We start from the raw sequence: 144,179 nt of genomic DNA, 5'->3' as shown, positions 1-144,179 counted from the left end.
TATATTAAATCAAATTTGTTGACATGTTGCTCCATAGAGTCCTTAAAGCCTGACATCTCCCCAGATTTATTGTACACTCTGTGCAGAGGATTCTGAATCCCACAGAGCACTATTTGCTATGGTACTCTGTCTCCTAAAGTAGATGCTGAATAACTTCCTCTGCCTGAAAGAAGCTGGCACTCTGGAAATTAGACTACTTCCTTTGGCCAATTATAGAGCAATGGAAAGATGTTTAGACAGTCTAAAATGCATCGATCAATTGTGTCAACATTTTCTTTTCCTGGCTCTCAGGAGAATCTAAATGTTAGAGGCAAGGGAGAAGTAGTTCTGTAGTGCACAGTGCTGGCCATCTACTGATAGGTATGCCTTTCCTCTCAGAAAATCAAAGGAGGTAAATTTTTCTGAATATTTGAATTTTCCAAAGTTGATTTTTTTACCATAAAGTTAAGCTATATTTCAGTTTTGGTATCCTAAACATTCCTGCCTTCTGAAAAAAAGAAAATCTGTGTTCAAATTTTTCTGATGCCTCGGAGTCATTATCAGTGGCACTAAATACTGCCTGTGCCAGTTTTCTATTGCTATTGCAGCAAATGACCACAGACTTGGAGGTTTCATCAATACAAACTTATTAGCTTTCAGTTATGTAGATCAGAAGTCCCACAGCAGTTTCACTGGGTTAAAATCATGACACCTGCAGGACCACCTTCCTTTCTAGAGCAATTAGGGGATGTTCTGTTTCCTTCCCTCCTCCAGCTTTACAAGTTTCTCACGCTCCTTACCTCATGCCTCTCTTCCTACATCCTCAAGTCCAGCAACACAGACTCTTCAAATGTCCCTCTTTGCTGATCTCTGCTTCCATCACTTCTCTTTCTCAGAATGATGCTTCTTGCTTCCCTCTTATAAGGAGAGGGCCCTCATGGATATGCAAGACCATCTCCATATCTCAAGATTCTTCACTGTATCTATTCTCAATAGGTGGTTTGAACTTTTCTTTCTATAACAAGTTGTGGTGGGCCCAGGTTTCTCCCAACTAGTTTTCTCCTAAGTTACTATGAAGAGTAAGAAGATGATTAAAGTTGATAGATAGAAGAAGAGAAAAAAAGAAAAGTGATTGAAAACGACTGTGAGTAAAGTTTGAGGTGGTCTTTGGTTACTGAAGCTCAGGATATCCATGCTGTCCATTTAAAGGATGTTATTGCCTGCCTCTGAGTTTTCTATATGTTCAGGAGAGCTTAGTCTGCTATTTTAAGTTCACTCAGCAATTCAAAATCTCTCCCAATATTGTAAAGCACTAAGACTGGGGTAAGAGTAGAGTGGCAACTTTATTTTTAATTAAAGTATAGCTTATTTACAGGGTTGTATTAATTTATGCTATAAAGCAAAGTGATGCAGTTATACATATGTATACATTCTTTTTTATATTCTTTTCCATTATGGTTTATCTCAGGGTATTGAATATATTTCCCTATGCTATACAGTAGGACCTTCTTCTTTATCCATCCTGTATATAATACTTTGCATCTGCTAATCCCAAACTCCTAGTCCTTCCCTCCTCCTTGGCAACTACAAGTCTGTTCTCTATGTCTGTGAGTCTGTTTCTGTTTTGTAGATAGGTTCATTTGTGTCATATTTTAGATTCTACATATAAGTGATATCATATGTCTCTTTCTGACTTACTTCAGTTAGTATGATAATCTCCATGTCTATCCATGTTCCTGAAAATGGCATTATTTCATTCTTTTTATGGCTGAGTAATATTCCACTATACATGTGTACATCACATCTTCTTTATCTGTTGGACATTTAGGTTGTTTCCATGTCATGACTATTGTGAATGGTGCTGCTATGAACATAGGGGTGAATGTATCTTTTGTATGGGATCACAAAAAGTCGGACACGGCTGAACGACTTTCACTTTCAAGCAGTCTGGAATGTATAGGCAGGCTACTCTGCTCCATTTGGTCCCTTCAACACTTTGGCTACTTTCTTCTTATTTCTCTACTATTGTCCCTGATCATTGTCCTCATTAGCATAGTTGAAACTGGATGCAGACATGTCTGTGTTCTGGATCATAGGAAGAGGAAGAGCATAGAGAAATTCACATGCAGTGTTTTAATGTTCAGACCTAGAAGTGACATGCTTTTCACTTCCACTCACACGCAAATCCACTCACATGCAAATCAACCCAACTCTACAAAAGAAGGGCAGAATGGCTGAAGTGGTATAAGGTGGGCAAGAGTAGATGAGTGCAGATAAGAAAAAAAAAAAAGGGAGGAGAGAGAGCAATCTTGCACTTGTTCACAAAACTGCTTAGGGCCTAGCTTAGTCATTCTGCTGTGCAATGGATACTGTCTTCCTTCTCTGAAGTGATCATAAGTGTGTGTTAGTTGCTCAGTCATGTCCTACTCTTTGTGACCCCATGGATTGTAGCCTGCCAGACCCTTCTGTCCATGAAATTCTCCAGGCAAGAATACAGTAGTGGGTTGCATTTCCTTCTCTGGGATTCCTGTAGGGGAAATTAAAATCAGAGGCTTCAAGTCCAAGGAAGCTCCCCAGGCATGTTCATTATCAGAGTTCCTTTCCTTTGTAAAGCTCTTCTGTCAGATTGCTTAACTGTGAGCCATTCAGGGCCATTGCTCTTCTGATCTTAACATATCTGATATGCTAATCATAGATTATTTTTTCTCAAGTACAGGTATTCTGAATTTTCTTCTCAGAGCTTTAAAAACATCTTTCAATATACCTGCAATATATTTTTAAAATCTGGAGGGAAAATGTGTTTTTCTTTTCTCATGAAATGAGTCTTTTTCTCACTCTGGTTCTTGCAAATTTGCTCAGTCCCCCTGTACGTTTCCCGAGCGAATATATTTACAAAATGTTCAAGGTTCTCACTGCCTCAATTGGTTATCCTATGATGAAGTCAGGCAATGGAAGCTATTGTTTAATTAATGTTCCCAATTTGGGGTTATAAATTTTATTTTTCTCAACTATCATCCTGGTGGCTTTTACCATAAATATATTACAATATTTACATAAATTTAAGTTTTAAATTTGTGGGATTGCTGAAAATTTTGGAAGCCTATATATTTTAATTGAAGTGTAGTTGATTTACAGTGTTTCAGGTATACAGCAAACTGATTCAGTTATGTATATATACACATATATATGTATGTAAATATATGTATTTCAGTTTCTTTTCCATTATAGGTTATTATAAGATATGGAATATAGTTCCCTGTGCTATATAGTCGGAGAAGGCAATGAAACCCCACTCCAGTACTCTTGCCTGGAAAATCCCATGGATGGAGGAGCCTGGTGGGCTGCAGTCCATGGGGTCGCTAAGAGTCGGACACGACTGAGTGACTTCACTTTCACTTTTTCACTTTCATGCATTGGAGAAGAAAATGGCAACCCACTCCAGTGTTCTTGCCTGGAGAACCCCAGGAATGAGGGAGCCTGGTGGGCTGCCGTCTATGGGGTCACACAGAGTCGGACACGACTGAAGTGACTTAGTGGTAGTGGTGCTATATAGTAGGACCTTGTTGTTTATCCATTCTATATATAGTAGTATATATCTGTTAATTCCATACTCCTAGTTTATCCCCTCCACTTTCCCCTTTGGGGAGTGTTTGTTTTCTATGTCTATGGGTCAGCTTCTGTCTTATAAATAAGTTCATTTGTATTGTTTTTTAAGATACCATATATAAGTGATATCATATGGTATTTGAGAAGAAACTTCATTTTTAAAATGCTTATGCTCTTTTTTTAAAATTTTTATTTTATTTAATATTTTTAATTTTATTTTATTTTTAAACTTTACAATATTGTATTACTTTTGCCAAATATCGAAATGAATCTGCCACAGGTATACATGTGTTCCCCATCCTCTTAAAAATGGCTGATTTACAATAATAACAGCTTGAATTTTTCGGGTACATCGATTTAAATGCTATCCCATGTTGTAATGTTAGTTCAGCTTGACACTGTCATGTGAAATCAATAATAATGTGTTGCTGATCTAGCAATATGGTGTAATGTCTGAGAGAGCATTGACAGCTTTCCAAAACCTTCCAGATCATAGTTCTCTTTTTTAAATATGCCTCTACTGTCTGAGTTTGAAAGGGTTCTTTTGGCAGTTTGGCCATTAGTTTTCAAAATTTTTCCATGGACTATTTCTTCCTGCATTTCTTCCAATGCCTTGGTTCACAGCAGGAGTTAGTATAATTTGCCCTAATGCGTTTTTAGCATTTGCATGTTTATGAATTTTATCTTATCAACTAGATTTTAAGGACTTAGAAGTCAAAGGTTTATTTTTGTCTTTTTTTCTTCCTGTAGCATCTAATATATTTCTGAACATAGATCATTAAGTGAACATATTTTATGTACCTGGGAATAATTGAATGAGTTAATAACCATAACCCAGGATTATGCCTGGATATAGTAGACTGAGTCTATGAGGTCAGGCTTCCCTCTGCTTCTAAAAATATAGTCAAAATGAAGTTCAAATATACAGCTGAACATCAAAGGGAAATACACAAGTGAGAACGAGAGGAAGAATAAAACCACAACAGAGTAGGGGAAAGGGATACTGTAGTGACTCTTGTGACCTCCAGACCTGCTGAAGGCTTTAGACCTAAGAAGATGGGACCAGAGACTCAAATGACCCTGTACTGACAAGGAAAATGTCAGCATGCCTCTGTGAGAATAAATGGTTCTTGTGTGTTATAATTTGGTCAGAGGATTTTCCCTTCTGTGTTCATTTCTACACAAGGTGTCACAGAACTCCACTTTCTACTTGTGGGGTTTACATGCATGGAGAAGTATTAGGTGGAAGTCTCTTCATGTGATGGCCTGGTGGAGTACCCTCGCTTAAGGTTAGGTTAATGCAGAATCCTTCATACGGTACAAAATCACATATTCCATGAGGGTATGAGATTATTTTGTGCCTTCCCCAGTGGTGCAGTGGTAAAGAATCCACCTGCAATGCAGATGTACCTTCGATCCCTGGGTTAGGAAGATCCCCTGGAGGAGGGCATGGCAACTCACTCCAATATTCTTGCCTGGAGAATTCCATGGACAGTGGAACATGGTGGGCTATAGTCCATGGGGTCACAAGTAGTCAGACACAACTGAGTGACTAAACAACAACATGGGATTATTTATTGATCGTCTCCATTACTGCAATGTGAGATTCTTGAGATCATCTATATAAAAATTTGTGTATAATTACAGGGTACAACGGAGAAGGCAATGGCACCCCACTCCAGTACTCTTGCCTGGAAAATCCCATGGACGGAGGAGCCTGGTAGGCTGCAGTCCATGGGGTCGCTGGGAGTCAGACACCACTGAGCGACTTCACTTTCACTTTTCACTTTCATGCATTGGAGAAGGAAATGGCAACCCACTCCAGTGTTCTTGCCTGGAGAATCCCAGGGACGGGGGAGCCTGGTGGGCTGCCGTCTCTGGGATCGCACAGAGTCAGACATGACTGAAGCGACTTAGCAGCAGCAGCCGCAGCAGGGTACAAACACTCTCCCAAGGCCATCCATTCATTGAAGAACTATCAAGTAACCAGGCACTATGTGGCAAGCACTCCATTGGGCAATGGGGTATAGAAATCAACAAATCAGGCCTATTTCCTATCCTTTTGCCATTTCCCTTATTCTTATCTTATTAGATATAATTTATACACCATTATATGTCCACCTGTGATACGAAGAGCTGCTTGAGAGTTTTAATCTAGACCTGACTGTTTCCCTTGTGGTTTGAAGGAAGGGGAAAATTGAACTTTATTATTTTAAAATTAGATTTAGTAGACTAATAAAATACTGGCATTTCAAGTATATTAGCTATTTTTCATTTCCTGTGTGACATAAACTCCTCATCACACCCAGATGAGAAATGGGTGGTGTAATTTACTGCCCAAATAATTTAAGAAATCAGTGATAATGAACCATCCCTCTAAGAAGGTAGAAACCTATTTACATATCAACCTAGAAAAGAGAGACCCAATAACCACACAATCTCACAGTGGTTGTCAGGGTGATAAAAACAAGGAAAGTTTCAGGATTGTACTTCACTGCAGAATTAGAGATTATAAGAAAGGTAAGGAAGAAAAATCTGTAAAATAGCAGGAGAAAATGAATTTTTATGAATTAGTAAACAGTCTTGCAATTTAACCAATACATTGATAACAAAGGAGCAAGCAAGAGAAAGTGAGAAGGAGAAATCTGTCCTTAAATAGAGAATGCACATTTGTCAAGCACATCTGGGCACTGGCACAAACAGAGTATATACCAGGCCACCTGGGATGGGCAGTTATTTCCAGAAAACTGACATCAGATCAGAGCATAATTTTTTGTTTTTATTGCAATGCAATAATATTAGATGTGAATAGTAAAAATACAGCAGGAATAAAATAGGGATTATAAAATTCTTAAGAGTGATGATGAAATCATTCCATACAGAAATGTGTGAGATGCAGTAAAAGTTGCACTTAGTGGGGATTTTTATGTTAACAACAAAAAAAATTGAATACTAAGAAAAGGGCTTCTCTAAAAAAGGTTAGAAAAATGACCACAGATTAATATTAATAAAGTAAAAGGGGGACTAAATATACATAACAAGAATAAATGAATAAATATATAGAGAACATCAACAAAACTCAAAGCCTACTATTTATTTAAAAGAAAAAAATTCTGATTTTTTTCTATGAAAAAATAAAAATAAACATTAGGAAATAAATAGAAACAAATACAGTTATGCTAGGAATATTGTGTCATGATAATACTGCAAAAATTTGAAAAGTTACATACTAAAGATGTATTTCTAGAAAACATACATAACCAAGTATAAGAAAAATAGAAAATCTAAATAAATCAATAAATTATATACATTTAATCTGTAGTTAAAAATACTCCACCAACTAGTGCCACAACTCCTTGTAAAATAAGTGCAAAAAACAAGGAGTTTTAAAGTTGTGTTTTTACAGATGTTTGAGGAACAGAGAATTCTTTTCTAACACAACTCTTTCAGAGAAGAAAAAGAGAAGAAAAGCTGCTCTATTCTTTATGAGAATGGAATAACCTTGACATCAACACTTGATAGGAACAGTGCTATAAATAAAAATTATAGGCCTATCTCATTAATTAGAATACATAAAATTAACCTCTATAAAATATTGATAAATCAATCAATGCATAAAATATATCATGCAGTATAATAAAGTCTTGTTTAACCAAGCATCATGAAGATGATTTCATATTAGAAAATCAATGATCATAATTCAAAATTCAATGCCCATTCCTGACGAGACTATTAGAGAACTAAGAATGTAAGAGTTTCTTTAATTTATAATGCATGTATTTTGCAAACCTGTAAGAAATATCATGTTTAGTGTTATCACTTTCAAAGTTATCATATAGAAGTCAGGATCAAGTCAAAAATACCTTTTATTATTGGTATGGTTTATTGTAGTATCAGACATCCTAGTCCTAAATAGAACACAAAAAACAATGATACAATGATTGTAAAGGAGATAAGAAAATGGTAGGAATTTATAGATGATTCGATTGTCTAGATAAGAAAATTTAAGAATATGTCTATGCAAATAATTAGAATTAATAACAAATCCATTACATGTGTTCTTTGTATAAAGATAATCATGTACTTTTACTTTATCATTTCCATATACTTCAACTACAATTTAGAAATTATCATTAAAAATTGTCCATTCACAGTAGTAGCAGCAGCAACAACAGAAACAGACTACTTAGGATTAAATATAGAAAAATATGTACAATACCTTGAGGGAGAAAGTTACACAACTTGTTTCTGAAGGACATAAAATTTGACTTTTCAAACTCCATAGAACGTAAAGCACTAAAAGTGAACCCTAAGGTAAATTATAGACTTTAAGTGATTTTGATTAGGTTCATCCTTAGTTTAAAAAAGAAGAGTACTATTCTAGCAGAGGCTAAGCAGGTGTAGGGGGGCAGGGAATAGATGAGAAAGAGGTACCTCTCTCTCAGTTGTGTTGTAAACCTAAAACTGCTCTAAAAAAATAAAGTCTTAGGAAAAAAGGCACCGTAAAAATTAAAATTGACCTTAAAAATAAGGATCTTAGCATGTTTGTGTGAAAGTCTCAATATCATACTGATGTTAGTTCCTTCAAAAATGAGCTTCAATATAATGCTCTTATAAGAAAATTCCAGACAGAATTTAATGGAATTTATGAAGCTGAGTTTGAATACAGCAAAAGTGGTAAGAATGACTGATATAATTGTGAAGAAAATATGAGTTGGGAAAGCTTGCTCTACTATAATGGAGATATTAAAGAGGAAAAACCACTAAAAGTGTGTGATATAGCATATGCATAATTAAGTGAACCAGTGGGAAAAATATAAACTCCAGAAACAATTTTGTATATACATATATAAGAAGTGTCATTTAAGAGTGGTAATCAAACATGCAAAGCACTTTGCATACTGCCTAACATCTCATAAACCCAAAGTAAATGTTATTAGTAGTAAAGTATTAATATGAATAAAATATACTACTTTCTACATAAAGGTCACAATGAGTACAATTAGACTTAAATTTTCTGCAATGTTTTATTACAAAAATTCTCACTCACATTGCAGAATTTTTACATTTGGGTGACAGTTAAATGGGTGTGCAATATTACCATTTGGATATTTCTTCATGGTTAATATATAACTATAGAAAAAAAAAGACAAAGTCAGTTCAAACATTTAGAATGTCTAACAGGTAATAGGGTTATATCGAAATGGTAAAACAACCACAATTATCAAATATCCAGATTTTAATGTGGAGCTTAGCTCACTTCTGCAAAGGTCTACTCAGAGTCACAGAAACCATTTGATGTGTTTGAACAACAGTCTTTTGGACTCTGTGGGAGAGGGAGAGGGTGGGATGATTTGGGAGAATGGCATTGAAATACGTATAATATCATATATGGAATGAGTCGCCAGTTCAGGTTCGATGCACGATACTGGATGCTTGGGGCTGCTGCACTGGGACGACCCAGAGGGATGGTATGGGGAGGGAGGAGGGAGGAGGGTTCAGGATGGGGAACACATGTATACCTGTGGCAGATTCATTTCGATATTTGGCAAAACCAATACAATATTGTAAAGTTTAAAAATAAAATTAAATTTAAAAGAAAAGAAAAAGTTGGCTTAAAGCTCAACATTCAGAAAACGAAAATAAATAAATAAATAAAGGAGCAAAGCATTATGTATTGGGCCAAAAGTTGACAATGGATTCCAAGTTTATAAACCCAGTAGTTTAATCTCTATGAGGGAAAAGAAAAAATAAAGCATTTTATCTCCTTAAAGAGACCTGAAGTGAAATTTACTTAAATTCTCAATGAACAGTAAGAATTGGAACATGTCTCTCTGTAGAGCAGATGAGGGTTGGGGGAAACAGCAAAATGCAAATGTGTACATGTGGTGTTTGTGTGATAAAACTGAGGAGAAAAGATATTCCTCTGGTAAAAGTGACTTGAGGGGAAAAAATGTATATAAGTGATCCAGGCAGGTAGTTGGCTATGTTTGTTTCATCTTCCAATTCAATTTTCCTATCTCAGCACTTTTTTGCATTACCCATTTTAAAAACAATGTGCATTATTTTGAGAATCACTGTCATAATATTCTTCTTGTGTCTGAAATCCATGGCCTCAATTATGTAATCACTGTGACAAAAGACAGTGCATTTTATCACCATTATTAAATATTTTATATTTCATGCACTTCTATAGACACTTGAAGCCAATAGTTTAACTAGTGCTTATTGATAGAATATATTATAAAGCAAGATCATGAATTTATAAAGGAACATGCACATCCCATCAGCCATTAGGAAAAACCAGAAGGAAGGATGGGGAAAACAAATGAATCATGTTATGTTCACAATGAAAGAACCATGTGGATCAAGCTCTTTGATGTTGGCAAGGTGTTGGGGCCAAATGAATTTCATTCTTCAAAGAAATAGTTATGTCAACCATAAAATCCCTTTTAGTGCTCTCAAGATTAGAACAGGGGGGAAACATAAAACTCATACTTTAGCACTGATGCTCAGAGATACAATTATATAATCTTCATTCTTAAATGTGTTTGAAGGCACATAGTGGCATCAGCATTTGATGTTTGGAAAATTTATACATTTTCCCACAGTCTGAGACTGACTCGATGCACATGCACATGAATTTGGGTGAACTCCGGGAGTTGGTGATGGACAGGGAGGCCTGGCGTGCTGCGATTCATGGGTCGCAAAGAGTCGGACACGACTGAGTGACTGAACTGAACTGAACTGAAGACAGAAAAATCTGGTTGATCGTTCCCTTTGCTCTGACCTCAGTTCCTGGCAAATATGGAGACCCTCTTTCCCAGAAAGTGAACTAATGACTGTAGGAACAGAGGTCTTTGCTGATTCCACTTAACTGGTTCTGCTCTCCTGAGTGCCTCAACCTAGAATCAAAGGAGAACAGAAATATCTTCAGAAAATTTCCTCTCCAGGAAAACACACAGAATTGTTGCCACTGAAATGATATTTGGGTTTTATAGATGGAATTCATGTTGATTTTATTCTTTTTTATTTTGCATTGGGGTATAGCCAATTAACAGTGTGGTGATAGTTTCAAGTGGACAGCAAAGGGACCCAGCCATACATATACATGTATCCATTCTCCCCCAAACTCCCTTCCCATCCAGGCTGCCGTGTAACATTGAGCAGAGTTCTCTGTGCTATACAGTAGGTACTTGTTGGTTATCCATTTTAAGTATAGCAGTGTGTACACATCTATCCCCAACTCCCTGACTATCCCTTCCTCCCACAATAGACTTCAGTTTATTCTTTAAGTCTCTGAGTCTCTTTCTGTTTTGTAAGATTATGTGTATCATTTCTTTTTAGATTTCATTTATAACGGATGGCATATGATATTTGTCCTTAGCTGTTTGATTCCCTTCATTCATCCTGATAATCTCTACGTCCCTCTGCTGCTAAGTCACTTTAGTCGTGTCCGACTCTGTGCGACCCCATAGACAGCAGCCCACTAGGCTTCCCCGTCCCTGGGATTCTCCAGGCAAGAACACTGGAGTGGGTTGCCATTTCCTTCTCCCTCTATGATACTGCAAATGTTATTATTTCTTTCTTTTTAATGGCTGAGTAGTATGCCAAGGCCTTTGACTGTGTGGATCACAATGAACTGTGGAAAATTCTGAAAGAGATGGGAATACCAGACCACCTGACCTGCTTCTTGAGAAATCTGTATGCAGGTCAGGAAGCAACAGTTAGAACTGGGCATGGAACAACAGATTGGTTCCAAATAGGAAAAGGAGTACATCAAGGCTGTAAATTGTCACCCTGCTTATTTAACTTATATGCAGAGTACATCATGAAAAACGCTGGTCTGGAAGAAACACAAGCTGGAATCAAGATTGCCAGGAGAAATATCAATAACCTCACATATTCAGAGAGTGCCACCCTTATGGCAGAAAGTAAAGAATGAAAGAGCCTCTTGATGAAAGTGAAAGAGGAGAGTGAAAAAGTTGGCTTAAAACTCAACATTCAGAAAACTAAGATCATGGCACCCGGTCCCATCACTTCATGGCAAATAGATGGGGAAACAATGGAAACAGTGGCTGACTTAATTTTGGGGGGCTCCAAAATCACTGCAGATGATGACTGTGACCATGAAATTAAAAGATGCTTACTCCTTGGAAGGAAAGTTATGACCAACCTAAACAGCACATTAAAAAGCAGAGACATCACTTTGCCAACAAAGGTCCATCTACTCAAGGCTATTGTTTTTCCAGTAGTCATGTATGGATGTGAGAGTTGGACTATAAAGGAAGCTGAGTGCCAAAGAATTGATGCTTTTGAACTGTGGTGTTGGAGAAGACTCTTGAGAGTCCCTTGGAGATCCAACGAGTGCATCCTAAAGGAGATCAGTTCTGAGTGTTCATTGGAAGGACAGATGTTCTTTTTTTTTTTTTTTTTTTGGTTGTTTTTTTTTTTTTCCCTTAATTTTATTTTATTTAACTTTACAATATTGTATTGGTTTTGCCATATATCAAAATGAATCTGCCACAGGTATACATGTGTTCCCCATCCTGAACCCACCTCCCTCTTCCCTCCCCATACCATCCCTCTGGGTCGTCCCAGTGCACCAGCCCCAAGCATCCAGTATCATGCATCGAACCTGGACTGGTGACAGATGTTCTTGAAGCTGAAACTCCAATACTTTGGTCACTTGTGGCGAAGAATTGACTCATTTGAAAAGACCCTGATGCTGAGAAAGATTTAAGGCAGGAGTAGAAGGGGACAACAGAGGATGAGATGGTTGGAGGGCATCACCGACTCAATGGACATGAGTTTGGGTAAACTCCAAGAGTTGGTGATGGACAGGGAGGCCTGGCGTGCTGCAGTCCATGGGGTTGCAAAGAGTTTGACCTGACTGAGCGACTGAACTGAACTGAATATTTCATTGTATATAAGTACCACATCTTCTTTACCCACTTCTCTATCAATGGGCATTTTAGGTTGCTTCTATGTCTTGGCTATTGTAAACAATGATGCAGATTAGAGTAGAATTAAATGAAATAGAGACAAAGCGAAGCTCAATCACATTGATTTTTCTGAGCAAAATCTGAATCACTAACTGCAGACATTTTTGCACAATGCTTCTTCTATCTGAAACATCCTTTGCTACAAAGATCATATCTTCAAATTCTACACATTTTTAATAGACCACTTCCTTGGAAAGGTTATGCCTGATCCCTCCTTATTTCCCATTCTCTTGCTTCCCTGTTTTTCCTCTGCTACAGGAGGAGGATGGGGAGGAAGAAGAAGAGGAGAACAACAACAATATCAAATAGCTCTATTTACTGAGCATTTATTGTGTGGGAGAGTTGTGCTTCATAACTATGATCTAGTTTAATTTTTACCATCACTTGGAGGAGGGAAATATTATTTATGTTCTACAGATGGACAGACAGGCTCATCCTAGATGTTAACTATCCAAAGTCAGTCATCTAACGAGTAATGTGATCTAAGTTCAAGCTCCAGGTCTGTTTGAATTCACTGCTCTAGGCTGCTTTACTATACTTTTCCTGAAGGTAGGGCCTATGTCTTATTAATCTGTTTTATCTGCAATGCTTTGCAAAGGATGAGTGTTAAACCCTTTTGGGGGGATAACTATATGCATGCATGTCAGGGAACAAAAGGAAATAAGATATCATTTTTAGGATTAAAAAAAATCAAGCTGAAAAAAGGCTATATTACATATGAATATTCTTTGGTTAACAAAAATAATAGTTTTCATAAGTCCCATCTTTGCAATCTTTTCCAATTCCCCAAAAAACTTCCAATGGGATAAAAGATATTAAAAGCTCAAAAGGTAGGCCATTAGTTTAATTTTAATAATTAGTATACCAATAGCTAGAAATCAAGCATCCTCTATTTTAAAATAATTTGTTAAAATAGTTTGCCTTGAAATAGAAGAAATAAGCTTTATATGTTAGGCTTCCAGATGCTCAAATTGATATTAAGAACTGTCTAAAATTCTCAAAACCTTTATGCTATGGAAGTAACTCAGATCAAAAGGGTACCTACATTGATAATATCTGCAATTATATCATCATTACTAAATATTAAGAAAGTATGCCAAGACAGAAATGAAACATGTCACATAGAAAACAATCATTTTCTTCTCATTTGGTTCTTGTATTTCTTTCATCCAGTTTTTGCCTTTGAAGAGAAAACCAGCTATTCAATATACACTGCTGCTGCTGCTGCTAAGTCGCTTCAGTCATGTCTGACTCTGTGCAACCCCATAGACAGCAGCCCATCAGGCTCCACAGTCCCTGGGATTCTCTAGGCAAGAACACTGGAGCGGGTTGCCATTTCCTTCTCCAATGCATGAAAGTGAAAAGTGAAAGTGAAGTTGCTCAGTCGTGTCCGACTCTTAGTGACCCCATGGACTGCAGCCTACCAGGCTCCTCCGTCCATGGGATTTTCCAGGCAAGAGTACTGGAGTGGGGTGCCATTGCCTTGTCCGCTAGAAAAAAACAAAAAGTACTATTGCTGCAAGAGCTGCTGTTGCTGTTTTCATAACCCAGCATCTCCTTGGCAGATACACAGCTTATCAGATTTGCTGATAAAATGTGAGGCATCATAAGTTGTTACTTTATTGAACACTGTTCTTTAGTTCTTAGTAGTTTAATCTTTAGTACTGAACACTGTTCAATACTATCTTTAGTATTGAAAATGGAAGACTTACTCATACAAGTAATATGTTGAGTTTTAAAAATAATCAAAAATGGATGAATAACATTGAATGTTAAAGAACACCAATATTTTAATTGCTAACTTGATATTATCAGTTCTGATGTGAAGAGTTGCACTTTTTAAACTGAATAAAGAAACTGACACAACTGAAATGAAAAAAAAAATCACTTGGCACTTAAGATCACCATTTAAGACAATAATATCAGCAAAGACAATTTAGATAAGAACCACTGAAATTGGATAAAATTCAAGGAACATTCTTCAGAGCTACACAAAGACTTTTGCTGGGGGTTTTAGAACAGGGAAACAGATGGGGGAAGTAATTGTCTGATGTTTATGTTAATGTACCATAAAACCCCAATTATCTAGGCTGCTTGGGGAAATCAGGTGTTTGATTTATTTTTTTTTTTTTCCTTTGGTTAGCTGAATGTTACTCTAAAACCCAATTGTATCTCAGCCACCGTTGTTGAAAATTGTTCCAAAGTAGCTGAATAATGTCTAGGGACTATAACTGCGTTTTTCTTTGTGGATTGTGAAATGCTTCAAGGTCATTATTCTTTGTGGATCTTACAATATTCTTCAATGTCATAAATTCCAGTTGTATACCACTATGATAAGACATATTGACTAACAAGTGAACCTAGGATACTCTGGGACTAACTTTTAAAAATAAATATATAATGTTAGTTTATTTTACATTGATTTCCCTCTTTTAAAGCACTGCCCTCCTGTGCCAGCAGTAAAGGCAGTTGTCTTCTGGGCAAGGTGTGGGGGTTCTTAGGGAGTCTCCTGACTTCCAAAATGCTCCTAGCCATATCTATCATGATTGGAGATATACAAATTTGAAAGTATACATAACCATTTTAAAATACAATTATCTCTGGAAGGGCTGACAATTGATTTAGTTACACCACAGTTTAATCTGATGAAATTGCTTTCTATCAAATTTTATCCCTGAGTTCTCTAAACATATGGAATGGAACTTTTAATTTGGAAACAAATTATAGAATATATAGGATTTCCAGGGAATCACACAGTGCCTACATATTAATTAATGAAAGAAAAAATATTCTTATTGGGAAGTATTTTTAAACCTCTCATCTTTAAAGTAGATAATGCTAAATTATTACACTATTGGGTGACTGCCCTTTCCACTCAACATCATCCTTTATTTGTTTTTAATGGTTATTTATTTATTTATTTTTATTTTATTTTTAACTTTACAATATTGTATTGGTTTTGCCATATATCAACATGAATCCGCCACAGGTATACACATGTTCCCCATTCTGAACCCTCCTCCCTCTTCCCTCCCCATACCATCCCTCTGGGTCATCCCAGTGCACCAACTCCAAGCATCCAGTATTGTGCATTGAACCTGGACTGGTGACTCATTTTATATATGCTATTATACATGTTTCAATGCCATTCTCCCAAATCATCCACCCTCTCCCTCTCCCACAGAGTCCAAAAGACTGTTCTGTACATCAATGTCTCTTTTGCTGTCTCGTATACAAAGGATCATAAGAGACTACTATCAGCAACTATATGCCAATAAAGTGGACAACTTGGAAAAAATGGACAAATTCTTAGAAAACTACAACTTTCCAAAACTGGACCAGGAAGAAATAGAAAATCTTAAGACCAATCACAAGCATGGAAATTGAAACTGTTATCAGAAATCTTCCAGCAAACAAAAGCCCAGGTCCAGACGGCTTCACAGCTGAATTCTACCAAAAATTTAGAGAAGAGCTAACACCTATCCCACTCAAACTCTTCCAGAAAACTGTAGAGGAAGGTAAACTTCCAAACTCATTCTATGAGGCCACCATCACCCTAATACCAAAACCTGACAAAGATGCCACAAAAAAAAGAAAACTACAGGCCAATATCACTGATGAACATAGATGCAGAAATCCTTAACAAAATTCTAGTAATCAGAATCCAACAACACATTAAAAAGATCATACACCATGACCAAGTGGGCTTTATCCCAGGGATGCAAGGATTCTTCAATATCCGCAAATCAATCAATGTAATACACTACATTAAGAAATTGAAAAATAAAAACCTTATGATTATCTCAATAGATGCAGAGAAAGCCTTTGACAAAATTCAACATCCATTTATGATAAAAACTCTCCCGAAAGCAGGAATAGAAGGAACATACCTTAACATAATAAAAGCTATATATGACAAACCCACAGCAAATATTATCCTCAATGGTGAAAAATTGAAAGCATTTCCCCTAAAGTCAGGAACAAGACAAGGGTGCCCACTTTCACCATTCCTATTCAACATAGTTTTGGAAGTTTTGGCCACAGCAATCAGAGCAGAAAAAGAAATAAAAGGAATCCAAATTGGAAAAGAAGAAGTAAAACTCTCACTGTTTGCAGATGACATGATCGTCTACATCAGATCAGCTCAGATCAGTCGCTCAGTCGTGTCCAACTCTGTGCGACCCCATAGTCGGAAGTCCACCAGGCTCCCCCGCCCCTGGGATTCTCCAGGCAAGCACACTGGAGTGGGTTGCCATTTCCTTCTCCAATGCATGAAAGTGAAAAGTGAAAGTGAAGTTGCTCAGTCGTGTCTGACTCTTTGCGACCCCATGGACTGCAGTCTACCAGGCTCCTCCATCCATGGGATTTTCCAGGCAAGAGTACTGGAGTGGGTTGCCATTGCCTTCTCCTACTTACCCTGTAGGTCTCACTTAAATATTACTTCAGGTTTTCATGACTTCTCGGTCTAGATTAGGTCTTCTTATTGTATTTTTCTTTGACTTCCTTATAGTTTTCCTTATGTGACATACTGTCATCTGTTTACTACCTGTAGGAAGCACTATAAAGACAGGGCCCTTGCTGATTTTATTTATCACTTTATCTCCAGTAACCTGAAAGTATTCAGTATATGCTCAATAACTCTTGACTGAATGAATGACTTAATGAAGAGATATAAGTAGTATATGGAGACAGAGACCAGGGTTGGACATGTGTGTCCCTTTGATTTTAAGTATGTGAAATATGTTTCATACTGAAGATAAAGGAGAAGTGTAGAAAAGGAATTTAAAATGCAATAGAGGGGATAAGCAGTAGAATAAGGTCTTTGAGAAGGGGGGATGGGATTCAGAGAGATTAAACAGCTATTAGGCCTGTATAGCCAGCTACAGACTGGACATTTCCACTTGGATGGCCCAGAAGGTTCTAAAGCTCAAGACATCTAAAATGCAGTTTATTTCTTTCCCTTGCCAAGCTAGAACACCAAAGCGACAAGTAAAAGATCTATACTTCCTCTAGTACAACTCCTCTCAGTGAATAGCAGCACCACCCACCCATTTGCCCAAGTCAGAAGTCTGAGTCCCACATAACTCCTTACTGTTCATTAGTTCCCACATCCAATGCATCAACAAGGCCTTTTAGGTGCCTCTTCCATCAAACTTTGTTCTCAGTGAGGAAAAGAATCGTGTTAGTCTTTTCATTACTGGGTCCACAGAACAGAGGACAATGCTTAGTATATAGTAAGCATTGAATAAATATTTGTTAAATGAATGAATAAAAATATACCTACATTAAGTAAGGAGGAGATAATTAGAGGAGACAGAACACAGCTACCTTCTACAAATAACAAGGTGTAACATAGCCTACAGTTAAATCAGTAAATAGTATCAACAAAACTGGGCCTTTGTATACTCAGTCTGGTCATCTGAATGGTCAGTGTATATTGATTGCATTGATATATTACAAAACTCTCAAATATTTCTGTATAAACCATGTTATTACAGATCCAATGATACCATTTAGAAGCGGCCCTTCTTATTGCCAACCTAATCCATTTATATTTAGTCTAAATCCAACTATGGGATTACTGACATCATGATCTTTGGTTATTGAATTTAGTCACATTGAATAGGGAAATGTGTTTCATGTTACCTTTCTATGCAAGTAGGTCTCATGTCACTAAATATCAATACTAGCTTACCTCTGTGACTAGGTTAGCTCACCTCTCTGCAGGCTCAATTTCTTCTTCCAAAAACTGGAAATGAATACAATAAAAACAACCACCATAACAATATTCTGCTTAGACCACTCAGACAATTATTTAAAATATATGCTAAAGCATGTATTAGCCTAAACTGATGTGAATTATCTTCACATGGTAAAAGCATACTATATTAAAAGCAGATACTCCTATTTCTAACATTCTACCCAGAGAAATACATTGTTTAGTAGCAATATAGAGGTCAATTCAAGGTTCCACCACATCATGGGTGTATTCTTATATTTTGTTTGGAGAAATATAAATCTTTTTTTTTCCTTACATTTTTCTTAAAAATAAAAAGTCTATAAAACTTAGAAATATTGCCAGCTTTAAAGTTTCTTTTTTTCCTTCTGCGTCTAATAGGTGAATGTCAATAGGCCTAATTTTTTTTTAAGAGAAAGTGCCTAAGACTTGAACTTCTAGCAGTCTGATTTCTAGGGTACATTTCAGTATACTTTCCATAGAATTTCAAATGGTTCAATTTCTCCTCCTTCAAAAGGCTGCACATGGAACCACTCAGTTCTCTTAAAAAGGCATGTGTGTTCATATACCACTAGAATGAGGAGACTACCCTCCCACACACCTAACCCCACTCTTGTTCCCAGGAGCTCTAGGTTTTCAGAAGTATTATTACACTATTCAAGGCATACTCACCAAACCATTGTCGATCTTTGCAGGCTTGGTTTCTGACAGTCATCTTCCAGACTCAACTCACCACATGTCTACTTACCATTTTATAGATGCAAAAGACTTTCTGAAGCCTTGCACAGGATTTAAGGCCTCAAGAAGTTGAAACTCTAGTATCATTCATGAAAACTCTAAGTTATTCTCTCAATTATGAAATTAGGGTAATGGCCACAACTTCAATTAGTAGCTAAGAGAAGTAATGATACCGCATTGATTCCATGGGGTTGCTGTGAGGATTCAATGAGCTGATTCATGTAAACTTCTTGGAACAGCGTCTGGCATGTTGTCAGTCCTAAATGTGAGCCAGTGATTATCTATCATCCTATTTTACACAGAGGAATCTGAGAATCTTACAGCTTAAGGATCTTCCTCTGAGTCACATAGCTTTTAAGTAGCATATTTAGGATATCAATTCTGATTTATCATACTCAAAACCTGTGTTATCCTTATTACCACACAACTCTGCACCCTAACCAATTGGGACATTTCTTAAAGATCCTTTTAGTAAAGATTAATTGAAGGAAACTTGACCTGTACTGTTACATCCATAAATCTTTAGTAAGGAAGATTGTACTCACACCAGATCATTCACTTTTCATGACATCCTGATGCTTTAGGAACTCTTATTGTGCTCTTTGCACAAATGAGACAACTGAGGCACACAAAAGTTAAATATCTTGCCCAAGGTCTCATAGCCAGTAAGTGATGAAGCTGGGATGCCAACTCATTTGTGTCTACTTCTGAGAACCACATTTTGGACTGAAGATTCTATGGCCTTTGACTATAATTCCAGGGGATAGTTGTATCTTGTGCCTCTCTCAAGAAAGCAAGAACTGGTGTGTGCTCCCAGTAACATGATAGCCCATCCTTCCTTGGCTCTTTACATTTTTACACTGTACTCTCACACATTCTAGTTGTAATCCTGTGTGTGTGTGTGTGTGTATACATATACTATACATATGTGTATGTATAGTATGTGTATGTGTGTGTGTATATATATATACATATACTATACATGTGTATATATGTATAAATATTTGTACATATAGACATACACATATACTCACATATATATGTATATATTCACATATACACACAAGATATGAGTTAGAAAAATCTTGGAGTGCATTCTATTATGAATGATTCTACTCATTTTTATCTATATGCTCTACTAGATTTCTTTTAAAATATATATATGTTTTTCTTCCTGCTTTCCTTCTTTGTTTTTTTCCTTTCTACAAATACTCATCAAACCTTCCTAAAACATTTACTAAGACCCAAGAACATTAAGCAGTCATTCAGCCTGAGTGCTTTATGCCTCTAAACCTCCAAGTCTGACAACAGAAGTCTGCTACCACGTTTCATGGTGATGTTATTGTATATTTACATGGACAGTGAAAGACTCTTTGTGCTGCTCAACACATCCAGAAAGGACCGATCAGTGTGCCACCCTGTGTTGAGGGGTTAAGTAATCCCCATCATTATAGTTTTGTTGTTGTTGTTGTTAAATTGAAGTTTAGTTAGTTGATTTACAATATTGTGTTAATTTCGAGTGTACAGCAAAGTGATTCAGTTCAGTTCAGTTCAGTTCAGTTCAGTCACTCAGTCGTGTCCGACTCTTTGTGACCCCATGAATCGCAGCACGCCAGGCCTCCCTGTCCATCACCAACTCCTGGAGTTCACTCAGACTCATGTCCATCGAGTCCATGATGCCATACATGACCACTGGAAAAACCATAGCCTTGACTAGATGGACCTTTGTTGGCAAAGTAATGTCTCTGCTTTTCAATATGCTATCTAGGTTGGTCATAACTTTTCTTCCAAGGAGTAAGCGTCTTTTAATTTCATGGGTGCAATCACCATCTGCAGTGATTTTGGAGCCCCAAAAAAATAAAGTCTGACACTGTTTCCCCATCTATTTCCCATGAAGTGATGGGACCAGATGCCATGATCTTAGTTTTCTGAATGTTGAGCTTTAAGCCACTTTTTTGTTGAGCTTTAAGCCACTTTTTCACTCTCCTCTTTCACTTTCATCAAGAGGCTTTTTAGTTCCTCTTCACTTTCTGCCATAAGGGTGGTGTCATCTGCATATCTGAGGTTATTGATATTTCTCCCAGCAATCTTGATTCCAGCTTGTGCTTCTTCCAGCCCAGTGTTTCTCATGATGTACTCTGCATATAAGTTAAATAAGCAGGGTGACAATATATAGCCTTGATGTACTCCTTTTCCTATTTGGAATTGGTCTGATTCAGTTATACATATATATTTTTTTAATACTTATTTCCATTATTGTTTATCCCAGGTTATTGAATATAGCTCCCTGTGCTATAGAGTAAGACCTTGTTCTTATCTGTTCTATATATGATAGTTTGCATCTGCTAACCCCAAACTCCCAATCCAAAGCTCCCCCTATCTACCACTCCAGCAATCACAAGTCTGTTCTCTATGTCTGAGAGTCTGTTTCTGTCTGGTAGATAAGTTCATTTGACCATTACCATAGTCTTGATTTGAGGAAGCCAAATTTCTGGAGCCCTCAGGTGATATCTGTATGTTCCTCTTCTTTGAAAATGGTGTGTGGCTGCTGGAGTTAATCACCTAAAGAGGTTTGCACTGAATCCATGTAGCTGTGTCATGCTTCTCTTCTAAACTAGAACAATATAATTGTAACACGTAAAAATAAGTCTTTGTATTTACTCTAATAAGCTTGCTTCTCAGTTTTGCTAGTGACATGAAAAAACTAATAGCAGGGTCGATATAATGTCTCTATGGTGATTATCATGCCACTTCTCCTCTCTTCCTATATTCTTCTCATGTTACATTTTAATGTGTTTCTGCTCAAGTCAATTCAATTTTATCAGTAGGCAAGAGGCATGAAACAGGGCTGATTTGCTCTGTATCTACTTACAAGTAAACTGTAAAACTCAATTTTCAAGTTTGTTTTTCAATCAGATACACATGAGAAGAACAGTAACTGATTTGGGGGGTACCATTATTTAGAGGTTTAATCTGACATAAATACAAAAGAAAAAATATGAAAGGGTGAGGCATATTTTCATTTGTGAAATCTCTGTGTTTCCTTCTTTCTTCCTCATTACAAAAGGGTTTTAGGTTTCTAATGCATAATATGATAACCTACAAGTGATCACAGAATGATAAAATGTGAAGAGACCCAAGAGATCCTCCAGTGCAGTGGTTTTTTAAACTAGGGCATGCATGCATGTGTATAGATGTCCATGAAGGCTTTTTAAAGGATACTTGGATGTGGTTAGTTCTAAGAGAAAGTGTTTTCAGTTCCCTAACTTCTACATGTTATCTTTTAGAAACTGATCTGCCTGGAAGCACCTTGAGTGCAGGCTCCAAGCAGGTCGTCCAGCCCTTTGGCCTATCTCTCACCATAATCCTCTTGCTTCCACTTTACAGAAGCATGTCAGTGCTCTCAACTTGTCCCTAACACCACAGCACCAGGTATTTCCCTGGGAGAGAAACCCCCAAGGCACCAGACACGGGCTCAACTGAAAACACTGTTGTAATTGTTGACGACATGAATCAAACTACTACTTGGTGACACATTCCTTGCCATTCATGTGGCTTCCAGTTCTTTCCTTCAAGCATGTTGAAGGAAGACCTAAACTAGTTAACAGCTGATAAATGTTTGCCATATCAGTTCAAATGAGTGTGAAACATTACTAAAATGAAACTAGTTTCCCATCTCATAATGGTCACAAATAAGTTTCCAGACTGAACATATATGCAAACCCACATATGGAACAAAAGGTTCTCCATGAATGAACTTCATTCAACCACAAAGTAATATTTATCAAGGGGCAAAAAAAAAAAAAAAAAACCTCACTGCAAAAATTATTCTTGTCCAATGCATTTAAGAAATAGATGTCTAAGAAATTAACTTTATGTTCTTAATATTCAAATGTGTAATGTATTTTATTTTTATAAATTAGATACTACTAAATAAGTGTAATGATAACTCAATCCTGGATTTTTTTAATCTGTAGAAATGTATGGTCACAGGAAATGTTTAAGTGAACATTTTTATGTATATACATATTTTTGTGCCCACGAGGTACTATGATTCATAAAAGATTTAAACATAAAATGTATTACACTAGTATAAAATACTGTGGAAATGGCTATATGAGTGACAAGACAAAAAGGAACAAGGTTACATTTCTGACAGTTATAATACAGATTGTTCAAGTCCATTTTAATGAATAATGGTATGTATCTAATTGTTTAATAGATACTACTAGATGAACATAAAAGAATGATGAAGTATTTTTATTTTTAAAATTATATTTTAAAATTCAATATTTGTAATATGCTCTAAAAGTACACTCTTTGTGATCATTTAAACCTATAGTGAAAAGTTTTAGCTTTCAATTTATAACTTTGAGAGAGTAAGTATAGTGAAAGTTTTTTTATAGTCTAAGAAAGCAAAAATGTTTGAAGACTGTTCCAACACAGTGAAAGTCGCTCAGTCATGTTTGACTCTTTGAGACCCCATAGTCCATGCAATTCTCAAGGCCAGAATACTGAAGTGGGTGGCCTATCCCTTCTCCTGTGGATCTTCTCAACCCAGGAATCAAACCGGGATCTCCTGCATTGTAGGCGGATTCTTTACCAGCTGAACTACCAGGGAGGCCTTTTTTTATAGTCTAAGAAAGCAAAAACTGTTTGAATACTGTTCCAATACAACAACTGTTAAATAATTCTTACACTGGAAATCTTTCTTCCAGTGAAATCTTGAAAAGTATCTCAATATATACAACAGATGTGCTTGGAACAGCCCTGTTCATCCCACCCCAACCCTAACCCCAGTGGCAGTCACTCCCTGAAGTATCTTCTTTGTGCCTCCTAGAAGATTTTCAAATAATTGTACGAGTATAACCTCTTATTCCACAGTTGGGAAGTAGTGGCTCAGAGCAAGCGAATAACTGAACTGTAACAAAACCCAAGCTATCTGACTTCAACACAAAAACACAACATACAGGATCACAAGACACTATTCTGCTCCCATGGGTCAACCCAGCCATAATAAATCATTGAGAAACAGATACTTAATATATAAATTTTTGTTCAGTGTTTTTAAACACAGTGCTTTACCTCACTATGAAAGCCTATATCACAGTTCTCTTTTCATTAAGAGATTTAGGCAAGCAAAGGATAGAAGCAAACTTGAATACTATGTATTGCAAATGAAAGGCAAGTTTAAGTGAATGTGCTAATGTTATAAAATGATTAAAGAAATGAAGTTTTGCTACTATTTAATGATATTTGATATAAGTTAGAGCAAAATTAGTAAATTAAGTGTAAACAGAATCTGTTCTATTTTCAGTGTTCTGTAGCCTAAGCCTAGATCTTTCTTAGTGTAGAAGAATGAACTCCTAGACCAGAAGTAATAGGGAAGATGAATATGGCTCTAATTTATCTTGCCATTGATATTTACAAAGCTTGATTTTCTACTAATATATCTACATAGATATATTTGCTTAACACAGCTCATTTCAAATAATTGAATTTCAAGACATGCATATTTCATATTTATAAGGTGTGATGTTTTGACATAGATTCATTTCTTTGTTGTTCAACAAGTCATTTTGATATCTTACTGAAAATACTTTTCTTGGTGGGAATTACAGAAAACATAGACACCCCTCTTTAATACAATGTCATCCTAAGCTTAACTCTGCAAACAGAAAGTTATACCATGTATTTTCTGACTTATTATACCAGTACTAACTTGAAATCTTCAACTCTATAGAACAAAACATTAAATAACAGGCTACTCTGCTCAATAATAACAGTCAAATGAGCTAATCCCATTGCCTGCACAAATTGTCCAGTTAATTGGATGAACCCATACTGTGGAGGCACTTACCCCTCTGACCTCTTCTACTACTTTCCTCCTTGCTCACTCCTAGGCTCACTGGCCCCATTGCACTTCAATGCTACCAACCTACCTGCTCGGAGAAGCAGGCACACTCCTGTTTCATAGCCTTTGCACAGATGTCCACTTTGCCTTGAATACCTTTGCCCTAGATAAGTGCATTAGTCATTCTCTCACTTGCTTCAAGTCTATTTTCCAAAAATCCCTTTGCCCATGAGGTCCACTGTTACTGTTATCTTGTTTTGTCCTTTTGGACTTATTACCATCAAACATACTGTATAATTTCTTTGTTTTATATTGTGGTTCCCTCTGCCCTCAAATATAGCTTCCACAAAGGCAGTAATATTCTTTTGTCTGAAAGAATACATGAATCTTGATTTCAAATATGACAGAATGTAAAAAAAATCAATTTCAATATTTAAAGTTACAATATTAGATGGCTGTGGGACCTCCTGCTTATGCAGGACACTAGTTTAGGAAATAATAATCTAGGAAGATGATAATAGTAACTGTATACAGAGGAATACCTTATAATGATTACTTCATATTAACAAGGAGAACGAGAGAAAAGAAGTGGAATGAGTGCGGGCAATTCAGTACAGCTGGATCCAACGTTATTTTGTAGAATACAACTCAAAACACAATGCTGCCTACATGATCCTTTACTGTGACAAACTGAATTTTATCATCTGTGGTGCTTACTGGTCCTCAGAACCAGAAATAAATCTAATGCTAATAGAAATACTCTATCTTCCTTACAAGTAAAACTGGAATGTTACAGACAATGGAGAACTCGTGTTTTAAAATGTATTGTGTATTATCAGCCTAGTAGCAGTATTTAAATTCAATTCACAAAACCACTTTAGATTAAGGCAGCATAAAAAGGGAACCTATCAATGGCAATGCTGAGGAGCAACCCAAATTAAATTTTACTGTGAGCTCCAAATTTTAAGGTGGCTGCATGCAGTTTAGTAAGATAACTATATTGGTTTGTTACATAAATTCTTGTGCTAAGTTTGCTTAGTTGCTCAGTTGTGTCCAACTCTTTGCGACCCTCATGGACTGCAGCCCACTAGGCTCCTCTGTTCATGGGATTTTCCAGGCAAGAATACTGCAATGGGTTGCCCTGCCCTTCTCCAGGGGATCTTCCCAACCCAGGGGTCAAACCCAGGTTTCCTGCATTGCAGGCAGATTCTTTACCATCTCACCCACTAGGGAAGCCCAATAAAACTGGAGTGGGTAGCCTATCCCTTCTCCAGGGGATTTTCCTGACCCAGGAATTGAACCAGGGTCTCCTGCATTGCATGTGGATTCTTTATCAACTGAGCTATCAGGGAAGCCCATACATTCTTATATGGTGTTAATTATTTGTAAATATTCTATATCCTCTCCATTAGAATGCTCTCTCATCACATTTTCACTTCTTAATCCTGACCTATATTTTGGGACACTGATGATACACATGAGTAACAGAAAAATGGCAAACTACATTTACTCTTCAATTTAGGCTCACATATTCTTTCCCTTTCACAAGGGCTTCCCTTGTGGCTCAGATGGTAAAGAATCTGCCTGCAATGCGGGAGACCTGGGTCCAATCCCTGAGTGGGAAGATCTCCTGGAAAGGGGAAAGGCTACCCACTCCAGTATTCTGGCCTGGAAAATTCCATGGACTGTATAGTGCATGGGGTCGCAAAGAGTTGAACACAACTGAGCAACTTTCAGTTTAATTCTTTCCCTACAGTACACTTTGAAAAGTGCACTGAAGTAAATGTAACTTGCTTTGAAAATGTTAGTCTGCTTTTAATATGATCCTGCAAAAATTCAAAAGAGTGCTTCCAAACAAGGATAAGGTCATCAGCAGCAGATAGAGAATGAAAACCCAGAGTCAGGTAGGAAACTGTAAAATTCAAATAAAGTAATTTCTTTCAGTGAAGACAAGCAGCTGCTCTCAGGAACAGATCGTATTTCCAATTGGCAGAAGGGCTACCATTCTAATAATGCTAACTAACACATGGCAAACAGATCCTTGGATAAAAGCTACTTTCTCAGAGAAGGAGCTGTCAAATTAAAGAACCAAACTTAACCTGTTTAAAAAGACCATTCACAGAACGTGCATTAATGAATCCAGATCCAAGCAGCTTAGCCCCAGCTGGCAAGAGGATGAAAAAGTGAGAATGAAGCCAAAAGTCAAGATTCACAGCAACTCACTCACTACTCCTCTGTGTGCCTAGTGTTGCACTCACTTGTAAACAGCTATACTTCCTGCCCTGGCATGCTCACACTTTTCCTTCCTATCTGCTATTTTCTATTTTTTTTTTATTAGTTTACAACTTTCCAGAACTGGATTCCAATTCTCCCTGCCTCCAATTTCCCCTCTTTTAATCTATTTTTTTAAACTGGCATATAACTGATTTAGCATGTTGTGTCAGTTTCAGGTGTATAGCAAGGTGAATCAGTTATACATATATTCATTCTTTTCTAGGTTCTTTTCCCATATAGGTTATTACAGAGTATTGAGCAGAATTTCCAGTGCTGTACAGTAGGTCCTTACTAGCTGTTTTATGTATAATAGTGTGTATGTGTCAATCCTAATCTCCCAATTTATCCCAAGACAGAGTCATATGATGTGACATTATCATAGGAGTGACATCCATCACTTTTGTCATGTTCTTTTGGTTAGAAGCAAGTCACTGATTCTGCCCATACTCAAGGAGAGGGAATTACAAAAAGGCATGAATATGAAGAAGAGTCTTTACAATGGTGGCATTGTAGCTGAGTGAATGGTGATTCTCTTAACTAAGATTAGGAACCAATGAGGACAGACCATGGTTATAGTGGGGCTGAGAAAGACGGGTGAAGCTTATGAGTTCGCTAATGGAAATCTTGAATTTGAAGAGCCCCTGAGGCATCCATTTTCAGATATAGAGAGTAGGATATACAGATCTGAAATTTGGAATATGATTTCAGGCTGGAGAAATAGAGATTGTCAGCATATATTGGCAGCTGAAGTATGGGAGTAGAAGAGATCACAGAGGGAGAAGAGGTCAGTGTCCAGAAGAACTATAGTATTTAAGGCCTTTGAACAAGAGAAGTACTCATAAAACAAATATTCAGTGTCTATTATGAATCAGGCACTAAGTGTTGTCTACTATATGTGTCTTGTGCTCAGAAAAGATGTTTCCGCTGGGACAATAAACAGACTGTGAATTGTTTTTGAAGCAGGACCATATCTTAGTCATCACTGTATCAAAAAACAGAATAATTGTTTGCATGTCAGTTCAGTTCAGTTGCTCAGTCATGTCTGACTCTTCACGACCCCATGAACCACAGCATGCCAGGCCTCCCTGTCCATCATCAACTCCCAGAGTCCACCCAAACCCATGTCCATTGAGTAGGTGATGCCATCCAACCATCTCATCCTCTGTCGTCCTCTTCTCTTCCCACCTTCAATCTATCCCACCATCAGGGTCTTTTCAAATGAGTCAGTTCTCCACATCAGGTGGCCAAAGTATTGGAGTTTCAGCTTCAACATCAGTCCCTCCAATGAACACCCAGGACTGATTTCCTTTAGGATGAAGGAAGCCAGGCTAAAGAATTAGAGGAGGCAAATAAAACTTGCAGATCAGTAACTCAAAGGTAAGAGAAAGAATAAGCCTCAAATGTCAAAATAAGCTGAACTTTTTCTGCATTGAAATATTGAGATTACATGGAATCCAGACCTTGTCACTTTACCCTTCTTATATGCAGTTTGATGATACATAAATAGATTTGTCATAGTAATGAAAGATTATGTTTGACAACTTTTTGGGAGTAAGAGATAAGTCTTAAGAGTTTCATGAAACACTTAGTTGACACCGGTATATGTTTCTCTCTAAGAAATGCAATATATGTTTAAAAAGTAGATAAATCTTTCAGACTCATAATGTTTTATCTAGCACTTCATGAGCAGTGTTTTCATCAAATTACATAGAGAAATTATATTTTTCTTTTTTCTATATAGAGCATATGGCTGGTTGGCTTGTCGATGCCAAAAATGTGAGCTACCATGAAATTTATTCTTCCTCTCTCTAGTCACAATTTTATTGCTTTTTTTTTCTTCTTTGTTTCTAAGGACTGTCACTTTCTTAAACTCTACTGTTTGCTCCCTCCCTCCTTTTATCTAGAGAAATATCAGCCAAATTTCTTTTGGAGTCATTTTTCCCACGAAGAAATCACTGTTTCACTAGTTTATGGGAATTGTAGCATAGGTGTGAAAACAAGGAGAGTAAAGCCTTGCAGAGAGTAAAGAAATGCAGATACTGAGACTGGCTGCCCATGTTCACAAGCCATCATTTAAGTGTGAATCCTGACCTACTATGGACTTTGTAGATACCTCCAAATAGCTGAACTTTAGTATATAAATGCTCCCAAAAGACACAGATGACTAAGATTCTAGGAAAGAAGTTGATGACCTGATAGGTACAATTACACGTAGTGAATTTTTGTTGACTTTAGAATACGACTCTCTAGGAAAGAATATATCCTATGATAAATTTAAAACAGATTATAATATTTTAGTTTAAAAATTAAACTCTCATGTTAGGCACTAGAAATGAGTTCACGATTACCAGTCACTAGGAGAGTTTTCCTTTAAAGAGAAAATACATGCTAATGTGTGATGTATGTTTAACGCACTAACAGAAGTAAGTATTGCTATTGAAGGCTGGTTGGTTGGGAGCTATTGAAGCCTAATTGGTTGGGAGCTACTGAAGGCTGATTGGTTGGGAAGCTAAGAGATGGACACAGATAACATATATAAGGCAGAATATAAGGCATGATGAGAAAGCATCACAAAATGCCATAAGAGGACAGAAAAATGGGACAGTTCTATGACTGAGGATGTTGAAAAAAATCTTCAAGAAAGACAGCTATTTGGGTGGGACCTCATATGATGTGTTGTAATGGGAGTAACAGCATCCCAGAAAGAGAGAACTTTGTGAGTGAAGGTAGCAAGGTAGAAACATGTACACCTCAAACTCTTCAGTGTGGTTAGAGCATAAAGGGTAGAGAATGTGAAGTAATGAAAGATAAAGGCTACACAGGTAATATGAAATTGAAATACAATTTAAATCATTTCTACGCTTTATCAGTTCAGTGAACTTGGATAATTAATTTGAGCCTCTGTTTCCCTATCTTTATAACAGGGATAATAGATTTTTTTACATACAGTTGATTTAAATATTATGCTAGTTTCAGGTATACAGAATAGTAAGTTACTTTTTTAGTTCTTTTGCATATTACATTCCATTATAGGTTATTACAAGATATTGGGTATGATTCCCTGTGCTGTACAGTATAGCCTTGTTGCTTATCTGTTCTACATATGCTACTTTGTTAATCTGATAGGCCTATTTTGTTCCTCTCTCCCCACTACCATTTGGTAGAATTTCTTTAATATTAACACAAAGAATACATATGATATGCCTAGCATTATTTCTTGCACAGGAGAGTGAGTAAAGGTACTTATCCACTTCTTTAGTTTTCTGTCCTGAAGCAATACTGTATCCAATTATCATTTATATAGATACAACCTACACTGCATAGTCAAGGCTATGGTTTTTCCAGTAGTCATGTATGGTTGTGAGAGTTGGACTGTGAAAAAAGCTGAGAGCCGAAGAATTGATGCTTTTGAAGTGTGGTGTTGGAGAAGACTCTTGAGAGTCCCTTGGACTGCAAGGAGATCCAACCAGTCCATTCTAAAGGAGATCAGTCCTGGGTGTTCTTTGGAAGGAGTGATGCTAAAGCTGAAACTCCAGTACTTTGGCCACCTCATGCGAAGAGCTGACTCATTAGAAAAGACTCTGATGCTGGGAGGGATTGGGGGCAGGAGGAGAAGGGGATGACAGAGGATGAGATGGCTGGATGGCATCACTGACTCGATGGACGTGCGTCTGAGTGAACTCCGGTAGTTGGTGATGGACAGGGAGGCCTGGTGTGCTGCGATTCATGGGGTCGCAAAGAGTCGGACACGACTGAGCGACTGAACTGAACTCTGCATAATATATGTAATTCTGGAATTTTCTATGTATACACTCACGTTTTATAACTAATATTTCATTTAAAATATGCTACTGTGGGTCAGTATTTAAAGAAATAGTATAGATAAAACTTCAGAAAAGAGAATAACTTCACCCCACTTCCTCAATTTTCCCCATTCTATAAATTCAGATTTTCAAACATCATGTTTTCTTTAACAAGGAGTATAGCTATATGAACTTGCCCTTGAAATGAACTTTGACCTCAGAAAGATGTATGCAAATTCAGTCCCACAGTCTAGAATTTTGCTTCCTTATCAGAGATGTGTGATAAAAGGTTCAATTTGTATCCACCACCAGGATACTTCACTGACTATAGGCGAGAGATAAAAGATATGGGACAGTGTGAATTTCTAAATATTCATATCACTGGCAGGAGAAAGAACAGGTTAGCAGGCATGCAACAGTATGTATTGTTTTTTGTTTTTTTTTTCTTGTAATGGAAAAGTGAATATTGACATTTTCACACTTATAACTCAAGCAGAAGAACCTAGTAACCTGCCTGGAATTCAACTTGGAAAGTCATTTTGAAAACACATCTAATGTGTCCCTTAGACTCACTGTGGAAAGAAGGCTTAAGAAAATATCCAAAATGAAGTTACTGAAACTTGGTAAGATTAAAACCTAGAGGCAGTGCAGCCCAGGCTATCTTAAAGACACCAATTAGCTCTGAGGATTAAACATGGCGGGAGTACACTGACCTCATTTGCAACTTCAATTTCTTGACCCAAAAAGTATTGGATGAAGGAAGGGTAAAGAAATGTGACATGTGACTTAGAAAACAACAAATTCTGTAAAGCAATTATTCTTCAATTTAAAAAATAAATTAAAAAAAAAAAGAAATGTGACTAGCTTGGTACTCAACGTGCTGAGAGGATGAAAGAGAAATATGAGCTTGAGGAAAATAGGGGCTAAGATGACACCTCTAATTGTACTTTGTTAGAAACAAATAAAGGAGATTTCAGTGCTCAATCCATGTGCCTCAGAGAAACAAGAAGAACTTGAACTACGAATATAATAGTGTATTTGTTCAGAAGAAGGAGTTCGCAACATGTAGCCACCAATGAGGACTGAGGTTGTACATCAGACAACACAGTACATGCCTTAAAACCATCTGACGATCTCCATGTAATGGAGAAGATTATCATAGTTTTAATGTTAGAAACACCAGACTGACTTTTGCATTAGATAAACAGATACAGATAATGCTTTACCATTATGTTAGAATGCTCTTCCACAGCTATTATCCTCTATGCTCTCTTTGTTATTTTATGTTGGTTGGGAAGGACCTATATTGGTATTTTAAAAATAAGAATAAAGTTAAGAGGAAGTGGGTAACTTTTCAACAGTTACATATCTATTAAGTTGTATATCTCTCTCAGTTAGTATTACTGTGAAGCTAAATACCTTAAAACTGAGTGGCTTAAAACCACAACTGTTTTATTACATTTTACATATACTGTAGTACTCTTGCCTGGAAAATCCCATGGACGGAGGAGCCTGGTAGGCTGCAGTCCATGGGGTCGCCAGAGTCGGACACGACTGAGCGACTTCACTTTCACTTTTCACTTTCATGCATTGGAGAAGGAAATGGCAACCCACTCCAGTTTTCTTGCCTGGAGAATCCCAGGGATGGGGGAGCCTGGTGGGCTGCCGTCTATGGGGTCCCACAGAGTCGGACACGACTGAAGTGACTTAGCAGCAGCAGCAACAGTTAAGGAATTTAGGTAGATCTCAGCTGAATGATTCTTTCGCTCTTCGTGGCATTGCCTGAGGTTAAATAGTGGTATTCAGCTGGTGGAAGCCACTGTCTGTAGGGTCCAGGACTGCTTTACTCACATTCCTGACACCTTAGAAGGGATGACTGGAAGAAACCTGGGATCAGCTCAGACTTTTGACCAAAGTGTCTGCATGTAACCCTCCCCCTCCCCCCCCACCCCCAATATGTTGGTCTCAGGAAAATTACATGTCTTTTACTGTGGTTGGCTTCCCCCAGAGAGAGGATTCAAATAGAACCAGACAGAAGATGTCTGACCTTTTCTGACATAGGCTTGGAATTCACAGAGCATCCATTCTGCTACAATTTAGCAATTATAGCCAAGTTCTATCCAGTCTGAAAGGGAGGGAAATTACACTGCCTTTTGATTCAGTTCAGTTCAGTTCAGTTCAGTTGCTCAGTCATGTCCAACTCTTTGTGATCCCCATGAATCACAGCACGCCAGGCCTCCCTGTCCATCACCATCTCCAGGAGTTCACTCAAACTCATGTCCATAGAGTCAGTGATGCCATCCAGCCATCTCATCCTCTGTCGTCGCCTTCTCCTCCTGCCCCCAATCCCTCCCAGCATCAGAGTCTTTTCCAATGAGTCAGCTCTTCACACCAGGTGGCCAAAGTATTGGAGTTTCAGCTTCAGCATCAGTCCTTCCAATGAACACCCAGGACTGATCTCCTTTAGAACGGACTGATTGGATCTCTTTGGAGTCCAGGGACTCTCAAGTGTCTTCTCCAACACCACAGTTCTAAAGCAATAATTCTTCGGCACTCATTTTTTTTCACAGTCCAACTCTCACATCCATACATGACAACTGGAAAAACCATGGCCTTGACTAGATGGACCTTTGTTGGCAAAGTAATGTCTTTGCTTTTCAATATGCTATCTAGGTTGCTCAAATAACTTTCCTTCCAAGGAGTAAGCGTCTTTTAATTTCATGGCTGCAACCACCATCTGCAGTGATTTTGGAGCCCAAGAAAATAAAGTCTGACACTGTTTCCACTGTTTCCCCATCTATTTCCCATGAAGTGATGGGACCAGATGCCATGATCTTAGTTTTCTGAATGTTGAGTTTTAAGCCAACTTTTTCACTCTCCTCTTTCACTTTCATCAAGAGGTTTTTCAGTTCCTCTTCACTTTCTGCCATAAGGGTGGTGTCATCTGCATATCTGAGGTTATTGATAATTCTCCTGGCAATCTTGATTCCAGCTTGTGCTTCTTCCAGCCCAGCGTTTCTCATGATGTACTCTGCATATAAGTTAAATAAGCAGGGTGACAACATACAGCCTTGATGTACCAGTCTGTTGGTCTATGTCCAGTTCTAACTGTTGCTTCCTGACCTGCATATAGGTTTCTCAAGAGGAAGGTCAGGTGGTGTGGTATTCTCATCTCTTTCAGAATTTTCCACAGTTTATTGTGATCCACACAGTCAAAGGCTTTGGCATAGTCAATAAAGCAGAGACAGATGTTTTTCTGGAACTCTCTTGCTTTTTCGATGATTCAGCGGATGTTGGCAACTTGGTTTCTGGTTCCTCTGCCTTTTCTAAAACCAGCTTGAACATCTGGGAAGTTCATGGTTCACGCATTGCTGAAGCCTGGCTTGGAGAATTTTGAGCATTACTTTACTAGCCTTTTGAGTGGAGTGTGTAAAATTGTTAAGAGAGAAATTTAATGGGCCTTCCTTAGGAAATACAATGTATTAAGTGCTAAGATTAAAACTAGTGTTTCATGTCTCTTAGAGTGTCCTAGTTCTTAAATTTCTATGTTTTATGTAAGTGTAAGTGTGTAACCACAAACATATGCACATACATAAACAGTGGCAAACACAATTTCTGCATTTCACTGGATTTGTAATATGAGTAGATGAGCCAGTGTGAGAATATTGAATGTGGGGAAAGTATATCTAGTACATAATTCATTTTCTATATAAAAGATGATCATTTAAATTTGTATTCTAATTAGTTTAATTATAGCTACTTTTAGTTCCATTTTAGAAATTAGTTTGGCTATTCTTGATTAATATTGCCATACAATAATAAACAGAAATAAATTATAATTCTAGAAAGTGGAAAATGATTGAGTACTTCTGCATACAAATAGTTTAGGCATTAAATCTAGGTTAGGGTTCATTTACAAGGTAAAGATTTTGATGAATAATCTCTATGACTTTGTGTATGTGGTTTTAGCAATTTTCCTCAGATACATGTGTCCGTGTGTATAGTACTATAAAGTCGTTTATGGATTTCCCTAGAATTGTCACCACCCACTTTTTCCTTTATCATTTGTTGTATGTTATGATTTCACAACACATAGTAATTCTCTTTGTATAGATTTTAAAGTTGTCTCCTAAACTAAATGAGAAATACCTGGAAGATAGCTCAGCTTCATTCATGATGAGAAGGGAAATATATATCCTGTCTTTTCTTCTATTTTTCCCTTGACTAAAAATATTCCATTTTGAAACTATAAGTAAATAATGGACTGAGGGCAATACTGAAATAATTGACAATAAGCAGGTATGTGAATACAATTATTTCTTTTAGGGAAGAATTTGTCATTTGTGGTGAAAGGCATGTTTTCTAGGAGGAATAATTAAACCTGGTCTACATCCAAGAAGCATATTCTTATACCAAGAACACATATGTCAGTTTCACAAATGAGCGATGGTCACCTTTCAAATGCACAAGAAACAGCTTCAAAAAGGCATACATAGACAATGAATATGCATCTTGATTAATTTGCTACAATTAGGTTCTTTGAGGCTTGAGTCAAACTTTTGTTCACAACTCATTCTGGCCCTTGATATACAGCACAGTAGTCAGCTTGTTTGCAAGAGGCATGAAAACTTTAGCTTATGAAACTTTGATGACACTGAAAACTCTAGATTCCATGATCTCAAATTTCTAAGACCTGAATTTCTAATACCCAAGGGGAACATGGCATGGGGAGAGTGATTTAGCATTTATGGTCCCCAACCCATATTTTTTCAGATAGGGAAACCAGCTCAAACGGAAATGACAGTCTAGGAAAATATAGCTAATCGGAACCACAAATGGAGCTCATGTTTCCAAATTCATACTGGGCTTATCTCGAGTCTGTCCAAACTAAAACAAGCTTTTGAAACCTGTTAAATTTTTCATTTTTATAGAGTGATCTCACTTACAGTAACATGGATTTCAATAATAATGTTTGAAATAAGAAAACACTGCATTGTGAAGTATGACATATTTTGTCAGTGTTTTGTTTGAGGTTTTGGTTAAAACAGTGACCCAGGCTTGTAGTTTTCTTTTCTGCTTATACTGTACCATTAGAAGCATGAATGTCAGTGACCTAGGCAGCATGAGGGAGATGAGCAGCTGGCAAATAGGACACATGACAAGAATTATTGAACTGCACCAGACCAGGAAGGACTGATCAGGAGGAGAATTATTATTTATGAGCCAGCTTCCAAGTGCTCCAACTCTTTACCTACTAGCAGTAGAGTGTGGATTTGCTTAAATAGTTATTCAACAAAATGTATTCTAAGTTTGTATCCCACAGACACTTTTAAAGGAGATTATAGGAGAGCTTCCTAAGAAGACTGTTATAAATAATTTTGTGTTTTTGTTTACAAAGGTAACAGCTACTTATTATAAACTTAAAAATATACATATACTCACAATAAGTAAGATTTAGTTATTAAGCTTAATCATATTTTGGAGTGTTTATTTCCAGGCTTTTTTATAATGTATACATACAGATATGCATGAATACTCATGTGCTCATAAACACACAACATTTATATATCATTAAAATTTCATAGCCTGCTATAATATCTAATATAATTACATAATAAGTATTTTCCAGGTCACTGGAAATTCTTTCTAAATAATATTGTGATGACTATGTAAGAGACTGTACTGTGGATGCCACAGGTTCTTTAACCATTCTTCTGTTGAATATCTAAGTAATTTACAAGTTTGCTATTATGAATAATGTAGTGAAAATTTGATAGATTGTTTCTGATTATTTATTTAGGTAGCTTCTTAGTGAATTATTGGATCAAACGACATCAATAATTTGAAGCTTTTCACACACTTTATTTTCACAAAAGCAAACACTGGCCAGTCTGATTTTCCCAAATTGCTGTTGTAAACATGGCACCTGATCAAACATTCTTTTACCTTTTCCTTAAATTATGATATTCACCATAGCCCAGATCATACTGTAGCAACAACAACAACAAAAAAAAGCAAGGGTTCTCTTTAAATAAATTAAATGACCCCAGAGCAAACTTTTCTTTGTTCTGGTAATAGCGTATCATATAGTTTAGTAAACTACTATTCATCAGCGCTTAGTTGCTCAGTCATGTCCGACTCTTTGCAGCCCCATGGACTGTAGCCTGCCAGGCTCCTCTGTCCATGGGGATTCTCCAGGCAAGAATACAGGAGTAGGTTGCCATGTTCTCTTCCATGGGATCTCCCCAACCCAGGGATTGAACTCACGTCTCCTGCATTGCAAGCAGATTCTTTACCATCTGAGCCACTAGGGAAACCCAAGAATACAAGATTGGGTACCCTATTCCTTCTCCAGGGGATCTTCCCAGCTGAGGAATTGAACCGGGGATTCCTGCATTGCAGGATTCTTTACCAGCAGAGCCACCAGGGAAGCACAAATGAGAGCCTGACCCCTCTCCAACTCAAATGGAGTTGTTAAGTTGCCAATGGCTTATGCAGGTGGCTATTGGCATTCCAGAAGCCAAATATGTGAGCAATATTGAGACCAATTTTTCAACTCCTGCCCAATTGCAGAAAGAAAGAGGGATAGGACTAATATCAGTGAGACTAAAACAAAGTCTGCATAAGAAAAAGTTGGTCCCTTAATATTGTTCACATATTTGGCTCCCAGAATGGTAACAGCCAACTGTATAAGCCATAGGCAACTAAACAACTCTGTGACTTGGGCATGCCACTAAACCTCCTCAAGCCTTATTTTTCTGATATTTAATAAACAAGTGGCTTTTATATTATTTTTCCAGTTTAAAGTAACTTGATTAAATTCAGTATGATAAATATTTATTGAGAATGTATCATATGCTGCTGTAACATCAAAAATGGGGGCAGGAAGACAAGGATACATACATTCTGCATCTCTGAACATTAGAAATCTAATACAATACTTCAGGAAAGTGATGTTATACATATCAGAATACAGCATAGGAGCAATTCAGAACAAACATGTTTTCTAACAGTCAGAGGTGATTTTATCTAAACTAGGATTTGAGCTCAGCCTTGATGCTTGGTGTAGGATTTAGTGTAGATGACACTGCAGCTGCTGCTGCTAAGTCGCTTCAGTCGTGTCCGACTCTGTGCGACCCCATAGACGGCAGCCCACCAGGCTCTCCCGTCCCTGGGATTCTCCAGGCAAGAACACTGGAGTGGGTTGCCATTTCCTTCTCCAATGCATGAGAGTGAAAAGTGAAAGTGAAGTCGCTCAGTCGTGTCCAACTCCCAGCGGCCCCATGGACTGCAGCCTACCAGGCTCCTCCGTCCATGGGATTTTCCAGGCAAGAGTCCTGGAGTGGGGTGCCATTGCCTTCTCCGGTAGATGACACAGAGGTATAAATATGCCAAGTGAACCTAGAAATTAGCCTTAGTGTGAATGAAGCAGAGGCTTAAGAAGTAAGAAAATCATTGGGAATCAGTTTTAAAAGGTAGGTTAGCAAACATGAGTCCATTATGTATCAAACTCAGACCCAAACAAAAATTTTTGCCCAGAGTACCTAGAAGATTGATGGCAGGAGAATAGGATTTCATGTGATGAGGAACCTTTTAATAAGTAGGTTTGAGTAGACTTTGAAGATTGGATGGGTCAATCCATAACAATAACCATACCCTCCTCCAGGGGATCTTCCCAACCCAGGGTTGGAACCCGCATCTCTTAAGTATCCTGCATTTGCAGGCAGATTCTTTACCACTAGTGTCATCTGGGAAGCCCATCAATAAACTAACTGAAAGAGGTGAAAGTGAAAATCACTCAGTCGTGTCAGACTGTGAAACCCCATGGACTGCAGCCCGCCAGGCTCCTCTGTCCATGGGGATTCTCCAGGCAAGAATACTGATGTGGGTTGCCATGCCCTCCTCCAGGGGATCTTCCCAACCCAGGGATCAAACCCAGGTCTCCCACATTGCAGGTGGATTCTTTACCGTCTGAGCCACCAGGGAAGCCCAGCAATAAACTAGTCCCTTATATTTGAGCTAACTCTGCTATGTAAAGTGTCTACCCATTTGTATCAATATGAATAAACATTTTCACAATGTTAATAATAGCTAGCATTTACTGAGTATGTCAACAAACTTGGCCCTCAAAACGGTTTTTCCCCATCCACTACTTTGGCACAGAAACCCTGTGAAATGCTCCCTTCTACCATGGGTACCACCAATCTGCAGTCTCACAAGCTCCAACTTCTTGTTTATTCAAACTGTGCATTCTATCTTGTCTGTCCCCTTTTGCAGGATCACCACTGAGATAGCTTTTCTAGTCTCTTTCCTCTTTGGTTTAATGCTCTGATCTAGTCCCTGGGTCTCCCATGTGGCTTCACTTGAAAGTATTACAGTATTTTTTCCCCTTTGTCCTATGCTCAGTTCCTAGCTCAGTTTCTACTCTCAGCCCAAGAAAAGCCCCCCTTAATCCCTTTGCTCATGGACATTCAGACTCCGCCTACTTTTTTAAGTTAACACTAGGCCTTCTGCTAGGTGCTTTATGTAAATGATTGGTATTCATCTTCACAAGAGTCATTAATTTTATCACTTCCATTTGCCAGATGAGGAAATGAAGGTACAGAGAGATGAGTTAATCATTTGCCCAATCACCCAGAAAGACACAGGTTCCAACTGAAGGTTGTCACACTCCAAAGCTGGACTCTTTCTTTAAAATTATTTTTAATTGAAGGATAATTGCTTTACAATATCGTGTTGGTGTTTCTATATGTCAACATGACTCAGCCATGGCTACATATATGTCCCCTCTCTCGTGAACCTCCCTCCCACCCCATCGCACCCCTCTAGGGTGTCACAGAGCACCAGATTTGAGCTCCCTGCATCATACAGCAAGTTTCCATTGGTTATCTAGTTTCACATCTGGTAATATATATGTTTCAATGCTACAAAGCTGGACTCCTCCAATACATCACATTGCTTTTACTTGTGGGGTTTTCTTAACCATGCAATCTCTTCCAACTTTAAAAATACTCATCTGAATTGTCTCCCTGGCCCAGTAGGCAGCATGTCAGTCTCCTAAAGATGCTGATCATGTTGTCTTGTCCTCAGCTTAAGCCACTGGAGTCACTTCAACTACCTATCTTGGAATATGATTTCCCAGAGGCTCCTTATTTAGTTGCTCTCCTCTGGCCATGATGCATTGTGACTATTTTATCTCTACACAGAGATAGATATATTTGGCTCTACATATTGTGATTTCTGGGGAACTTAATATTGACTATGCTAAAGTAACAGTGCTAGCCAATTGTAATCGGTAACAACAGTATGGCTTATCTAAGGTACACAATGGTAATTTGGGACTATGAGTAAATAGAGAATATTTTAATGTAAGCATAATTCCCTCTAATGTTACTTTTGTTGCTATGCTTTAGAATCAATGTGAAGGGAAGCAAACAAAAAACATATAGGGTGCTACATGGCAAAAAAAGACAAAATGTGCTATCAGCAAAGATTGCATATTTTAAAGCAGGGTGAAGGAGGCAATTTTCTTTAAAAGCTAATAATTTGCTACTAACTACTAAGGGAAGAAGCTGTTCCTTTGTTGGCCCATCTTCATTGCCAATCTATTTATCTAAAATTGCAAGTACTTAAATAAAATTAAATACAAAAGAGTTCAAGAACATTTTGGGGTTTCAAATCCAAAAGATAGCTTCCAATTTATATAATGATTTTTGTCCTGCAAGGTCACCCTGTAATTTTTTATTTTATTTTTAAAATTTTAATTGAAAAGAAGCAGTCAGACTATTGAAGGGCCTCCACTAGGCAAAATTGTTTGGAAATTTGGCCATAACTCACATCATGCAGCACAGCCTGTTTCAGACTGTCAAGAAAAGAGACCAATTAAAAAAATGCAGATCAGATGCATGTTATGGAATACTCCTAATATTATGGAATACTCCTAAGGGGGGAAAATAAGAAAGAAATATAGAAGGAAAAGGAAGTCAAATCGTCTAACCACCTACAGTCTAAAAGCTAGACTTTCTCTTGCTTATAAACCAAGAACAAGGGTTTTGTACTTTATTTTGCTTGATATTATTTTATGAGAGAAATAAAAAATCAACACAGCTGATGATGTAGTTAAGAAAAAGAAAATAGCATTGCAGTTCATCTTGTTTATTATAGACAACATGAAACAAGGTTCCTCTCTGAAGAAGGCATTTTATGAGAAGCATAGTTATTTAAAAAGTACCCTTGATAGTGAAGGCTGGCTATATTAAGTATTGTTTGAAGACCAGAGCACTGGATTGAAATCGAGTTTAAAACCACCAGATTTGGTTTGACATTATTAAAGGTTACAAGATGCAATATATAAATATTTCATATGATTCATGTCCTTAAGTAGTGGTTAATTTATTTTTACTACTTTTTAACGATACAGTGCAATGTGTCTGAACTTATATTTTTCCTCAAATGCTATAAAATAAATTTCGCATAATTGTTTATGAAATCTCCTCAGGGGAAAATATATCTTTTCCCAACATGTTAAAGATCACTCCCACAAAGTCCAGTATACCAATTACTGCCATGGTGTGTTTTGGTTTTTCATTATTTATCTTTAAAATTTAAACATTCAGCAATATAGTTCCCTTCATAATATAAACTTCTCTGACCTAAACACAGATTTAATTTGAATGTCATCTATTTCCAATATGAAACCTATTAATATAAATATATGCTGAATGAAGTTTATTTAAAATGAATGTTTAGAGTACTTGATTTTTTTTTTTTTCATTTCCATTGCTTTTCATTTCCATTCCATTTACTTCCATTGGAAGTAAGTCTTACTGGAATGCAATGCACTTGTAATTCACTGAAATCTTGGGATCTTAAGTGATGAAACTTACTAACTTGCTGTGTGACCTTGCATAAGTCACTTACACTCTCTGGGTTTCCATAGAAAATGTTTAATATGTAAACCTTGATGACCCTTGCAGCTCTAATAGTCTGTCTCTTCAGTCTTGAGCACAAAATATGAGCTCAGAACTTCCTTCAGTTCAGTTCAGTTCAGTCAGTTGTGTCCAACTTTTTGTGATCCCATGGACTGCAGTATGCCAGGCCTCCCTGTTCATCACCAACTCCCAGAGTTTACTCAAACTCATGTCCATTGAGTCAATGATGCCATCCAACCATCTCATCCTCTGTCGTCCCCTTCTCCTCCCACCTTCAATCTTTCCCAGCATCAGGGTCTTTTCCAATGAGTCAATTCTTCACGTCAAGTGGCCAAAGTATTGCAGTTTCAGCTTCAGCATCAGTCCTTCCAATGAATATTCAGGACTGATTTCCTTTAGGATGGACTGGTTGGATCTCCTTGCAGTCCAAGGGACTCTCAAGAGTCTCCTCCAAAACCACAGCTCAAAAGCATCAATTCTTCGGTACTCAGCTTTCTTTATAGTTCAACTCTCACATCCATACATGACTACTGGAAAAATCATAGCTTTGACTAGACGGACCTCTGTTGGCAAAGTAATGTCTCTGCTTTTTAATATGCTGTCTAGGTTGGTCATAGCTTTTCTTCCAAGGAGCAAGCATCTTTTAAGAACTTCCTTAGATATTGGTAAATAAAATGGGACCCATTCATTTTTAATTCTAGTACATTTATGTTCCTACCCTCAGTTAAAATGTCCTCTAGAAAGAAAAAGAAAATGTTTATACAGTCAACCACAAAACAAAGGAGAACATGTGTTAACGGTACTGATAAAGAGCCATAAGAAGGTAGAATACAGAAACATCATACTGCCAAGGATGATGATGTTAAGATTACATGGAGGAAGTTGCACTTAGTGCTCAGTCTTTAAGAACAAAAAGCTTCAATATGAGGAACCAATAAAGGTAATTGTGGTGGTTCATTTTAGGTGTCAACTGGGCTAAGAGATATCCAGAAAGTTGGTAAAATCATTACTTCTGGGTATGTCTGTGAGAGGGGTTTTGGCAGAAATAGCATTTGAATAAGCAGACTGAGTAAAAAAGATCCCCTCAATCAATGTCTGTGAGTATCATCAAATCCACTGAAGCCAAAAGGCAGAGAAAATGTGACTTTGCTTTCTGTTTAAACTGCACTTAGACATCAGTGTTCCTGGTTTTCAGGCCTACCAACTGGGACTTACACTAGTGGATTCCCTGGCTCTTAGGCCTTTGGAATTGCACTGGATGTACACCACTGGCTCTGCTGGGCCTCTAGGTTTCAGATGGCAGGACTGTCTCAGATTCAATAATAGCATGATCTAATTCCTCATAATACATCTCCCATTTATTGATCTATCTATCCTATTCTGTTTATTCAGTTGAACCCTGATTAATACAGCAGTGACATAGGCAATAATGCTGCCAATAAATAAAATGCTGCTAACATGTTTGCAGAAGGAGAGGATAAAGACAGGCATTCATTAAGAAGGCAATTCCAGTAATAAACACAAAAATTAGAAATGGTACTGGAGTAGAAAAGCAAAGAACATGGATGGTGCCATGGATATTTGGAAGGGAAGAAAAGATGAGTTTTGGTAGAAGACTGGAAAAAAGATCACTGAGAGAAGAATCAAGGATGTGTCTTAATTTTAAAATACATGTGATTTGGAAGCTGGTATTGGCATTAATGAGCATAGGAAATCAAGAAGAGGAGCAAAATGGACAAGGCAAAAAATGAAATGTGCTTGTATGCCATAATACAAGGAGATATTGTCAGGATTTACAGTTAGAAATGTCTAGTAAGCAATTAGAAATGAGAGACAAATAGACACATGAGAAGAACTAGATCAGATCTTTGGAATCTGATACATAGAAATTTTTACAGAAGGCATGGGAATAAATGGTATTCATAAGGGATAGGATGGCAGGAGAAAATATTAGAGGCTTGAGGCTATTTGCAGGTATGTCTTGAAGTGATGCAATATATGACGCTACTGGCTATGCATATGCATTCTCCTTCATGCTGCTGCTGCTGCTGCTAAGTCGCTTCAGTCATGTCCGACTCTGTGCGACCCCATAGATGGCAGCCCACCAGGCTCCCCCATCCCTGGGATTCTCCAGGCAAGAACACTGGAGTGGGTTGCCATTTCCTTCTCCAGTGCATGGAAGTGAAAAGTGAAAGTGAAGTCCCTCAGTCATGTCCAACCCTCTGCGACACCATGGACTGCAGCCTTCCAGGCTCCTCTGTCCATGGGATTTTCTAGGCAAGAATACTGGAGTGGGGTGCCATTGCCTTCTCTGTCTCCTTCATAACTGATGGTAAATTAGCCAGCAGTTAATTTGTTCTTTTGACAATCTGGTTAACACAGTTAGGTAGATAGCAAATTAAATACACAAGTAATAAAAGGAATTTGATCTTTTCATACTCTTTGTAATGTTCTTTTTTAAAATTGAGATATAGGTGAGGTATGATATATTATGTTGCAGGTGTACAACATAGTGATTAATTTTTAAAGGTTATACTCCATTCATTGTTACTATGAAATACTGGCTATATTGCTTGCATTGTACAATATATCCTTGTAGCTTATTTTATACAAAGTAGATTGTACCTCTCTCCCTCTTTCCTTCTCCCTCCTGGTAACAACTAGTTTCTATATCTGTGAGTCTGTTTCCTTTTTGTTATATTCAGTAGTTTGTTGTATTTTTTAGATTCCACATATAAGTAATATATTAAATATAAAGCCTCAATAACAACAATATGATTAATTACTTTATACCTTTAACATTTACTCAGTGAAATCCCGTCTGTGCTAGGCCAAGCCCTAAGGAATACCAGGTAAATCATGGTTGTTGCAATCAAGGAGCTTATCTTCTAACAAAAGGCAAAGGGATCTCTCTGCAGAACAAAAACCAAAATATCTTTTTCTTCTGAATCCCTTACTAGATATTTGATAGTCATAATTTTAGCATGTTTAAAGTAAAAGTAAAACCTTGCACCAGGAATCATGTCTTCAGCTATTTTGAATGTAACTAGATATGAATATAATAAAAATGTTCAGAGTAAAAGGGTCAAGAGGATTGGATTTTGCTTTGTTGACTTTTGAAGTTAAAATTTGGGGAAAAAGATTCATTTGTATTATTTTTTATTTTTATTTTTATTTTATTTTATTTTATTTTTAAACTTTACATAATTGTATTAGTTTTGCCAAATATCAAAATGAATCCACATATAAATTATATCATTTAGTATAAAATAGATAAGCAAAAAGATTTACTGTATAGCACAAGGAATTATAACCCAATATCTTATAATAACCTATAATTGAATATAATCTGCAAAAGGACTTCCCTGGTGGCTCAGTGGTAAAGACTCCACCTGCCAATGCAAGAGACCTGGGAAGATCCCCTGGAGAAAGGATTGGCAACCCACTCCAGTACTGTTGCCTGGGAAATTCCATGGACAGAGGAGCCTGGTGGGCTACAGTCTATGGGATCACTCGAGTCAGACATGACTTAGCAACTAAACAACAACAAATCTACAAAATACCCAAATCACTATGCTGTACACCTGAAACTAACACAATACTGTAAATCAACTACTTCAGTAAAACACACACATATACACCCAATTCTAAAACAAAAAAAAAAATAGAAGAGTCCATTTTAGTGGGTCTTAACATTATCCTAAGAAAATGTATAATTCAAACTACAAACATTAAGCATCCCATGATAATTCTCACAATTTTCTAAGCAGTATCTGTATTGATACTATTTTATTGTATAAAATGTTCTCACAAATTCCATATTGCATTGTTATTAGAAACATAGCAAAAGTAGCTTAAAAAGTATTATCTTGGTTGAGAAAGCAAAAAATAATTAAACATTAGAGATTTGAGCCAATGAATCAGGTGGGTGCATAAAAATATCCCCAGGAAATTAATGTTTCTTTCAAAGAATGCTAAAATATTAAATCCACTCCAATCTCTGAAAGAGAAATTCTCTTTATGCATTTTTTAAAATAAAGACTTACACTATATTTCTGTCTGCAGAGGAAGTAAAGAATTTGATGGAATTCTCCTGCCCCCAAAGCAAATAAGACAAATCATTTCCTGCAATTTTTCTCATTTTGGCAATAAAACAACATACTTTTCCTTAAAAAATACAGTCTTATTAAATCCACACTTAGGACTTGAACTGTGTGAATACAAAACTGTTACTTTATATTCAAATCTAGTCCAATTATAAGACTCTGCAATCTTGCTATAAATCTTGCTCCCTTGTCTTCAAGATAAATGTTGATTTAAAGATTACAGTAGAGAATTAGACAAGAAACGATCCATGCAAATTGCCCATAACTTTTATTTTTATTTAAGGACAGCTGTAAAAGAAGGCACTTTCAGTTATCCCCAACTCTCCATAATTATTTAAACTCCCTCCTGTGTTTTGATGACTATGTGTCAAAAAGTTTGCTAAATAAGAATAAAAGAAAAAGGTGGAATTTGACTTCAGTATTTGAAGTTTCCTAATTGTGTTATATTTATTACTTTTTGGCTAATTAACTATTAGAATGTGCTACGGACTGAAATGGCAACCCACTCCAGTATTCTTGCCTAGAGAATCCTGTGGACAGAGGAGCCTGGTGGGCTGCTGTCCATAGGGTCGCATAGAGTCAGACATGACTGAAGCGACTTAGCATGCATGCATGCATAGACTGAATATTTGTATCCCCCTTGCATTGTTGATATTAGCATCTTTCCTCAAGTCAACCTTTCTTTTTTATTTATTTGCTGCTCAATTCTACATGTACTGAGCTCACCTCATAGTATTTAGTGGGAAAGAGGCCTAGGAGTCCCTCACCTAAGAACTTCAATGTATCCTGAAGACAGTTTCACACAGAATTAGGTATTTTGTAGGTGCAGGGACCTTCAGAGAACATTTTTCTCCTATACCTGAAGTGAAAGACTACTGATTCTATATAATTTTCATTGATATATGTATAGTTGATTTTCTTGATGTATATATAGCTGGCCTTGTATTATTTTTTTCGGCACTATATATATTTTCTCCCTCAATAATTTTTTATCATATTTCAAACAGAAAACTTGTAGTCTACTTCAATTTTATTCCCATAGCACCTGTGATACACTAGGTTTTTAGTAAATATCTGTTTAATATATACAAGAATCCATGCTCTTTCATTCTTATGAATAGTTTATATGATGAAGACTAAGAATGAACTGTTAGATGCTCTGAAAAGTAAAAGAATCCACAGATGTGAACTTATAAAGATGGAAAGTTAATCTTCCCCTTTTGTGAAATTCTGAGTTTCTATCATTTTATGTCTTTTCCTCCCTATACTTCTTTGCCTTTGCCAGCAGATCCCTGGAGAGCAAGGAGATCAAAAGCATCAATACTATCCTATGACATATCCTGCAAAATACAACAGGTAAAAAGATGAAATACTAACTTCTTTTAAATATGGCATATAAAAGGCTATGATACCTTTAGTGAAACAGTATCATATTTACTAATAATGACATCATATATAATGGGACCTTAAAGGGGGATAAAGAAAAATTCTACTGTGATGATTATTTGGTGATACAAAACAATAGAATTATAAGAAATAAAGTTCTGAAATAAAAGTGGTAATTAGAAGAGCAGAGAAAAATGTATAATCAAAGCTTAATTATCTCAAGACCAGTAATTCAGATTGTGTGCTTCCTCGTTCTCCATGGCTACCTTTTGGGTACTTGCAGGAATCTTTGTCGTCTTCACTAGTAGGTGAGAAGAGAAAATTACAGAGCAGAGTCTACTCTACCCATGCCGAGAAATTTTAACCATTCTGATAAAGAATAGAGGGAGAAGAAACTGAACCTTTTGTTTCAAAGGAAGCCTGTACATTATGTATGCTGTTTTCTTCTGTTCATTAATAATCAAAATTACTACAGCAAAAGAGACACTGATGTACAGAACAGTCTTTTGGACTCTGTGGGAGAGGGAGAGGGTGGGATGATTTGGGAGAATGGCATTGAAATATGTATAATATCATATACGAAATGAGTTGCCAGTCCAGGTTCGATGCACGACACTGGATGCTTGGGGCTGGTGCACTGGGAAGACCCAGAGGGATGGTATAGGGAGGGAGGAGGGAGGAGGGTTCAGGATGGGGAACACATGTATACCTGTGGCAGATTCATTTTGATATATGGCAAAACCAATACAATATTGTAAATTTAAATAAAATAAAATTTTAAAAAAATTTTAAAAAATAATCAAAATTACTAGGAGATACAGTACTGACACTTGTGTTGATCCTTATATGTTAGAGTCAGAACTGGAGGAGTAAAGACCCTGGCCGGTGGTTCACATTGTTCACCCATCCTGGCCAAAACCCTGAAATGAATCTTCATTTTCAAACTGTAAATTCAAACATTGCCTAAATAGTTCTGAACTGCCAGCAGGTCCCTGTCCAAAGAACAAAAAAAGATTGCCAGTAATATAAAGGATATCATTTGTGAGTTCTTCCAAAAATCTTCCTCACATTAGCTTTCCACAGCAAGTGAAATTGGTAAAATCATGCTTGAAAAACGACAGCTTTTATCCAGTAGGATATGAGTACCATTGACCCAAACAAAGCTAGTAGTCTGTTAGATTGCTTAGCTGTCATGTTAGAAAGGAGAAAGCAAAGGGATAGCTAAGGCTTTTATGGAAGCAGATACAGTGAATATGTAGACTCTCAAACCTACAAGAATCTAGATGTGCTTAGTTCAGTTGGACATATTTACAAAGATTTACTTCCCCTATTTTAGTTTCTCATAGTCTATCAGTGTGCTGTAAACAATGACTTCCTAACATTGCAGCACCAGGCACCAGTCGAATGAGTTGTACAGTGATTAAACTTCCTTAACATTAAATTATTAATATTTAGAATATGTAAAGAATTAACTAATATATTCATTTAAAAATACTACTACATTTACTTTCATACTCATTACTGGTGAAGAAAGTTGCTGCTGTGCTCTTCCTACTACCACTTAAATTCTGCCGATGCTTTGATTTCAGCAGTCCTGAACACATGATTGAGGCAAGGCAAATAACAATGTACTCAGGCTACTGAAATATGGTTCAGTATATATTTAAGAGCATGGGCTTAGAAGTTAGATGAACTTGGTGTTGAATCCTAGAAATGTCCTTTGTGTGTGTGCTTTGCTAAATCATGTCTGACTCTTTGTGACCCCATGGACTGCAGCTGGCCAGGCTCCTCTGTCCATGGGATTCTCCAGGCAAGAATACTGGCGCAGGTTTCCATTTCCTCCTTCAGGAGATCTTCCCAACCCAGGGCTCAAACCTGAATCTCCTGCATTTGCAGGCAGATTCTTTACCACTTAGCCACCTGGGAAGCCCCTCTATCAGTTTCTTTAATTTGGGGTGGGATAATAATAGTACTCACATCATAGAGTTCATAATTAATTAAAACAATCCGTGTAAAACATTTTTCACAGTACCTTAACATTTATTATAGTTATGGTTAAGATCCCAGTGGGGCGGGAAAAACTGCACCTGGGAATTTGTTATCTGGTCCTCTAACATAAGATATCACTATATTCAAGATGTCATGATTAGGCTACCTCCAGGACCACCTGTCATGAAAAGTCAAAGCCCCACATTATCTTGTTCCATCCTGGTCAACATAATTGTATATTTCTGTAGAATTTGTTCCTTGTCACTCACAAAAATCAGACACATTTTCTATAGTTTTACCAAGTAGACCATACTTGTCAATCTGAATTGAGGTACACTTTTAAGTATATGATCAACATCTTTCGAGTTTAAGGCATGTTAATGTGTCACATTGATCGAATTCTCATTCTGAATTAAGTTAAACACTAAAGTGTAACAGAGAAAAATGAAAGATCCTGGTGCTAAAAACAACAGGTATAACAGTGAGCATATGTTGAAACTGACATAGCAACGGTGGAAGAATATGTAGCTGCTGAAGACTCATGGCAATCTGAGCCTGCAGAATCCTTTTACTAGCTGCCGTAGCAGTATCCAGAAGGGCAATTAGGGATTTGAGAGGCATCACACAGGGTAATAGAGGGGGCTAGGAAGAACCGCAGCATAGCACAATAGCATGTGCCAGTCAGAGAAAGGCTGTGCATTCAGTCTGAAAAATCAATGAAAGGAAGAAAATGCTATTAGTGCCTGTGATTGTTGAAGGGCTGACTTCAAGGTGATGGGTGAAGCTGAATCGAGTTGCTGTGAACCAAGAAGAGGCTCACAAATCTTTACTTCCAAAAATACCATTTCAGGTCTGCCCTGATTTGCAGATCTACAAAATTTCAAAGGGACTTTGAATTGCATAGACATCCAGTTTGAAAATAAGCACTACTTTCCCTTCTGAGTCCCCGCAGGTACCCTGGTAATAGCCTCCTAAACCACATATTAGTATTGGGCTATGGGTAAGCTATAAAAGTAAAAGAAAGGTTTACCAATAATCCAGAATAAAATGAATAAAATATTTAATAAAATTAACCACAAATAATAAAGGTATAAGAATCCATTCTCATCTTTTTCAGCAAGTATTTATTAAACACTTAATACATGCATTAGCTTCCCTAGTGGCTCAGTGGTAAAGAATCTACCTGCCAATGCAGGAAACCCAGGTTCGATCCCTGGGCTGGGAAGATCCCTTAGAGGGGGAAATGGCAACCCACTCCAGTATTCTTGACTGGGAAATCCTATGGACAGAGTAGGCTGGTGGGCTACAGTCCATGGGGTCGCAAAGAGTCAGACACGACTGAGCAACTGAGCACAGCACAGCACTAAGCAATGTATGAAATACCAGGAAATCTGATAGTCTTAATATGAAAGAAATTCATGAAAAATAAATGACATTGTAGAAGATCATAAAACAAACAAGAATGATAGCTATCTTGCCAAAGAATGTATGTAAATGTTAATGATTCAAAAATTGAAACAAACACTTAAATGCTCTGAGTGTAAGTTTTCAGACTTAAAACATTGTCATGTGAATTGTTAACTTGAAGTGGTTATCAAAATTTAATTTTAAAAATGTATATGAAAGTCACTCCTTCCTCTAGAAGATAGAATAGATATAGTTTTGCCTCTTTATTCTGCTAAATACAATTAAAAGTTGTATATTATATATAAAACAAACATAAGAACATTTTGAAAGGTTGGAAAAATCAGACTAGCTAGGGAGTTCAAGACACAAGAAACAATATGGTGGGGTGTTCCCCAGGTTTAATTGTTTTTATTAATCATGCATCCTAGACTTGCAGCTGAAGAATCCAACAACTTGGAAATGACAATAGACAGACAATAAGAGCTCAAACAAATTCTGCTTTTTGTAATAAATGGACCAGGAAAGAGGTAGCCTAGGAAGACAGCTTTTATAAAATACCCACTCTACTGCAGCAAACCGTCACTGCCCTCAGAACAAACACACATACCTGTTCTTACACCCACCCATGTCACCCAAGTCTGAGTATGGATCCTAGGCTTCTACCCTGACCAGACTGTAACAAGGTGCCCCAAAATGTGTGTAGATGTGGTTTCAGAAAAGATCAAGGAGCCAGTAAGGATTTCCATTCTTGCCAGGTGGTACTGACTTCCAGCCCCTGCATTGTCAAGATTACATTGAAAGTATGGTCTCATATTCCCACTTGGCAGTAACAAGGCTCCTTTCAGGGATGTTTACAGAAGATGTCTACTGCAGTGTGGGGACTTTTACCATTACTAGAAGTAATGAACCACATTCCTTCAGTGTTGTTAGTAGAGGTAACATAAGGAGCAGTAATAAGGCACTCTAAGTCCTAAGCCAAGGAAATATTAGTAGAGCATAGTGAAAAATTTAAACTCCAAACTCCACTCTTATCCCAAAATACCTTCCCTCCTCAGTTGGCAATGGAGGCTGAGTAAACCACCTGTATATCTGTGCACACCTGGCCATAAGGAGGCAGTGCCAACACCTTTTCCTGCCAGAGTAGTGTCAGAGAAAGTCCATTTAATCAAAAGTTTTAAATAAGGTCTAGAGTCTCACAACACAATATATAAGATACCAGTACTTCAATCAAAAGTCATTCATCATATGAAGAACTATGAGACACTCAAGTTAAATGAAAAAATACAATGAATATCATCACTATGAGGACAGAAATGCTAGAATTGTCTGACAAATGTTTTAAAGCAGCTGTTATAAAAATGCTTCAACAAAAGTCTACACCCTTGAAACAAATGGAAAAAAAAGTCTTATTAAAGAAATAGAGGATATAAAAAAGGACCAAACCGAAATTTTAGAACTAAAAAATACAATAAATGAAAAAGCAGTATTAGTGTTCAACAGATGAACAGATAAAGAAAATGTAAATAATACATATAAATACTATGGAATACTACTCAGTTATAAGAAAGAATGTATAATATCATATAAGAAACGAATCGCCAGTCCAGGTTCGATGCAGGATACAGGATGCTTGGGGCTGGTGCACTGGGATGACCCAGAGGGATGGTATAGGGAGGGAGGTGGGAGGGGGGTTCAGGATTGGGAACACGTGTACACCCGTGGCGGATTCATGTTGATGTATGGCAAAACCAACACAATATTGTAAAATAATTAGCCTCCAATTAAAATAAATAAATTTAAATTTTAAAAAAAAGAAAGAATGAAAATTTGATCTTTGCAGCAAAATAGCTGGATGGACATGGAAGGGATTATGGCAAGTGAAACAAATCAGAAAAAGACAAATGTATGATTTCACTTATATGTGGAATCTAAAAATACAACAAATTAGCAAATATAACAAAAAAGAACCAGACTCACAGATATAGAGAACAAACTAATGGTTACCATTGGGGAGGGATGGGGCAGTAAAGGGGTGGGGGAGTGGAAGGTACAAACTTTTAGCTGTAAGATAGGATACAAAGATGTAGTGTACAACATGGGGAATATAGGCAATATTTTGAATAACTGTAAATGGATTGTAACCTTTAAAATTGTGTTAAAGAAGAATGAATGGGCTCAACAGCAGAATGGAGGGAACAGATAAAACACTCTGTTCATATTAATATGAATTAACATGAACAGACAAAATAGACTAAAAAATGAAATAAAGCCTCAAAAACCACAATAAAAGACAAGGGCAGGGAAAGAAGTTCCTAAATTTGACAAAAGGCATAAATAAGCCTATAGAACCAAAAAGCTAAGCAAATCCCAAACAGGATAAATCCAGATAAATTCACATTATAGTCAAACTTCTAAAAATGTAAGACAGAGAATGAAATTCCATAGCAGCCAGAGAAACATAACACCGTGAGTATACAGAAAAAAAAAAAAATTTAAATGACAATGGACTTCTCGTCAGAAACCAGGTAGACTGGAAAGATGCAGCATAGAGTGTTTCAAGTGCTGAGCAGAAAAGAACTGTCAACCCAAAAACCTGTGCCCAGTGAAAATATTCAGACACAAATTACAATCATAAGGAAGGAAACAAGCGATACCATTATAGAATGGAAAACACCAAAGATAGAGTAAAAGAATATGAAAACATAAATTTGACAACATATATGAAATGGATTAATTCTACAAAAAAGTAAAAACTACTACCACAACTCATGAAAATGAAGTAATCTGACTAGCTCTCTAAACATAATGTATACTGAATTCATAATTTAAAAATACTCAAAAAAGAGACCTTCAGACCCAGATAGTTACACTGGAGAATTCTACAAAATATTTAAAGATGATTTAACACAATAAAAAGAAAACAAAAAGTGGAAACTAACCAAATGTGCATCACATCATAAATAGAAAACAAAATGCTATATCCATATTGGAATACTATTCAGTCATAAAAAGCTATAAAATACCAGTATATGCTACAATATAGATGAATCGTGAAAACAATATGTCAAGTAAATAAAGAGAGAAAGAAAGAGAAGTTTCTCAGTCCTGTCCAACTCTGCGACCCCATGGACTGTAGCTGACCAGGCTCCTCTGTCCATGGGATTTTTCCAGACAAGAATACTGGAGTGCGTTACCATTTCCTTCTCCAGGGGATCTTCCCAATCCAGGGACTGAACTGCATCTCCTGCATTGCAGGCAGACTCTTTACCATCTGAGCCACCAGGGTAGCCCTGTCAGGTAAATCAAGTTAGGCACAAATTTCCAAGTATTATATAATTACATTTATATGAAATTTTTAGAATACACAAATGCAGAAAGAAAGTAGATTACTGGTTTCCAGGGTTTTAAAGGAGGGCAGAATTAAGTGACTACAAATGAGCACAAAATTTCATTTTAGAGTAGTGAAATAGTCTAGAATTATATAGATGTTATGATTGTACAACCCTGTTATTATATTATGTTACACATTAGATGAGTGAATTTTATGGTGTACGAATTATATTGCATTTTTAAAATCCTAAGCTAACATCAAGATTAATGTTGAAATTGATTTTTTTAACCCCTACAACTGGGAACAGGGCAAGGATATCCACTCTCCCCAATGTTATTCAAAATACTATTGGATATTCTAGCCAATACAATATGAAAAGGTAATGAATGGCATATAGGTTGGACAGGAAGATATAAAATTGCCCCTATGTGCAAAACAAACAACAAAATAAATTAGAACAGCAAGTATGGTCAGCACGGTAACAGGATATAAATATACATATATATATATATATATTTATAAACATTATATTATATATATAAAAACATTAAAAATACAAATATAGAAAACATACAAAAATATTTATCTATTCTACAAAAAGCCCATGGATAATGAAATTTAAAATGCAATATCATTCTCACGTATAATTACTCAAAAAAAGAAACACTTAGGTAATATTTGTAAGTCTAAAAAACAATCTGTGATGATTAAATTTATATCAACTTGGTAAGGCTATAGTTTCAAGATGTTTGACCAACTAGAAACAGTAGTCTAGAGAATTACTGTGAAGGTTTTATTTTTAGATGTGTTAGTATTTAAGTCAGTACACTTGGAGTAAAGTAGATTGCTATCCATAATGTGGGAGGGCCTCAAGTGCTCAGTTTAAGGCCTTAAGGGAAAAGACTGAAGTCCCTTGAAGAAGAAGTAATTCTGCCTCCCTATTGCCTTTAGTCTCAAAACTTCAACATCCATTCCTTCCAGACTTGCCAGCCTGTCCTGCATATTTCAGACTTGCCAGTCTCCAGTTTCTTCTTCCTTCCCTCTAGTCCCACATCTACCCTATCACCAAGTCCTGTCAATTATGCTTCTTAAATGCCTCTGAATCCTGTCATTTGCCTCTATTTCCCATGCCTGCACCCTAACACCAAGATACCAATGTAAGTACTGAATAGTAAGTAATTTGCGAGATATAACTCTATGAGGCATATCACACAGAAGAGACTTTAAATTGAGTTTAAAATAAATATAGTAAAATAAGTTTTCTGGCAAACCAACCTCTACCCTAAATATGGGTTTTGTGAAGGTATTTGAAGCCTATGGTGCAATAAACATAGGCATAGCAACAATATATCCCAAACTTGTATTTATGTTAACTCAAATTCCCATAATTAAGACCTAGTAGAAGAAAATGAATCCTCCTTTTCAGACATAAAATGTTGTTACCTCAGTCTTTACTGTGTTATAAAAGTTAGCTGGCTTAAAAAAAAAAAAAAAAAAAAAAAAAAAACAAGAAACAGAAACACAACCAAAAAATGTAAAACACACTCCCAAGAGATAAAGAAATCATCAGGACCAGACACTAATACCTCACAGATGATTTTGGAAGCATCAGAAATGGAATTTAAAATAACCATTATTGATATGATAAAATTTCTAAAGAAAAAGTTGGACAATATGTAAGGTCAGATGGGTAGCTTCATGAGAGAAAATGGAAATGATAAGCAAAATGAACTGTCAAAGCTAGAACTTAAGAGAACAGTAACATCACTATATATAACACAACCAAGGTAAGAAGCAGTAAAATTGAAGATAGAGCTATAGAAATTACAGAAACTGAAACATGAGGAGACAATGGAACAAAGAAAACAGATCATCCAAGAGCTGTGGGACATATGCATATTTAGGAATAAAAATTATTTGAAAAAATACTGTCTAAGTATTCTATAAACTTAATGACATGCACAAAAGCCCATATCTAAGAAACTTAGAAAAAAACAAATATAACACACAAACATTCATACACCTGGTTCATTTAAAAATTGCTAAAAAATAGACAAGAGGAAAATATTAAAGGCAGTCAGTTTATAAAGAAATACTACATACAGAAGAACAGGAATTAAACAATACCCTTTAGAAATTAAGCAAGTTAGAATAAATAATGAAACTAAAATAAGAGTATATTTTTTCCTATTTTAATTGTTCTAAAAGATAGTTGGATATTTAAAGCCAAAAATAGCAGCAAAATGCACGATGTTCATAGCATGTGTAAAAATGATATGTTTGAAAACATGAACATGAAGGATAGAAAATAGAAATTAAGTTTATAGTGTAATAGGTTCCTCTCATTTCATATGAAATAGTATAATATCATATGAAGATTAACCTTGATATTATGAATGATGTATACTGCAAACTCTGAGTGAACCACTAAATTTTTAAAAGAGATATGAATAAGTCAATAGGGATTGAAAAGTAATGAACATGTCTTTTTAGTACACATTTTTAAAAACAATAGTACAAATCAAAACAGCTAGCAAGATGGTAAGTTCTAATCCAATCACATCAATAATCACATTCAATGTAAATAGTTTCAACTTGACAATGAAAAAAACAGAGGTATAAGATTAGGTAAGAAATTAAGCTGTCAACAAGCAACCCACTTGAATCATAAAGATATACATAGATTAAAAATAAAAGGATGGAAAAAAGATATACTTAAAACACTATCCAAAAGAAAGCTAGAACAGCTATATTGATAACATACAAATTAGGCCTTAATTTAAAAAACATTTAATAGAGAAAAACAGATCACATAGTGATACAGAGGTCAATTCTCCAAGAATTATCCAATAATTCTTTATCTGTATTCACTTACTAGAGCTTCAATTTATACAAAGCAACCTGATAGAAAGAAAAGTAATAGATATATTCAAAGTTATCATTGGAAGCTTCCACATTCCATTCACATTAACTGATATCATAAGTAGGATGAAATCAGTAAGGATATAGACAATCTGAACATGATCAACCAAATTGGCTTAATTAATATTTACAGAACATTCTACCTAATGACAACACAGTGCATAGTCGCAAATGCTTATCTCAAATTTGCAAGATATACCATATTCTAGACTACAAAATAATAGACTTAAAAGAATAAAGATAATATTAACTATGCTCTCAGACCATAACAAAATTAAACTAGAAGTCATAACAAAATTAAACTAGAAGTCATAACAAAAGAGGAAGTCTTAATGGAAGTCTAAAGTAAATAAAGGAAAATACAACATATGAAAATCTCTTGATACAATCAATGTGGTTCTTAAACTTATAGCATTGAATGCGTATATGACAAAAGAAATAAAATGCAAAAAATTCAGTGATTTAAGTTTCTACTTCAAGAAACTAGAAGAAGAAAAACAAAAGAAAATAATAGAAGGAAGGATATAATAGAAGATGAGAGCAAGTAGGGCCTTCCCAGGTGGCACTAGTGGTAAAGAACCTGCCTGCCAATACAGGAGATGTAAGAGACACAGGTTTGATCCCTAGGTCGGGAAGACCCCCTGGAGAAGGAAATGGCAACCGACTCCAGTATACTTGCCTGGGGAATCACGTGGAGAGAGGGGCCTGGCAGGTTCAGTCCATGGCGTCACAGACTCAGACATGACTAAGGGACCAAGTACGCACATGCACTCTACCCTACAGAAAGAGAAGAATGCAATGCAGGAGACATGGGTGCAATCCCTGGGTTTCGAAGATCCCCTGGAGAAGGAAATGGCAACCCACTCCAGTATTCTTGCCTGGAGAACCCCATGGACAAAGGAGTCTGTCAGGCTATAGTCCATAGTGTTGCAGAGTCAGACACGACTGAAGCAACTTAGCACGCACACAAGCACAAAGAGCAAGTATTAATTAAATTGACATATAAAACCACAAAAAAATCAATAAAAAGCAAAAAAAGGTCCTTGGAGAAAACAAAACAAAACAAAAAAATTGGTGCCGTTAGTCAGATTGTCAAAAACAATAGGGAAAGACACAAATTATTAATATTACAGATTAAAGGGGCCATTACTATTGACATTCTAGATATTAAAAGAATAATAAGGAAATACTAAGGACAATTCTATGTCCACAAATTTGACAACTTGGATGAAATAGTCTAATTACTTGAAAAGACAAGAACTACCAAAACTTACTCAGTAGAAAATAGGTAAGCTGAATAGTCCTACATTTATAAATTCATCAATAGTTAAAACTTTCCAATAAAGGAAATCTCAAGGATGCATAATTTCCCTGGCAAACTTTAAAAAACCTTTAAGGAAGACATAAAACCAATTCTACACAATCTCCTCCAAAGAGTAGAATAGGAGGGAAAACTTCTAAACTCATACTGTGAGGCCAGGATTCTACTAGTCAACCCAAAGACATTTAAAGGAAAGAAAATTGTAGAACACTATCCCTTATGACAGTAGTTGCACACATCTTCCACTAAAAATTAGCTATTAAATTCCACAATATAGTAAAAGGATAACACATCATGACTAAATATGATTTATCCCAGGAATACAAATTTGATTCAATGTTGGAGAATGCAGACTCATGAAGAAAAGCCCTATGACCGTATTAATAGGTTATCAAAGTAAAGATACTCAGGCAACTAGGAGTAAAGGGGAAAATCTTCAAACTGATGAAGGGCATGTAAATAATCCTGGTATAAACATATAACTTAATGCTTAAAAAAAAAACAATGCTTCTCACTAAATTCATGAATAATGCAATGATGCTCTCTTTCACTACTCTTATTCCAGAATTTACTAGAAGTCTTAGTGCAGTATGGTAATCAAGAAATAAAGTGAAGGGAATAAAGCTTGGAAAGGAAGACATAAAACTGTTCCTCTTTGCAGATGACATGCTTGTATAAATAGAAACTTAAACAATTTACCAAAAAACTTCTAGAAGTAGTAAAGTAACCTTTGCAAGGGCATATAATACAAAATCAATATACAAAAATCAACTACGTTTCTACTTACCAGCAATGAACAATTGGAACTTGATATTAAAAACAAGCAAAAATGCCATGACAATAACACCCCCAAAATTACTCAGTTTGTATCTTACAAAACAAGAGCAGACTCTGTGTTCTGAAAACAACTAAATATCAATGAAAAAAGAAATCGAAGATTATCAGTTCTCCCCACTAAGATCTGTTTAAAACAACCCCAATAAAATCTCAGCCAGCTTTTAAAAATAGATATCAACAAAATGATTCTAAAATTTTTATGGAAGGGCAAAGAAATTTAGAAAAGCCAAAACTATTTCAAAAAAGAACAAAGTTGGGAGACTTAGAATACATAAGTTCAGAATTTACAGTGAAGCTACAGAAAGTAAGACAGCATGGGTTTGGTGAAAGGTTAAATCAATGTAATAAAACAGAAATCTAGGAACAGATCCATAAAATTACAGTAAAGTTTATAGACTACTTATCTTCTATATGGAGATATGATACAAGCATTTTTTAATTGAAGTATAATTGACATATAATATTATTTGTATATCAGCATTATATGTACAACACAGTGATTCAACATTTGTATATATTGTGAAGGGATCCCGACAATAAGTCTAGTTACTATCAAAATATTTGTTTCTGACAGTAGGAACAAGACTCTAAAATTGCAGTTTTTTACCTACCTTGGGGTGCACATCCTTTTGAAGGCAAGAACTGCTTCTTGTTCATTACTATTCGCCTTTGTACTCAGGATAAAATTAATTCATCAGATTCCAGTTTTGCTACCTACTAATGCTATGAACTTGAGGAAAGAGACTTCTAATTCTCAGTTCCCTCACCTGTAAGATGAAGGTAATATTACATACCCCATAAGATTGTTCTCCAGGGTAAATAACATCATGCATAGAATGCAATCAGGAACCCAAATGGCATGTCAATAACTTCCTTAATTGTTAGCTGGTCCCCCTTAGGCTGGGTGTCCTAGAGGTCATGACTGTTGAGGAAATGTTCTCAGAAAAAAACAGGGCGGGGGGGGGGGTTAATAAGAGAAGCAAGATAGGGCAGAGGAGGTTGCTAAACAAGAATACAGCCTAACATTTAGAACAAATTCACATGATCTGAAGGAGAGCTCAGGAACACAAGCTGCACTGTAGAAACAGCCACACCATAAGTTGTTTCTTATATGCAGAGAGTCCATCCTTAGCTGTGGGTTTCTTGGGAGTGTAATTTGAGGTGACTTCTGCATTGGAGACATGAATTCACTGGAGAAAGGGGTCAGCTCTGAGCAGTAAGCATTTACAGAAGCTGAAGGAAAACATGTGCCTGCCAACAAGAGGGATCTGGGCAGGGCACTGACAACATCCTCTAAATGTTGTCATGATCATCTGATTATTACACCAAGATATTAAATGTAAACTAAGGCTTTAAAAGTAATACAATGTAATTCAGCCAACTATAGAATCTCTCTCCTGCAACTGTAACAAAAAGACCACATTAGCAGCAATGAAGGAGCATAATATTAAGTATTTCAAACACTTCGGGCAAAAGCGACACAGATTTAAGGAACTGGCCTAGCCTATAAAATACTCCCTGTTCACCTTCTATACTCTCAGATTTCAAAGTGCTATTACGAAAAATAAAAGTGAAACCACTGTTTTAGACAAAAGACACTCAGTGATGCCTTCCACTGTAGAGAAAATTTAACTGTGAGGTGTTTGGTCAGATGCAGAAAAGAAAGCAATGGCAAGGTTTATCATTTTTCCCCAGCTAGGAGGAAACCTTGAGAGGGAAGGTTGAATGATAAACACTAGTACTGTGTTTCAATAAACATCGGTTAAGTAATCGAGATGAAAAATTAAAAAAAAAAAAAAGATATCTCAAAGAACCAGTAAGTGTGGGAAAATAAAGGGCTTCCCTGGTGGCTCAGCTGGTAAAGAATCTGCCCACAATGCAGGAGACCTGGGTTCAATCCCTGGGTTGGGAAGATCTCCTGGAGAAGGGAATGGCTACTCACTCCAGTATTCTGGCCTGGAGAATTCCGTGGACTGTGGGGTCACAAAGAGTTGGACCAACTGAGCGACTTTCACTTTCTAGTGAAGGCTGGTTGGAGTTCTGTTCTTCCTACCACCCATTACAGAATAATAAAATGGTTGCCAAACCCGCATGTTTTGCTTTTCACTGTCAGCAAGTGGGGTAGGATTGTCACTAGGGATTTGCAAGTGAACAGTGGGGAATAAAACATTAGAGTTTGGGCCTGATTCTCTTAATTCAGAACAACTGCCTTAAAAATCAAAGTATAATTATGGACTCTACTTCTACCAAAAGCTAAACTAGTTTTAAAAGTTATTTCTATTTCCTCAGTTTTCAATCATTCTTGAATTTGCCATATCTTCATTACCTTCATGCCAGTGAAGCTGCTCTTTTTAAGAGCAATATTAACTTCCCAATCCCTAAAGCCAATCTTTGACTTCAGATTACTTGTCCTCAAAGCAGCAGTGGACACTGGTGACAACACCCTCCTCTTTACAAGCCTCTCTTCCAGTGTTTTCCATTTTAACATTCTCTCTTGATATTCCTCCAGTCTCTCAGGTGCTACATGCCAGGTACTTTAAGTGTTTTTTCTTCCTTTCCCAAAACCTTAGATCCTGGGAATTTCTCTATGTTTCATCCTAAGCTCCTTCTTTTCTCACTGTCATATCAGGCATTCCCAAGGCCTCCATGTACAGCTGAGATATAAAATGTGGGTAACATTAGGTAGGTTAAGAGCAGAAGGAAAGAGCATTCTAGGAAGAAACAGCATGTGAAGACAGCAAGGCGTATTTGAAGAAATTAATTTATCATAACAATCATTAACATTTATTGAATACTTAGTATGTATTAGGCATTATTCGAAACCTTCCCAATATATTAAACTGCTTATTTCTAACAATGATATAAGTATTACTTCATTATTTCCATTTACATATGAATAAACTCAGGCACAGAGAAGTTATGTAATTTGCCAAAATTATGCTTCCAGTGAGTGAGGAAAATAGGATCTTAACCTAGGTAGTCAGGTTCCCAAACCCTATGATTCCCTGTAGCTCCACCACTGAGGATGAGGGACGAGTGGTTGGAAAGGAGTCTGGATAGGTCAGTAAGGCCCACAAAAGCCATCTCAAGAGTATGGATCATATGTCTCTTCTTCTTCCTCACATTTCCTCCAGTTCCCCCTTCAGGTCTAGGTTCACATTCGATTCATTTAAGGAAGCACTCCCTGATTACCTCAGGCTTGATTAACTTTTCACTGTTATTCATTCCTAAAGTTGTCTTTTTAAATCTTCCTAGCTAACTACTTATCCTCCATAAAAATGTCATCTCTGGGATGCTTTCCCTGATCCTCTCCCAAATATATTAGATCTCACAGCAACAACCTTCATCCCATCCACACTCAGTTAGTATCTGTTCCCCATTCAGTTCTATTCTTGAGTCAGGGATTTACTCTGGCTAGCTCACCACGTTATCATCAGCACCTAAATCATGACTTGGAGCAGATACTCAATAACTTCTTCTCAAATGAATGAAGATCAACTAAGACACTAGTAGTAAAACAGGCTGGTTGCTATCATTAATAAGTACCTAATATGTACCAGCATAAAGCAGAGTATTTTCATAAGGCATTACTAAATTTCTTATCTATCCAACAAGAGAGTGTCATGAATACAATATTAAAAGATAATAAAATGATACTCAGAGAATGTAAATGCTTGCATAGATTAATAATAAAGATAATAATTTCCATCCATTTAGTGCTTATGTGCCATGCTCCAGACTAAACGTAATTGTCATTTCTTACCTATGACAAATATATTGCTATTGTCATATTACAGATAAAGGAACTGAGGTTCAGAAGTAAGGCACCTGCCTAAGATCACACATTTGTGTATGTATCTATAGGAACAAAGAAATGAATCCAGGGTTCTCTGATCCTAAAACCTCGGCACTTTCCACTGCACAACTATTGTTACTTCTCTGTCAGTGAAGGAAGCTTAACAAGCTACTTTATGCTGATCAGTGTATATGGGCAGTTAGCTAGGTCTTTGATCAATTTGCTTTCCCTTTTTCTCCTAATCAAGGCATAATGGATTAACGTGATACTTTTGTAAAGTATTTCATGACATGGCTACATCAGGCAAAAGTAACATAATTGGTATTAATTAATGCTGGAAAGGGTGTGGAGAAAATGGAACCCTCTTACACTGTTGGTGGGAATGCAAACTAGCACAGCCACTATGGAGAATAGTGTGGAGATTCCTTAAAAAACTGGAAATAGAACTGCCTTATGACCCAGCAATCCCACTGCTGGGCATATACACTGAGGAAATCAGAATTGAAAGAGACACGTGTACCCCAATGTTCATCGCAGCACTGTTTATAATAGCCAGGACATGGAATCAACCTAGATGTCCATCAGCAGATGAATGGATAAGAAAGCTGTGGTACATATACACAATGGAGTATTACTCAGCCATTAAAAAGAATACATTTGAATCAGTTCTAATGAGGTGGATGAAACTGGAGCCTATTATACAGAGTGAAGTAAGCCAGAAAGAAAAACACCAATACAGTATGCTAACACATATATATGGAATTTAGAAAGATGGTAATGATAACCCTGTATGCGAGACAGCAAAATAGACACAGATGCATAGAACAGTCTTTTGGACTCTGTGGGAGAGGGAGAGGGTGGGATGATTTGAGAGAATGGCATTGAAACATGTATACTATCATATAAGAAACGAATCACCAGTCCAGGTTCGATGCATGATACAGGATGCTTGGGGCTGGTGCACTGGGATGACCCAGAGGGATGGTATGGGGAGGGAGGTGGGAGGGGGGTCCAGGATTGGAAACACATGTACACCCGTGGTGGATTCATGTTGATGTATGGCAAAACCAATACAATATTGTAAAGTAGCCTCCAATTAAAATAAAAAAAAAAAAAAAAGACTTGTTAATCATTGGAGTAGGGGACCACTTTTCTACTGGGGAACTCAAATTTGTAATGTGAAATATTCCTGAAGAGTCCACATCTCCCAACCAGTTGATCTTTAACAATGATATTTAATAGGAATAATTTGTCACGTATACTGTCCAGCTACATAATTTATTTGTGAATGTTATTTGCAGACAATTATGTAGTAAAAATAAATGTCAGAGAGTATAGTATTAGAATATGTTGTTCATAACATACCTAGCAAAAGTTTTGATGAAAATGTTATGATTAAAGTTTTTAATCACATCTTACATAGATGATTACCTAATTATCATTTTCAAAATCTTTGCAACTTTTAATTTAGCCTTATGCATTTTAAAGCAACAGCTAAAAGAAATCACCTGCCCCACATACTGATAATGAAAGAAGAATATCAACTATCTTAAATAAAATGAAAATGAGAAAATAATTTTACATTTTAGTATATTGTAAATGAGTGACAGAAAATTGATACAAATGCATGCTTTGTGATTTTATCTTCAAACCCATAAAATATGTTTTCATTCAGTCAGTAATGACAAAAATGAAGTTGCCAATTAATAAGTATAGTTGTTAAACTAGTAATGGTGTGTATGTCAAATTGTAGAGGAGAAAATAACGATTAATTAAGGTAGAAACAGTTCTCACCAGGGAATAGGAACAAACATGCATTTCCTTATCTATCAAGCATTGGTGTGTGTGTGAATATTAAAGAGGAAAGTATTTTAATGTGATGCTATGAATCTTATGAAAAGAGTCTCCAAATATAATGAACTATACTGATAGTTGGCAAGGTACACCTTGAACCACAATAAACTCTCTCCGTTCACACCCACAATATCACCAGTAATTAAGTGCATGGTATACAGTTAGCTGTCTCCTAGCAGCTCTTAGTTATTTAATTAACTCTTCTATAGGTTGATCAATGAGAGTGTAAGATTCCAGGGCAGAGTGGGTAGTGGCCATGCCTTAGGCACACAGCCAGAAAATTAGCTCAGTATTCGATAGTTAAGAGAAGGGGGGAGAAATTCTTGCTGAAATTAAATATTTTAAATATCTATTGACATTTGGAACTAGTTTCCTTCTAACCTTTCATGAAAGAATGAATCCAAGGAGCAAACAGGAATGACACACTCCACTCGTGTAACTGAATGAAGCTAACCAAATGGAGAAGCAAGAATGTACCCTAAGCAGTACCTGTAGTGGCACAAATTCCTTACATAAACTGAGCTTCCTCAAAGAGGTAGCTACCAAGTGAGTGGATAAGGTCTCAGGCAAGTTTCTGACTTCTATGTGTATTAGCAGAATGATTCCACTGAAGATATCTGGTGTTAACAAACAAAATGTAGGAATCTTGAAGCTTGTATCTTATCAAACCCTCTTGAACCCCCCAACATACATGTGTGTGCGCACACGTGCATACACACACACACACACACACACATTCTTTCCCTTACTCCTGCTAATTAACATTTTTCCCTTTCTCTGAATGTCCTCTTCATTAGACATAAGTAATAATGATGTCCTTATTAGGATAGATAGAACATGCAGCTCAGTTCAACACATACTTCCTGATCAACTTTGGTGTTGCACAGGTGTTAGACACATAAATAAAGTATGGGGGCGGGGAGTCCAATGGTCAAAGTCCTCTGTTCTTTCTGCTACAATGGGTGTCAAAGCAAAGCACTTCTGCCACAGTTCTTTAGGAAAATGCAATTTGCTACCATCATGCTCACTCATGAAGCCTTTCTATCTTCATTTAGAAGTCTGTGTCGTCCCCAAGTGACCTGCATCAGACTCACCCAAGAACTTGTTAGACATGCCTATTTTGGACCCTAGCCAGACTGACTAAGAAGGTAGAGTTCATCAATCTGCAGTTAATCATGCCCTCCTGATTCTGAGGCATACTCAAGTTTGAGAACTGCCATCTTGTTTCACAATCTTAGGCATATTTGGTTACATCTTTTCTCTTTTAGTTTTCATGTACAACCAAGGAGGTCTGGTGCTGAAGCAATTCCAGGTCCAGCTTCCTTAAGGATGAAAGACCACAAGGAATAAGGTCAAGTGATACTAGCCTTTGTAGCTGAGACCAGCCTCAAGTTGATCCAGCAGCTAAATGTAGCCATAGGAATAAGGCCAGGTTAGACTAATAGAATTGCCCAAGCAACCCACAAAATCATAAGATAACCTATGTGCCTTTAAGCCACTGGTTTGAGGGTTCTTTTCAATGCAGTTACTAAACTGCATTTAGTTAACTAAACCAGGGCACCTGGACTATATACTGAAAAATTATGAGGGAGCCATTGAAGAGTTTTAAAGATAGAAATAGGATCAGATTAACTGGTGGCTCAGATGGTAAAGAATATGCCTGCAATCTGGGATTCCTGGGCTGGATCCCTGGATTGGAAAACACCTCTGGAGAAGGGAATGGTGACCGACTCCAGTATTCTTGCCTGGAGAATTCCATGAACAGAAGAGCCTGGTGGGCTATGGTCCATGGAATCGCAGAGTCAGACACAACTGATAGACTTTCACTTTACATTGTTAAAATATTACTCTAGCTACAGTATATAATAAAGCTTAGAGAGAAAAAAATAAATAGATGACAGAACAAATATATACAAAGATATCAGGCCCTGAATCAGAGCTATATATGCCATTTACTTTTGGTTATATTACATAAGATCAAGGTGTTTTTATAACTCAAAATAACTGAAAAATGATGGGATGGGTCCATAAAGTTTGATGAGGCAGAAAAGAGATTGTTCATCCCATTTAAGGAATTGATTGCATCTTCCCTCCTGTTAGGCCACTTAGGAAACTATATGGATATTGCCGTGATGTAATATCTTTTACTTATCCATCCAGTTTTTCAAAGAATGGGTGTCAGTACTTTTGTTGGCAGAACTATCTATCTCAAAACCAAAGAAGGAGAATTGGTTGATTTTTTTTTTCAACACAGCCTATAGATTTGTGTTACTTCCATCACATACTCTATGTAAATTTTTTGAGTTAAGTGTGTAAACCCAGATAGTTATTGTGTTTCTCATAATTCAACGAGTAAAATAAATCAGTGGTGACATGGGGGGAGAGCATTGTTGTTGTTGTTGTTGTTCAGTTGCTAAGTCGTATCTGACTCTTTGCGACTTCATGGACAGTAGCATGCCAGACCTCCCTATGCCTCATCATCTCCCAGAGTTTGCCCAAGTTCATGTCCATTGAATCAGTGATGCCATTCAACCAACTCATCCTTTGCTGCCCTCTTCTCCTTTTGCCATCAATCTTTCCCAGTATCAGGGTCTTTTCCAATGGGTCGGCTATTTACATCAGTTGGCCCAGGTATTGGAGCTGCAGCATCAGTTCTTCCAATAAGTATTCAGGGTTGATTTCCCTTAGCATCGACTGGTTTGATCTCTTTGTTGTCCAAGGGACTCTCAAGAGTCTTCTTCAGAACCGCAATTCGAAAGCATCAATTCTTTGGCATTCAGCCTACTTTATGGTCCAACTCTAACATCTGTGCATGACTACTGGAAAGACCATAACTTTGACTATACAGGCCTTTGTTGGTAAAGGGGAGAGTATAGTCAAGGAAATAATAGTAGTCTGGTCTGGGCAAGAGATATATCATAATGACCCTAGCAGAGCCCCTGAAATAAGACAAACCCAAGTTTGAATCATAGGTCTGCATCTTTAAAAACTGTTACCTTGGGCAAGGCAAGCCTCTTTTAAGTCTTCATTCCCTGTGTGTGATGGAGTTAACAATAAGATAAAATACTTTAAAGTATCTTGGCACAGTGCCTGGTAAACAGTCAGGATATAGTCAACAGCATATGCTATTGAGAACTGTCTCTGGTAATACACAATATTGTACAAATCATTTTTCCTCTTTGGCCCATAATTAACTTAGCTTGAGGATTTACGGACCAATATTGTTTTAAGGATTTAAGAATATATCTACTTTGGGTTATTTTCTAAATTTTAATTGTTTAAGAATAAAGCACAATACTTCGCCTCTCACAGTGAATTGCCATGTGAATAACAAGGGAAAGACAGAAACAAGTAAAATTGCCACATTTCTTTGAAAGATTTTTAAAATACAATTGAAAAAGTTATATAATGTTTTACAGAAAACTTACTGACTGTTTCTTTAGACTGTAGTTTAATTTTGCTTTGTTTCAAGAGTTTTTCTGGGCTAGACATGATTTACTCTAGTGGAAAAGGTAGTGACGGGTCCTAAAATTTATACTCAACAAGGTGCTTTTTAGAGATTTTCCTTATCTACTTTTACTAATACCAAAGACAGATGCCTAATCTACAATTCCCAGATTCAGTCCAACTTACTTTTTAAAAAAGTATCAGTAGTCAGCAAACATCCAAGCCAATGCCTGAGCTGCTGTGGTAATAATATGTTGCATCTTTCTGTTAGGAGTCCAGCTGGGTCCCTCTACAGAACTTCACAATGAAGGCCATCTGATGCTCACACTCTCCTTGAAATTTAATTTCTTAAAATTGTCATCATTTGTTTTCAATAGACTTGCTGTAAGAAATATCAGTTCTCTACAACAAAACAGTCACATGTGGGCAGTTACTGTTAAACTCTTATGCATGGAACTTCTAAATGCCTGTGATATCTGTCAATGCCTTGAATGACCATAAAATTCCAAGACTTGGACCCCATATACAGGGTATTATATAGCAAGAATGAAGAGTAATCAAAGAGGATAGTGCCTTAATCTGTAGAAAATTCTTCAGGGAAACAGGTCTTGAATTCTATCTCTTTGGAAGACATTTTGGATTTATCACTTTGGTAACAGGGGATGTGTCTTATTTATCGTGGTGTCCCCAGCACCACAGGTAACCCCCAAAAGAAGTAATGAAAAGACCCCACATAAATTAGAGCCATTCATGAATATAATAACAAGCTAGGGCTTATGAGAGTATACAGGGATAAGTACCAGGGAGGAATCAATCACAGAAATAAATGAAATAGAATAATTGTAGATGGAAAATAAAGACTATATGGAAACTAGAGCAGCAGATGTGGTTAAAAGGCTGAAGTTGGAACAACAATTAGTACACTAAACCCATACATTAAACAGACAAACCTTACATCCTTAACATGAATTTACTCAACATGGATCATAGGCTTAAATTCAAATCTCTTAGAAGATAATATAGAACACCTACATGAACTTGAATACAGCAGTGACTTTGAAGATACAACAAAGATAGAATCCATAAAACAAACAACTGATAAGCTAGACTTCATTAAAATTAAAATCTGATCTGTGAAATGAAAATTAGAGGGGTGGTCCTAAGATGGCAGAGGAATAGAACGGGGAGACCACTTTCTCCCCCACAAATTCATCGAAAGAACATTGAATGCTGAGCAAATTCCACAAAACAACTTCTGAATGCTGGCAGAGGACATCAGGCATCCAGAAAGGCAGCCCATTGTCTTCAAAAGGAGGTAGGAGAAAATATAAAAGATAAAAAGAGAGACAAAAGAGGGAGGGATGGAGATCTGTCTCGGGAAGGGAGTCTTAAAAGAGGAGAAGTTTCCAAACACCAGGAAACACTCTCACTGGCGGGTCTGTGGGAAGTTTTGGAATCTCAGAGGGCAACATAACCAGGAGGAAAAACAAATAAATAAAACCTACAGATTGCCTGCCTAACAGCAACTCCCATTGCTCACATCTGCCACCAGCCAGCAGGGGCTGAACAGGGAGGCGCAGGCTGCATTGCTTAGGGTAAGGACCAGGCCTGAATGCCCTGAGGGAAATCTGAGGGAACTAATGTGAGAAAGCAACCCAAACTGTGGGATAGCCAGAGAGAGAGAGAAAAAAAAAAATTAAAGTGAGAGAGAGAGAGAGAGAGAACTATCCCACGAAAAGCCCTAACCTAAGGCACTGCCAGGCCCACTCACAGAAAAAAAGGAATGAGCGAATACCAGAGGAGAGCTAGCTGGCTGCGGACCAGCCCATCACCCACCAGAGAGAGGGAGGCAAGTGGGAGGGAAGACAGAACAGGAAAGTGGCAATCTCTGCCCCAGAGAGGCATCCTTTACCAAACTGCAAGCAGGCTCCCAGTTGCTAACCAAGACTTCTTCGAATTCTGGATGGTTGACATCTGCCAGGAGTGTCGCAGCCAGAGATCAGCTCCCCAGAAGAGACACACAGCACACCTGAGATGGGCACTCTGGCTGCAACCCAGGAAACCTAGTGGATGGGACCCGGGAGGTGATCAGATGCACTCCCCACCCGGGGAGACTGCGCTCCCCAAGCATCTGGTCACCTGAGCTGCTCGGACCTGGGAAGAGCACAAAACGCAGGCCCAACCAAGTCTGAACCTGTGTGGAGTACCCGAGAACCTGAACCTGAGTAGCTTAGACCTGGGAAGTACACGAAACCCATGGCCAGCATCAGACAGTTCCCCGGCAAAGCAACCTAGAGCCTGAGAATTGTAGACTGGGAAAGTGCACACACCATGAGCAGGGGCAAACCCAGTGTGGCCGAGACACTGTGAGCACTTCCCACACATGCCAGTGATATTTGTTTGCAGTGTTCCTCCCTCCACACAGCACGACTGAACAAGTGAGCCTGAATAAGTGATCACCTTTGCCCTCTTGTGTCAGGGCAGAAATCAGACACCGAAGAGACCAGCAAACAGAAAAAGCTAAAGTAAACAGAGGGAACTGCTTTGGAAGTGACAGGTGCAACAGATTAAAACTACAGTCAGTAGTTAGCACTGACTTAATTGGAAGGAGCCTATAGATCTTGAGAAGTATAAACTGGCTCAGGAACTATCTGAAACTGAACTGACCCCATACTGCCTGCAACAGCTCCAGAGAAATTCCTAGATATATTTTTACTATTATAATTTTTTAAACTTTATTTTTTTTTATTTTTAGGTCCTCTATTACTACTTTTTCATTTTTATAACCTACTATTACCATGCAAAAAAATTCCCTATTTTTAAAGCAAATTTCATATATATATATTTTATAATTTTTTTGATTATATTTTTTTTTAATATTGTATTTTTGAGAGTCTAACTTCCACTCTAGATTTTTAATCTTTGCTTTTTGGTGTTTGTTATTAATTTTGTACCTTTAAGAACCCAATCTTCACTACCCATTTTTACTTGGGAGTGTGATTACTGGCTTGATGGCTCTCTCCCACTTTTGACTCTCCTTTTTCTCCACCAGGTCGCCTCTATCTCTTCTCTCCCTCTTCTCTTCTCTACACAACTCTATAAATCTCTTTGTGTGTTCTGGGCTGTGGAGAACACTTCAGGAACTGATTACTGGCTGGATCTGTCTCTCTACTTTTGATTCCCCCTTTTCTCCTCCTGGTCACCTGTCTCCTTCCTCCCTTGTCTCTTCTCTGTAACTCCATGAATCCTCTCTGAGGGGTCCAGACTGTGGAGAGCACATAAGGAATTGATTACTGGCTAACTTGCTCTCTCCCCTTTTTATTCCCCCTCTTCTCCTCCTGGTCATGTGTATCTGCCTCCTCCCTCTTCTCTTCTCCATGTAACTCTGTGAACCTCTCTGGGTGTCCCTTACTGTGGAGAAACTTTTCATCATTAACCTAGATGTTTTATCATTGGTGGTGTAGAGATAGAGAAGTCCTGAGGCTACTGTAAAAATAAGATGGAAAACCAGAGGCAGGAGGCTTAAGTCCAAAACTTGAGAACACCAGAGAACTCCTGACTCCAGGGAACATTAATGGATAAGAGCTCATCAAGCACCACCCAAGAGCCAACAAGTTCCAGAGCAAGACATACCACGCAAATTCTCCAGCAATGCAGGAACATAGCCCTGAGCTTCAAAATACAGGCTGCCCAAAGTCACATCAATCCCATAGACATCTCAAAACTCATGACTGGACACTTCTTTGCACTCTAGAGAGAAGAAATCCAGCTCCACCCACCAGAACACTGACACAAGCTTCCCTAACCAGGAAACCTTGACAAGCCACCTGTCAAACCCCACCCACAGCAAGGAACCTCCACAATAAAGATGAAACACAAACTGCCAGAATACAGAAAGGCCACCCCAAACACAGCAATCTAAACAAGATGAAAAGGCAAATACTCAGCAGGTAAAGGAACATGATAAAGGCCCCCCAAAAAACAAACAAAAGAGGAGGAGATAGGGAGTCTACCTGAAAAAGAATTCAGAATAATGATAATAAAAACGATCCAAAATCTTGAAAACAAAATGGAGTTATAGATAAATAGCCTGGAGACAAGAATTGAAAAGATGCAAAAAATGTTTAACAAGGACCTAGAAGAAATAAAAAAAAGAGTCAGTCAATAATGAATAATGCAATAATGAGATCAAAAACACTCTAGCGGGAACAAACAGAATAACAGAGACAGAAGATAGGATACATGAGGTAGAATATAGAATGGTGTAAATAAACTAAGCAGAGAGGAAAAAAGGAAAAGAATTAAAAGAAATGAGGACAACCTCAGAGACCTCTGGGACAATGTCAAATGCCCCAACATTCAAATCATAGGAGTCCCAGATTAAGAAGACAAAAAGAAAGGCCATGAAAAAATACTCGAGAGGATAATAGTTGAAAACTTCCCTAAAATGGGGAGGGAAATAGTCACCCAAGCCCACGAAACCCAGAGAGTCCCAAACAGGATAAACCCAAGGCAAAACACCCCAAGACACATATTACTCAAATTAACAAAGATCAAAAACAAAGAACAAATATTAAAAGCAGCAAGGGAAAAACAAAAAATAAGACACAAGTGGATTCCTATAATGATAAAGGCTGATCTTTCAATAGAAACACTTCAGGCCAGAAGGGAATGGCAGGACACACTTAAAGTGATGAAAGAGAAGAACCTACAACCCAGATTACTGTACCCAGCAAGGGTCTCATTCAAATATGAAGGAGAAATCAAAAGCTTTACAGACAAGCAAAAGCTGAGAGAATTCAGCACCACCAAACCAGCTCCTCAACATATGCTAAAGGATCTTCCTTAAACAGGAAACACAGAAAGGGTTTATAAACTTGAACCCCGTCACCCCCAAAAAAAGGTAAATGGCAATGGGATCATACTTACTAATAATTACCTTAAATGTAAATGGGTTGAATGCCCCAAACAAAAGACAAAGAGTGGCTGAATGGATACAAAAACAAGACCCCTATATATGTTGTCTACAAGAGACCCACCTCAAAACAAGGGACACATACAGACTGAAAGTGAAGGGCTGGAAAAAGATATTCCATACAATAGGCCACCATCACTGTAATACCAAAACCAGACAAAAATGCCACAAAAAAAGAAAACTACAGGCCAAGTATCACTGATCAACATAAATGCAAAAATCCTTAATAAAATTCTAGCCAACAGAATCCAAAAACATATTAAAAAGATCATACATCATGACCAAGCAGGCTTTATCCCAGGGATGCAAGGATTCTTCAATATCCACAAATCAATCATGTAATACACCATGTTAACAAATTGAAAGATAAAAACCATATGGTTATCTCAATAGATGCAGAGAAAGCCTTTGACAAAATTCAACATCAATTTATGATAAAAACCCTCCAGAAAGCAGGAATAGAAGGAACATACCTCAACATAATAAAAGCTATATATGACAAAGCCACAGCAAACATTATCCTCAATGGTGAAAAACTGAAAGCATTTCCCTTAAAGTCAAGAACAAGACAAGGGTGTACAGTCTCATCACTACTGTTCAACATAGTTTTGGAAGTTTTGGCCACAGCAATCAGAGCAGGAAAAAAAAAAAAAAAAGGAATCCAGATTGGAAAAGAAGAAATAAAACTCTCACTCTTTGCAGATGACATGCTCCTCTATGTAGAAAACCCTCCACCAGAAGATTACTAATCGATGAATATAGTAAAGTTGCAGGAAATACAATTAACACACAGAAACCCCTTACACTCCTATACACTAACAGTGAGAAAACAAAAAGAGAAATTAAGGAAACAATTCCATTCATGATTGCAAAGAAAAGAATAAAATGCTTAGGAATATACCTACCTAAAGAAACAAAAGACCTATATATAGAAAGCTATAAAACACTGATGAAAGAAATCAAAGAGGACACAAATAGATGGAGAAATATACCATGTTCCTGTATTGGAAGAATCAATATAGTGAAAATGAGTATACTACCCAAAGCAATCTATTCAATGCAATCCCTATCAAGCTACAAAAGGTTTTTTTTTTTTTTTTTTTTTTTCCCCAGAGAACTAGAACAAATAATGTCACAATTTGCATGGAAATATGAAAAAAACCTTGAATAGCCAAAGCAATCTTGAGAAAGATGAATGGAATTGGAGGAATCAACCTGCCTGATTTCAGGCTATACTACATAGCTACAGTCATCAAGACAGTATGGTACTGGTACAAAGACAAATATAGATCAATGGAACAAAATAGAAAGCCCAGAGATAAATCTATGCACCTATGGACAGCTTATCTTTGACAAAGAAGGCAAGAATATACAATGGAGAAAAGACAATCTCTTTAACAAGTGGTGCTGGGAAAACTGGTCAACCACTTGTAAAAGAATTAAACTAGAACACTTTCTAACACCATACACAAAAATAAACTCAAAGTGGATTAAAGTTCTAAATGTAAGACCAGAAACTCCTAGAGGAAAACATAGGTAAAACACCCTCTGACATAAATTACAGCAGGATCCTCAATGACCCACCTCCCAGAGTAATGGAAATAAAAGCAAAACTAAACAAATGTGACTTAACTAAACTTAAAAGCTTTTGCATAATGAAGTAAATTATAAGCAAGGTGAAAAGACAGCCTTCAGAATGGGAGAAAATAATAGCAAATGAAGCAACTGACAAAGAATTAATCTCAAAAATATACAAGCAGCTCATGCAGCTCAATTCCAGAAAAATAAATGACCCAATCAAAAAATGGGCCAAAGAACTAAATAGACATTTCTCCAAAGAAGACATACAGATGGCTAACAAACATATGAAAAGATACACTCATTATCAGAGAAATGCAAATCAAAACCACAATGAGGTACCATCTCACGCTGGTCAGAATGGCTGCTATCCAAAAGTCTACAAACAATAAGTGCTGAAGAGTGTGTGGAGAAAAGGGAACCCTGTTACACTATCGGTGGGAATGCAAACTAGTACAGCCACTATGGAGAACAGTGTGGAGATTCCTTAAAAAACTGGAAATAGAGCTGCCATATGACCCAGCAATCCCACTGCTGGGCATACACACTGAGGAACCCAGAATTGAAGGAGACACGTGTCACATGTACCCCAATGTTCATCACAGCACTGTTTATAATATCAAGGACTTGGAAGCAACTAGATGTCCATCAGCAGACAAAAGCTGTGGTACATATACACAATGCAATATTACTCAGCCATTACAAAGAATACATTTGAATCAGTTCTAATGATGTGGATGAAACTGGAGCCTATTATATAGAAGTAAGCCAGAAAGAAAAACACCAATACAGTATACTAATGCATATATATGGAATTTAGAAAGGTGGTAATTATAACCCTATATGTGTGACAGCAAAAGAAACACAGATGTATAGAACAGTCTTTTGGACTCTGTGGAAGAAGGCGAGGGTGGGATGATCTAAGAGAATAGCATTGAAACATGTATATTATCATATGTGAAACAGATCACCAATCCAGGTTCGATGCATGAGACAGGGTGCTCAGGGCTGGTGCACTGGTATGACCCAAAGGGATGGGATCGGGAGGGAGGTAGGAAGGAAGTTCAGGATGGGGAACACATGTATATCCATGGCTGATTCATATCAATGTATGGCAAAACCAGTACAATATTGTAAAGTAATTAGCCTCCAATTAAAAGAAAACAGAAAAAAAAGGTCAGACTGTCAGGCTTCCTTCCTGAAGGAAGTATAACAATGCCTGTAACAGAAAATAAAATTATTTCTAAATAAAAAGAGAGAGAGAGAGAGAGATTACAAATCCTGGTGAAGATGTGGATAAAAAGGAGCACTTGGTGCATTATTGGGAATGCACAAATTGGAATATACATTGGTGCAGCCACTGAAAAACAACATGGAACTTCCTCAAAAATTAAAAGGAGAATTACCATATGATCCAGTGATTCCACTTCTGATTATATATACAAATGAAGTAAAATCACTGTCCTGAAGAGATATCTGCATGCTCCTTGTGGCATTATTTACAATAGCGAAAACATGGAGGAAATGAGTGAAATTGGTGAAAAGGTACAAATTTCTAGTATAAGATGAATAAGTCTTGGAGATGTAATGTAGAGCATGATGACTATAGTTAACAGTGTACAGTATGTATATATATGCTGCTGCTAAGTCACTTCAGTCGTGTCCGACTCTGTGCAACCCCATAGATGGCAACCCCCCAGGCTCCCCTGTCCCTGGGATTCTCCAGGCAAGAACACTGGAGTGGGTTGCCATTTCCTTCTCCAATGCAAGAAAGTGAAAAGTGAAAGTGAAGTCTCTCAGTCGTGTCCAACTCTTCATGACCCCATGAACTGCAGCCCACCAGGCTCCTCCATCCATGGGATTTTCCAGGCAAGAGTACTGGAGTGGGGTGCCATCGCCTTCTCCGATGTGTGTATATATATATTCTATGATTCTAGTTATATAAAAGTATAGAAAATACAAACCAGTCTCTTGTGACAGAGAAAAGGTGGAGCAAGAGTGAGGAAGGAGACAGAAAGGATAAGGAGGGAGAGATTGCAAAAGAACATGAGGATAATAATAATAATAAAGAGAGGACATGAGGAAATGACTAGTGGGAAGACGAGGTAAGCTCCATTCAGTGCTTTGTGGTAACCTAGAAGGGTGGGATTGGGCAGGGGAAGTAGAAAGAAGATCCAATTGTTGCAGGAAAGGGGACCCCTTCCAGGGCCCGAAACTGGGCTCTTGTCTAACACTCAGAAATGAATTGTCCGAGGAGACACATCTGCTGACAAAGCAGGAGATTTTATTGGGAAAGGGCACCCGGGTAGAGAGCAGTAGGGTAAGGGAACCCAGGAGAACAGCTGTGTCTCATGGCTTGCAGTCTTGGGTTTTATGGTGACGGGATTAGTTTCTGGGTCGTCCTTAGCCAATCATTCTGACTCAGAGTTCTTCCTGGTGGTGCACACCTTGTTCAGCCAAGATGGATGCCAGAGAGAAGGATTCTGGGAGGTGGGCAGATAGATGGTGTCTCCTTTTGACCTTTCCCAAACTCTTCTGGTTGGTGGAGGCGTATTAGTTCCCTGTTCCTTACCAGGACCTCCTACCATAAAACAACTCATGCAAATGGTTACTATGGTATCTGGCCAGGGTGGGTGGTTTCAATCAGTGTGCTTCCCCTAACACAATACAGAGGGGATATATGTATAAATATAGTTGATTCACTTCATTGTACAGCAGAAAGTAACACAATATTGTAAAGCATATATACCTCAATAAAAATAAATAAATATTTTTTTAAAGAAAAAAGAACATGAGGAAACTTTGGGGGCTGATCAATATGTTAACCGTCTTGATTGTAGTAATGATTTCTCAGGTACGATATGTCAGAAGCTATTAAATTGTGTGCCTTTGAAAAAGTATAGTATAGTATATTTTATTGTATGCCAGTTATATGTTTTTAGGTGTGGATAAAAGATAAAGGAAAACAGTGAGCCACAGATCACAGTCACTATTGACTGAGTCAAAAGCTGATCTGATACTATCCAGAAGACTCACAAATTTCTGCTGCCTAGGACCTGCTCACCAGAGAAGGCAATGGCACCCCACTCCAGTACTCTTGCCTGGAAAATCCCATGGATGGAGGAGCCTGATGGGCTGCAGTCCATGGGGTCGCAAAGAGTCGGACACGACTGAGAGACTTCACTTTCACGTTTCACTTTCATGAATTGGAGAAGGAAATGGCAACCCACTCCAGTGTTTTTGCCTGAAGAATCCCAGGGACGGGAGAGCCTGGTGGGTTGCCGTCTATGGTGTTGCACAGAGTTGGACACGACTGGAGTGACTTAGCAGCAGGACCTGCTCACAGACACCACTCTCCCTAAAATCCTCTTTTCTGTTCTTATGAGCCTGCTTTGTTCCTCACAGCTACATGTAATCTTATAATAAGATTATTCATAATCTAGAAAAAAAAAACAATGAAAATTAAAAAGAAAACAACGAGAATCAGAAGACAAGCTACAGATTGGGATACAATATGTATCTGTGCAAAAGAGACATCTGATAAAGGACTGGCATCCAAAGTATACAAAGAACGCTTACTACTCAACAATAAGAAAATAACTCAATTAAAACATGGGCTAAAGGCCTTAACAGACACCAACACACCTAATAGGATAGCCAACACCCATAACACTGATAAAACTGAATGCTTGCAAGGATGTAGAGTGACAGGAGTTCTCATTCATTGCTGGTGGAAATGCAAAATAGTACAGCCAAGAAAGTTTAGTGGTTTCTTATAAATTAAACATACTCTTTAGTATATGTCCTGCCAAAAAGAGCACTGAATTAAGCATACTCTTAACATATGATCTAGCAATCATGCACCATGGTATCTGCCCAAAGGAGTTGAGAGCTTCTGTGTGTGTGTGAGTCGTTTAGTCATGTCCAACTCTTTGAGAGTCCATGGGCTGTAGCCCACCAGGCTCCTCTGTCCATGGGGATCCTCCAGGCAAGAATACTGGAGTAGGTTGCCATTCCTTTCTCCAGGGGATCGTCTCTTGCATTACAGGTGGATCTTTTATCATCTGAGCCACCGGGAAAGCCCCATCGAGAGCTTATGTCCACACAAAAATATGCACACAGATGTTTATAGCAGCTTTATTCATAATTGCCAAAGCTTGGAAGAAGCCAGTATGTCCTTTGGTAGGTAAATAGATAAAGAAGCTGTGATATATCCAGGCAATAGAATATTAATTCATCCCTAACAAAAAATGACCTATCAAATCCTGAAAAAAACATGGAAGGACCTCCTTAAGTGAATATTATTATACTAAGTGAAAGAAGCCAATCTGGAAAAGGCTACATACTATGTTTCCAAATATATGACATTCTGGAAAAGGCAAAAGTATGGAGATAGTAAAAAGATCACTGTTTGCCAGGGGTTAAAAGCACAGGAAAAGATGATTGACTAGGTGAGGACACACAGAGGATATGTAGGGCAGTGAAAGGATTCTGTTTGATTGTATAATGGTGGATACATGTCATTATACATTTTTCCAAACCCACTGAATGTACAACAGCAAGACTTAACCCTGATGTAAACTATGGAAATTAGGTGAGAATAATGGGTCAATGTAGGTTAATCAGTTGTAACAAGTATACCACTCTGGTGGGGGAGACTGATAAAGGGGGAAGCTATGCAGAACTAAGATCATGGGATCCAGTCCCATCACTTCATTGTGAATAGATGGAGAAAGAGTGGAAACAGTGGCAGACTTTATTTTGGGGGGCTCCGAAATCACTGCAGATGGTGACTGCAGCCATGAAATTAAAAGACGCTTACTCTTTGGAAGAAAAATTATGACCAACCTAGACAGCATATTAAAAAGCAGAGACATTACTTTGCCAACAAAGGTCTGTCTAGTCAAGGCTATGGTTTTTCCAGTAGTCATGTATGGATGTGAGAGTTGGACTATAAAGAAAGCTGAGTGCCAAAGAATTGATGCTTTTGAACTGTGGTGTTGGAGAACTCTTGAGAGTCCTTTGGACTGCAAGGAGATACAACCAGTCCATCCTAAAGGAGATCTGTCCTGAATATTCATTGGAAGGACTGATGTTGAAGCTGAAGCTCCAATACTTTGGCCACCTGATGCGAAGAAATGACTCATTTGAAAATACCCTGATGCTGGGAAAGATTGAAGGTGGGAGGAGAAGGGGATGACAGAGGATGAGATGGTTGGATGGATAACTCAATGGACAAGAGTTTGAGTAAACTCTGGGAGTTGGAGATGGACAGGGAAGCCTGGCATGCTGCAGTCCTTGGGGTCATAAAGAGTCAGACACGACTGAGTGACTGAACTGAACTGATGGGGCGACAAGGTCTACATGAAAAATCTCTGTAATTTTCTGTCAATTTTGTGGTGAACCTAAAGCTGCTTCAAAAATATAAAGCCCTTAACAAAAGACAACAACAAAAAAACATTAGTTGTATTTCAAAAATTAATCATAGCATATATTCCAATTTGGGACATGAAAAACGTAGAAACATCCAATCTATAGGAGACAGATTAGTCAATAAACACTAAAACAAAGGAAAATTTTAAGTAGGAAATCCAGTTTTATTATATTTTTAATAGTTTCTATGCAAATCATATATAACTCCTATAAACAAAAAAAGTATTTTAAATGTTTTGTCTAATCATTGAGTTCTTTTCTTTCTGATTCCGTCCTATTATCACCATGTTTCAATGGAACCCTACATGTCCATACTCAAGCTTGTTGAGTACTCTGATAATTTATTGTAAAAATTAAGAGGATATGTGTTTCAATTTTCAGTTACCTCATTTTTTATTCTAGTGAATTAAATATTCTCTCCCTCAAATATTAAGATTTAACAATCATTGTATTTTGCATTTATGGAATTTAAAAACTTTTTCTAATGATAGTTCTTTTAATATTTTCAAAATCTTTTGTGCAAGAATTTGAGAGACTCTAATATGTAGTACCATGAAATGTACTAGAGGAATAGAAAAATAATATATATTCTCATGCCAAATTCTAGTGAAGAAAACAGCTATATTCACAAATACCTATAATATAGCACTGATATAGAAATGACTACTGGACCCAGGATTTGACCATTTTAGAGATTTTTGGTAGTATAAAATATTAATTTAGTAAAGTGTAACAGTCAAAAATGAGCTACATGTAAAAGCTGCCATATTCCTATTAGTTCCCTTGCACGTCACTAAAGGAACCCTTTCTTCTTTTTGGTTGCTATTACCTATTTGTCTTATATAATGTGATCAGAAAATGAAATGTGTCCCTGCTACATGTGACATTATCAAAGCTACTTCCCTTAGTGCAGTCCTGATCTGAGAACAGAGCAGTATTCCAGAGACTCAGTTCAATTGCTCCCTGCTCTCAGGAGACTCCGATTATACATTGAGGGATAATTAATCACCCTAAGGACTCTATACTAACTTTTATAGAAGTCCTAAAAATGTGCACATCCTTACCATCTGTGGCTTTGCTATCTTGGAAACTGCTGTCCACTTCTACACATCCTTTCTTCCCTGAGAAAGGTGGTCTTCTCACATACCATGGACTTTGATGCTCTGTTCTCCAGAGGATCCTCATGTGTATTGTCTTAGTTTCTGGAGCTCAACAAGGACTCTTCCTTTTAGAAGGTATATAGTGTTCTCCTTTGTTTAAGACATGGTTGATATTGTTGCTGGTTGCAGAATAAGGGAACGTGGTCTGGTGTGAGACACTTCATGTGTTTGAAATCATAGGGGAACACTAACTCACTCAGGCAAGTACAGTAAAACCTGAGCCAAACTCTGTCTGCTCTACCTGGCTTCAAAGTGTCTTGTCAGGGCTGTCAACTGTCACCAGGGCAGCCGACCTGGCCACTTTGCCACATGACCTGTCCTTCCATCTCCTTTCCAAAAAGTGGAAGGGAATGGACATTCTGTGAAACTGGATGATGCCTGAGCATTAACACACACAGGCACATGTGTGTGCATGTATATAATTCTCACTGACAGCTCTGTGTTGTAAAGGTAATTGCTGCTGTACAAAATAAGGAAACTGAGGCACAGAAAAAGGTGTGATGTAACAAGTCATGTGCCCTAGTTCTTATAGCGAGAAAGTGGTAGAATTACCTGTGTTAACCGGGTCTTTCTGATTCCAAAACCCTGCTTCTTTCAAGGACAACTCACTCACCACTAGTTCATGTGAGGTGTCACAGAACAAGTGCAACAGCGAGTGCACAGTTTGGGGGGAAGGCCGGGCTAAATAGCTTCCTGTCTCTTTGAGCATCTTCTTGTGAATTTGTGGATGAATTTGCTTTAGCTCTCATGGTTTTCTCCCACACATCTGAACTATTTATTTTCCTATGTAAATTACTTCAAAAACTGAGATGAATTCTGTGAGGGGTTAGCCTTTGTGGCTTCCTTTTCGAGTTTCAAAGGACTCCACAACCATTAATTACTCACCTACATCTGGAAGGCAAGGCAAGAATTATTGCCTTCATTGAACCAAAGGAAACCGAGAGGTCAAGCAGTTCCCTGCAGCCCCCATAGCAAGCAAATGATGGAGTGAGTCAAGAAATGGAAAGCATACTTCCTAATTTCAACTCTATATTTAGATATTGGCTTTAAAAAAATTTTCTGGTATAAAGAAGGGCAGCGCTGCAAACGATGCTGAGCTGTTATTCTACCCATCACTCAGAGGAAGATATGTTTATTAGAGACAGGAAAGACAAGGAGTGAGAAAGAGAGACAGACAACACAGATGGGGCTGGAGAGATAACTTTTGAATAAAAAGAATGAACTGCCATATTCATCACGGGAGAGCTTTGTCAGGAAGAAGGGAAAGCTCAAGGTAAACAGGGAGAATACCAGCAGCAGTCCAGAATTTTCTTCATACTAGAGGTGCTCCTCCCTAGCAGACTTAAGCATAAAAAAAGGATGACTGAGTAGGATTCCCTGAGCTACACAGTAGGTTCTCATTAGTTATTTATTTTATATGTAGTACCAATAGGTGTCCTAAATGGGAAGGAAATCCAAAAAAAGAAGGGATATATGTATACGTACAGCTGATTCACTTAACTGTACAGCGGAAACTAACACCATATTGTAAAACAACTGTCTGTCAGTCATTCAGTCTTGTCCAACTCTTTGTGACCTCATGGACTGTAGCCCACCAGGCTCCTCTGTCCATGGAATTTTCCAGGCAAGGATACTGGAGGGGTTGCCCTTTCCTTCTCTAGGGGAACTTCCTGACCCAGGAATTGAACTTGAGTCTCCCATATTGCAGGCACTCTTTACCAGCTGAGCCAGCAGGGAAGCCCAAAGCAACTATACTCCAATAAAAATTAATTTTTAAAAGAAAGGGTAACTATGTAAAAAAGGCACTGATGTAAGATTTCAGAATTTTGAGTCAAGTACATCTTTGCTCATCATACCAGAGTATTCTTTGAAAGTCTTCAGGATCTTTCAATAAACAACAATGAAAAAGATTCAACATTTAAGAAGGGAACAAATGATTCTGAGGGTCTATTCAGCAGGAAACAACCTGGCCACAATTAGGTAAAACTTAATTAGCAAACATGCAGAAAGATTATTATCTCCTTTTAGAGCTTATTTCAATGCTGTCTCATAGTCTTTGCATTCTTTCAGACATAAAGTGATTATTTCACATTCTGGAGCTAAGTCTTGTCTAAGTGGTACAGGTACATAGTATGTACTTATTAAACAGATTTATAACATGAAAGAATGTTTGAAATATTTAATAAATGAATTATTTTTTATATTTGAAATTATTTTTTCTTTTATTTTTTATTATTATTTTTTTTTACTTTACAATATTGTATTGGTTTTGCCATACATCAACATGAATCTGCCACATCCCCACATAAAGTATCCCATAGTTGCATTCTCATTTTTTTTCCATCTTCCCTGACTCCAGAAAATGGTTATAGAGATAAATTTTGGAATGGTTTCATTGCAGCCATACTACAGAATACAATGCAGCTACTAAATGAATGTAGTAAATCTCTATATAATGTCTCGGGGGAAATGCCTGAAATATGCTGAGTTTTTAAAAAAGTAAATTGTAAAGTGTACGTTTAGTATGAGCCTATTTGTAATTTTAAAGAATCCATATTCATTTTATGGATAGAATATGGTGGACGGTCTATGTATGTAACTCAAATGGACATCCCACACTGGCTGAGGATCCTACTGTACTTGCCTTATGGATTTGTTTATTAATATTGATCTTCAAATCAAGTTTTTGACACTGAATCTCCTCAAGTATCTTGTAATGTCTCACTGAGCTAATGACTTGACTTCATATTTTACTGAGAAAATAAAAGCCCATAGATGAAATTTTACCCACAGTCTTAGCTCACAGTCAAACCTATCATGTTGCCTCTGTGCACCCATTTTGCCAATCTTCCCTCTGTCTATTACAAAGGAGGCAGTGTCCCTCTCACTATTAAGCCCATCTTTAGCACTTGTGTACTAGAGTCCATATCCTCTTGTTTCTCAAAAATCTTATTTTTATTGTCATTCATGTATATTCTTTCCCTCTCCCACCTTTCCTACCTCCCTCACTCACTGTCTGTCAGTCTTTCTATCTCTCAACAGTGAGATAAACCCTATATCTGTGCTGATCTACCCAATCCACAGTCCAGCAGAGAATTCCATGGGGAACAATGGAACATGGGCAAGTTCAGCTTCTTGCTTAAACTATGACAGCTGGTGACTAAAGATTTAGACTGTTACTTCTGTTGTGGATGTTGTTTTAATCACTTACTCCATACCTGATAGTTCATCACTCTATAGTTACCACACTATAACACACTATATGAGTGATGTTCATGGCCATTATCAGGTGTATGTGCTCAGTTGTATCCAACTCTTTGCGACCCCATGGACTGTAGCCTGCCAGGCTCCTCTGTCCATGGGATTTCCCAGGCAAGAATACTTAAAATTTCCTCCTTCAGAGGATCTTCCTGACCCAGGGATCCAACCTGCATCTCCTGCGTCTCCTGCAGTGGCAGGCAGATTCTTTACCACTTGAATCACCTGGACCCCCTAGTTCAGCTGAATTCCTAACAAAAACATTAGATGGAATACAAGGGAAATAGAAGAACCAAAATACTTTTTAAATGAAGAATAAAGTTGGAGGGTGTAAGACTTGACATAAAACTACAGTAACCCATACAGCATGATATTGGTTATGGGAAAGACACATAGATCAAAGGAGCAGAAAGAAGAGGTTAGTAATGACAGAGAGTCTCTCTCCTTGACCAAGGTCTAGTCAGGCTCCTCTGAGCAATTCTCCATTAGGCTTCAACCTGGATCTATATGACTTGAAGAAATACTAACATAGTTTCTAATAGCTCAAGGCTATATCCCTAGGAATACTGTAGACCCGTTAAAATGCCTGCCTGCATGAGAAACTCAAGATAGCCCCCAAATTTACTAGTTATTTTAGCCATCACCTGAAGATAGAGCCTCTGTCTCCCAGCCTCTGTGGGAGGGTAGGAGTCTAACTTCAGTAAGCACCAGTCAGCAAACCCAGATGAGTATCACATATACCAATCCCTCCCCGTGCCCTCTACTGAGGGCCTACTCACACATTTCCTGGTCTCTGACTCTTGCAAATGCCTCTATATAAATCAAGCTGAGTTTGTACTGGGTTCTTTTCCCTATTGCAGCAGTGTATTACTGAATAAAATCTGTCCTTACCATTTTAAGTCTGGCTTTGTTTATTTTTGACAATATAAACCTACTGAGATATGACAAATGATTTTTCTACAAATACACAAAACATTTCAATGGAGAAAGTGTTGAAAAATGGCATTGGAAATATGAGACACCCATATACAAATCATGAACCTTACACTTTATATAAAAATTAACTCATAGGTTGAAATATAAAATGTTAAACTATAAAATCTCTAAAAGAAAACATAATAGAAAATCTTTATGACTTGTTATGCAAAAAGTCTTTAGGGATGACAATATAAGTAAGATCCTTAGAAGAAAAAAATGCTAAATTGGACATACTAAAATTAAGAACTTTTGCTCTGAGAAAAAAACTGTTAAGAAAATTAAAAGGCAAGCTACAGAAAAGTGTTTCATATATATTTGACAAAGGACTTCTATCCAAAATACATAAAGAACTCAGTATACTCAAAAGTAAGAAAAAAGCATTAACAGGCAAAACACTTGAAAGGAAAAGTCACCAAAGAGAAAAGCTGAAACATAAGCAAGTAAAAATATGTTCAACTAGTCATTCAGTTCAGTTACGTTCAGTCACTCAGTCGTGTCCGACTCTTTGCGACCCCATGAATTGCAGCACGCCAGGCCTCCCTGTCCATCACCAACTCCTGGAGTTCACTCAAACTCATATCCATAGAGTCGGTGATGCCATCCAGCCATCTCATCCTCTGTTGTCCCCTTCTCCTCCTGTCCCCAGTCCCTCCCAGCATCAGTCTTTTCCAATGAGTCAACTCTTCGCATGAGGTGGCCAAAGTACTGGAGTTTCAGCTTTAGCATCATTCCTTCCAAAGAACACCCAGGACTGATCTTTAGAATGGACTGGTTGGATCGCCTTGCAGTCCAAGGGACTCTCAAGAGTATTCTCCAACACCACAGTTCAAAAGCATCAATTCTAGTCATTAAGGACATGCAAATTAAAACCATGATGAGACAGTCTTACACACATATTAGAATACTTACAATTAAAAATTATGACAAATTCTGGTGAGGGTATGGAGAAACTGGACTTCTCATTTATAGCTAGTGGGAATGCAAAAATGATACATCCACTAAGGAAAACAGTCTGGCAGCTTATAAAAAATTGAACAGGAATTTATCATATAACCCAGATATTTCATTACAAGATATTTACCCTAAAGAAAAAAAAATATGCTCACATGAATTCCTGCACTCAAATATTTATAGAAGTCTACTTATAATTTACAAACACTGGAAATATTTCAAATGACTTTTATGGGGTAAACTGGTAAACCAATCACAGTATATACAACAAAATACTACACAGAAGCAAAAAAATAAATAAATAAATAAACTATTGATACACTCGCACAGACCATATACAACAATTTAGATAAATGTCAAAGGAATCATGCTGAGTGAACAAAGCCAACCTCAAAATAAAACACATGTGATTTCAGCTATATAGAATTCTTGACTACACAAAGCTACAGTGATGTAGCACAGATCAATGATTGCCAGAGGGTAGGAGTAAGAGGGGGATGTAACTGCAAAGAAGGAGGAAGAGGAAATTTGGAGGTGAGAGCACTGTTCTTTATCCTGATTATCCTGGTGGTTACACAAATCTATACGTACTTTAAAACCTATTGAAGTGTATATCAAAAATATTTTTATTTTATACACAAATCTATACGTACTTTAAAACCTATTGAAGTGTATATCAAAATATTTTTATTTTATATTAATTTAAAAACAAAATGTTAAAAGTTAGTTTTAAAAATGGTCTTCCTCATTCAACCAATATCAGTTAGATTTTTAAATTTCTTTATAATGTTGTGTTAGTTTCTGCTGTATGACAGTGTGAATCAACCATATGTATACATTTATTCCCTCCCTCTAGAGTCTCCCTCCAACCATCCTCATCCCCCTGCAGGATGTCTCAGTATCATATTTAAACACCGATTATTATAGAACTCATTTTTTTTTTCATAAATTCAGCTAAAATGAGCCAAACTCATGTCAGATTCATTCAGATCATAATTATATTCATTCTAATGGATTTTTAAAGAATATATTCAACTAATCACATGAGCTTCCTTTCGAAAACTAGAGTCATTTCAACAACTCCACACACAGTTACCACACAGCTCAAGCCAGAGTTGGAGGTCAGAAAGTATTAGTTATAAGGTCTCTTCTAAGAGTGTTGCATAGATATTTCACCGTATAAGCACTTTTATATCAATTTTACCAGTAGTTCTTTGGCCTTCTCCATTGTGCTATAAGCCCACACAGGCACTTGAGAGAACATAGTTTTTGTTTTTTTCATAAATTTGAAGTTAACAGCCTCACAACTTTCTCTTCTATACTACTGACTAGATGGTATTCTAAACTAAGGTTCACATTTTAAATTACACAATTTCTTCCCTTTGCATGAAGTTCACATACCTAATGAGTGGTTTAAAGCTAATAATTAATTCAATGAACATTTACCAAGAGCCTACTAGCTGTCAGTTATTGTGTTAGGTGATCAGGATATAAAGATGAACAAGACATGGATCCTGGCCATAGGGATATCAAAATCTAATAAAGGGCATGAAAAATAGTGATATTAACAGAAACTACCAGTGAGTAAGCTACTCTTCAGATATAATTTTGTCACTAAGGGAAGAAATATTACCTCCTTTGAGCCTGAAAGGTCATTGGTGAGTATACCTATTAAATGGTTCTTGATGGACTGTCTGTCAAATTCAAATAAGTTGTTCACATGCTACTTTTCACCAGGTTGATGGTTCTTTAAATCGAACTGTTCTGAAACTTATTACAACAGGACAGAACATCCCCAAAGCCCAGTAGGATGAACAAGTGAGAACAAAATGTCAATATTGTGTGTGACATATTGTCCCTTTAGTTTTGGACTCTTCCTTTCACCCATTTTGTTTTGTAGGCATTAGGAAATGCATAAATAATCATGCTATTTATTTTTTCTTTAGAAAATCATGTCCCAAAGTCAATTTAGTCTATTGGCATAAAGTGAACATAATTCATTTTTTTCAACCAGCTCTCTATTACATACCAAGCACTGTGCTTAACACTAGGGACATACAGAGGAATAAAATGAGAGATTATCCTTCAGATGCCTCAAAATCTAGTGAAGGAAGTTAGACACACGTGGTTTATGAGGAAGGAGTAAGTGTATGTATTACATGTTGTTGCTGTTTAGTGGCTAAGTCATGCCCAAATCTTTTTGTGACACCACTGACCATAGCCTGCCAGGCTCCTTTGTCCATGGGGATTCTCCAGGCAAGAATACTAGAGTGGGTTGCCAGTTCCTCTTCCAGGGGGTCTTCCCAACCCAGGGATCTAACCCATGTCTCCTGCATTGACAGGCAGATTCTTTACCACTGAGCCACCAGGGAAGCTCTATGTAAGATATGTAGATATAACATAGAGGAGGTTGCGACCAAATTTGTTGGGTGAGAGGGATGCAAAATATGGCTCAAAAATTTACAGTCTAACATATTTAAAAAGGTTGTAGCACTTGACATCATGGATCTCTTTATCACTGAAACTTTCTTTTAGTTTCTAGGTATCACAATCACCTGGTTTTTATGATTTTTATTGATACTCTCAGTATTCTTTTTTCTCACTGTCTCTGACTCATAAATGCACTGTCTTGTACTGTATGGACTGAAAGCTTGTGTTTCCCCAAAATTAGTATGTTGAAATTATACACACACCCCCCACACACTGCCAATGTGATGATATTAGGAGGTGAAGCTCTGTGGAATATGACTAGGGCATGAGGGTGGAACACTTGTGAATGGGATTAGTGCCCTTAGAGACCCCAGAGAGCTCTCTTGGTCTCTCTGTCACATGAAGATAATGTGAAGTCAGCAGTCTGCAACCTGGAAGAGAATCCTCACCAGAACCTGACCATCAGTTCAGTTCAGTTCAGTTCAGTCGCTCAATCGTGTCCGACTCTTTGCGACCCCGTGAATCACAGAACGCCAGGCCTCCCTGTCCATCACCAACTCCCGGAGTTCACCCAGACTCACGTCCATCGAGTCAGTGATGCCATCCAGCCATCTCATTCTCTGTCGTCCCCTTCTCCTCCTGCCCCCAGTTCCTCCCGGCATCAGAGTCTTTGACCATACTAGTGCCTAAAAGTCAGATGTTAGCTTCCAAAACTGTGAGAAATAAATGTCTGCTGTTCATCTGTCAGTTCATCTATGGTGCTTTGTTATAGCAGCTTGAAATAAGACACACAGGGTTCCATCCTTTGTCTTGTGCTTTCCTCACTCTATAGCAATTTCCTTGGAAGTCTCAGCCAGTTCCATAGCCCACATTAGTACATCCATTACCTCCATCTCTAGATCCTCCATGAGTTTCAGGTGTATATCTAATTGCCTGTTATATATCTTATATGTTCATTCATTTATCCATTTGTCTGACATTATATGTCTTAAGTGCCTACTATGAATCAAGCACTTTCCTAGGTATGGAGGGATATGTTGCCTTATGAAGTTGTGTCCAATTCTTTGTAACCACATGGACTGTAGTAGCCCATTAGGCTCCTCCATCCATGGGATTCTCCAGGAAAGAACACTGGAGTGGGTTACCATTTCCTTCTCCAGAGGTCCTCCCAACCCAGGGATCAACCTGTGCCTCCTGCTTGACAAGCAGATTCTTTACTGCTGAGCCATCAGGGAAGCCCATGGAGGGAATACAGTGATGAACAAAAACAGATCTTGTCACCGTCACATGGCAACCCCACAGACATTTAAATCTCAGCATAGTCAAACCTGAACAAACACATTTTCTTTCCTAAAGGAATAATAACAGTTAATATTTATATGGTTCTTATAGAGAGCCACAGTTCTGAGAATTTTATCTTCAGTAACTTATTCGATCTCAATAGTAAACCTAGGAGATTGGTACCATTACCTCCCTTTTAGAGTCAAGGAAACTGAGGCAAAGGTACATTAAATGTCTTACCCAAGTTCACACAGAAAATAATTGGTACAGCTGAACTGTAAATAAGATGGTCTCTTTTCAAAACCTGAGCTTATATCTGCTACATTATACCTTTTCTGGAACTTCATCCAGTGTTCTTTCTCAGGGACACCATTAGCCATCCTGTTGTTGTTGAACTTTCCCTCCTACTTTCCCTTACACTTTCCCTCTTCCTTTCCTTCTTCCTGTCTCCCTTCCCCCCTGCTTTCTCCTCTCTCTCTCTCCCCTATGTCACCCAAGCAATCAATCACAAAATCCTATACATGTGATCTCTCTCAGTAGTTTGTATCATCATATTGCACAGATTCTATATTTCTACTACATCTGCCACTTAACAGTCCTCATGATTTTTGTTTGGGACACTGCAACTTCTTCTTCACAGAATTTACAACATTAAGCATTTCTTACTTTAAATTCAATTTGCATGAAGTTGGTATCATAATTTACCTAAATCGTCAAAATTACAGACCATACTGAGAGAGTCATTTCCTAGGCAGGTTGATAGGGAGTCTAGGGGTCCCCAAGGATAGAGGGGTCTGGAATTCTCAAGGAGGAAGAAAGGACAAGCTTTTTTTTCTTTCTCCACATTCCTTAGGATTATATAACAATAATGTATCCTGCCTAAGAACAGTCTTTGGATTAAACCTTCTGGCTAATTCTGTTATCTTAAAATGTAAATTATGGGAGTAGGTCTGATGAGGTCTTTACAACCTCCAGACATTCTTTGGAATATATAACTTCATTGTTAACACTAGCAAGCGGGTACTTTTTCTGCCCCCTTCTGATGCCTATGTCAGAAGCTTTCTCTATCTCTTTTATACTTTAATAAAATTTTATTACACAAAAACTCTGAGCGATCAAGCCTCGTCTCTGGCCCTGGATTGAATTCTTCTCCTCCGAGGGCCAAGAATCCCGGTGTCTTCACTTGATTCAACAACAAACTTTCAATACCATTCATTTGTTTTAAAGCCTCTATAATTTCCTCTTTCTCTGTAGACCCTCAGGATACAGAGGGAACTCCCCTTGCTCCCCCTCCTGCCCCACCCCGCCACTCAGTCTGCTCTCTGACTTTCTCTCTAGCAGCATCTTCTCCCAACTCCATCCTTCCAGGTCATCCACTCAAAACTCTGAAATGATAGCAACTCCCCCCACAAGTCATGTGATCTCTGAGCTCAACCTTTTGGCCCATGCTCTCATCTCTGCCTGACATTCTTTCTCCAACTCCATGTAGTTCATTTCTGCTCATATTTTGCAAAGTTAGCTAAAACATTCCTTTCTCTGATAGCCTTCCCTGGCCACCAGAGTGTTTGGTGGCTTCCCTCTGGGACCTGGCAGCACCCCGTGCTTTCCTCAGCCCTCAACTTATCACTGTGTCTCATGATTATCCTTTGACCTGCCTTAGATTAGAAGCTCTTGAAGGTCAGAGACATATTATCTTCTGGCCTTAACATCCCTACTTCATAACCCTTTCACACTGTAGTTTTAAATTCATCTGTGATTATTTAGTTAATGCCCATCTCCCTACCGGGATGTAAGGACTATCCGTGACAGCAAGAATTGTGCCTATATCTGCATCACATCATGTTCTTAGCACCTAATACAATGTCTGGCCTAGAACAGATGAAAGACATAATGGAAGCCTCACTTGAATGCCAACTTTCTGCCAAATAGAGAGTCAAGCACTGGGAACCCAGAAGGAGCAGAAGTCATGGTCCCTGTCTTGTGGAAACACATTATTGGGGATATGAAACCAGAAATACATGAAACCAGAGCAAATATCTAAGTGATAAATACTCACATATCCAATACTGTGGTACAGTTCATATACTCATTATAGGTGAGAGGAGCAGAGAATACAAAATAAAGGTAATACTTAGGTGATGTTAGAGAGGAAATACTGAAGGAGCTGAGTCCTTGTACGGCATTCATTAGTATATGCTGAACACTTAAGACCAGAGAAAACAGTGAAAGATTTTAAAGGTTATGTGAGATAACATGGTCCTTGCACTTCTACAGCCTGTTATGTCAAGCATAGGAGGAAGAAAATACTATTTATCTTCTTTTTTCTCCCCACTCTCTCTGGTATCCATTGTAGGCAAGAGGTGTCAGCTCTCCAAATTGGCCCTAGGTCACATGGCATTCCAAGACAGGCATGCATTTACATATTGTAATGTTGTACTAAATGGTATATCTACAACATTTGTACAGCATTTCAACAGGTTTTCTAGTGTTAGCATATTTCCCTGTGTATTTTTTGTTCAGATAGTTAATGTGGTTTGTAAGTCCCTGAAAACAACATTTCAAAAAGAGATGACTTGTTTTTCTCCAGCCTCTTTACCTGGATTTCTACAGTGTGGAGACTGGCTGACTCCATAGGATTCCATTCAGAAACAGCAGTCCAGATTCCATTGACCATGGTCACAAATGTAGTAAGTAGCAGAGCTGTGATTCAAAAGGTTTGAGGATTGGAAAGATATTGTGTGGGAAATGCCTGGCACACAGTAGGCACTAGATACATGCGAGGTATTACTCTAATTAATCCTGCCTAGAGATAAAAGGCTGAACAATACAACCCTTTGAGGTCCCCTTCTGTGCTTTGAAATGTGATCTTTTCACAAATAACAAAGGGTATTATAAGGATCATGGTTTATCTCTCTAAATAGAGCCTATTGTAAAGGATGAGCCATCCATGTGTTGGAACTCTTTTTCTCAATTTTAGTGGAATAGATTTACCACAACATAATGAGTCTCTGCATAATTTTTACTTTTCTTTATGATTTAATTAGCCTCAGTCTTTTCTGTTCTTTGTTTTGACTGGGGGCCTCTCAATCTCTACAGCTATTTATTACGAACACTTAGTAATAGACAATACATATTCATATGGCTGCCAAGCTTTGACCTGGGATATTAGAGCTTATTTTCTTTTCCTCATGCATCATAAATAAGAGATTAAAATTTTATGATACTTAGTTGGGGGCTTGAATTTCATATACCAGAGTGAGAATTGTACAGATTTGTAAAACTACTTCTTTTATACTCATGATACTGGAATATAATCATTAATGATTTTTTTTTACTCCTGTTATTTTTATTGAATTCTACCTTCTCCTGGGTCTGGGTACTATAAGTTTGGGTTTCTACTCTTATGGTTTAGTCCAGGGGTTGGCACATTATGCTACATAGGCCAAACCTGGCCGTTCACCTGTTTTACTAAATACAGTTTTATTGAACCACAGCCACAACCATCATTTTCATATTTACTATGGCTGTTTTGTGCTGCACTGACAGATTTAAATAGTTGCGACATAGACCTTATAGCTCACAAAGCTGGACAGGTTTGTCATCTAGACCTTTACAGAAAAAGTTGGTTGACCCTTGGTCTAATCCATACCACTTTTCCTATCAGTCAATAGCATATAGTCTTGTGTGAAATTGGAGAATTGAAACATTTTCCATTCTTATGACTGAGACCAATATTCTTACCACTTCAAGTGATCCATGTGCAAAATGACACAACATTCCATACTGGAAATCTCCTGAAGTTCTATTTTCCAGACATTATACTGAGGAAACTGCCCAGTGCCTGTCTGGAACATCCCAGTGCTGGACATTCCTGGAATAACTGACTGTTATTAACTGTTTTGCATTATGTCACCACATTTCTAAAGTCACAGAGTTATCTTGAAAGAAACCAAGGTTTCTTGACCTTCACTGAATTATAGAAAACCGGACTTCACTACTTCTTTATACTTTGCTGTTTCTGCTAGTTTGACTTTACTTTGAAATGTTATACATATTTCAACAAAAAGATTCAGAAAGCAGTTGCAGATGAATTTAATGAACCCATGAGGGAACATTTCAAACTTGTATTGCATGTGATAAATAAAGTCCAATACTGACTTTGAAAAGATTTCTAAAATTCCTAGATTAATCAGAAGACTTTTGGAAAATGTAAAGAATAACTAGATAATAATTGTTTTAGTAGAAGTGAAAGGTTACAAGCATGTTGACATGTCATATCTATCATCAACCTGTATTTTTTTAAGTTCACTTTTCCTATTATATCAAGCACTGCCTCTTGCTTCAAGTCTAGGAAAATATTTCCTTTATGCTGAGTCATACAAAGGTATAAATCTATAATGCATTTCCCTTCTAAAAAGAGCCTTGGATAAGAGATACTCTTTTCTCTTAGTGCAGGTATATAATTCATGGTAATACTACATATACAGGATAATACACCTTATGGTTAGGTATTCTGAGTGAAATAATTACACCCAAACTTATCTAAATTTCCTTCTGTTGCCTTAAATTGATAGGTTCTCCTATCTAGTTACATGAAAACTCACAATTCCTTAAGGTTAAACATTTTAAATAAAAAGCCAGAAACAGGTTTTATTTGTTATTTTTTTGGTCTGGTTAAGAGAGATGGAATCTCAGGAGTCAGCCTGTATAGCTTTCTCTTTTTCATTTGTTACCTTTATGGGGGTGGTAAGGAATGATCCAGTATAGCAGAGTGATTCTAAGTTTAAAATACATTATATACTTGATGCCAGCATATACAGCTGATCTGCTTTAGGTACTAAAGCATTTAGGTACATTTCCTCTTCACAAAGCATGACTTCCTGTTTCTGCAAAATAACAGGCTAGGCTACTCTTTGGCACATACACCATGTTGCCTTTAAAATAGCAAGCTTGTCTATTTTGACCTAATATGCATTAATACCTACTGATTTCCTCTTGTGCTAGTTGGATCTTTGGGAGTATAAAAAGTCTAAATCTAATAACTTGAAAGTTATAACCTTCTTATGATTTGATGTGTAACCCATCTTATTTTGGTGTTTTGTGTGAGGTAAAGATATTATTTGGTTTTGTTTCAATACACAGCAAATATCCCAAAACTACTTTTTAAAACAAATCAGATATTTGCTGTTTTTTGGATCCATTATTGAATATTTTCATTTTATTTATGAATATATAAAAGACATAAAAGGTACATATAGCACATGTACAGTTTAAAAATAGCTTGACTATATGGACAGTTATGTACCCACCCTTCAGCCTAAGAAATAGCACATTAGCAGCAGTACATTTGAAAACCTTTGGTGTCCCTTTTCAATAGCACAGTTTTTCCTCTCAATCCAGAAGTAACTGCTGTCCTGAGTTTGTTAAGCACTTGCTTGCTAACTTTATGTTCTGAATGTATTTGTATTACCTACTCCAAAAAGATATATGTTGATTGGTTTTGTCTGATTTGTTAAAAAATATTTAAATAAAAATTGTATAGACTTTTCTGGACCTTATTTTTTCACAAAACATTATTTTATATATATGTGTGTGTGTGTGTGTGTGTGTGTGTGTTAGTCACACAGTTGTATCCAACTCTTTGTGACCCCATGGAATGTAGCCCACTAGGCTCCTCTGTCCATGAGGATTCTCCAGGCAAGAATTTTCTGTTACTTTCACTACTGTATCAACAAGATAGACTCCACTCTTCAAATTCAATGAATATTAAATATAAATATGAATTAAATTCCTCCTGATATAAATTTTTAGATGTATTTAAGAAATAGGTATTTCATAGAAGATTTCAGTAATTATCTTTTTATAAACTGTTCAAATCAACAATATTAGCCATTGCAAAATGCAAATTAAAAACCACAATAAAATACCTTTCCAAACCTAAAATTAAAAATGACAAGATGTGACACAAGGCAAACTCACATACTACTGATAGGAATTTAGATTAGTACAATAACAACATTGGAAAACATTTTGAAATTATCTAGCAAATGGGCAGATAAACATAATATACCCCCACGATTTCACTTCTAGTTATGGGCTCTAGTTAAACACATGCCAGGTAACAAGTATAAAGAAGCTCATATTAGACTGTTCTTTTTCAATTAAAAAAAAAATCCTTACAATAGGAATAACACATATTTTATTCATTTATTCCACAAGTATTTCTGATCACCTACTAAATATTTGCTGCTGCTGCTGCTGCTGCTAAGTTGCATCAGTCGTGTTCAACTCTGTGCGACCCCATAGACAGCAGTCCACCAGGCTCCCCTGTCCCTGGGATTCTCCAGGCAAGAACACTGGAGTGGGTTGCCATTTCCTTCTCCAATGCACGAATGTGAAAAGTGAAAGTAAAGTCGCTCAGTCGTGTCCGACTCTTAGCAGCCCCATGGACTGCAGCCTACCAGGCTCCTCTGTCCACGAGATTCTCCAGGCAAGAGTACTGGAGTGGAGTGCCATCGCACTAAATATTTGCTAAGCACTCCAAATATATTAACTCATTCAGCCCTCGCAACAGTCCTGTAAGATAGATATAATTAATATCCCTAGTTTAAAGGTGGATAAAGTGAGATTTAGAGAAGTTACATACGTTGCACAAAGTCACAGCTACTAAGTGGAATAGCTACGACTCCAATCCAGGAAGCCTTAACTCTAGAGTCCAAGCTCTGAAAGATAATTTCTGAGCATGACAACTCCCAACAGTGTTTGTGAGAGAATTCCAAAGATAGCCAAGATGGCCTGAACTGTGATGCTTGAGTATTGAGTGAATCACTTTCAGTATATTTCTCTACTATCTCACTGATATATTTTGATTTATCACACAATTATATGTAACATGCTTTTTCAACGGCCCAGACCATCTGATTGTTCTTTGTTTAGGCACAATCTGAACTGAAATTCTCCTGCCAAGTAGGGTAAAGTGCTGAATTGTCTCTAGAGGGCTATTCCAGCCTGAAGGTTTTGTGATTGAAGTTTTATATCAAGCAGATTCTTTATTCCATCAAAAATGAAGAAAGTATATCTATTAACACCCTGCAATATCCCTCAGGCTATTTCAGTTTAAAAAATCATGAAATCAACTGTAGCTTCTAGCAGAGTCCTCATCAGTTTAGGTTTAGCAACTGAAACATAGGTGTGTCTCAGGACACATCAAAAGAACAATTTCCCTAAAAGGAAAAAAAATTCCTTTAACTTTTTTGACAATCATTCATCTTTGCCTGGTTATACGTGGATATGTAATGACTACGAACACATTTCACTATTATTGATTATTTCCATTTACATTTAAAGTGGATTACAAAGTTTTCACAGTAATTTCAACTGCATTAGCCTTTGAACCTCACAAAAACTCTACTAGCTTTTGAAAGGTTGCTGCTATGAGCCATGAATGACTCCAGGATTCTTGGCCTTTGGAGGAAAAGAATTCTATCCAGGGCCAGGGATAAGGCTTGATTGCTCAGAGCTTTTGTGTAATGAAGTTTTATTAAAGTATAAAAGAGATAGAGAAAGCTTCTGACATAGACATCAGAAGAGGGCAGAAAGACTGCACCCTTGCTGGTTTTTAGCAAGAAATCACATACCTATTAGCAAGCTGCAGTCCCTTGGACTGCAAGGAGATCAAACCAGTCAATCCTAAAGGAAATCTGTCCTAAATATTCATTGGAAGGACTGATGCTGAAGCTGAAACTCCAATACTTTGGCCACCTGATGCAAAGAATTGACTCCTTAGGAAAAATCCTGATACTGGGAAAGACTGAAGGTAGGAAGAGAAGGGACAGCAGAGGATGAGATGGTTGGATGGCATCACCAACTCGATGGACATGAGTCTGAGCAAGCTCCGGGAGTTGGTGATGGACAGGGAAGCCTGGCTTGCTGCAGTCCATGGGGTTGCAAAACATCGGACACGACTGAGTGACTGAACTGAACTGAACAGAAGCTGCTAATTAGAGAAAGGAAATGTCTCAAAACTCAGAGAGTGGCACCAGGCCCCTCACCCACATCATGAATTTTCAGATAACATTGGCACAAGGTGAGTCATCCTGGGCCATAAAACAATTGACAGGAATCTTGAAGAAAGGGAGATTTTCAAGCAAATACATGGTTCATTAACATAGCTTAAGAAAAATATTTCCATAAGAAAAACTCATTGGTTAGCTCAAGGTTTGAGAACAGTTAAGTTCAGGTGGAACCAGGTGGCAACACAGAATTTTAAAAGAAACCTCCTTTTAATTTTGTATAGAAAAGGGGTAAAAAAAAGTCTGACACTTGTAGTTTGTTTCCTCCTCCCAATTAAGAGAGAGAACAAAACTCTGACTCTTGCAGTCTATTTCCTCCACTTGGGGACCCCCAGACTTGTCTGTTAGTCTCTCACTTTCCAGGGCAGGAGTTTTATATTTTGCTGTGTTTCTCACATAAGTATACCTAAATCCTTCATCTCATACTATGGACATCAGTAAGACTCTTATTATGATTTAATTATTACTAAATTGCAAAAAGAGTTCTAGGATCTTTCCATGACAAAGGAGCTGAATAAATATCTCCCCGTTGGGCTGACAATCTAAGATAAGGTAATTAAAATCTAAATCACCAGGTGATGTTAGGTGACTGGCACTAGGGAGATAAATTTGCAACTGGTGTTATTTTAATTACCCACATCCTACAGAGCACATACTATTCATTCAGAGGGCAGAGAAATTGATGGTCTGAGAGGATGTGATGAAAGATTGTGTTTGAAGCAGGGATTTTCACTTTGGTGATAATGGAACAAGTAGGCAGGGGTCAATCATGAAACCATGGAAGAGAGCAAAAACAGGTGTGGGAGAGGGTCCAAAAATGGTTGAAAGGGGGTTCATTTGTGTAAAGATATTTTTTTTTTATGTTTTGAGACTAATAATGGCACATAAATTTATACACTGCTGTTGAAATTGGCAAAATTTTATAGCATCTCTTATTTGCTCCTCACAAAAGCCTATGTGGACAGGAAAGGTTCTATGGTCAGATTACCAATGAAGTTACAGAGACTATAAAAGGTCAATTTCACTTGACAAGTGTCACAGAGGTCCTGATCGATGGGGTAGAGACTAGCATTCATGCCATCTGAATGCTTTTTCTGGGCAGTATCCATTCAGCTACATTATTCAGTGTTCATTTTTCTCTTGGGTTTTCACTTCTATAAAACGGCAATAACATCATCACCTTCACAGGGTTCTCATTAGATTTAAATAAGTTTAAAAACAACTATGCTTCACTCTCACACACACAAATGCATAGTACATTTGACTTTGTGTTCACTTAGCAAATACTTGTTGAGTACATACCAATGAGTTGGGCATGAATCCAAAGTTCTAGGAAAACAGTACCAAATAACAAAATTCTTTAAATGTAGAGAAAATATTGTGATGGGGGAAGGGAGTGAATGTAAAAAATAAGAAAAACATATGTTAAAATGCTCCAGAGAAAACTAAGCACAGTAAAGTGAATCAAGAGAGCACTGGGGAGGGGACGAGGAGCTATTATTTTCTATATGATTGCCACTGAAACAAAAATCAATGTACAGAGACTTAAAACCAAGAATTTTCCATCTAGAGAAATAAAACCATATACAAAAGCTCTGAAGAAGGACCATTCCTTGGGTATTCAAAGAACATCAACCAGGTCTACGTGGTGAGACAGAGGGATGAAGGGGAAGTATCATGGGAGATGAAATCAGGGAGGCAGATGAGAACTAGTGGCTTGTAGATCCTGCAGGACCTTGTTCTTTACAGGTAGGACTGTGTCTCTTTCTGTCAGTGAAGTGTGGAGCCATTGGACAGTTTTGAACAGAGCTGTGACAGGATACGCCCTAACTTTCTAAATGGTCACTGTTTTGTCTGTGTTGAAAAGAGACTACACGGGTCAAAGGTTTGAAAGCAGTGGCAAAGCTGAGATGAGAGATGACGGTGACAGGGACAATTTGCCATCAGTGGAGGTAATGCGAAGGTGTTGAATGTTGGAGGCATTTAGAAGGAAATGCTAACGTTTTGCTGGCAGTTTGGGTGTGGGCTGTGAAAGAATGTGGAATCAAGAGTGACTCCACTGGTGTTTCCTGAGTGTCTAGAAGGATTGGGTTACCACTAAGATGGGGATGCTTATGGAAAGCCAGGTGTGGGGGATGGAAGGTAAAATAGGAATTCAGCTTGATACAAATTAGGTTTGAGCTGCTGAAGACCCATTTGTTTCAATTATCTACTTTTAGGCAACAAACCACTACACCTTCTTGGGCCTTAGAACAACAATAACAGAATTTGTTTTGCTTAAAAGTCTGCTGTTTGTTATGATTTGATGGGGACAGCCAATCTCTGTTCCACTGCATTCAATGGGTGATTAAAAAGGGGGGCTGGAATGATCTAAGACTTCACTTACTCACGTGTCTGGTGCTTCTTATTGTCAACAAGAATCTTGCCTGTGAGGGTTGCCTAGAGCTCTAGCAAGTGTCCTCTTCATGGGGCAGAGGCTTCCTCACAACACTTGCTGGGTTTCATGGACAAGCATAATGAAGAGACAGAAGGGCAAATCTCAGATTGCCTTTTATGACCCGGCCTTAACAGCTACATAGTGTCGATTAGGCCACATTCTACCACAGAAGGTATCACAAAGGCCTATTCAGGTTTAAGTAGGCAAGAAACAGACGCCACCTCAAGATGAGGGAATGGCAAGATTCTAGCAGAGTGTGCATAATTAGCATAAGTGCAAATATTACTTATTACCATTTTTGTCACAACGTTCAGGTGGAGATTTTGAATAGGCAGATGAACTTGGGAGCCTGGAATTCAGGGTAATAATCTTGCCAGAGATATAAAATAGGAATTCTCCAACAAAAATATATTTAAAAAAGAAGGATGAAATGAGATCATCTGGGGAATTACTATGGATAGAAAAGAAAAACAGTGTAAGGACTGAGCTCTGGAGAATCCAATAAACACACATCAGAGAGAACACGGTGAGGCATCAAATTATGAACAAAAAGAGTGAGAAAGCAAAAAGAAAAAAAAAGGAAGGGGTGATATCCTGGAAGTCAAGAAAGTAGTTTGAGCAGGAGTCAAGTAAAATGAACCTGAACATGTGGTGTTGGTTTTAGAAAGGTTTGCTCTTGTTGTTCATAGCAAGTCTGGTTGAATGATAGAAAGTAAAGTCAGACAGATGATCCCTGCATGTGACATGTGAGAGAGAATGAGGAGGGTGCTTGGTGTGATGTGTGTCACATGCAGAGGCAGCCTCAGTGTTTTGTGGGACTCAAGCATGAATGCTCTACAGGTGAGAATAAGAGTCAGAGAAGTTCAAAATGGAGAATAAAGATAATTTTTTTTGGAGCAATAACTTACTCTTATTTTCTAGAGAAGCTAAATTGAATTTTACCAAACTGTTTCTAAATCAAAGTGCAAGTTGATATAAAAAGTTGTATTAGTTTCAGGTGTAGCAAAGTGATTCAGTTATATATATATATATATATATATATATACACACATACACATATGTATATAATATATATATATATTTTTCAGAATCTTTTCCCTTATAGCTTATTATAAGATATGAACATAGTTCCTTGTGCTATACAATAGGTTCTTTTTATTAGTAGGTAGTAGTGTGCATCTATTAATCTCAAGCTCCTAATTACAAATCTTTTTTCTGCAGATACGTCTTAATCATTTCCTTTATTTTTACATTTTGTATTCCTTTCCTTGAGATATTGCCTTACAATGGGAGTTTCCTATTGCCATTGTAACAAATGTCCAGGCTTTTAGTTACTTAACATGATAGTGGTTCATTCTCTGGCAGTTCCTAAGGTCATCAGTGTGAAGTGAGACCTCCAGAGTCCATTTCCTTCTGGGGACTTTAAGAGGGAACATTGTTTCCTTGTATGTTCCAGCCTCCAGATTCTGTGATGCAGCCACAAACCAAGGAATGCCAATGCCTGCTTCCATCATCACATTACATTCTCTGTCTGGCCATCCTGACTTCCTCTTATAAGGTCAATGGTGATTTAATGGGGCCCATATATGCAGAGTACATCATGAGAAACGTTGGGCTGGAAGAAGCACAAGCTGGAATCAAGATTGTCGGGAGAAATATAAAAAACCTCAGATATGCAGATGACACCACCCTTATGGCAGAAAGTGAAGAGGAACTAAAAAGCCTCTTGATGAAAGTGAGAGAGGAGAGTGAAAAAGTTGGCTTAAAGCTCAACATTCAGAAAACGAAGATCATGGCATCTGCTCCCATCACTTCATGGGAAATAGATGGGGAAACAGTGGAAACAGTGGCAAACTTTATTTTTGGGGGCTCCAAAAATCACTGCAGATGGTGACTGCAGCCATGAAATTAAAAGACGCTTACTCCTTGGAAGGAAAGTTATGACCAACCTAGATAGCATATTCAAAAGCAGAGACATTACTTTGCCAACAAAGGTCCGTCTAGTCAAGGCTATGGTTTTTCCAGTGGTCATGTATGGATGTGAGAGTTGGACTGTGAAGAAAGCTGAGCACCGAAGAATTGATGCTTTTGAACTGTGGTGTTGGAGAAGACTCTTGAGAGTCCCTTGGACTGCAAGGAGATCCAACCAGTACATTCTAAAGGAGATCAGTCCTGGATGTTCATTGGAAGGACTGATGCTAAAGCTGAAACTCCAATACTTTGGCCATCTCATGTGAAGAGTTGACTCACTGGAAAAGACTCTGATGCTGGGAGGGATTGGGGGCAGGAGGAGAAGGGGATGACAGAGGATGAGATGGCTGGGTGGCATCACTTGATGGACATGAGTTTGGGTAAATTTCGGGAGTTGGTGATGGACAGGGAGACCTGGAGTGCTGCGGTTCATGAGGTTGCAAAGAGTCTTTGCAACATGACTGAGCGACTGAACTGAAATGAAATGAACTGAACTTGTATAATCCAGGATACCCTGCACATCGCAATAGTCTTAACTAATTATGTCAACAAAAAACAGTTTGGCATGTAAGGTAACAGTTACAGCTTCCAGAAACTAGGAGATGGACATTGTTGGAGAAACATCATTCAACCAAACACATTTATAAATTTTAAGTCATTTGCCTGCAGAGTAAAAATGTCCTTTCTCAATTGGAAATTGTTTCTTCTTTGAATTGTGAAATTTCCAAATATATACCCTTTTCTCTGGACTTGGGACAACAGACTGGTTCAAAATTGGGAAAGGAGTACGTCAAGGCTGTATCTTGTCACCCTGCTTAATTAACTATATGCAGAGTACATCATATGAAATGCTGGGCTCGATGAAGCACAAGGTGGAATCAAGATTGCCTGGAGAAATATTGATGTTTATTGAGGTTATTCATAACCTCGGATATATAGATGACACCACCCTTATGGCAGAAAGTGAAGAGGAACTAAAGAGCTTCTTGATGAAAGTGCTTCCACTTTCATGAGAGAGAGTGAAAAAGCTGGCTTAAAACTCAACATTCAAAAAATGAAGATCATGGCATCTGGTCCCATCTGCTGCTGCTACTGCTGCTAAGTCGCTTCAGTCGTGTCCAACTCTGTGCAACCCCATAGACGGCAGCCCGCCAGGTTCCCCCGTCCCTGGGATTCTCCAGGCAAGAACACTGGAGTGGGTTGCCATTTCCTTCTCCAATACATGAAAGTGAAAAGTGAAAGTGAAATCTTTCAGTCATGTCCAACTCCTAGCGACCCCATGGACTGCAGCCTACCAGGCTCCTCCGTCCATGGGATTTGCCAGGCAAGAGTACTGGAGTGGGTTGCCATTGCCTTCTCCCATGTTTTACCATATCATGTTCCAAAATTCAATTAACCTTACATGGATTGCAGGGCGTCTAGTTTAAAGAATCCAAACAAGCAAAACAGGTCATTCAGACTGTACAAGTATCTTTGGATAAAAAATCTGTTGGTAATATGCTAGGTGCAAGAAGTATGAAACACAGAACAGAAAAGTTAAATTTACTTTGCTGGTCCCATCACATCATGGCAAATAGATGAGGAAACAATGGAAACAGTGACAAACTTTATTTTCTTGGGCTCCAAAGTCACTGCAGATAGTGACTGCAGCCATGAAATTAAAAGACACTTGCTCCTTGAAGAAAAGCTATGACCAACCTAGACAGCGTATTAAAGAGCAGAGACATTACTTTGCTAATAAAGGTCTGTCTAGTCAAAGCTATGGTTTTCCCAATAGTCACATATGCTTGAGAGAGTTGGATCATAAAGAAAGCTGAGTGCCAGGGAATTGATGCTTTTGAACTGTGGTGTTGGAGAAGACTCTTGAGAGTCCCTTGGACAGCAAGGAGATCAAACCAGTCAGTCCTAAAGGAAATCAGTCCTGAATATTCATTGGAAGGACTGATGTTAAAGCTGAAATGCCAATACTTTGGCCACCTGATGCAAAGAACTGACTCCATAGAAAAAAACCTGATACTGGGAAAGACTGAAGGCAGGAGGAGAAGGGGACGACAGAGGATGAGATGGCTGGATCGCATCACCAACTCTATGGACATGAGTTTGAGCAAGCATCAAAAATTGGTGATGGACAAGGAAGCCTGGCATGCTGCAGTCTATGGGGTCGCAAAGAGTCAGACACAACTGAGAGACTGAACTGAAATGACGTTTTTCTTTAGTTACTTTCCTCTTGCTAGAAATATAAATCACTTCCGCCTTCTTCAATTTTATCCATATTAACAAAAAAGAAAAAGGTCATCATTATAGGGCTGTTTAAAAGAACACATGTAGTGACATGTGTATATTTATGACATCTTTGCCTTCATGAAGGCTTAGATGCCTGCATGTGATGCAAAGAGAGACAAGGCAGACCAGGCTGTGCCAGGTGCAAAGGCAGCAGGAGTGCATGTCTCATTTGACTGGAACATGGCCGCACTGCAGGTGACAGCAGGTGTTGACACTGGAAAGCAGGGCTTTCCTTCCATGCACTTTAGGTCAGTGTTAATGACAGCAGTATGACAGGGTACTGCAGCCATCCTTCAGAATCTCTTTGCAATGTGAAAATATCTCAATTGATTAGGATATGTTTTAGAGGTCAATGAAAATTATGGCATGCATGACTGGAAGGTCTCTATTGTGCCTCCTCCTATAACGTTGATGAAAATTAAACAGTAAGGTAATGAGCAGCTCCTCATGTTAAAATCGGTACAGCAAGTAACAATCAGTGCAGCAACTTACATTTGGTAAAGCATATTTTCACCTAGCAATATGGAAGGCCATTTTAGTTCAGAATTTGGAGGATAGATGGAGAAGAGTAAATCCTACCCAAATATAACATATGCTATGAAGTTCTATGATATATGTTTAATGCACACTTGAAGATATTCTCAACACTTGACCCATTTCAACAAAGTTAATCTTCACAACAACCCTATAAGATAGGGACCACTGTATGAACTTCAAATAGAAGGAAACTGGCACTCAGGTAAAATAACCTAACTTCACACAGGAAATACCAAGCGAAACTAGAGAGTAAACCAAAGCATTCTGAAATCAGATTCTGTGTTTTTAGTCACAATATTCTACAGTTTCCTTATCTTGTGCTAAATTTATTTGATTGTTTTTGGATATTTGATTCTAGGTTGCTTTGTGCAAATTTCTATGAACAGAATGGGGTGATTCATTATCTGAGTTGGTGTCTACACCAAACATAGGATTAAAACTACTTATGACCATGGATCTAAATAAATAAACAAATTTTTTTAAAAATTAAGATCCACAAGGGCAACTACTGGTTAATAATTAAAATATTTTGTATTTATATGGAGATTTTAAATTTTCTATCACCATATGCAATACCTCATTTATCCCTTATAACCACATGTGAAACGAACAGTATACTCATTTTAAAAATGAGTAACTGAGGCTTAGATAATTTAAGAAATTTGTTCAAGGTCATACAATAGATGGAAGTGGCCTCGCTGCAAACTGAGTAGATGCCAGTTATGAATCTCAGTATCTTAACGGAAGTTCTCTTCTACTATTTCTTAGTCTTATTCCTGACCTTGGCCTTACAGTGGCAGTTATAGCCCCTAATCAAGATGTGTGTGCTTTGAGGTGAGATAAATGACTAGGTGACTATAAATGTTCATGCCTGGAGTTCTATGATTTTCTGTTCTCTGAGGATGTGACCTGATTGAACACATGAATAGATGATATGAACTGTATTTTCCAGAAGCTCAATTAACCTTGGATTTTCTATGGGGAAAACATTATTAGCGATGCATCCATCTGAGTTTTTATCAAGGATAGGACTCCAACAATATAGCATAGACTATGAAGTTTGAGCATTTATATTCATCAGAGTAATAAACAGTATTTGGTGTAACAATCTAAAAATGTGTCTTAACCTAACAAATATTCTCTTTCCCTCAACACAGATTCAAGGATGTTCCTTGTGGGCAGCTCTTCTGAGTGGTAACTCATAACTCTGCCATGTCAGACCCTCTACTTCTAGTCACAAGGAGAGAGAGATGGTGGAGAATGAAAGCATGGGAGGTTACACAGAAGGTTTTAGAAGCCAGAAACGGAAGTGGTGCACATCACTGCCATACATATTTTATTACCCAGAGTTCAGTCACATGGTCCCTTTTTAGAGCAAGGGAGGAGGGGGATGGCATTCTAGATACCATTGTCTTCCTGTGTTGTAAGGAATAAAAGAAGAATATGATGAAGCCCATAGCATTCTCTATGCCACCAGAGAGGTACATCAAGGGTTCTACCAGCCCCACACATACCTTATACCAGCCCTTCCCACACGAAGGCAAATTCCCATGTTTAGAGTCAAACGTCATTGAACAAGAGCATATATTTGTGTGAGGGGCCTGGTAGAAATCATCTTGGCTACCTCTGCCACCACTTTGGCTTGCTAGAGAAAACTAGCCATAGGACGTTTATAACATGTATTGAAAGTGACCCTATATCATCACTGTTGCTGTGGTCCTCTTCCATCATCTTCAACAGTAGTACCTGAAGGCCAATACTAAGATATGGTATCTTACAATCCACAAAGAACTTGACCAACTTGATATCATTTAAATTTCACCATCTTCTGAAATGGTCAGGCAGGAAGCAGGTTATAGAAACCAGATTCCATGCAGGATACAGGAAGCTTGGGGCTGGTGCACTGGGATGACCCAGAGGGATGGTATGGGGAGGGAGGTGGGAGGGGGGTTCAGGATGGGGAACATGTGTACACCCATGGCGGATGCATGTTGATGTATGGCAAAACCAATACAATATTGTAAAGTAAAAAAAAAAAAAAAAAATTCATTAGAAACCAGAGTTCAGAGAAGTCAGAAATTTTGCCTTATTGTTTCCCTGGTGGCTCAGATGGTAAAGAATCTGCCTGCAATGCGGGAGACCTAGGTTCAATCCCTGGGTCAAGAAGATTCCCTGGAGGAGGGAATGGCAACCTACTCCAGTATTCTTGCATGGAGAATTCCGTGGACAGAGGAGCCTGGAGGGCTATGGTTCATGGGGTCACAAAGAGTAAGGCATGACTGAGCAAGTAACACTTTCACTTTCAGGAGGCAGCCAAGCAGAAACTAGAACCTTGATCTCAGATCACTTGCCTCTAGTAGGGTCCTTTTCATTCTGCAGATTCTCCTGTCACACTTCTAGCATCTGTAGACAGATTCCTACGTGAGGTCTAGCCAAGAAGGAACTCTGAAACAAAGATACTGAAATAGATTTTCCTTTTTTTTTTTTTTTAGTATGGGCTTCCTCACAGAGTCAAAAATTCTGTCAGTCAATAAGTGTTTACTGAGTAACCACACAAGGGAATGACACTGTTATGCAATGCCTTTGAAAGGAATTTATACTGTCTTAAGTGTTTGAAAATTGACTTTCACAGGGTGAAAAACTTTTGCCTTACACTTGAGCAGAATATTGATTTGAGAGCAACAGCTCTTTGGACAAATTCAACACAGCAAGATTTTATGCTGTTGATAAATCAGGCCAGGTTTTCTTTGAGCCTAACCTGGAGACAATGACAAAAGGGAAAAAAAAATCAATTAGTGTGTTGGGAGTAAACTTCTACTGTCCACACAAATAATCTTATCCTAGACTGTGATAAAAATAAGAATTCAAGCACATATGTTAGAAACAAGCAGATGAAAACAACTAGAGACGGTCAGCCTTGCATGACTATGATGCTTCTGGACTAGCAAATGTTGGCAGTGCCATTCCAATGGAAGATCTCCCTGCACACGTGGCTTGAAGATGAGTATGAATTGCCTACTCTCTGTCTCTGTATCCAGGTCTTATATATGAGATGATCTTCTGTGAGTTAAGCTGTGTCACTCCAAACAACCTGCAAAGATTAGCAGTCTACAGAGTCACCTAAAGAAACAGAATAGATAAGTAATAAAAGGCTTGCAAGTGTTTTACTGTCAGACGGAAGATGTGTCAGCTATATTATCAGGTGACAGCTACATCATTTGTACACCTACAATGTGCCAGGCATATGCTAACCATGTTCCATACATAGGTTTAGTCAGTCTTGGTGTGAGAACCAATGACTGAAGTATCATCCTCATTTCACAGATTAGGCAACCAAGGCTTAGAGTCATCAAGTGATTTTTCCAAGGTCATGCAGCTAGTGAATTATGGAGTCAAAAATCAGGATTCAGATACATGTAGGTCAGATTTCAGAACCGGAACAGAAGCTCAAGTGGCCTGCCACCTACCTGCTCATCAGAATCACCTCTGGGGCCTGAAAAGAGTAATGGCTCTGTTCTGCCTTATATATGGCATCTGAATTCTGAGCGTCGGGTTTGATCGGGCACCACTTGCCGGGGTCCAGCCCTGGTGGATCCAGGGAATTTGAAGCGGGGATGGCGTCGGCGAGGATCCGGAAACAACTGCTTAATTAAACGTTAGTTAAGGATATAAAAAGTGGTGAAATAAGGATAGCTCAGCGAAGAAATTCAGAAGAAAAGAGGCTGAATAATTCATCCAGAAGATGAGAGAAAGAACGACATGGGGAGACCAAGCTTCGGTGAACAAGGCCCACACTTTATTTTCCAAAGTCGTTTTTATACCTTAAGTTATTCATAGAGGATAATGGGGGAAGGGGTAGAGTCATGCAGTAAGCCAGGCTTTCTTCCTGCAAACTTATCATATGCAAAAGTTTAGGTGATTTGCATCATCTTCTGGCCCAGAGGCCTGTTAACATTTTAAGACCCTTTCTTCAGAAAATTTATTTTTCTCTAAAGGTGATTAGTCAGGTGCCACCCTACAAAAGCATTAGATAAAGCTGCATTCCTATAGGGCAAAGGTGGGGTGGGCTATAACAAGAAAAAGAATTAACTCAAGGGTCCAAGGTTACAAACATTAAAGCTACTACTTACACCAATTATATTAATCAATACACTGCCAGGGACACAGTAGGTAAGGGATATGGAAACTTAGCAGCAAACATTGGCTCAACAAGTGAAAAATCGTTCACCAATACAATTTCTAATCAATCTTTCAACTGCTCAAAGGAATCTGTATTTAGACAGTTTAGAACATCTCATGCCTCTCACAGTTGGGTGGCTCTGAACAATCACATGTGGCCGGAAGAACCTATTCAGGAGAGAGATGGTGGTGGGGGACAGCCCCAGTAAAGTCAGAGGTGTAGGTGAGAGCACAAAGCAGTAAAGTAGGCAGACTCTGGTTTGGGGGGGTAGATGCTCGAGAATATCCAGGGGGACTCCTGAGGCTCGATCCCGCCTTTGCATATGCCGAGCCTCCTTCCTCATGACCTTTGCCACAGGCAGAGTTCCTCACGCTGGCTCCCGGCAGTTTGAGAATCTGTACTTGGAAAAATCTTTAAGATGAGTCTATTCCGCAGTGGAGAAAGAAGCACTCCACTAAGATATGCTGCCCAGAGAATGGAGAGCTACTATGGTTGGAAGAACACTAAGCTGGCCCACATATTATACCTTATCATATCATATTATACCTTATCATATCATATTATACCTGAATGTACACACACCATCTAATCTCCTCCCTTGTGTATGAATGGAGCCTGTGAATATCGTCAGAAGTGTACAGCTTGATGAACTGACATGTCAGAGATGATGGAATAGTCACCTCTGCATTTCTTATTTTATACAGACTCTTATATTGGATGAGAGATTCTGCTGTTGCCTTGTAAAAGCCAAACAGTCATGTTGTGAGAGGAGTAGTTGTTGAGAATGGTCCTTGGCCAACAACCACTAAGAAAATGGAAACTTACTCTTACAACCTGAAGGAACTGATTTTGCTACCATGATGAAAAGGACCTTGAGTTCCATAAAGGAACCCAGATGATCCAATTTGTGGTTTTCAGCTTTGTAAGACCCTGATTTGAGGACCTATTTAAGCTGTGCCCAGACTCCTGATTCATACAAACTCTAAAATAATAATTGTGTGTTGTCTTAAGCTACTAAGTTTGTATAGTTTGTTATACCCCCATAGATAACTAGTATAATTGTAAAGGAAAAATTATGTGTCATTCAAGCATAGTTCAGGAGAAGAGGCTGCCCTGGCCCAAGAAGGCCAGCAGTGGTCACTGTATTTGCAGTGAGAAGCTCATTGCTGATGAGCTCTCTAGCTATACCTCTTCTTCATATTCTATGCTAGCCATGTATACTTCTGAATTGTATTTGAGTTTTCCCATAGGTGTACATAAGATGTATGTTAACTAAGGGGTGGGAGAGCTTTGGTCCCTTGACAATGCCATGTAACATGACAAAGGAATTAACTGGCATTCTGGTTTACACCTCACTGTCTGTGACCTTAGTTAGTATGGATCACCTGGTTAGAGAGCAGCCATTTTGGGTACAAGTCCAGCTTCTAAAGCAGCTTGCCCTGGAAAGACCCCTGTGCATCATAGCTTCTCACCTGAATAAAAATCAATGACATGCCTGCTATGTCCTAGACTCTATCAGCTCCCATTGTGGGTGCTCTGATTGAAACATCTTCATCAAGAAGCTTCTTATTTGATAAAAGCAGCCAAGCAACTAAACAAGCAAACATACCAAGTAGAGCGGTATATGGAAGCAGAGAGATGAAAAACGTTTTGGGGGTGTATTGCCCCAAATGTAAAGCACCTATTTTCTTTCATGACAGAAATCTGTGCAGCATGGCATTCACAGGTTTGACATTTACTGTCTTTTATCTAGCATTTCCTCGCTGGTAAAATCATCTCAGCGAACATTGTGCACTGGAATTCTGTCTCCATTTGTTTTAATAGCCAGTGTAATAGCAGAATGCTGGTGCCAACGTCCTCTATTTGTCCTTTACTGCAATCTTACCTGGCGAGCCGCAGGAAGCAGTACAATAGCTAATTTCTAGATAAGTATATCTTAGGACACCACACAAAAATCAGCTGCAGGTTTGGACTGCCAGATTGAATTTTCTAAACATAATAGCTTAGCTGTAGCAGCAATAGAGTAGATATTTCTTCTCTGATGCATTTCTATCCACTGATACTGAAGATGGGCAGTTAAAGGAATGGAGCCTATTATTACCATCTTTTTGCAAGCACAGATTTATCACAGATTCACACATTTTCCTGCCTATCTCACGCTCAGTTACTGGGATGTTTATGAAATGTCCCTAAAGGAAAAGGGAGGTGGTTGAGTAAGGAGGAACTGGGGCTGTATTTTCTCAAGCTTTGGTTGATATCAAGTTCTACAGATATGAGTTCTAAGATCACGCTGCTTGCTATGAAAATACTGTTGCTCTCCTTGACAATTATAGTTAAATTTCATAGGAAGCATCAGATCCAGATAAGTTCCATGTCAGATGGTGGGCAGACAGTGATGAGCTCAAGTTAACACAGCTTCTGTCCTCATGGTAGCTAGAGTTACTTGAAGAGACAGAGAAATAAAAGATCAGGTAAATACCATTTACCCTAAAAATGATAAAATTATTGGAAAAGACAAGTAATAATGAAAGACAAAAATTTGTAATTGCTCACATTTATATGATTCTTTTTAGTTTATCTTTATAACTCTAGAGGAAGTTATGATTAACCTCCATATTAGCTCTGAAGTAAGATTCAGAGAGGTTAACTGACATGCTGAAGACCATTTATAGGGGCTTCCCTGGCAGTCCAGTGGTTAGGACACCACTCTTCCAATGCAGGGGGCACAGGTTCCATCCCTGGTTGGGGAACTTAGATCCTGATGCTGTGTGGTATAGGTAAAAAAAAAAATTAAAATCACACACATTTTTAATGCACTAACTCAAAGTTGCTCTCTTAAACTTTGAATCCAGGGCAACTTCATCAATTCTCAAAGCAGAAACTTTCTATAGAGACAATGAATTATCATGTGGAAGAGGTCTCATGTGAATGAATGTAATGAGGGGAAATGAATGATCAAAAGGAGAACAAGGTGAAAAGCTCATAATTAGAGACCTCCTGCTGTTGAAATGGAAGCCAAAGAATGAGTTAACTTGAGAGCAGGATACGGAGCCAAGTCAGCAACAAAGAGGCCCTAACAAAGTCTAACATACCCTCTGTTTTCACCTCATAGCCCTGTATATAACTACAGACCCACCTTCTTCAGTTATTTGAACACAGAACGCAATGCAGGAGACCCAGGTTTGACCCCTGGGTCGGGAAAATCCCCTGGAGGAGGCCATGACAATCTACTCCAGTATTCTTGCCTGGAGAATCCCATGGACAGAGTCCCAACAATCCACAGACATTTATGAAATTGTTTTTAAAATATGGTAACTCATGTATTGAGGGAGCTATTTTTTTAGCATCAGCTTCTCATGTTGGACATTGCTCAAGGCATCCCCATGGTCCATAAAGTCATTGGCGATACATTGGCTACACTGGTTTGGCATCTACCTTAAAGAAAAACATCAAAAATAGCTCTGAAATAAATATGAGAAGAAAAGTAAAAGATTACAGTTTCCTTGAAAGTAAGTGTATAGCCTATGTCACAGGAAGATGGAAAGGTAAAGAGTAGTAGGAAGTTGTATTAGATAGGGTCCCAAGAGAGAAAAGAGAGTATACTCAAAATGAGATAATTAATCTCACCCCATAGGGACACTTCACTAATTTGTGGGTATAGGGGAACCTCGAGAGAGGATACAGTAGTAAGGGGAGTTACCAGTTGTAAGCAGTTACCAGAACTTAAAAACAGAAACTGTTATATATTTGCCTTAGGAGGCATAGTGACCTCTGGATTCAGATACACTTATTCAAGGTGACTCCCTAAGGGGAAGACAGGTACCGAGGAGAATTAAACTCTTCCTAGCAGAAGCATTTTTGAATTTTTGTTTTTCCAAATAGTATTGTTAGCCTCAGGAAGCTTTTAAGAATATATTACTTTTAATCATTAAAAACATGAACTTTGAAATATCAATAACCTCAGATATGCAGATGACACCACCTTAATGGCAGAAATCAAAGAGGAACTAAAGAGCCTCTTGATGAAGGTGAAAGAGAAGAGTGAAAAAGTTGTCTTAAAATTCAACATTAAAAAAACGAAGATTATGGCATCTGGTCCCATCAATTCATGGCAAATAGATGGGGAAAACATGGAAACAGTGAGAGACTTTATTTTCTTGGGCTCCAAAATCACTGCAGATGGTGACTGTAGCCATGAAATTAAAAGACACTTTCTCCTTGGAAGAAAAACTGTGGCAAATCTAGACAACATATTAAAAAGCAGAGACATCACTTTGCCGACAAAGGTCCATATAGTCAAAGCTATGGTTTTTCCAGTAGTCATGTACGGATGTGAGACTTGAACAATAAAAAGGCTGAGGGCTGAAGAAATGATGCTTTCGAATTGTAGTGCTGGAGAAGACTCCTGACAGTCCCTTGGACAGCAAGGAGATCAAAGCAGTCAATCCTAAAGGAAATCAACCTTGAATATCCATTGGAAGGACTGATGCTGAAGCTCCAATACTTTGGCCACCTGATCCAAAGAACCAGCTCATTAGAAAAAAGACTGTGATGCTGGGAAAGATTGTGGGCAGGAGGAGAAGGGGATGACAGCCCGTGGGATGATTGGATGGTATCACTGACTCAATGGACACGACTTTGAGCAAGCTCCAGGAGATGGTGAATGACAGGGAAGCCTGGCATGCTGCAGTCCATGGGGTCACAGAGTCGGACATGACTGAACCACTGAACGTCAGCAATTTATTGGTAAAGTACAGTATTTTGAGAGTATTGAAACTCACAGGTAAATATTTGTAAGATTTCATAGTTTACTGAGGTGCTATGGTTTGAATGTGCCCTGTTCCTAATTCATATGCTGAAACCCTAATGCCAAATGTGATGGCACTCTGTATAGGGCATTTAAGAGGAACTTATGTCATGAGGATGGAGCTTTCACAAATGGGATTAGTGCTTTTTTAAAAGAGAACCTCCAGAACTCCCTAGCCTGCTTCTAACATATACAGACACCGGTTTTGAACTAGGAAGAGGGTTCTCATCAAAACCATGCTGGAGTCTTGAACCTGAACTTTCCAACCTATAGAACTGTGAAAAGGAAATTTCTGTTTTTATAAGTTACCAAGTCTGTGGTATTTTGTGATAGCAGCCTGAACAGATGAATACACAGGCTTAGGAAACACTTTTAAAACGTCTACAACCCAACAGTATTAGTTTTGCACTTTGGGATTTTGAACAAGATGGATTTGTTGCACAAAAGGGCACCACTGGTAGACATTTAGAATTGACAATGGCCAGAAACAGCCTGGAATCTTCACATTAGGTTGTACAGTATCTCCAAATATTTCTTTCTTAAAAATTCCAAGGATGAAAAGAGAGTTCAAGTTAGATGACTGTTCAGCCCCAGCTGCTCTACAGAGAATGCCAATTAAGCCCAAATCACATCATGGAGGTGCAGCATGTGGGCCTCTAATCATTTATCTATCCCTAATGATGACCAGCTCTTACCAAGGAGCAGTTTCTCCTTACAGTCCAATGTGATTGATTGAAATCAAACCCTAATTTGAATGTGATTATGCCAATGAATTGCACACTTTCTGTTGGTTATAAATCACAGTAATGCTAGAAGTTTTGTTTTTGGTACAGTCTTAATTTGAAGCTTTTGACTTCCTGGATATGGGAAATTAGGCCCTTTCAGTGAAAATTTAAGACCTACCATGCCTTTGAGAGTCAAAAGCAACAATATACCTCAAATTTCCTCCTTGTCTGCCAGTCTCCCATGGGCAAATTTCTGTGGCACCGGCTCTTGTGATTCAGCCCATCATAGAACCAACCTAGTCCCCTTCCTGCAGAGACCCTTCCTGCAAGTTTGTACATGGTGATCAAGGTTACATTCTTTGAGAAAAGCTGCTCTGAATCTCCAAGGGCAAGTTCAAAACATGGAACCTCCACTGGGAAAGATTTGGATTCCTTGTTGAGGAATCATTCACTCTGAAACACCTTTACAGGGCTCAAAAGCTCAGGAAGTACCAAATGTGCTGGTGGTAGTTTGTTTTAATTTATGCTATATTTCAGAACCTGTGTCCCTCATAAAATGAGAGTTCTGTTATGAAAACATAATATCTACCCAAAACTGTCTGAGCCCCACTCCTGATTGGTTCAGGTATGGCTCATCAGGATACAACCAATGATGAGAACCTGGCCATTGGGCTGGTCTTTCTTTTACTTAGAAGAATGTGTGTAATAGATAAACATCATCCCTTCAGTTCCACTTCTGCTCCTCAGTTGGACAAAGCTTCAGCTGGGTTCTATGGTGATTCTACATGATTTCCTCCACCTCTATGTACCTCTGTTTAAGAACATGCAGTCTATGACTCTAGTAGCTGCAAACCCTAGGAAGTGTACAGTATCATATGATCCATGGCAAGATAAAGCAACAGACTAAGAAACCCAATGCTTTTCTTCAGTTACTGTCTATTCCACAATGATTGTGAACCAATGTTTGGGATATCATTTCCTTAACTCTTACGTGGTATTAAGCTTCTTAGTTTTGAAGACAAGCAGAATTTATTATAAATGAGGCCTCTAAAACTATGTGCACTATAGATATGACTTATACTCCAACCCACATTTGTAATATCATCGTGAAATGAATCGACCTGTCTTGCCATTCCTGATTGCCTAAGAGAAGGAAACTGTTATCAGCACTGAATATTCACCTCAGAAAAAAACAACCATCAGAAACGAACTAGCCACACCCTACATCACTGTTCAGGGCTTTATAAATAGTACATTTTTCCCAGGGAATCCTTCATTATCCAGATGTTACTCCACATACAACTCTGTCTGTCTCTAAGTCTACCTTACTTTCACACTTCTCTGCAACTACCAGGGATTCACTGTTTCCATTGCATCATTCAGATTTTGTCTCCAAAGGCGGCTTGTCTCCAAATTGACCAATACATGCACACAGACCAAACAGATCCCAGTTGGCATTTTTGTAGAACATGACAAGCTAATTATAAAATTAGCATTGAAATGAAAAAGATCTAGAATAACTAAAATGATCTGCAAATAAATAAGTTTGGAGAATATACATTGTCTGATTTCACAACCTACTTTAAAAACTATAGTAATCCAAATAATGCAGTACTGGCAGTGAAGTAGACGTGTAAACCCATGGAACAGAAGGGAGGTCTCAGACACAGAGCCACACATATATGGTCAGTTTATTTTCAATAAGTCCTTAGATAATTAATTTAGAAAGGGATTTTTTTAAGCAGCCAAAATTATGTATCTATATACAAATATTTATACATATAAATGTATATACAGATAGATACACATATGTGTATATATATATGTGTGTGTGTGTGTGTGTGTATATATATATATATAAAATGTATATATATATACCCCAAGCCATACAGAAAAATCAAATTGAATTATGTCACTGACATAAATACAAGAATTAAAACTATACACATACACAATGGAGTATTACTCAGCCATTAAAAAGAATACATTTGAATCAGTTCTAATGAGGTGGATGAAACTGGAGCCTATTATACAGAGTGAAGTAAGCCAGAAAGAAAAACACTAATACAGTATACTAACGCATATATATGGAATTTAGAAAGATGGTATCAATAACCCTGTATACAAGGCAGCAAAAGAGACACTGATGTATAGAACAGTCTTTTGGACTTTGTGGGAGAGGGAGAGGGTGGGATGATTTGGGAGCATGGCATTGAAACATGTATATATGAAACGAGTCGCCAGTCCAGCTTAGATGCACGATACTGGATGCTTGGGGCTGGTGCACTGGGATGACCCAGAGGGATGGTATGGGGAGGGAGGAGGGAGGAGGGTTCAGGATGGGGAACACGTGTATACCTGTGGCAGATTCATGTTGATATATGGCAAAACCAATACAATATTGTAAAATTAAAAAATAAAATTAAATTAAAAAAAAAACTATAAAACTTGTAGGGAAAATATGGGAGAAAAATATTTGTGACCTTGGATGGGTAACATTTCTATATGAAGTAAGAAACATTTAAAAATGGCATGCTGGATTTCATCCAAAATAAAAACTTTTTATATAAACTGTCAAAAAATCGAATCGCCAGTCCAGGTTCGATGCAGGATACAGGATGCTTGGGGCTGGTGCACTGGGATGACCCAGAGGGATGGTATGGGGAGGGAGGTGGGAGGGAGGTTCAAGATGGGGAGCACGTGTACACCCGTGGCGGATTCATGTTGATGTATGGCAAAACCAATACAATATTGTAAAGTTAAAAATTAAAATAAAATTTTTAAAAAAAGAGTAGAACTTAAAAAAAAATAAGGTAATTAACCTCCAATTAAAATAAATAAATTTAAATTTAAAAAAATGAACATGCAAGCCAGAGACTAGGAAAAGCCCAAATATTCACCAACTAATGAATAGATAAAACAATTGTGTGTTCTATACAATGGAATGCAATTCAGAAATGGAAAGGAATAAACTACTCATATATGTAGCCATATGGCTGAATCTCAAAAGCAACATAAGTGAAAGAAGCCAAACACAAAACTCTAACCACTGTATGACTGCATTTATATAAAATAGTAGAAAAGACAAAATTATAGTTGCAGAAGGCAGATCTATAGTTTCCAGGGCCTGAAATTGGGAAGAGGAGAATGGCTGCAAAAAGTTTAGAGGGAACTTCAGGAGACAATGCAAATATATCTCTGTTATGGTTATGGTAAAAAGAGACTATACATTTGTTCAAACTCAGTGAATTGTATAGTTAAAATTGGTGGATTCTTTTTATGGAAATTATATCTCAATGAAACTGATTAAAATATACTTGATGAAAAAGATGCCTATGTATATTTTCACATATTTGATATATATATATATTTTTATATGTGTATATACTTGATATTTAATAAAGATGAGTGGCAGCTTTTTAGCCCCTTTTCTTATTATCAGTGGGTATAATAGCTAATAATTCAGCTATACAATAAATACCACTGGAATGAGCAAGTCAAAGTACTGTTAATTAAAATATTAATTTTTAAAATTAAAAGTACATATTTACAAAAGAACATATGATTTGCATGAGTGCTTTTTATTTTGACTAGTAGAGGCACACTCCTCAGCTCCCTTTTCATAAGAACAATCATCAGCTCGGGCTTCAGAGAAGACCTGTAGGAAGGGCAGTCATGTGTGTAAGATATAGGTGAAGCAGGCACTGGTTTGGCAGGGAATGTACTGAGAACCCGAGGACAGCTATGTTGAGTGGCCTGACGACACACCCCACCTCTATATACCCTGCATGACCCTTACAATCTTGGTCCACCCCTCTTTCACAATATCCCTGGGGTCAGGTATGTAGGGGGCACTGCAATCAGATGCAACAAATATAATACAGACAGTAGCAGCCAAAAAATATTGAGGGTAAGAGATCTAGTGTGCTCAGATAAATCATTTATTTGCCAGGATGTGTGGGCCAATTTTTGAACCAAGCACTTACTGGGTCAATGGAGAGGTGGTCAACAGCAGCAGTGCCCTGTCCAGTTATAAGGAAGGTAAGGCCACACCTGGTTTTCACCAAACGAGGGGAAAGGAAGGCTTTAAAAGAAACATTCTCATGGCCTAGCCAGGAGTCAGCAGACATAGTACAGATATACCACCCCATGTTGTGTTGAGTGCCATTAGGGGTGGAATCATTAGGTCTTTCTAAACAAAAACCAAACTAGACAGCATATTAAAAAGCAGAGACATTACTTTGCCAAAAAAGTCCATCTAGTCAAAGCTATGGTTTTTCCAGTAGTCATATATGTATGTGAGAGTTGGACTATAAAGAAAGCTGAGTGCCAAAGAACTGATGCTTTTGAACTGTGGTATTGGAGAAGACTCTTGAGAGACCCTTGGACTGCAAGGAGATCCAACCAGTCCATCCTAAAGGAAATCAGTCCTGAGTATTCATTGGAAGGACTGCTGATGAAGCTGAATCTCTAATACTTTGCCACCTGATGCAAAAAGCGGACTCATTGGAAAAGACCCTGATGCTGGGAAAGATTAAAGGCGGGAGGAGAAGGGGCTGACAGAGGATGAGATAGTTGGATGGCATCACCAACACAATGGACATGAGTTTGAGTAAACTCTAGGAGTTGGCGTGGACAGGGAGGCCTGGCGTGCTGCAGTCCATGGATTCGCAAGGAATCAGACACAATTGAGTGGCTTAACTGAAACTGAAACAGAAAAACTGTCACTCCCACTAGTTGGACTTGGGTGTCCAGAAGCCAGCCTATTCCACTCCACAGGGCATAGCCCAGTAGGGCTCATGGGCAGTCATTTGTAATGTTTACCAACAGGCTCCTTCTGACGTATTGGCACGTGAGACAGGAAGATGGTGAGAGTCTTCCTCACCCATTGCAAGTAGTCCCCATATAGTCACAGTAGCCAGGTTAATTTTGCCTGAGTGCATTTGTCGATTGATCGATTACCAGTGTGCCTGAGTGATTACCTTGAAAACAGATCTAGTTGTCTGAAGGTCATACCATATGCAGGAGTTCCATGCTTACAAAATGGACAATTAAAATATCAATTAACTCAAACTCACATTCTACATGAAATCAACTAGGAATGAGCAGAAGCGACAGAAACAGAAGTTCAATCAATAGTTGCCAGAGCTTGAAATACAGCCAAAAGAAAATAATTAAAAAACCATAGAAGACCCAGGCAGTAAATATGTTCAAATGTCAGGGAAGAAAAATAACATTAAAACTGTCTGAAGCACCCACACATGTGCACAACCTTATTTTACTTTACTTCAGTGACCACTGACCAACCAGTTATATTAGTTATAATCACTAAGCAAGGATCTCAGCAGTGCATACCTGTGTTATAATGAAGCATCTGCTTCTTCTTAGTCCCAAAAGATCTGCAGCTTGCAAAGACTCTGCCATATGGAAAATTGTGAAGCCAGCTGCCTTAAGGACTCCAAGGAATATGTCAGACTAAAAAATATAAATGATAAAACAAACAAATCAATGGTTATCCTAACTCATACAGCATGAGAAAGAGTTTATCAAGCCATATATTGTGGATGAAGAATATCATGAATTAATCTGCAATCTCTTACTGTTCATCTATCAATAGCTCCTTTTACCAGCTGTGTCCCTCTTTGCCACATTAGGTAAACATTTCACATAAGGAGCAGTGCGTCTGACTATTCATAAAACCACTTTCTAGATGACCTAACCAGACTTAACACCTTATAATTCCCTAAATTGAACTCTCCAAACCACCATTTTCACAGTATTTTCTCTTATATAATTCTTACCATACACCTGCCATGTAGTATGAGGTATCATCTTCTTGGTCTTAATGTTGGCTCTTCTCTAGGATGTTCTATATCCTACACCCCAGTGCTGCAATTTAGGGGAAGCACAGGTAAGGTTATACTCAACCCAACTACTTAGGACCAAGGCACACAATTAGAGCAATTGTCTTTGTAGCTCAATCAGCTCCTACAATGGGCATGAATTACCATGGTATAAAGCCCTGTTTATACTCCTCATAATGTAGTAGCCCAGGCTTAGAAGTAATAACTGTTTGACAGTCTAACAAGTGTCTTCATCTAGTAAGCAGTGAAGTGGTTCAGCAGTATTAATTCTTCGTAAAAGAAAAGCATGATATCATTGTGCAAAGAGGATTTGAAATTCTTCTTTCATTTGAGAAGCAGATACAGCTTTATGTAACCTATGTAGCTGTCATGTTGAACAAACACAGTATAAACATAAAGCACATTTATTACTGTTATTTTTAGTTTCATTGAACTCATATTTATTTAGTTTGGCTATTTCTTTCTATAGCTCTGAAAAAAATAAAGATGCTGTAGAACTCATAGATCTTTAAAGTCATTTTTATGTAATACAGGTCCTCTGAGAACAAATTAAAATATTAAGCCCCATGTAATAATTAAAACTGCATATTTGTTAGGAAGTGAGAGTCCCTTTCCTCCCCCCTGAAGTCAGTGAAAGGAATGTATTCTTTTCACACCTTGTCTCTCAATTCCTCTTCCCTCAACCTGGTAATTCAGGTTTATATTACAACTAAGGGAAGGAGGATAGGCTATGGAGTAGGAATCTCTCTGTATGACCAAGACTGACCTGGGAATCTAAGTCTGCCTTTCTGGTAGGGTGATTCATGGATTCTGAAGCATGTCCAGAAAAGTGGCATGCTTCATCTGCAGTGTCCTTGATGAAGGCTGTACCCATAAGAGTCCCAAAGGATACATACAGATGGCATCCTCAGATCCAGATCACTTGAAGAAGGTTTACTTTAAAAGGGACTATTTAAAAAACTGGAGGTGGAGCATAGGCAGATGACAAGGGAAAGTGAAACTGGCTGGGGTTATTGACAGTGGGAGTTAACACCTCTAGGCCTGAGTGGATTAGGGGAGGGAGTGATCATCAGAATCCGGAAGAAGAAAACCAGAGACCTCTGGTAAAGGGTTATGGCATGTTGAGGGACCTCAAAGAAAAAGGTCTCCTCCTTCCCTCCGATGTTCTTATGTGGATCCCCATGGGGAAACCCAACTGCAAGCCAAAGGGCAAGGTAGCATCAAGATTAGCCTTCCAGAGCAAAGAGTAGATGTAAAAGGGAAGAGAGAGGATGCAGAAGAGCAGATGGATGGCAGCCAAAATAAGTGCCAATTAATCTTTCTTCTGGCTCCTCTCTAACACTGTCTTCAGCCCCTAGCATTTTGTAAGATCTACGGTTTCCCTCCGCTAAGGTCTGTCACTACTCTAGGTGTCCCCTCTTGCTCAAAACCAAAGATAATATGGACATAACCCTTTAGGTCTACAGGAAACTCTCATAGACTTTCACAACAAACTCAAGAAGTATCAGCAGCCATATAAAATGCCTTTAGTTTGGTTTACCAATGAGTAACCAACTTGTTTCATGCCTTTTAGATTGTTCTGGCATGAAAGAGAATTAGACCAAACTATAAGGGGCAAAAATTAAGACATCCATGTGCTCCTCTTAAACTCTTTTCCATACACTTGAGGTGAGGGACAAAAGCACTCCTCACTCTATTCCAGCTTGAATATCAAGAACATCATGGATAACCTTAGACTCACACTTCCAAAGTTTAGTATCTTCAGCTGAGAAAGACTATATATTTAGTTTTTTTCTGAAAGAAAAAAAAAAGTTGTATACACTAATTGTCCCAGTTTAGGATATACACTTGTAGCTTAGCAATAACCAGGGATAGAAGTCCTATGACTGGTCCAACTTGTGGGATGCTCTCCTCTGTGGCTGGAGTTGAGGATTCATATAATTGAAAGACCTACAAGTACCACTGAAGAGTCTCAAAGAAACCAGTCATATAATGATGGTAGAACCTGCTCACTAGACAAAAGTGTAATTATTATTTCTTCCATTGTATGAACACAGAATCTTATAAATGAACTTGAGAAAATTCCAAGATCAATAAAAATTCTAAACAGAATCCTGAATGGATGACACATAATACATAATGCTACTTGACGTGGGAGGATACAAGGGCATGCATAACTGAAATGCATGGTCAAGGACAAGTATAGTGCAGATCAAAAACTACAGGAGATGATTTACTGAAGGTGCTAGACAAAGACATTGCTTTAACACCTTGATCACAAAACCCCTGTGGTTCTCACAATTGCACTTTACAATAGACTTTGACACTTGGAGAACTGACTCATAAGACTGAACCCCCCTGTCCACTTTATTACAGAGCAGTATTTTTCAAATTTTAGTTCTCCTAACCATCACCTGAGGGACAGGTTACAAAAATCTCTGGCCTTCCTTACAGAAATTCTGACAGAGTAAATATAGGATGAAACCCAGTAGTCAACATGTTAAATAAGCATGAGGTGATATTAAAAGATGGCCCATAAACTGATAAAAGTAAAAAATAATCACATCAAAAACACTTTTAAATTATTTGCCTTTGAACCAAGACACATTTCTAGCTTTCTAGAAATAAGTGCAGCTTATTTCTACTGCACTTCCCTTAATTTTCTATCTGTATAACCCAGTTTAGAAATCTCTTTATTTGCAGTCTCCATCAAAAGCCATCTAGAAACTTCTAGAACACCAGTAATGGTAAACTTGTTGTTCGTAGTCACAAAGTAATGTCTGACTCTTTCGGGGCCCCACAGATTGTAGCAGGCTCCTCTGTCCATGGAATTCTCCAGGCAAGAATACTGGACTGGGTTGTCATGCCCTCCTCCAGGGGATATTCCCAACCCAGCGGTTGAACCCACATATCCTGCCTCTCCTGCATTGCAGGCAGATTCTTTACCATCTGAGCCACCTAAGAAGCCCCTCTACTCTGACTCTTTGTTGTTGTTTGTTTAGTCACTAAGTCGTGTCCAACTCTTTGCAACCACATGGACTGTAGCCCAGCAGGCTCCTCTGTCCATGGGATTTCCCAAGCAAGAATACTGGAGTGGGTTGCCCTTTCCTTCTCAAAATGGGAAACTTACTGCATATAAAAGCAGTTTATTGCAGAGTTCATATTAATTTATGCAATCTTGAGTCTGCAGTGCTTTTTAGCATTTTCTTTTCTAGTTTCCATATAAGATAAAGCACTGAGTTTGTGAGGAGATGCATATTTGGCCAGATTACTCTGTTCTAGATAATACTGCCATTCTGATACAGAGTGTACCCAATACATTCTGGGGGGTCAAACCATTTATTTGCATGCAGCTATCAAGTTATGTATGGATGTGAGAGTTGGACTGTGAAGAAGGCTGAGTGCCGAAGAATTGAGGCATTTGAACTGTGGTGTTGGAGAAGACTCTTGAGAGTCCCTTGGACTGCAAGGAGATCCAACCAGTCCATTCTGAAGGAGATCAGCCCTGGGATTTCTTTGGAAGGAATGATGCTAAAGCTGAAACTCCAGTACTTTGGCCACCTCATGTGAAGAGTTGACTCACTGGAAAGGACTCTGATGCTGGGAGGGATTGGGGGCAGGAGGAGAAGGGGACGACAGAGGATGAGATGGCTGGATGGCATCACTGACTCGATGGACGTGAGTCTGAGTGAACTCCGGGAGTTGGTGATGGACAGGGAGGCCTGGTGTGCTGCGATTCATGGGGTCACAAAGAGTTGGACACTACTGAACGACTGATCTGATCAAGTTATGCCTGTGTGCTGTGTGTGTGTGTATGCTCAGCTGCATCTAACTCTTTCCAACCCCATGGACGGTAGTTCACTAGGCAGGAAAACTGAAGCATGTCGCCATTTCCTACTCCAGGGTATCTCCCCAACCAGGGATCAAACCTTCTTCTCTTATGTCTCCTGTACTGGGAGGAGGATTCTTTACCACTGTCCTTTGAATGACCTTGACATAATTATCTAAATTCAATTGATCACAGATGAGGCAGTTTTTTTCTTGACTCTAAATTCTATTTCATTAACTGATATTTTTTAATCTCATGCTAGTACCATACTGTCTTGGAAACTGTAGCTTTGTACTAAATTTTCAAATAGGAAAGTGTGAGTAATTCAACTCTGTTCTTTTTCAGGATGACTTTGGCTATTCTAGACTTGTCAGTATCTGCAAAAAAAGGCAGCTGGATTATTGATTGGGATTGCATTGATTCTGTAGATCAATATGTGGAGGATTTCCATATTAACAGTACTGCCTTCTGATCCATGAACATGAGATGACTATTTGTTCAGGTATTCTTTAATTTCTTTCAACAATATTCTGTGATTTTTTAGAGTACAAGTTTGGGGCTTCTTTTGTTTAACTTATTCCTAAGCATTTTATTAATTTTGATACTTTTGTAAATTGGACTAACATTAGTTTTACTTTTGAATTGTTCATTGCTAGTATATAAAAATACCATTGCTCTCTGTATATTGATTTGTATCCTGAAGTGTTAATGGACTTGTTTACTAGTTCTAATAGCTTTTTGTTGATTCTAAGTATTTTCTACATGCAAAATCATGTCATATACATACTCTAATAGTTTTACTTTATCCTTTTTGTGATATAATAAAAACATATTTAGACTTTGTCCCAGTTCCTGGCATAGTGCTCTTAAAACTTTTAGAATCTCTGGAGTGACAAGGAGTCTTTTATATGCTAATGAGATGACTAGTTGCTGAGGGATCTTAAATAGCTTCAGGTGGGGTCTGGTTACCGGAAAAATCAAGTAGTGAATAGAGGGTTGGAATTTCAGTCCTACTCCCTGATCTCCAAGGAGTATAGAGGGGCTGGAGATTGAGTCAATCACCAAAGGCCAATGATTCAATTATAAATATAATGAAACTTTTAACAACCCCTAAATGATGGGGTTCTGGAGCTTCTGAGTTGTTAAACACTACAAGATGCTGAGACAGTGGCACACCCAGAGCGTGTCCCTTTTCCCACAATTTGCCTGATGCATCTTTTCCATTTGACTATTTGAGTTGTATCTTTCATAATGAACAGTAATAGTAAGTAAAGCATTTTCCTAAGTTCTGTACACACACATGCATGCTCAGTCATGTCCGACTCTTTTTGACCCCTGTGGACTGCAGCCCACCAGGCTCCTCTGTCCACGGAATTCTCCAGGCATTAATACTGGATTGGGTTGTCATTCCCCCCTCCAGGGGATCTTCCTGACCCAGGGATCGAACCTGCATCTTTTACATCTCCTGCGTTGGAAGGCGAGTTCTTTACCATTAGGGCCACCTGGGAAGCCCTTAAGTTCTGTGCTATGTGCTTAGTCGCTCAGTAGTGTCTGACTCTTTGCAATCCCATGGACTCTAGCCCATCAGGCTCCTTTGTCCATGAGGATTCTCCAGGCAAGAATACTGGAGTGGGTTGCCATGCCCTCCTCCAGGGGATCTTCCCAACCCAGGGATTGAACCCTGGTCTCCCACATTGCAGGTGGATTCTATACTGTCTAAGGCACCATGTAAGTTCTATAAGTTGTTCTAATAAATTAGCAAATCCAGGGAGGGGGTCATGGGAACCCCTGATTTATATCTGGTCAGTCAGAATCACAGGAAGTAACCTAGGACTTAAGAAGGGAGTCTGAAGTGGGAGTAGTCTTATGGGAGTGAACTCTTAACATATCCATGCTAACTCTGGCTAATCTGTATCAGAATTAAATTGAGCTATAGAACACCCAATTTGGGTCTGGAGAATTAGACAATGGGTTGGTATGGAAGAAAATATCATAAATTTGGTGTTAGAAGTTTTGCAGGTTAAAACAGCTCAGACTTTCCAATCTGGATGCCTTTTATCACTTTTTCTTGCCTGAATGCCCTGAATAGAACTACCAGTAGTGAGAACATACCTCTTTGTCTTGTTCCTAAGTCATACTGTTCACTGTTTCTTCTTCCTCAAAACACATTTCTCCTCCAGGTGTTTGTAGCACCAGCTTCTTCATACCTTTCAGATGTCAGCTCAAATATTCTTAATTGGAGAGGACCCATCCACTTCTAGGAGAAGGCAATGGCACCCCACTCCAGTACTCTTGCCTGGAAAATCCCATGGACGGAGGAGCCTGGTAGGCTGCAGTCCATGGGATCACTAAGAGTCGGACACGACTGAGCAACTTCACTTTCACTTTTCATTTTCATGCATTGGAGAAGGAAATGGCAATCCACTCCAGTGTTCTTGCCTGGAGAATCCCAGGGATGGCAGAGCCTGGTGGGCTGCCGTCTATGGGGTCGCACAGAGTCGGACACGACTGAAGAGACTTAGCAGCAGCAGCAGCATCCATTTCTAAAATAATTTTCAGTCTCTGTTCAAATTCCAATCATTCTCTATTCCATGCTCTTTTATAAATGTGTGAAATTATTGTACTCAAATTGTCCAATCCCCTTTCCACACTCTGTTGCTAGAATCTTAGATCAGTGAGAGCTGATTCCTTCTCTAACTTGTTCAGTGTTGTGTCCTTCATGCTTATAACAGTATCTGACACATGGTAAGCATTAAATATTTGTTGAATAAATGAACAGATAAATAAATGAATTAATCAATCAATATGTTTGTATGTACTTGAAGCAGAGCTTCTCAACCAGAATGACACAGAATATCAGATGGTCTAAAAAGGGCATAGCTTAGATACTGATGCTCTTGGCAATGACCCTCCCCATCCTAAAGGCCAGCCTTATCCATTTTTTTCTAGGTAAATTGTACAAATAATATCTATGCATGCCATGTTAAAAAAAAGTTTGGGAAAATTGGTAGAGATGAATTCTTTTACTCTGTTTGTTTTTTTTTTTTTTTTTCCTCTTTAAAAAAAAAAAAATGCCTTCATCTACCCAGGTGGAAACGACAGAGAGGCTTACTACTGACTACAAGAAAGGAGCCCAAATAGCCATTTCAAGGCAAGAATTAAATTTAATGCAACAAATGTTCCATGCCTGTAAAGAAAAGAAAGTATGTGTGGGCAGGTGCTGTGGTGGTGGTGGTGGTGGAGGGGGTGGGGGTGACTGGCTGTGTACATGCACTCAGTGAGCTGGTGTTCCAAAACACCGTGGCCTAAAACATGTGGACTTTGTACATGTGTATTCACTCCTGAATGACTCTTTGTGATCCCAAGGACCACAGCCTGTCAGGGTCCTCTGTCCATGGGATTTCCCAGGCAAGAATGCTGGAGTGAGTTGCCATTTCCTTCTCCAGGGGATCTTCTGACCCAGGGATTGAACCCATGTCTCTTTTGTCTCCTGCACTGGCAGGTGGATTCTTTACCAGTGTGCCATCTGGGAAGTCTGGAAACCCACCTACTCACCATTTAAAACTCAGCTAAAGCATCTCTTTGCTCAAAAAGTTTTCTCTGAACTTCTGAAACACATTAGGTCAAACAAATCCCACTACATTTTTAGTGCCCCTGCTCCCCAGTGCTCTGTAGTTTCTCCATCATTGTAATTATGGCTTTTATAAAAATTATCTGTTTACATATCTATTTGTCCAACTAAACAGACAGTTCTATGAAAATGGAAGCTTTGTGTTTGTTCTCTTTGTTTCTGCAGGGGAACTAGCCCATTGTTTTCTTCTTAGTACATTGATAGTCAATATTTATTGCTCTTTCTTAATGTTATGTTGGTATATAATCTGACTCTGGACTTTCTCAGAATTACTGAGGAAAATTAGATCATGTTCTTAATGACCATGAGAAAGTCTGGCCTTGGCAGATAAAAGCAGCCAGGAAGTAGCATGTGCACCTTATTCTCAGTGGTATATCCAGCAAAGCTAAAACCATGGGGAACTAATAAGCTGACCTTTGGAGAGATGCCAAGATTTGGGGGTGGAGTAGGGTATTTTTGCACAAGCTAAAGAAAAATGTGTAAATGAGGCTATTCAGACCTGTGGATTAAAGTGGGATAGAGGCAGCAGATGACAGAAGGAGAAGTGATTTAATATGCCTGGCAAGGGCCTAGGAAAAAGTTTTCAAATCCAGGAAAAAACCGATGGGGTAACATTGATGTAAGTACATGTATAACAGCATGAAAGAAGGTAGATGGGCATTTATTTTGCCACTTTTGGGGACTAGCCACTAAAACTTCTTGGGCATTATTTTCTCTTGCTATACCTACAATTTCTCTCTGTCTAGCTATCTCTCTCTTTTTTGTCCCCTACCCTGTCCCTCTGATCTCAGCTTCTTTGGGACTCTAGCCAAATACATTACTCTTTCTCAGAAAGAACTCTCTTTTCTCTGTTTAATGTTGTGATAACATTGCCTTTGTGTTCGTAGATCTCAACATGATATGTATCACATAAGTAGTGGTCACCACTCACTGGGCTTAGTGGGTGAGGGGAACTGACCCACTAGATGGGACAGAAAGTGGAATAAAACAGGGGAGAGTGATAAGAAAAAAAGTTAAAAAGACTAGATAACTCAATAGGCTGATTTAGGGGCAGCAATTTTATACCAGAACCCTGTGTTCTTATAGCAAATGGCTTGGTGATGTGAACATGATAGGTTTGGTTATGCCTTCCAGTTTAGTCACTCAGTTGTGTCTGACTCTTTGTGACCCCATGGACTGCAGCATGCCAGGCTTCCTTGTATATCACCAACTCCCGGAGCTTGCTCAAACTCATGTCCATTGAGTCAGTGATGCCATCCAACAACCTCATCCTCTGTCAGCCCCTTCTCCGCCAACCTTAAATCTTTCCCAGCATCAGGGTCTTTTCAAATGAGTCAGTTCTTTGCATCAGGTGACCAAAGTATTGGAGTTTCAGTTTCAGCATCAGTCCTTCCAATCAATATTCAGTACTGATTTCCTTTAGGATGGACTGGTTGGATCTCCTTGCAGTCCAAGGGACTCTCAAGAGTCTTCTCCAACACCACAGTTCAAAAGCATCAATCCTTTGGTGCTCAGCTTTCTTTATAGTTCAACTCTCACATCTATACATGACTAATGGAAAAACCATAGCTTTGACTAGACGGACCTTTGTTGGCAACAAAAGTTATTTCCTTAGAGCATTTATTACGAGGTTTTTTGCATAGCACCTTGCAAAGTGCAAAGCAGATTTTAGAGATAGTCTCCTATATTTCCTAAGGCATTGGTTCTGCAAGCCTTTGGCTCCTCATCCATGACTACCCATGACCCAAGTCCAACTTTTCTCTATTGCCTTTTCATTGCAGAAGTAGGCCTTCAGAAAGTAAGCATCTTCACGTGTTCCTTCTGGCCCAAAACTATTCAGGATGGCCATTTCCCATTTCCCTAATCATGACAAAGAGGTTATTATAGGTACAGGAAATCACAAAATTGCCCAAGTAGACAAAAAATTGTAGCTTCTCTATAGCTTGTGACTTTCTAAGGAGTACACCCTCTTACACACACACACACCCCTCCCTACTACATAACATGGAAATATCTCTTTAAGTTACAAGTATCTACTCAAATGGCTCAGACCAGTTTTGATTTTATTCCTCCACCCCCTCCCTGCTCTTCTCCAAGATGAATTTAAGATGTATGGGGAAAGCAAACTTCCCTGACTTGGGGACTGCAAAGAAGAGATAAGCCCCATATTCTCATGGATAATGCCCTCCATTGTCCAAGAGCTTAGGTTTACCCTTAAGCATATTCTTCATTTCCCTGAACATGTAGTATCATGCTATTCCCGAATTCTAAAATGTTTGGCTCATGCCCTCACATTCTGGCATTTTGGTTCTCAGTGACCATTTCTAAATTAGTAATTGGTCTCCCCCTCTGTTTGCACAGGTGACTCAGACCCTTGAGTTAGAGATGGCACTCTGACAAGTCGATCTGCCCTGTAAGCACTTAGTTTCAGGGCCACATCACCCCTACTCTGTAGCCTTTTATTGCAAATTCTCTAGGAAGTATCCTTCCTTACTTTGTTGATACTCTATAAGGAAATTGCAAAGTTTTAGATGCTTTCTGCACCATGTGGGGACTGCAATTCCTGATCATATTGTACTGCAACCTTTTCTCTGTCACAGCCTCCCTCCAGACTGGGGTGTTACCAATATGCAATGTATTGTCAGAGAAAATCATGGGGCTAAGCTTATCTGAATTTGGTGTTCCTTTAAAATGATCTATGTATTTCAGAATTACACACTCTATCCCCAGATGTGGTACTGAAGATGTGAGGCAAAGACCCGATGAATCATCTCTTTGTTCAAATTCTATCTTCTCCTTTTCTCCTACAATTCTACAGGACTAGAAGGGAATAGACTTTTTTCCTTAACAAACACTGCTTTTCAAGCTGATTGGCTTCCTATTTTCATAATTAGAATATCAATATCCCAACTCTTTGTTACTATTTTTGCCACAATTCTAACTGCCTCCCCCAAACTTAAGAACAAATGTATATTTGAATGACTAGGAAGAAGGTTCTATAAATTGACAGACTTAAGAAATATGATCTCTATACTATGTGTGAGTAGCTAACTTTATAAATGTTTTGACTGAAGACAAAGATAACATGTTGGAATGAGCACATACTGGTTGTGTATAATCTCTTTCCAACTCTGTTAAGTCAAGTTGTTAATTGGATATCAGCCATGTCTGTTGTATTTACACAATGGAAATTAACAAATGCCACAGATCAGGGTTGTTTTTTTTTTTTTTTTTTAATTAAAGAGCATCATTCAACATTTACCAGCATACCACTGTATTGGGTATACTACAAAAACAAGTTTATATCCAGCCTTACCTTATGTGGATTAGTTACCAATCAGAATGCTAAGGTCAGGCAGCCTAGAGAGTCCCAGATGTACCCTCCCCATCTCCTAAAGTCAAAGAATACTATATGCAAGCCTTCACTGCCAATGCCAGTTTGACAAAGGTAATGGCAAAGTCCACAGGTACACCAGGCTCCTGGTATAATAACATTGCGGAATTAGCAGTACCACCTCGGAAATGCAATAGTTTCTCCAAATTTGTCCCAACACTGGTATCAGGGGCCTTATGTCTTCACCAATCCTTCAAACAAATTCTTTTTTTTTTTTTTTGTCATTTAAAAGAGAAAGCCAGAATCAGAAAGAGTGCTACAGTTTGACATTGAAAAATAATGGCCACAGTTTACATGATATTTTAAGGTCACTCCTGATACATGGCTAACAGCAAACAGTTTAAAGAGAGTTTTTAAAGGATTGTTGGGGTTTTGTAGAATACATAAAAAGCCCTAAATTTATACTTCATTTTTGATCTTATGTATTTCCTCTATTAAGAACTAAAATATCTTATTGGTCATAGCCATGGGAGTGCTATGATATTAACAGCAGATTCTTCCTAAGTTTTCCAATTTTGTTAGACTGTGTACTTAAGAAAGGTCAGTAGCAACAACAGGAAACAACATTGATCCAAGACCAAAATTAAAGACAGGGTCATCTCAGAAGAAGATAAATGTTTTAGAGTCTATTATATCTCCCTTATTTGATCAGTAAAGGTAAGGAAAAGATTTATCCTGGAACATTGCTTTTATTTTATCTTGGTTTGAGCATCTAAATTATTTCCAATGTGTTTCTTTTGGACATAGAGTATGAAATTGTAAAACCAGTTAGTTAGAATAAAAATAAAAAAGAACAAACAAGCAAAGATTACCTGAACATGTATTGTTCAACTTATTATCCATGCGGATGGGGGAAGATAGTATAGAACATGCAGTAGTGATGTGATAAAGGAGACTCATGATATGGTTTCAGAGGGATACATCTGAACTCAAAAGCTATCATCCTACATAGCCCCACATGATCCCATGTGTATGTGTGTGTATGCATGTTTTCAACATTTCATAGAAAAATATGTATTTCCTAAAATAAACAAATAGGAGCTATTCACAGTAGATCATAAAGGGCCAACAGTCAAAATGCTGAATTCTCGTTTTAGCCAATTAATGTAAATGGAAATCTGTCATCCACTACAGCAAAGGACTGAGGTGCTTTGTCCAAAATCCAGTCATTTTTCTTCAATGGCATCTCTTTAGGACAGGGTTTCTCACCCTCATCACTGTTGACATTTCACATTGGATAATTCTTTGTTGTGTGAGGCTATGCTGTGTATTGTGGGATGTCTAGCAACATTCTTGGCCCCCATCCACTAGATTCTATTATCATGCCCTCTTCTAGTTGTCACAACCAAAAATGCCTTTAGACACTACCACCTGTCCCTTAGGGGCAAAATCTGCCCCAGTTGAGAATCACTGATTTAGTGGAAAAGAAAATAAATTCTTATATCACATCAAGGAGATAAAATAATTCCAAGTGGATTAAATATCTCGTATACTCAAAAAATCATAACTACTAGAAAATATTTATTTTCACAATGTTGTTTAAAATGTACCCTTTGGGAGTTAACTAATTGAAGATGTTGTTCTTAAGCAGGACATGACCTGCAAAACCTCTATGGGATTGGACTGTATGCAAATTTAAAACTTCTATAGGGTAACAGATGCTAGAAGTAAAGCTAGATTACAAATCACATGGTAGGTGAAAGTATTCATAACATATTGTATATTCCCAAATATTAGATGAGGCTTATTTTGTTCACAGAAGCAATTACTGCTGAGAAAAGGAGAATCCATATGTGTGAGACCAAATATAGCTTTCTTCTATTATGAGTGTTTCTCAATACTTTATTAAAAAAAAAACAAAAAAAAGGTCATTTTGAGAAGGTACCAGAATGACCTTATTCAGAGCTAATTTAAAATAATTATAGAGATCACCTGATATAATTTTCCAAAAGTAAAAAGGAAAAAAAAATAACATGAATGTATTAATTACTGTGACTTAACTACCAAAACTGTTAAACACAATTTTTAAAAAAAACTCTTAAAAATTATATTGCAAAGCAAATATATGCTCTTGCTCTCTTTTACATTTCTTTTTCCTTTCCCCTTATTTTATTTATTTACTCATTCACTTTATTTTTTTCTCTTTTTATGCTTTATTTTATTTATTTTTCTAATATAAATTTATTCATTTTAATTGGAGCCTAATTACTTTACAATATTGTATTGCTTTTGCCATACATTGACACGGATCCACCACAGGTTTACATGTGTTCCCCATCCTGAGCCGCCCATCCACCTCCCACCCCATCGCATCCCTCTGGGTCATCCCAGTGCACCAGCCCAGAGCACCCTGTCTCATGCATCGAACCTGGACTGGCGATCCATTTCACATATGATAATATACATGTTTCAATGCCATTCTCCCAAAACATCCCACCCTCACACTCTCCCACAGAGTCCAAAAGACTGTTCTATACATCTGTGTCTCTTTTGCTGTCTCACATATAGGGTTATCGTTACCATCTTTCTAAATTCCATATATATGCGTTAGTATACTGTATTGCTATTTTTCTTTTTGGCTTTCCTCACTCTGTATAATAGGCTCCAGTTTCATCCACCTCATTAGAACTGATTCAAATGTATTCTTTTTAATGGCTGAGTAATACTCCATTGTGTATATGTACCACTGCTTTCTTATCCATTCATCTGCTGATGGACATCTAGGTTGCTTCCATGTCCTGGCTATTATAAACAGTGCTGCGATGAACATTGGGGTACACGTGTCTCTTTCCCTTCTGGTTTCCTCAGTGTGTATGCCCAGCAGTGGGATTGCTGGATCATAAGGCCGTTCTATTTCCAGTTTTTTAAGGAATCTCCACACTGTTCTCCATAGTGGCTTTACTAGTTTTCATTCCCACCAGCAGTGTAAGAGGGTTCCCTTTTCTCCACACCCAATCCAGCATTTATTGCTTGTAGACTTTTGGATAGCGGCAATTCTCGCTGGCATGAAATGGTACCTCATTGTGGTTTTGACTTGCATTTCTCTGATAATGAATGATGTTGAGCATCTTTTCATATGTTTGTTAGCCATCTGTATGTCTTCCTGAGAAATGTCTGTTTAGTTCTTTGGCCCATTACTTGATTGGGTCGTTTATTTTTCTGGAATTGAGCTGCAGGAGTTGTGTATTTTTGAGATTTTTTCTTTGTCAGTTGCTTCATTTGCTATTATTTTCTCCCATTCTGAAGGCTGTCTTTTCACCTTGCTTATAGTTTTCTTCATTGTGCAAAAGCTTTTAAGTTTAATTAGGTCCCATTTATTTATTTTTGCTTTTATTTCCAATACTCTGGGAGGTGGGTCATAGAGGATCCTGCTGTGATTTATGTTGAAGAGTGTTTTGCCTATGTTTTCCTCTAGAAGTTTTATAGTTTCTGGTCTTATGTCTAGATCTTTAATCCATTTTGAGTTTATTTTTGTGTATGGTGTTAGAAAGTGTTCTAGTTTCATTCTTTTACAAGTGGTTGACCAGTTTTCCCAGCACCACTTGTTAAAGAGATTGTCTTTTCTCCATTGTATATTCTTGCCTCCTTTGTCAAAGATAAGGTGTCCATAGGTGCATGGATTTATCTCTGGGCTTTCTATTTTGTTCCATTGATCTATATTTCTGTCTTTGTGCCAGTACCATACTGTCTTGATGACTGTAGCTTTATAGTAGAGCCTGTACTAATTTGCTTTAAATTTGAAGCATAATTGACATGTATATAGCCACGATGGAAGACAGTATGGAGATTCCTTAAAAAACTAGGAATAAAATCACCATATGACCTAGCAATCCCACCCCTAGGCATATACCCTGAAGAAACCACATTTGAAAAAGATACATGTATCCCATTGTTCATTGCAGCACTATTTACAATAGCTAGAATATGGAAGCAACCTAGATGTCCTTTGAAGGATGAATGGATAAAGAAGTTATGATACATATGCACACTGGAATATTACTCAGCTATTAAAAGGAACACATTTGAGTCAGTTCTAATGAGGTGGATGAACCTAGAACCTATTATACTGAGGGAAGTAAGTCAGAAAGAGAAAGATATATTCTAATGCATATATATGGAATCTAGAAAAATAGTACTGAAAAATTTATTTACAGAACAGCAGTGGAGAAACAGACATAGAGAATAGACTTACGGACATGGGGAGAGGGGAGGAGAGGGTGAGATGTATAGAAAGAGTTACACGGAAACTTACATTACCATGTGTAAAATAAATAGCCAATGGGAATTTGCTGTATGGCTCAGGAAACTCAAATAGGGGCTCTGTATCAACCTAGAGGGGTGGGATGGGGAGGGAGATGGGAGGGAGGTTAAAAAGGGAGGGGTTACATATATACATATGGCTGATTCATGTTGAGGTTTAACAGAAAATGACAATTCTGTAAAGCAATTATCCTTTAATTAAAAAATAAATATTTTTAATGCAAAGAAAAATGATATGTTATCCTAATGTACATAAAATGCTTGTGTACAAAAATACTAGTTTTAGGTGTAAAATACAGTGATTTGAAATTTATCTCATCAACATGATATAACTACCATCTGTCACCATTTAAAGTTATCACTGTATTATTGACTATATACCCTTTTCTGTGTATTAGATCTCCCTGATTATTGTATGAGTGGAAATTTGTGCCACTTAATCCCCTTCACCTATTTCACTCACCCTTCTTACCCATCTCACCTCTGGTAACCACCAGTGTGTTCTTTGTATGTATGAATCTATTTCTATTTGATTATGTTTATTTGTTTTGATTTTTAGGTTCCATATAGAAGTGAAATCATACAGTATTTGTCTTTCTCCGTCTGACATTTCATTTAGCACAATAGCCTCTAGGTCCATCCATGTTGTTGCAAATGTCAAGATTTCATTCTTTTTTAATAGTTAATTCATATTTCATGAATATAGGTTCCATGTTTTCTTTATCCACTCATCTACTGATAAGCACTTATGTTGCTTTTATATCTTCAGTTCAGTTCAGTTCAGTCGCTCAGTTGTGTCCAACTCTTTGTGACCCCATGGACTGCAGCATGCCAGGCCTCCCTGTCCATCACCAACTCCCAGAGTTTACTCAAACTCTTGTCCATTGAGTCAGTGATGTCATCCAACCATCTCATTTTCTGTCCTCCCCTTCTGCTCCCGCCTTCAATATTTCCCAGCATCAGGGTCTTTTCAAATAAGTCAGTTCTTCACATCAGGTGGCCAAAGTATTGGAGTTTCAGCTTCAGCATCAGTCCTTCCAATGAATATTCAGGACTGATTTCCTTAGGATGGACACGTTGGATCTTCTTGCAGTACAAGGGACTCTCTAGAGTCTTATCCAACACCACAGTTCAAAAGCATCAATTCTTCAGTTCTCAGCTTTCTTTGTAGTCCAACTCTCACATATATACATGACTACTGGAAAAACCATAGCTTTGACTAGAGGGACCTTTTTTATATCTTAGCTATCATAAGTAATTCTGTCATGAATGAAGGGTTGCATATATCTTTTTGATTTAGTGTTTTAATTTTCTTTGAATATATACCCAGGAGTGGAATTTCTGAACTGCATAGTGGTTCTATTTTTAATTTTTGGAGTATCCTCCATACCATTTTTAATAGTGGCTACACAAATTTACATTCCCAACAACAGTGTACAAACATTCCCTTTTCTCCACATCCTTGCCAAAATTTGCTATTTGTAGACATTTTGATGATAGCCATTATGACAGATGTGAGGTGATAGCTCACTGTGGTTTTTATTTGCATTTCTATAATAATTAGTGATATTGAACATCTTTTCATGTGCTTGTTTTCTAGTTTTCCCAACACCATTTATTGAAGAGGCTGTCTTTTCCACATTGTATATTCTTGTTTTTGTTTTAGATCAATCGGCTACATAAGTGTGGGTTAATTTGGGGGATCTCTACTCTGTTCAACTGATCTGTTTTTGTGCCCACACCATACTGTTTTGATTACTGTAGCTTTGTAGTATATCCTGCTATCAGGGAGCATAATACCTCCTAGCTTTATTCTTTCTCAAAATTGTTTTTGCTATTGGGGTCTTCTCTATTTCCATACAAATTGTGGAATTATTTCTTCTAGATCTGTGAAAAATATGATTGGTATTTTGATAGGGACTGCATTAAATCTATAGATTGCCTTGGATAGTACAGTCATTTTAACAATATAAATTCTTCCAATCCATGTGCACAAGCTATCTTTCCATTTTTTGTATTGTCTTCAGTTTCTTTAATTAGCATCTTATAGTTTTCTGAGTACATGTCTTCTACCTCCTCACATTTCTTCCCAGACATTTCATTCTTTTTGATGAAATTATAAATAGGATTGTTTTCTTAACTTCTCTTTGTGATTGTTGTTAGTATATAGAAATTCAAGATTTCTGTATATTAATTTTATATCCTGCAACTTTACCGGATTCAGTGATGAGTTCTAATAGTTCTTTAGTGAGGACTTTAGGTTTTTCTATATATAGTATCATGTCATCTGCAAATGATGACATTTTTACTTCTTCCCTTATGATTTGGGTGCCTTTCATTTCTTTTTCTTGTCTTATTTCTGTGGCTATGACTTCCAATACTATGTTAAATAGAAATGGCAACAGTGGACATCCTTGTCTTAGTCCTGATATTAGAGAAACTAGTTTCAGCTTTTCACCTTTGAGTAGCTGAGTATTACATTAGCTCTGGGCTTATGTGGAGGCTGCCCATTGCTGATGAATCATCTGTATGGCCCAGGACACCCTGGGTCTGATGCCAGCCTGCGGATGAATAAGGCTGGGTCTCAGGGTGGCTGGCTGCAGGTTCAGGAGCTGATGTGGCTCTGCTGGTGAGTAGGAGCTAATTCCAGATTTACTGCTGGCCCATTGGTGGTTGGGGCTGGATTCAGGGCAGCTGTATGAGCGGTCCAAGGTGACCCAGAGCTAGTCCCCATGCATAGATGGTAGAGGCTATGTCTAGGGCTAGTGCTAGCCTACTGGTGAGTGAGGCTGGATGCCAGGGTTTCTGACCATAGAACCCTGGGTGGGTGTCCTGGAGCTGGTGTCACCCTGCTGGTGGGTGTGGCCAAGTCTCCATGCCAATGGCTGCAGGGGCCATGAGGGTGTGTTCCAGGGCTAGCGCCAGCCCACAGGTGGATGGGGTCAGGTTCTGGGCCCTCTGGTTGCCAGGTCTGGGTTCAGGGGTATGCAGGGGTCTCAGGGGGACGTATGGAAACTTGCACGCTAATAGGTGGAGATTTGTGCTGATCAACTGGTAGGTGGGGCCAGGTCCTAGTGCTAATTCAAAATGGCATTGGCCAGCACCAGTATCCTTGTAGTAGAATGTGCTCCCAAAAATAGATGCCACCAAAGTCTGTGTCTCCAGGACATCAAAGTCTGCCTCCTACTTCTTTGGTCTGTCTCTTCCCTATGTCTCTGAACATCCTCTTTCCTTTTTGTGTGGCACCATGACCAAGTGCCCCCCTTTTATAAGGATACCAATTATATTGGACTAGGACCCACCCTAATAACCTCAGTTTAACTTGATTAACTCTATTAAGATCCTATCTGCAAATAGGGTCACATTCTAAGCTACTGGATCTTAAGACTATCACTTATGAATTTGGGGGGTGGAGGCACAATTGAACTTTAAGAGTACCCATCAATTTTTCCCTTTCTTTTGTTAATATAAAGTACATATCTTTCCTGCTATCTAAAAGTGATCATCTTATGATGTTCTGGACAAATGCCATCCTGCCATTTTAGTAGAATTTATCGTGTCCTTTCTTTTTTTGTATTTTTATGTATTCCTTCCCAACTGGATTGTTTCCATTTTTATTTAAACATAGTCAATCTCCAGTGGCTAGGAAGATAAGAAAGAAGGCCCCTATTTAATTTTTTTTTAAAAACTGAATTACTTTTTTTACTCCTTTGCCAACATTCAGGTCCAAGCTACTGTTAGTCTGTCACCTGCACCATTGAAATCCCCCCAACTGATCTCTGATCCACAGTGTCCTATCCATCCTAAAATAAGTTCTCCATGAGACATCTAGAGTGATTTTTCCAAAACATAGTTTTGATCAACTCTCTCCCCTGCTTTAAGCCCTAAAATAATTTCCCAGTGCCTTTACAATGAAATTGCAACCCCTTAACATGACATATAAAGCTCCCTGCCCCATTCTGCCATGATCTAGCTCTTGCAAACCCCTTCAGTTTCATTTCTCACCACTTCATTTCCTTTACATTCTATATGCCAGGCAAATTAAGCTCTTTCAGCTGTTGACTGTATCCATTTTTCTGTCTCCTCTTAAGGCCCCTGAACAAGCTGTTCTATCTGTTTGGAATAGAAATCGAATATAAATCCTCCTCTTTTCACCTAACATCTATTCATCTCTTGGATCTCAATTTCACCATTATATCCTCTGAGAAACATTTCCTCACTCCACAGACTTAATTTGGTTTCCTTGGTTATATGCTTTCCTATCACTCTATATGAGGACTTATCACACAGTTGTAAGTAACTATGTATTGGTGACACACTCAGTGTCTGTCTCATCCACTTATCTCTAAGCCATATGAGCTTAAGGAATGTGTCTGGCCTCATCACTATGTGCTCCAGTTCTTAAGTCTAGTATCTAGCCCAGAAATTAAACTCAATGAATTGTTATTGTTTAGCCAGTGAGTTGTATCCAACTCTTTTGCAACCCCATGGTCTATAGCCTGCCAGGCTCTTCTGTCCATGGGATTTCCCAGGCAAGAATACTGGAATGGGTTGCCATTTCCTTCTCTAAATAAGTCAATGAATACTCACTCAATAAATATCACAACTGTAATTGCATAATATTAGATTCTTCTTTAAGCAGTTAGCAAAGTACAATACCTGATATAGATGTTTAATAAATAGCTCTTGAATGAATAATCAAATAAATATTACTCATAATAGTGATATTAAAAGGGAGGCATAATAAACACAGAAATTTGGACAGCATATTTTAGGATAAAGAAACAGAGGAAAAAGATTCCTGATGTTCAAAAATGCACTCTGTCATATGAGTTTCAAATATTAGCCCCTGGATTGCTTTTGCTCTTCTGAGTTTGTTCATGGGAGCTTTAGAACTCAGAAATGTCTAAATTTTGAGTAATCATATTCATAAATATTTTTCTGCATAAGTTCAGGAACTGAATATTAATCAATTTAAAATTCTGCTTCTGCAGAGAAATCTATATTTCAAATTTGGTAAGAAACTAAGACATTCCTTAAGAAAGAAAATTTCTGTACTCTGATATTCCACTTGACACGGGCTCCAGTTTCTATCAAACAGATAATTAAGAGGTCAGAAAATCAAGAGGATGTCTATCATTATCATTATTTTGTCCTCAGGCCATTCTCATATCACTGGTACTCTGTTGTCTTCAAGCATTGTGCATATTGCCAAGCAGTAATCCCTTCAAAGCAGAGAGCAGTGGAAGAAATCATGATGTTTTGTATCCCTTTCAGAAGTCAGTGCAGTGCTATGGATTAAGGCCAAATATGAAGAAAACCTAGAATCAATCCGTGGGATACCTGACCAGTTGCAATACATGCTCACAAAGAAGCAGCAGCTTTCACTAAATAATGATTTCTAGCATTCCTGAGTAAGCTATTGTTTTAATTAACACAGATATATAAAGAAAATGAACAAGGCCACTATCTCCTTTTAAAATCTGCAAGTCTGCTGCCAGCATAAAATTAAACTGCAGAACAAATGTAAATTTACATGCTGCAATTCCTTAGTATTGGGACACATTTAATTCACTTCTTTATCTATGTATCATGTCAACCCACTCCAGTATTCTTCCCTGAAGAATCCCATGGACAGAGAAACCTGGAAGGATACAGTCCCTAGGGTCACAAGGAGTCAGACACAACTGAAGTGACTTAGGACGCATGCAGTCTATTTTTTATTTATAAATGATCTCATTTAAATTCATTAAAGTCACATATCTACACACACACACACACACACACACACACACATATACTGGGAATAAAATCATGTTACCCTAGTATCCTAGGCCTTCTATCCCTTCATTACTGCAAGTCAAGGCCTAGTTGGGGCTTCAGTTCAGTTCAGTTCAGTAGCTCAGTCGTGTCTGACTCTTTGTGACCCCATGAATCGCAGCACACCAGGCCTCCCTGTCCATCACCAACTCCCAGAGTTTACTCAAACTCATGTCCATCGAGTTGGTGATGCCATCCAGCCATCTCATCCTCTGTCGTTCCCTTCTCCTCCTGCCCCCAAGCCCTCCCAGCATCAGGGACTTTTCCAATGAGTCAACTCTTCGCATGAAGTGGCCAAAGTATTGGAGTTTCAGCTTTAGCATCAGTCCTTCCAATGAACACCCAAGACTGATCTCCTTTAGAATGGACTGGTTGGATCTCCTTGCAGTCCAAGGGACTCTGAAGAGTCTTCTCCAACACCACAGTTCAAAAGCATCAATTCTTCAGCGCTCAGCTTTCTTCACAGTCCAACTCTCACGTCCATACATGACCACTGGAAAAACCACAGCCTTGACTAGACGGACCTTTGTTGGCAAAGCAATGTCTCTGCTTTTGAATATGCTATCTAGGTTGGTCATAACTTTCCTTCCAAGGAGTAAGAGTCTTTTAATTTCATGGCTGCAATCACCATCTGCAGTGATATTGGAGCCAAAAAAAATAGTCTGACACTGTTTCCACTGTTTCCCCATCTATTACACAACCAGAATAATATTTGACCTCCCTAGATAACCTTAATTCCATCAATAGGTGTCAAAAAGAGAGACACACAGACTTGGAATAAATCTGCTTTTCCTCTGATGAAAGTGTTAGTCACTAAGTCACGTCTGACTCTTTATGACCCCATGGACTGTAGCCTGTCAGGCTCCTCCATCCATGGGATTCTCCAGGCAAGAATACTGCAGTAGGTTGCTCTTCCCTTCACCAGGGGATTTTCTTGAGTCAGGGATCAAACTCAGGTCTCCTGCACTGCATGCAGATTCTTTACTGTCTGAGGGGAAAACCTCTCTGATAGGGATACATTATGAGCTTTGCACAACATGACTTTCTTACTTTCACTTGTAGGGGTCCAAAGACAGCCCCAGATACCCCTGCCTTGGTACCCACACTCTCACCTGCCTTGAATCCACTCAGTCTCACTGAGTCCCTTATCTGTGTTTATGTCAGTTGCTGGAAGACCCTAGGCTAACATCACCCCTAATCAGTGAGAGTTGGACCATAAAGAGTGCTGAGCGCCAGAGAATTGATGCTTTTGAACTGTGGTATTGGAGAAGACTCTTGAGAATCCCTTGGACTGCAAGGACACCAAACCAATCAATCCTAAAGGAATCAGTCCTGAATATTCATTGGAAGGACTGATGCTGAAGCTGAAACTCCAATACTTTGGCCATCTGATGTGAAGAACTGGCTCATTAGAAAAGACCCTGATCCTGGGAAAGATTGAAGGCAGGAAGAGAAGGGGATGACAGAGGCTGAGATGGCTGGATGGCATCACTGACTCAATGGACAGGAGTTTGAGCAAGCTCTGTGAATTAGTGATGGACAGGGAAGTCTGGTGTGCTGCAGTCCATGGGGTCCCAAAGAGTTGAACATGACTGAGTGACTGAACTAAATTGAATCTGCACTAAATCTTTGCATATCTCTTATTTTATCTTTCTTAACTCCTCCTTTCCTTCTGAAAAACATCCACTGGGCCTCCTGCAGGGCATGGTCTGTCAGGCCCAAAATGTCTGACATGCTCAGTTTCTCTGACTTTTTCCATCCTCCAAGGAAACTGCAGCGGCCTTTTCAAGAAGTGGCTGGTTCCTCTTCTATACATATCCTACTGCTGGGGTTGGAAGTGGAATAGGTGTCCTCCTTGTTCCACATCTCTGGTTCCTAAGAGATCATTCTGTTGTTTAGCTCTATTAGCCCAGCTTTGAATTTGATGTTATACTATTGTGTTGCCTACAGCATCTTCTTGCTGCTGTCATCCAGTCTCTTACTCATTTTAGATGGTGATTCC

This window comes from Bubalus bubalis, chromosome X (genome assembly GCF_019923935.1).
Source record: "Bubalus bubalis isolate 160015118507 breed Murrah chromosome X, NDDB_SH_1, whole genome shotgun sequence".
NCBI lineage: Eukaryota > Metazoa > Chordata > Mammalia > Artiodactyla > Bovidae > Bubalus > Bubalus bubalis.
The sequence above is the reverse complement of the archived record's forward strand: the minus strand, read 5'-3'. Positions refer to the sequence as shown.